The following is a 144,179-nucleotide window of genomic DNA, read 5'->3' as shown; positions in this document are numbered from 1 at the left end:
CAATATGTTTACAGGAAACACATTTGACACAGAGAGACACATACAGAGCAAAGGTAAAAAAAAAATAGAGAGGTTTATAGAATCCTAGAAAACCTAGATATAATAGACCTTTGTAGAAAATTGACAGAAAGGAATAGACTGTTTTCTCAGCAGGACATGACACCTATACAAAAATTGAACATGTATTAATTAGGGCACAAAATCTTCACAATCAAATGAAGAAAGACAGAAATAGTAAATGCTTCCTTTCAGACCACAATGCAATAAAAATTATATTCAATAAAAGGCCAGAGAAAGATACAATAAAAACAATCGGAAATTAAGTAATCTAATTTCAAAGAACGAGTGGGAAACTAACAAATCACAGAAACAATCCATTATTTCATCCAAAAAGATGATAACAATGAGACAACAAAGCAAAACCTATGGGATATAGCTGATGAGGTTTAGATTTAGGGTATCTAAATTAAATTAGGGTTTCTGGTAAATAAGGTCTAAATGAGGTCCAGTGGTGGTGCAAGGGTAGGAAGTTCAGGGATTCTCTTCTGGCAGCCTGTCCCTTGTAAAGGAATTTACAGACTCGAAAACCTGGATTGATAAAAGAAGTATATTATGGGGATTGGAAGTAAGGTTAGTGTGTAGTCAGTAAAAGGTGTTAGATAAAGAGAAGAGGGCACTGGAAACAGTATTATAGTGTGCAGAGGCTCCTGGAGATACTAAGCATGGCACAGCTGGCATGTTTGGAACCTCTGCAAAGAGAGGATTCCAGCTTAGCTCTTTTTATAATGAGAGATTTAGCTAAGGGAACTGTGGCTGGAGTCCCAAGTTGTCTCCTCAATGGATTTCAGCTAGGGCTAGAATTTGCTTGGTGGGGGTTGGTAAACCTGAGTAGATCATTAGAATGGGACTGGGATAGCCCAAGTTGGCTCAGATCCTATGGGGGCTGGGATAAGCCTGGCTCTCCTATTGGAATTCAAAGGGATGCTTTTGACCAGAATTTGTGAATCAAAGGTCCTAGCTTCCTGAATTGAGAATGCATCAACTAGGAGGGGTTGGGAATCAGAAAGGAATAAATCAATCTGAAAGCAATAGTTTCTTAAAGGGACCACAATCCACTTCACAGCCAAAGCAGTTCTTAGGGCAAATTTTATATCTCTAGGTAGCTACATAAATAAAATAGAGAAAGAGCAGATCGATAAATTAGTCATATAACTAAAAAAGCTAGAAAACAAACAAATTAAAACCCCCTAATTAACACCAAATTAGAAAATTTTAAACTCAAAAGAGAGATTAATGAAATCAAAACTTAAAAAACTTTTGAACTAATAAATAAAACTCAGAGTTGGTTTTATGAAAAAGCCAACAAAATAAATAAACCTTTGGTTAATTTGATCAGCAAAAGGAAAGGAACAAAAATCAACAGCATCAAAACTAAAAGGTGTGCACTTACGACCAATGAAAAAGCAATTATATCAATAATTAGGAGCTATTTTACACAGCTCTATGGCAGCAAGTCTGACAATCTAACTGAAATGGATGAATATTTACAAAAATGTAAATTTTACAGGTTAAGAGAAGTGAAAATAAATTACTTAAACTGTCCCATTAAAAGAAGAAGAAGAAAATTAACCAATCAGTAATGAATTAAGAAAAAATCTCCAAGGCCATTTGGATTCATAGGGGAATTTTACCAAACAATTAAATATTAATTAATTCTAATACTAGGTAAACTATTTGAAAAAATAAGTGAAGAAAGTGTACTGCTAAATTCCTTTTATGATAAAAATGTGGTGTTGACACCTGTCAGACTGGCTAGAATGACAGGGAAAGATTATGCGGAATGTTGGAGGGGTTGTGGGAAAACAGGGACACTAATACATTGTTGGTGGAATTGTGAAAACATCCAACCATTCTGGAGAGCAGTTTGGAACTATACTTAAAAAGTTATCAAACTGTGCATACTCTTTGATCCAGCAGTGTTACTAATGGACTTATATCCCAAAGAGATCTTAAAGAAGGGAAAGGGACCTGTATGTGAAAGAATGTTTGTGGCAGCCCTCTTTGTAGTGGCCAGAAACTGGAAACTGAGTGGATGCCCATCAGTTGGAGAATGGCTGAATAAATTGTGGTATATGAATATTATGGAATATTACTGTTCAGTAAGAAATGACCAACAGGATGATTTCAGAAAGGCCTGGAGAGACTTACACAAACTGATGCTGAGTGAAATGAGCAGGGCCAGGAGATCATTATATACTTCAACAACAATCCTATATGATAACCAATTCTTTTATTTATTTATTTATTTATTTTTTAATTTAATAGTCTTTTATTTACAGGATATATGCATGGGTAACTTTACAGCATTAACAATTGCCAAACCTCTTGTTCCAATTTTTCCCCTCCTTCCCCTCACCCCCTCCCCTAGATGGCAGGATGACCAGTAGATGTTAAATATATTAAAATATAAATTAGATACACAATAAGTATACATGACCAAAACGTTATTTTGCTGTACAAAAAGAATCAGACTCTGAAATATTGTACAATTAGCTCGTGAAGGAAATCAAAAATGCAGGTGTGCATAAATATAGGGATTGGGAATTCAATGTAATGGTTTTTAGTCATCTCCCAGAGTTCTTTTTCTGGGCATAGCTGGTTCAGTTCATTACTGCTCCATTGGAAATGATTTGGTCGATCTCGTTGCTGAGGATGGCCTGTTCCATCAGAACTGGTCATCATATAGTATTGTTGTTGAAGTATATAATGATCTCCTGGTCCTGCTCATTTCACTCAGCATCAGTTCGTGTAAGTCTCTCCAGGCCTTTCTGAAATCATCCTGTTGGTCATTTCTTACAGAACAGTAATATTCCATAATATTCATATACCACAATTTATTCAGCCATTCTCCAACTGATGGACATCCATTCAGTTTCCAGTTTTTAGCCACTACAAAAGGGCTGCCACAAACATTCGTGCACGTACAGGTCCCTTTCCCTTCTTTATAATCTCTTTGGGATATAATCCCAGTAGTAACACTGCTGGATCAAAGGGTATGCACAGTTTGATAACTTTTTGAGCATAGTTCCAAACTACTCTCCAAAATGGTTGGATTCGTTCACAACTCCACCAACAATGCATCAATGTTATGATAACCAATTCTGATGGACCTGGCCATCCTCAGCAATGAGATCAACCAAATCATTTCCAATGGAGCAGTAATGAACTGAACCAGCTACGCCCAGTGAAAGAACTCTGGGAGATGACTAAGAACCATTACATTGAATTCCCAATCCCTATATTTTTGCCCACTGGCATTTTTTATTTCCTTCACAGGCTAATTGTATAATATTTCAGAGTCTAATTCTTTTTGTACAGCAAAATAACAGTTTGGTCATGTATACTTATTATGTATCTAATTTATATTTTAATATATTTAACATCTACTGGTCATCCAGCCATTTGGGGGAGGGGGGGGGAAGGAGGGGAAAAATTGGAACAAGAGGTTTGGCAATTGTCAATGCTGTAAAGTTCCCCATACATATAACCTGTAAATAAAAGGCTATTAAGATAAAAAAAAAAAAAAAAAAGAGTCATTATGCTCTTGATTTGAACATAAATTGGATTAAAGTGAGCAGAGCTGAGCAAAGTCATCATATAGTATTGTTGTTGAAGTATTTAATGATCTCTTGGCCCTGCTAGTTTCACTCAGCATCAGTTCATTTTTTTATTTTATAGAATTATAAAAAATAATAACAAAGTCCATATGGGAAAAAAAAAACAAATGGTAAAGCATATCAAGGGAATTAATGAAAAAAAAAATACAAAGGGTGGTAGCTTAGCAATACCAAACCTAAAACTATATTATAAAACAGCTGTCAAAATCATTTGGTATTAGCTGAGAAATAGAGTAGTAGTTCAATGGAATAGATTAGATACACATGGGATTAAATTATATATTTGTAAAGTATTTGTAACCCTATCACATAGTAGGTTCCTTATAAAAAAGTTTTCGTTTCTCCCTTCCTTTTCTTAAAGTTCTATTTTCATATTTCCTTTCTGCCTCTAACTTTTATGATCCTAAGAAACAGCATTGATTATTATTATGTTAGTAATTTTTATTTGTAGGCATTATTAAATATTTAAATACAATATATTATTTTAATATTGCTTTTCAATATAATATATCAGGTAATTGTACAAATGTCCAGTAGCTTTCTATAATTTGAAAAGGAAAACTGACAAAATTTATTATATTCAAGTTATATTTAATGGGTTGTAGAAAAAATCTTAAAATATTGAATTATTAATGCTACATTTTGCTCTAAGGCAAGTAGATTAGATTCACACTTGAAGGAATAATGGCATACCTCCTATAAGTGTTTTACATAACAACAAATTATTATAAAATTAAGTTTGTTGATTTTTTATACTTAATTTCTATTTTAAATAAAGAGAAAAATGCTTTTTTCAAAATCCTTCATCAAGTAGAATGTCTTGCCCAATAAAAGGTCCTCTTTGTCACATGATAAAGTCAGGGAAAAAAGAATTTAAATTGAGTGATTGGCATAATGATTAATGAACTTGCATCCTGCCCTGGGGCATGTTACAGAGAAAAGCTTAGTTAGCATACCATATATGTAGTTAAGGCTCTATTGATTTCATTTGTGAGAATTAGGCCCTGAGAAATTAAAGGAATCTGTGTCTAGAGGCCTAGGGCTCTGCTGTAGCCTGTTTGAATGCATACCTTCACCTGAAGCACTTATTTGCAACTGTTGCAAGACAAATCTAATATATATATTTTGGTAAAACAGAAGTGCATTTCCTGAAAGCAAATTTTCTGAAAGGAAAATTCAGGACTAAAAACATGATTTTATGATTTGACAAAATCATAGTCCTAAATATTTTTTTCTACCAGATAATTTTGGAAGACTGAAGGCAGAGCAAAATGATATCTTCATAATTGGTTTCTGTTCCCATTTTCTTTTTGTTAAAACAAGAAATGCAACTATTGTTGCTTTAGTCATTACTTCCCTCTCGCCTCTGAAAAAAAAATCTTCTCCACTTTTAAATGGAACATATTCTCATAACAAATAAAGTTTAAGTAAAAACATTCATTAAAATGATCATATCTTTGAAAATAAGCAACTTCTTGCCCTAATTGCCCTTCTTCCTTAACTGGGAGGAAGAAGATACTAAATATTTTTTGAGGCCACAATTATGTTTTCAATAGTGCAGAAATTTTATTTTTCCTTTTCAATGATATTTCCATTTACAACATTGTAATCATTTTGCATATTAATCTTTTGATTCTGTTTATTTTATTCTTTAATCTACAAACATTTTTCCATATTTCTCAGTCTTCATATTTGTCATTTTCTGTCACACAAAAATGTTCTATTACGTTATTTATTACTATTTTTAGATGTTGAATCAAAGTTTTACCCATTTGAGTTTCAGTTATTTGGTATTAAAAAGTTTTATTCTGAATATCAGTGTGTTTATTAAATATATGCCTTGGTTTTAGATCTCCTTGGGACATATGTTAAATTTAACTCTCAAACCTACTATAAGTCTAGCAATCCAACACTAGGAATAATTTTCCTCGTAGTTATTATCAAACTGATTTCCCCCCCTAAATTTTTATAATTTAAAATTCTTAGAAAACTAGATTGTTGAGTTTAATTTTATATGATTTTTATCTAATCTGTTCCATTGATTGACATTTTATTTCTGACTTGCATTGAATGGTTTCAATGCCTATTGTTTTGCAATATAATTAATTTTTTAAATTTTTTTAAAATTTTTAAAAATTATTTTTCCTAAGATTCAATAATTTAGACTCCATCCAATTAATTTTGTTATTTTTCTAGCACTATAAAGAATTTCTTTGATAATTTGAGATATCATTAAAATTATAAAAATAATTTCACAAGTATCTTGATATTTCTTATATTTATGTGGTCTAATGAAGAGCACAGGACATTCCTCGTGCTAAGTAAGTTATCTCTCCTTTTTTTTTTTTTTTCATAAGAAGTGTGTGCTCTTTATTTTTACCTGTATAGATATTAAATAAGGCATAGTAGATTTAGTTTCATGTATTTTATGAATTTTGTTGTTATTTTGGATGGATTTTCTCTTTCTATTATTTCCTTTTGGGACTATTAGTGCTATTTAGAATTGCTATTGATTTTGTACATTTATACTTTATCAAGCATTAATTTCTTCACTGATTCTCCAGGAACTTCTTTATAAACTACCATATTATCAGCTTGTAGTCCTGGGGCAACTATGTGGTGCCTTGGACAGGACACATCCTGGAATCAGAAAGGCCAGACTTTTAATCTAGTCTTAGATAACTATACCAGCTAGCTGAATGACATTATACACTTAACTTCAGTTTCTTCATCTATAAAATGAGGATAACATAAGCACATAAGATATATCTATAGCTATATCTATCTATATATCTCTCTATATTTGTGTATATATATAAATATATATATATATATATATATATATATATATATTCCTCTCTTTATATATATATATATATATATATATATATATATATATATATATATATATATATATATATATATATGGCATTAATCCACTTTTGGTGTTCACCTTTTACTCAGCTCTCAACTGTGGCTCAAAAAAGACGTTGCATAAGCCATGGCCACACTGTTAAAAACAGTTATAGGAGATGGGTTAAGCCAGGTCAAGAGCATGCAACGTGCCTCAAACCTGTTGGTGAATTTGGGCAATGTCTAACCCAAATATGTGAAGACTGTCTCCAGAAAAATGACAGATGAGAACAATTTGATCCATGGCCATGAAGGCAACTATTAAGCTGTGGAGCTCTTAACTTAGAGCCTAGCATCCACTGAATTCTAGACCACCTCCAGTCACCCTGATTTTTGTCTTGCCATTGGACTTCAATGACTGAAGAGAATAAGGCTTACAACTTCATGTTCCTCTGCCTCTTTAAATTCAGCTCACACAGAAATTAAGACATCCCTTTTTTTTTTTTTTTGGTTTCTTTTTTCAAAAACAACAGACAAAGAATCAATAATTATGATTATAGATTTGTCTCATCTTTCCTTACATTTGTGTTTTCAATTTATTTTTCTTGTGTTATTTCTATCAATTTTTAAAATTAACATCAAACAAATATCTTTATTTTACTCTTGTATTTGTTCACAAAGCTACATACAATTCTTCATTATATATAATACTGTATTTGGATTTAGATGTATACTTTTAGTCACATCAAAAAGTATCTTTTTATATCAATGCTTTTTAGGCTTTGTAGTATAAACGAGGGTGTTTCCTTGTCAAAGGTTTCACATGGGTCTAATGATAAGCTAGTTATGATTTTAGATGGCCTTTGTTTTTAATATAATATGCTTTATTATTTAAGTTAATGCAAATCCAACTTGATTATAATGAATCATTCTCTGGATTTCCCCATTCAATTTTAATTGTGATTCATAAGCATGAAAAGGAGTTCAATATGATTTTGTTGTTATGTCTATGATTTTATACATATATGTCTACGATTAAAGTAGGAAATCCTTAAGAATATTTAAAATAGAAATCAGAGCCTCTGAATGTTTTTGTTTTTGTTTTTAGGAAAACATCTCTTAGTGGAGGACATTTTTTATAATATGCCTGAAAGTATACATAGTTTCAGAACTATCTAAAAGTAAAGATGTAATATGTTTTTTTTTTTTAATTCTACTGATGGCATACTACAATGCTGAATTCCCCAAGTATAATTGATAAGTAATTAAATTATATACATACAAAGTATACTTCTATCCTTGGTTTGTAATAGCAATAGGTGTGAAATGTTTCAGGAACATTTTAATTAGTCTTCTAAATCTTCTTTAGTACAGAATTCCAGGATTAATATGAGTTTCATTTAATAGTTAATGATAACATTCATGAAGCACCTACTGTATGTTGACTATTATGTATACACACACACACACATTCACATGTATATGTGTAGTTGATTTCACCTTTGTAATCATCTCTCTGAAAAATCCCTTCTTTCAATTTAAAGTACCTCCTCTTTTGTGCAATCTCGTGCCTAGGCTATTGGAATAACCTGCTAGTAATTCAACTCACTGCAAATTTCTCCTCGCTCCAATCAATCCAATCTTCATTGAGCTAACAAAGTGGTTTTCCTAAAGCTAAGATCTAAGCATATCACAACCTACTCAGCAAACTCCAGTGCTACCTATTGCGTCTAGACAAAGAAAAAAAATGCCCTTTTGGACATTAAAAGCTCTTTGTTGCCTTAGTCTTTCTCAACTTTTCAGTCTTGTTACACTTTATTTCCTAATGTGTACTCTTCAATTAAGTGACTCTGGCTTCTTGCCTATTCCATAAGCAAGATACTCCATGTAGGGGCTCTGGGCAGTTTCTCTAGCTCTCCTCCTGGACTGGAATGCTCTCCTTCCTCTATTTTGAGTACTTACTTCTGTGTTGTTTTTTTTTTATTCCAACTAAAATCCCACCATCTATTCCCTCTTAATTGTGATGCAGTTTCTTTTAATTTTTTAATGCTGTATATAGTTTCTTTGCACATATTTGTTATCTTCTCTATTAGATGGGGACCTCTTTGAGTACCTCTTGTCTTGCTTGGTATTCCCAGTGCTGAATATTTGATTGTTTGATTAATTACAAAGATTATATAGGTAATAAGTGGTAGAGGAAGGATTCCAACCTAGCTTTTCTTGTTACTTTTTTCCTCCTTTATGCTGATAAGGTAAATATGTAACTCGATATTTACAATATACAAATGATACAAAATTTCAATGTCATAACCTATTGTCTACTAGATTAAAGGTAAAATATAATACCAACAGTTTATTAAACACACATGTTTTGAATCATTAAAACCTAAACCTGAGTAATTAGACAAAAACACACTAAGAACAACATTTAGATAGCATCACAACTATTAAATTAGTTGAAATAATTATAAGACACAAAACAATAGAAATGGAAAAAACAGGTGCATTGGTGATCAAATTAAAATTGAAGGAAGCATTTTGGGGAAATAATGTATCAGAATATAATAAAAATTATTTTTAAAAGTTATATTTTGATTGATTTAATAACCCAAATACAGTAGAAACTCTAGTCTAAGAGTACTATAATAGAATGCTGTACATATGCATATGTACATGTTCACATATACATAGTTTAATATGAATTTTTTATAATTAAGAATAATTGGCCTAAATATCTAATAGTTGGCAAATGACTGAATAAACTATTAAAACATATCAGCTCAATATTCCACCATTAAGATGGGAACATGAATAATAATAAAAAAATTTACCTAAAGTAATTTTATGTAATGAAAGCAGGATTAGAAAACAATAAATGTTAACCAGTATATGAAAAGAGAAAATATATATACATATACAGAGGTGAATGCATAAATCAAAGGACAAAGAGATAATGTAAATATTTTTTAATTATTAGGATTATATTTTGTGGCAGAATCCATTTTAATTGGAAATATTCTCATTTTTACTTTAATGATATTAGGTTATTAAAATTATATAAAACTACTTTCCCATATTAGTTATGTTGCAAAAGAAAGTATATACAAAAGCCCAATAAAAATTTAAAAATGAAAAATCATGAATCAATCTATACTCAGAATTCTCTCTAGAAGAGGAAAAAATTATTCATCATAGATCCTTTGAAATTAACTTTGAATGTTATCTTGATTAAAGTAGCTAAATCTTTCTCAATTAATGATCATTGCAATATTGCTGTTACTGTGTGCAATACTCTTTTGATTCTGCTCACTTTCCTTTGCATCAGTTCATTTAAGACCACCAGGTTTTTCTGAAATTCATTATAGTAGCATAATAATATTTTAACACAATAATATTCTACAACTTGTTCAGCCATTCCCCAGTTGATGGAAATATCTTCAATTTTTCAATTCTTTGCCACCACAGAAAGGGCTAATAGCTTCATTCCCCTTTACTTTGTCTCATTGAAATAAAGACCTAGTAGTGGTATTAGTAGGTCAAAGGCCATTGTGCAGTTTTATAATCCTTTGGGCATAGTTTAAAATTATTTTCTAGAATGGTTTGGACTACTTTGTAACTTCACTAAAAATAATGTCCGCATCCCCTCCAACATTTGTCATTTTCTTTTTCTGTCATATTAGTCAACCTGATAGGTGTGAAATATTAGCTCAGAATTATTTTAATTTGTATTTCTCTAATCAGTAGTGATTTAGTACATTTTAATATGACTATTATTAGCTTTGATTCCTTTTTGAAAAAAAGAAATACTCATATCCGTTGACCATTTATCAATTGAGGAATAGCTCTTATTTTTGTATATTTAGATTGAGTAATGAGTAATTCTTCTATGAAAGAAATTTGCCAAAATGTTTTTGTTTCCCATTTTCTTTTTAATTTTGGCTACATTGATTTTGGTTTTGCAGTTTTTAATTTTATGTAAAAAATAATGCTACTATTTCTCATGATCCTCTTTTTTATTTGGTAGCAAATTCTTTCCTTTTACATAGATTTGTCAGGCAAGTTTTTTCATGCTCTCTAATTTACTTATGATACTACCCTTTATATCTAAATAATGTATCCGTTTTGACTTTATTTTGATACATGATATGAGACATTGATGTATATCTGGCTACTCCTAAACTGCTGTCCAGGTTTTCCAGAAATTTTTGTCAAATGGTGAGTTCTTATCTCAAAAGCTTGGATGTTTGGGCTTATCAAACATGAAATTACTATGTATTCTGTACTCCTTTGATCCTCCTCTCTATTTCTTAGCTAGTACCATATTGTTTTATTGATTACTGATTGGTAATGGTGTTTCATATCTAGTACTGCTAGATCACTCTCCTCCATAATTTTTTTCATTATTTCTCCTGATATTTTTGATGTTTTATTAGTTCAGATGATTTTCATTATTTTTCAACTCCATAAAATTTTTTTTTCTTAATTCATTTGGTCTGGAATTGATTAAGTTAATTAACTTAGGCAGAATTACCATTTTGATTATATTGACTGGTCTTAGAAGCAATTAATGGGATGCCCATCAATTGAGGAATGGTCAAATAAGCTGCTATATATGAATGTAATGCAATACTATTGTACAATGGTTGACTGGTTGTCATTTTTCATTTTCATTTTCAAAGATGATCAAAATGACATCAGTATGTTAGAGTAGAGTTACAGTGTGTCCACCTGGGACTTATCAGACCAAAACAAGTTCAGAATGCTCTGCCACAGATCAGATAGTCTCTATGGACATTTAAGGTGCTTTCTCAAATTTGAGCATCTCCTATTTTCTGATCTGATTCAATTTTGCCTTATTCATAAACCATAACACTTTCTCTGATGAGGGCTCTTCATGTTAGGCAGTCCTGTGTCAGTATTTTCCATGTCATACAATCAATTATAAAGTTACTAGAGAGACCATGAAAGTACTCTTGTATGCTTTTTTCTGATCACCTTGTGAGGGCTTTCCCTATGTGAGTTCTCTATATAAGAGTCTTTTGGGGCAAGCATACATTTGGCATTTTAACAATGTGACAGATTTTGCTCTCTGAAGTAGAGTTGAAATACCTGGCAGCTTAGGACCTCATTGTCTAATATCTCATCCTGCCACATGATGTTCAGAATCTTTCTGACCATTCAAATGGAATCACTTCAGTTTCCTGGTATGGCACTAGTTTATTGTCCAGGTTAATACTTGGTCTAATACCTATTTTAGCATATTTTGCGACTTTTAAAGTTGAGCTTTGCTCCTGGGAAATAGGAACTGCTGTCCCAAGATTTTTATGCAGGGGACTAGGGATCTGGTTACTAGCTTTCTGCTCAAAGGCCTCAGGTACTGGCAGCTTGTGCACTCTGCTGGGGTCATTCTGTTGTTCTGGGAGGTTGTGGGTGGGAAGTTCTGGGGCTGGCAGTTTGCCTTTTGTGCTGGGGCTGGAGGCCAAACAGTTAGCCTGCTGTGCCACTGACCAAAGTGTCAGAACTTAGGCGCCTTGAGTACTGATCTATACTCTGGCTAAAGTCCTTCTCCTAACTTGCATGGACACTGTTTTGAATTGTGCTCCTCTTTTACCCAAATGTGACAGACTTTTCCTAAAGTCCTTCTAAGTTATCTTAAAGTTATTTCACTCTGTCTTTTGTAGCTTGTATTTCTCTAGAATCTGTTTAGAGGTTTACTTTAACATTTATTCTGAGGAAAATCAGGGAGAACTCAGGCAAACAATTGAGTTTGCTCAGTTGTCTTAGCTTTGCCCCTGCATACCAATATGTTTGACAAGGACACCCCCAAAAAGATCACAAAGAGTTAGACACAATTGAAACAATAGCAATAATAAATAAACACTTGTTTTTTTTTCCTATCACCTTAATAAGTGTCTCTTGATTTAGTTATAATTTTCCATCATCAGTAATTTTATATGTAATATCACATGTGAAATTCGGGGTATGAAAGTAGTGTGAATAAGACAGTCATCCTCTCTCAGTATGAGAACATTCCAGGTCATGAACTCTAGGATCTTTTGACCATGATTTCTCTTCCCCCCAGCACTCTTTCTCTATAATCCCTGTAGGATAATGAATGAAGTTCTTCAGTGTAACTAAATCTATGATTGTTCTATCCTCTCTGTCATTGTCATTATTGCCCTCTTTTCACTACCTATTTACGAGTAAATTTTTTGCCTTCATTGAAAAAATTCCTACTTACATCTCTATGCTAAATAAGTATTTTTTGTTTTTCTTCAGTACCTTAATCTTAATTCATTTGAATAGCTATCATGGCAAAAGAATATCTATTTGAAACTCAGGAACAGTAGCAGAGATATTTGATTGGTACCATGAAAAATTCTGTGTGAAAGAAAAGAATAATACCCACAAGGTATCAAACAAAAGGATAAGATGAGTAATAACAACAATAAAGATAAAACATCAGAAACATGTTTTTCTCTGTATTTTACACTCTGAAAAAAATAGTGTTATATTGCATAAATCTTCTTAAGGATTTATATATTATTTACATTACTTCTTCATGCAGTATGCCTCTATGGAAAGGTCCCTAATGGTGAGGTTGTTGTGTTACAAAACTATGGTCCTTCACGCGTCTTTTCTGTTTCCTTGCCACATTGTACATAGGATACTACCTTCCTCATTTAAAGGGACTTTGGAGATGATCTGGTCAAACTATTTCTCCACTGCTCATCCCTCATTTAATTTACTCATAAATATCTTATATCCTAGAAAGCTTATGTGATTTGACCATGATCATATGTCTGATAAGTGATGAAGTAAGGATAGAATCCAGAATTCCTAATTTTAGTATAAAGGTCTTAGCCTCCAGGTGTACTAAAATATCTAGTAGAACAGCTGACACAATGACCATTCCAATTCAGCTTCCCTATGGACCTTTTATGTATTTATTCTTTTTCTAATAAGTTCCTTATAGCAACCCATATCCATTTATGTCTTTGCTCTTTTGCATAAACAGGTATCAGTTTTTCTTTCTGCTTACACACACAAAATCCTGCAAGAATCTATGATTAAACAAAAAAAAAAATTCCTAATCTGTGATAGGCAAAAGATTAGATTCTGAGAGTAGATACAAAAATTGAACAATCCCAGCTTTCAAGGAATTTATGTTGTATCTGAGGAACAAGCAGAAATACAAGTAGACACCATATATTCAAGATAAATTCAAAATAACTGGGATGGTTAGACAACAAAAAATGAGAGTTGTGAGGAGAGAGCTCATAGTTCAAGAGGCACCTGAGCTAAGATATGAAGTAATATAGTTATTCCAAGAGGTGAAAATAAGGTTGGAGAACACTGCAGATATGAGGGGACAGCACATGACAAGATATGAAGACATGAAGTAGAATGTGGTATTTAAGGGAAAGCAATTAAGATAGGATGTTAGACAACAGGATACATGGAAGAGAATAAAACTAAATATGTTAGGAAAAGAGAGAGTCAAATTATGAAGTATTTTGAACTATTAAATGTGTTTTTATTTTATCATGGAGGTAATGTCAAAACAATGGGGATTTTTTTTTATATAATTATAACTTTTTATTGACAGTACATATGCATGGGTAATTTTTTACAACATTATCCCTTTCACTCACTTCTGTTCCAGTTTTTCCCTTCCTCCCTCCACCCCCCTCCCCTAGATGGTAAGCAGTCTTATACATGCTAAATATGTTATAGTACATACTAGATACAATATATCTGTGCAGAATTGAACAGTTCTCTTGTGGCAAGGGAGAATTGGATTCAGAAGGGAAAAATAACCTGGGAAGAAAGACAAAAATGCAAACAGTTTATACTCATTTCCCAGTGTTCCTTCTCTAGATATAGTTGATTCTGTCCATCATTGATCAATTGGAACTGAATTAGATCTTCTCTTTGTCGAAGAAATCCATTTCCATCAGAATACATCCTCATACAGTATTATTATTGAAGTGTAAACTGATCTCCTGGTTCTGCTCATTTCACTCAGCATCCAGTTCATGTAAGCCTCTCCAAGACTCTCTGTATTCATCCTGCTGGTCATTTCTTACAGAACAATAATATTCTATAACATTCACATACCACAATTTACCCAACCATTTTTCAATTGATGGGCATTCATTCATTTTCCAGTTTCTAGCCACTAAAAAAGGGCTGCCACAAACATTTTGGCACATACAGGTCCCTTTCCCATCTTTAGTATTTCTTTGGGATATAAGCTCAGTAGTAGCACTACTGGATCAAAGGTATGCACAGTTTTATAACTTTTTTTTAACATAGTTCCAAACTGCTCTCTAGAATGGTTGGATTCGTTCACAACTCCACCAACAATGCATCAATGTCCTAGTTTTCCCACATCCTCTCCAACATTCATCAACAATGGGGAATTCCTAACAGAGGGGTAATATTGTTAGAAATTATAATTTAGGAAAATCAGTGTGAATTTTATGTGACAGATATATGGATTATGGGTTGCATAGGAGAAAGAGATGAGTTAGAAAGACTTATAAAGGAGTTATTCCAATTGTCCAATTCCAATTGTATTAAGCAGATGTGAATTGATGAGGGCTGGTTTTCTAATAAGTTTACCTCATATAGTACAATAATGTTCAAATGCTGATTTATTTCACATCATCCATTTCTTTAGCTTTCAGAACATCAGTGCTCTATTTATTTAATTAGAAGACATTCCAGAAATTAAATAAAACATCTTGAAATCTTTAGTCAATCTAGAGAAAGTCACCATCAACATCTTTACTTAATTTCTTAGATTTCCATGAGTTTCATTCTTCATATGTCACTATTTTTCTAGGAACTTTCCTATGATTTAAGGACTTTAATTTTTCTTACAGCATTCAATGAAACAAATATCCATTTAGTATAGGCACATAAGCTGTACAGGTAGGAAGAAGAATTCAATTTGCATGATTAGAGGAATTAAAAATAACAATGTAAACCTAGACCAGCTGGACTCTTGGCATATGTTTCAGACACTGTGCTAGTTACTAGAGATACAAAACAACAATTAAACAGGTAATGGCCAAAATAACCTTACATTATTTTAAGGGGAAAAATTATGTTCATCATGAGCACTGAAAGAATATAATTATATTTTCCAAGATATAACATATTGCTTTAAGGTGCACACTAAAAATGACTCTACCATATAATTTCCAAAGAATATAAGTGTTCTTTTTTCCCCTAATCATAGCAGAAAAATTCATTAAAATAGTTACTATCTTTACAACTTTAATCCAAGTGAAGACATTACTGTTTTAATAAAATTTCAATAAGTATTTTAATGTGACTATGGAATATATGTTTTCATTTTCCCTCTGTTGACAAAATATATCCTCATTGGATGTTTTTACCTTTTTAAAATATTAATTTTTTATTTTCAAAATATATTCAACAATAATTTTCAACATTCACCCTTGCAAAACTTTATGTTCCTAATTCTTATTCCTCTCTTTACCCCACCCATTTCAGATTAACAGAGGAGGAAGTAAATTGCTTAAATACGCCCATTTCAGAAAAAGAAATAGAAAAAACTATTAATCAACTCCCTAAGAAAAAATCCCTAGGACCAGATGGATTTATATGTGAATTCTACCAAACATTTAAAGAATAATTAGCCCCAATGCTATATAAACTATTTGAAAAAATAGGGAATGAAGGAGTCCTACTAAAATCCTTTTATGAAACAGACATGGTACTGATACCTAAACCAGGTAGGTTGAAAACAGAGAAAGAAAATTATAGACCAATCTCCCTAATGAATATCGATGCCAAAATCTTAAATAAAATATTACACAAGAGATTACAGAAAATCATCCCCAGGATAACATACCATGAGCAAGTAGGGTTTACATAAGGAATGCAGGACTGGGGAGGATGGAGCCAAGATGGCAGAGAAGGCACATGCGGCTTTCTAAGCTCTTCTCTTACCCTCTTTATCAATATTATATCAAGCCTCAAAAATAGTCTTGACTGCTACAATTCATAAAGATAAAAAGTATAACAACTCACCAGCCAAAGAAAATCTGCAGTCTCACCAAAAAAGGTTTGTTCCGGGGCCAGGGAGGAGATCAGCATAGACTGGGAGAGAAATTAGTTTCCCAGGAGAGCCTCAAACCAGAAGTGAGAGCACAGATCACAGCACAAGCTCACAGTACAGGGCTTTTCCTTGGGGCAGTTGCGAACCTGCACGGGAGGAGGGCACAGCACAAATTAGCCTCTAATCTGCACAGTGGGGGGCTCAGCTTGGGGCCATAGAGCTTTTTGCAGGGCAGATTTGCATCGGGCAGAGATCGGCCAGAGACATCTGGGCAGACTTCCGGTAGAATCAGCTATCTGTGGTCAGCTGCTAATACCCACAGACCCACAAGAGGCTCTGGCCCGGAGCAGTGACACTTTCAACAGTTAGTCTCTAGCCTTGGGCAATCGCTAACCCATACAGCCCAACTGGGCACTTTGATAGATCGACCAGTGCTGAATCCACCTCCAGTTGAGGAACGGGAAAACTCTCACTCAGAGCACTCCCATACCTCTAAGCCAGAAACCGGTTTACATCTCTCCTGTTCTGCAGAGGAAGCTGGTAACCCCCTTGCCTAGGAGGCATACCCCAAGGCTTTAAAACATGAATAAAAAGATGAAAAGAACAATTGCTTCTATGCAGCTTCTATGCAGAAAAAGAGCAGGTCAGCAAACCTGAAGAGACTAATAGCAAATAGGCACCAGACAATACCCCAAAAGGGAATATCACCTGTCCCCTTTTGCATGATGCTCTCATAGAAGAGACCATTAAAAGTCTCAAAAGAGAGTTAGAAGATAAACAGGGAAAGGAAAGAGAAGTCTTACAAGAGAGCAACAACTTCCTGAAATACGAATGGGAAAAGATAAAAAATTCCCAGGAAGTGCAGGGAAACAAAATTTGTGAATTGGAAAAAGAAAAAAATCTCAGGAAAGTAAGAATTGTGAATAGGAAAAAATAAAGAATTCACTAGAAAGTAGGATTTGTGAATTGGAAAAGACAAAGAACTCGCAAGAAAGTAGGATGTGTGAATTGGAAAAAGAAAATAATTCACTAAAAAAAAAAAAATTAGTGAAATGGAAAAAAATTCCATAGAGGAATACAATTCATTTAAAAACTGAATTGGACATATACAGAAGGAAGTACAAAAAGGTAATGAAGAAAATAATTCTTTAAAAATTAGAAGTGAACAAATAGAAACTAATGATTCATTGAGACAGCAAGAATCAGTCAAGCAAAACCAAAAAAATGACAAACTGGAAAAAACCATGAATTATCTACTTGCAAAAACAACACACTTGCAAAATAGATCTAGGAGAGATAATCTGAGGATTATTGGACTTTCCGAAAATTATGATGAAAAAAAGACCCTAGATATGATTTTACAAGAAATCATTAAAGAGAACTGCCCATATGTAATAGAATCAGAAGGTAAAATAGGCATTGAAAGAATTCAGTGAATGCCTTCTGAAAGAAACTTTAAAATAAAAACGCCAAGGAATATTGTGGCCAAATTTCAGAACTATCAGATTAAGGAAAAAATTTTAGAAGCCAAAAAGAAAACAACAAAAAAAAAAAAAACCAATTTATATACCGAGGTGCCACAATAAGGATCACCAAAGATCTGGCTACCTCCACATTAAAGGATCGAAGGGCCTGGAATATGATATTCCGAAAGGCAAAAGAACTTGGAATGCAGCCAAGAATAAACTACCCAGCTAAGCTGAGCATTTTTTCCAGGGAAGAAAATGGACATTTAATGAAACAAATGAATTCCATTTGTTTCTAAGGAAAAAACCAGAACTAAACAAAAAATTTGATCTCCAACCACATGACTTAAGAGATTCAGAAAAGGTAAAAAGAACTCTTGAGAATTGTATTTCTGTTGTGGATATACAAAAAGAATACATGTATAATTTCTTTTTACCGATATAACATAAAAAAGGGAAGTAGATAAGGAAAAGGGACGATGGCAGAATAAGATGGGAAGGAGGGATAAAAAGAGGGAAACCACATCCCATGAGGCAAAGGAAACTTATCATATCTGAGGGAATTTAGAGAGGGGGAGGAACATTGTGTGAATCTTACTCTCATCAGAGTTAACTCAAAGAGAAAATAATTGAATTTGTTTTAGAGAAAATTCTCTCTCGCCTCATTAAAAAAGGGGGAGAGGAAAAGGGAAAAGAAAAAGAGTAATAAGGTAAGTAAAGGGAAAAGATTCAAATAGGGGGAGGGAGGGATTCTAAAGAGGGTAAGCATCGTGGTACAAGTGGGGTACATAAGTTCAAAAAGGGGAAAGTGGGTTGGGGGAGGCAAGAAAACGTAAAGCATAATCTGGGGTTATTAGGATGGCAGGAAATACAGAATTAGTAATTCTAACCGTAAATGTGAAAGGGATGAACTCCCCCATAAAGAGGAGGCAGATAGCAGACTGGATCAAAAGTCAGAACCCTACAATATGTTGTTTACAAGAAACATATTTAAAGCAGGGAGATACATACAGAGTAAAGGTAAAAGGCTGGAGCAAAATCTATTATGCTTCAGGTGAAGTCAAAAAAGCAGGGGTAGCCATCCTTATCTCAGACCAAGCAAAAGCAAAAATTGATCTAATTAAAAGAGATAAGGAAGGAAACTAAATCCTGCTAAAGGGTAGCATAAACAACAAAGCAATATCAATATTAAACATATATGTACCAAATGGTATGGCATCCAACTTCCTAAAGGAGAAGTTAAGAGAGTTGCAAGAAGAAATAGTCAACAAAACTGTAATAGTGGGAGATCTCAACCGTGCACTCTCAGAATTAGACAAATCAAACCACAAAACAAATAAGAAAGAAATTAAAGAAATAAATAGAATACTAGAAAAATTAAGTATGTTAGATCTTTGGAGAAAATTGAATGGAGACAGAAAGGAATATACTTTCTTCTCAGCAGTTCATGGAACCTATTCAAAAATTGACCATATATGAGGACATAAAGACCTCAAAATTAAATGCAAGAAAGCAGAAATAGTAAATGCTTTCTTTTCAGATCATGATGCAATAAAAACTACATTCAACAAAAAGTTAGGGGTAAATAGAACAAAAAGTAATTGGAAACTAAACAATCTCATCATAAAGAATGATTGGGTGAAGCAGCAAATTATAGATACAATAAATAATTTCACTCAAGATAATGACAATGATGAGACGTCATAACAAAATTTGTGGGATGCAGCCAAAGCGGTAATAAAAGGGAATTTTATATTCTTAGAGGCTTACTTGAGTAAAACAAAGAAAGAAAAGATTAATGAATTGGGCTTGCAAATAAAAAAACTAAAAAAAGACCAAATTAAAAACCCCCAATCAAATACTAAATTTGAAATTCTAAAATTAAAAGGAGAAATTAAAAATATTGAAAGTAAAAAAAACTATTGAACCAATTAATAAAACTAAGAGTTGTTTCTATGAAAAAGCTAATAAAATAGATAAGCCTTTGGTAAATCTGATTAGAAAAAGGAGGGAGGAAAATGAAATTAGTAGTCTTAAAAATGAAAAGTGAGAACTTTCCACCATTGAAAAGGAAATTAGAGAAATAATGAGTTATTTTGCTCAATTTTATGCCAATAAATTTGATAACCTAAGTGAAATGGATGACTACCTCCAAAAATATAGACTTCCCAGACTAAGAGAGGAGGAAGTAAATTGCTTGAATAGTCCCATTTCAGAAAAAGAAATAGAACAGGCAATTAAACAACTTCCTAAGAAAAAAATCCGCAGGACCAGATGGATTTACTTGTGAATTGTACCAAACATTTAAAGAACAATTGGCCCCAATGCTATATAAATTACTTGATAAAATAGGGAATTAAGAAGTTTTACCAAATTCCTTTTATGACACAGACATGGTACTGATACCTAAACCAGGTAGGTTGAAAACAGAGAAAGAAAATTATAGACCAATATCCCTAATGAATATTGATGCTAAAATCTTAAATAAGATATTAGCAAAAAGACTACAGAAAATAATCCCCAGGATAATGCACTATGATCAAGTAGGATTTATACCAGGAATGCAGGGTTGGTTTAATATTAGGAAAACTATCAATGTAATTGGCCATATTAATAACCAAGTTAACAAAAACCACATGATCATCTCAATAGATGCAGAAAAATCATTTGACAAAATCCAACATCTATTCCTATTAAAAACACTTGAGAGTATAGGAATAAATGGACTTTTCCTTAAAATAATCAGCAGCATCTATTTAAAACCATCAGTAAGGATCATATATAATGGAGACAAACTGCAACCATTCCCAATAAGATCTGGAGTGAAACAACGTTGTCCACTATCACCGTTACTCTTTAATATTGTATTAGAAACGCTAGCTTTTGCAATAAGAGGTGAGAAAGAGATTAAAGGGATAAGAATAGGCAATGAGGAAACCAAATTATCACTCTTTGCCAAAGATATGATGGTATACTTAGAGAACCCCAGATATTCTACTAAAAAGTTATTAGAAATAATCCACAACTTTAGGAAAGTTGCTGGTTATAAAATAAACCCACATAAGTCATCAGCATTCTTATATATCACTAACAAAATCCAACAGTCAGAGTTACAAAGAGAAATTACATTTAAAGTAACTACTAATAATATAAAATATTTAGGAATCTATCTGCCAAGGGAAAATCAGAATCGTTATGAGCAAAATTACAGACCACTTTTCACACAAATTAAGTCTGATCTAACCAATTGGAAAAATATTAAATGCTCTTGGATAGGGAGAGCAAATATAATGAAGATGACAATATTACCTAAACTAATCTATTTATTTAGCGTTATACCAATCAGACTCCCAAAAAACTATTTTAATGACCTAGAAAAAATAACAACAAAATTCATATGGAAAAACAAAAGGTCAAGAATTTCAAGGGAATTAGTGAAAAAAAAAATCAAATGAAGGTGGCTTAGCTGTACCAGATCTAAAATTATATTATAGAGCAGCAGTTACAAAAACCATTTGGTATTGACTAAGGAATAGATTCGTTGATCAGTGGAATAAGTTAGGCTCAAGGGACAAAACAGTCAACAACAATAGCAACCTAGCCTTTGACAAACGCAAAGACCCCAGCTTTTGGAATAAGAACTTACTGTTTAACAAAAATTGCTGGGAAAATTGGAAACTAATATAGCAGAAACTAGGTATTGATCCACACATAACACCGTACACCAAGATAAGGTCAAAATGGGTTCATGACCTAGGCATAAAGAACGAAATTATTAATAAATTAGAGGAACACAAAATAGTTTACCTCTCAGACCTGTGGAAGGGGAAGAAATTTATGACCAAAGAAGAACTAGAGATCATTACTGATCACAAAATAGAAAATTTCAGCTATACCAAACTGAAAAGTTTTTTGTACAAACAAAACTAATGCAGACAAGATTAGAAGGGAAGCAATAAACTGGGAAAATATTTTTACAGTCAAAGGTTCTGATAAAGGCCTCATTTCCAAAATATATAGAGAATTAACTCTAATTTATAAAAAATCAAGGCATTGTCCAATTGAAAAATGGTCAAAGGATATGAACAGACAATTCTCAGATGAAGAAAATGAAACTATTTCTAGTCATGTGAAAAGATGCTCCAAGTCATTATTAATCAGAGAAATGCAAATAAAGACAACTCTAAGATATCACTACACACTTGTCAGATTGGCTAAGATGACAGGAAAAAATAATGATGATTGTTGGAGGGGATGCGGGAAAACTGGGACACTGATATATTGTTGGTGGAGTTGTGAACAAATACAACCATTCTGGAGAGCAGTTTGGAACTATGCTCAAAAAGTTATCAAACTGTACATACCCTTTGATCCAGCAGTGTTACTACTGGGCTTATATCCCAAATTTATCATAAAAAAGGGTATGTGCACGAATGTTCGTGGCAGCCCTCTTTGTTGTGGCTAGAAACTGGAAACTGAGTGGATTTCCATCAGTTGGAGAATGGCTGAATAAATTGTGGTATATGAATATTATGGAATATTATTGTTCTGTAAGAAATGACCAACAAGATGATTTCAGAAAGGCCTGGAGAGACTTACACGAACTGATGCTGAGTTAAACGAGCAGGACCAGGAGATCATTATATACTTCAACAACAATACTATATGATGACCAGTTCTGATGGACCTGGCCATTCTCAGCAATGAGATCAACCAAATCATTTCCAATGGAGCAGTAATGAACTGAACCAGCTACGCCCAGAGAAAGAATTCTGGGAGATGACTAAAAACCATTACATTGAATTCCCAAATCCTATATTTTTGCCCACCTGCATTTTTGATTTCCTTCCCAAGCTAATTGTACAATATTTCAGAGTCTGATTCTTTTTGTTCAGCAAAATAACAGTTTGGTCATGTATACTTATTGTGTATCTAATTTATATTTTAATATATTTAACATCTACTGGTCATCCTGCCATTTTGGGGAGGGGGTTGGGGTAAGAGGTGAAAAATTTGAAGAAGAGGTTTGGCAATTGTTAATGCTGTAAAGTTACCCATACATATAACCTGTAAATAAAAGGCTATTTAAAAAAAAGGAATGCAGGACTGGTTCAATATTAAGAAAACAATTAGCATAATTGACTATATCAATAATCAAATTTAACAAATAACATATGATCATCTCAATAAATGCAGAAAAAGCATTTGATAAAATCCAACATCCATTACTATTAAAACCACTTGCCATGAATAAATGGACTTTTCCTTAAAATAACCAGTAGAATCTATTTAAAACCCTCAGTAAACATCATATGTAATGGGGATAAACTGGAGCCATTCCCAATAAGATGAGGAGTGAACAAGGTTGTCCACTATGACCATTACTATTTACTATTGTATTAGAAATGCTAGCTTCGGCAATAAGAATTGAGAAAGAGATTAAGGGAATTAAACTAGGTAATGAGGAAACCAAATTGTCACTCTTTGAAGATGATATGATGATATGCTTACAGAACCCCAGAGTTTCTACTAAAAAACTATTAGAAATAATCCACACCTTTCACAATGTTGCAGGATACAAAATAAACCCCCATAAGTCTTTAGCATTCTTATATATCACTAACAAAATCCAACAGTTAGAGCTACAAAGAGAAATTCCATTTAAAGTAACTACTGATAGTATAAAATATTTAGGAATCTATCTGCCAAAGGAAAAATCAGAAACTTTATGAGCAAAATTACAAAACACTTTCCATACAAATAAAGTCAGATCTAACCAATTGGAAAAATATTAAATGCTCTGGGATAGGGTGAGCAAATATAATAAAGCTGACAATACTACCTAAACTAATCTATTTATTTAGCGCTATACCAATCAGACTCCCAAAAAACTATTTTAATGATCTAGAAAAAATAACAACAAAGTTCATATGGAAAAACAAAAGGTCAAGAATTTCAAGGGAATTAATGAAAAAAAAATCAAATGATGGTGGCCTAGCTGTACCAGATCTAAAATTATATTATAAAGCAGGGGTTACCAAAACCATTTGGAATTACCTAAGAAATAGATTAGTTATCAGTGGAATAGGTTAGGTTCGAAGGACAAAATATTCAATTACTTTGACAATCCAGTGTTTGAAAAACCCAAAGACCCCAGCTTTTGGGATAAGAACTTACTGCTTGACTAAAATTGCTGGGAAAATTGGAAATTAGTATGGCAGAAAGTAGGCATTGACCCACACTTAACACTGTACAGCAAGATAAGGTCAAAATGGTTTCATGACCTAGGCATAAAGAATGAGATTATAGATAAATTATAAGAACATATAGTTTGTTTACCTCTCAGACCTGTGGAAGAGGAAGGACTTTATGACCAAAGAAGAACTAGAGATCATTACTGATCACAAAATAGAAAAATTTGATTATATCAAATTGAAAAGTTTTTGTACAAACAAAACTAATGCAGACAAGATTATAAGGGAAGCAGTAAACTGGGAAAACATTTTTATAGTCAAAGGTTCTGATAAAGGCCTCATTTCCAAAATATATAGAGAATTGACTCTAATTTATAAGAAATCAAGCCATTCTCCAATTAATAAATGGTCAAAGACATGAACAGACAGTTCTCAGATGAAGAAATTGAAACTATTTCTAGACATATGAAAAGATGCTCCAAGTCATTATTAATCAGAGAAATACAAATTAAGACAACTCTGAGATACCACTCCCCACCTGTTAGATTGGCTAAGATGACAGGAAAAAATAATGATGATTGTTGGAGGGGATGTAGAAAAACTGGGACACTGATACATTGTTGGTGAAATTGTGAATACATCCAGCCATTCTGGAGAGCGATTTGGAACTATGCTCAAAAAGTTATCCGACTGTGCATACCCTTTGATTCTGCAGTGTTACTACTGGGCTTATATCCCAAAGAGATTTAAAAGAAGGGAAAGGAACCTCTATGTGCAAGAATGTTTGTGGCAGCCCTTTTTATATTGGATAGAAACTGGAAACTGAATGGATGCCCATCAATTGGAGAATGGCTGAATAAATTGTGGTATATGAATATTATGGAATATTATTGTTCTGTAAGAAATGACCAGCAGGATGATTTCAGAAAGTCCTGGAGTAACTTACATGAACTGATGCTGTGTGAAATGAACAGGACCAGGAAATCATTATTTACTTCAACAACAGTACTATATGATGATCAATTCTGATGGGTGTGACCCTCTTCAACAATGAGATGAACCAAATCAGTTCCAATAGAGCAGTAATGAATTGAACCTGCTACACCCAATGAAAGAACTCTTGGAGATGACTATGAACCACTATATAGAATTCCCAATCCCTCTATTTTTGTCTGCCTGCATATTTCATTTTTTCATAGTCTAATTGTACACAATTTCAAAGTCCGATCCTTTTTATACAGCAAAGTAACTGTATGACAGGTATACATATATTGTATTTAACTTTTACTTTAACATATTTAACATATATTGGCCAACCTGCCATCTCTGGGAGAGGGTGGGGAGAAGAAGAGAAAAATTTGGAACAAAAACTTTTCAAATGTCAATATTGAAAAATTACCCATGCATATATTTTGTAAATAAAAAGCTATGATAATAAAAAATAAACTTTTTAACCTATACTCTAAAAAAATAAAGTTTACAAAATATTTACAAAAAAAAGAAAATAGGAATAAAATCAATATGTAAGAGAAAGTTGTATAAATACCATCAGAGTTTATAGATACTGAATTCCACTATAAATCTATTCAGTCTGACTCCTTTCTATTTGTTCCCATAATTCTCAATACTAACCCTCAAATTTTGGCTAGATTCCTTTCTTTGAATTCCTTTTGATTTGTTTTAAATGAATTCATGTATTGCCATTTTGTTTTTTAAACAACAAATTAAATTGTATGATATCTTTACATTGCTTTTTCAACTTTTCTGTACTCCCCCCCCCCAATTTGTTGTTAAAGTAACTATGCTTTTAGAGTTACTTTAAAAAAAATTCAGGAGCTCACTTAGAATTCTGATATTCATTAAGTACTGATATAACTGATAACCAGCTATCATTTTACAAGAAGCATAATTTTTTCCTTTCATTGAGAAGTGGGAGGACTCCTCTAATATTACAAGCAGATAATACATATCCTTATTTGGGTTTTCTTTGCTATTTTCATAACCATAATTAATTATCAAAACTCATGGCACAATTCTACAAACGGGCATAGTTAAACGAATATATGTTATTAGAATTACAAGAACTGTATTCAAATTATCTCAGCTCTTCCTCTCAATGGCTGAACAACCATTAGCAAATCAGGGAGTCTTTCTGGCACATTCATGTTTTTAATTTGTAAAATCAGGAGGTTGGTGCTCAAGGATTTTTTCCAATGCTAAAATCCTCTGCCTTTATTAAGGGAGCTATTAGACGTCTTGCCTTGCTTGGAAATTTGTCAAATTAACAAATCTGTTTCATATTGAAAAGAAGAGCAGCACTTTGTTTTCATATCCACACTTTATTTTTTGAAGATCTTATAACTTATTATCTTATATGTGGTAGCCCCCTCCCAGTTTCATTGCATTTTGTGGCATGCATTTAATTATCTCCTACTTGTAGTTAGATTCCTTTAAGGAGAAAAATGAATAGTTTTTTTTTTTTTTTAATAAGGATTAATTCCCCTCCCATTTACTGCTTTTAATCCTTAATTAGTCTTTGATTTCTCATCTGGATGTGTAACATCTTGCTATATAAATAAAATTGTAAAAATAGTGATTAAAAATTGCTAAAAGATTTTTGCAACGGTTTTTGTTTCTTCTTTGTTGCATTTCACAGAAATTTTTAGAAATCCTACACAAGTTTTTAATTTTTTGTAAAATTTTCTTCTTTAACTTTCTTTGTATATTGAAATATAAGTTATATTTATTAATGGTAAAATTCATAGTGAAAAATACAAGTATAAGTGTATTACCTTCAAGTACTCTTCTACATTTCTCCAACATCCCTCTTTCTTACTGTTGACTCATTCAAAAACTAAATTTTAACAGCCTTTAAGAGATAGGAATTTTATCACTTTCTTTATTCCCTGGTACCAATGTGAAAAGAGTTTCAGAATTTGAATCAAAACTTTTTCAGCAATGTGTTTGCTGAAGATAATCTTTTAAGTTTCTTTAAAGATTTTTAAATAGTCAATTTATTTAAAAAGAAAAACATCGACACATTTGACAATATTTGTTTACTACACAAAATTAAAAATTATTTTGCCAATTGACATCGATTCTGAAAAGAATAAGAGATTTTAAAGAAATCTAATATTAGGGAAATATAAATTGTCCTGCCTCTGGTTCATAGTACTAAATATACGAGGCTAAGTAAGACATTTAATTTCTCCATGTCCTCTGGCAAGTCTTGACCACAAATTATAAAGTACTGCTGATTTGAATTGACAGACAGCTTCAGTGAGAATTCCTTAAACAAATAAAATAACAGATGGTTTTAAAACAAAAATTACTACATTGCCAACCTTACAAGACTGTTTTCTTCATTGTTGTTTCAGTTATATCCTACTCTTCATGACTTCATTTGGGGTTTTCTTGACAAAGATACCGGAGTGATTTGCCATTTACTTCAGCAGCTTGTTTTATACTTGAGGAAACTGAGACAAATGGAGTAAGTGACTTTCCCAGAGGCTCATAGCTAATTAAGTTTGAGGTCAGATTTTAACTAAGAAAGATGAATGAGTTTTCCCGAGTTTAGGTCCAGCACTCATCCACTGAAGTATCACCTAGTCACCCCTACAGTATTATTACAAAATACAAATTGGATAAGTGGATTCTCGTGAGTACTTTGAGAACTATCACTGTTATAAAACTCTGTAAGTACTTTGATAGAATTGTAGTCTTAAGTAGTTGCTTCTTCTTTCTTAAGGATTGATCATGTTCAGCAGTAACCACTGATTAGAGAAGACACCCAAATCAATGTGATTCAGAATAAAAAATAAATGGGACCTAATAGCTTTGCATACTGATGCAACTTGAATGCAATCATGCTAATTAGTTTAGTATGGAACATAGTACAGTGAATGTTATTCTTTCATGTTGTAGTACCATGGAAAATCAAGGTACACTAGAATAATTCAGATAGACTCAAATCCCATCACTGCAAATGTTTCAGTGCAGATGACATTTTTGACCATTTAAGTTGGCAAACCATAAATCCACATGAAGTGGATGAAAGACATAAACACTTTCATTATGTATTCAATTTATTGCGCAATAAAATTTGAAACAGATTTTACCAGTGACATGCAAGAACTTCTTATTGCTATTTAAGAATGACATCTTTAGTCTTGTAGTTTGCATAATAGTATATTTTTGACCAGTATAGGACAGGTATAAGAACTAATTGTCATTCCTCAATATAGATTAGATAAAATAAAAATTGAAATAAAGAAGCTACTAAAATTTGAAAAGGGTAAATTTGAAGAACCTGAGATAACTGAAAGTCTTTGTTTAATACAAACTGCAGAAATGATGTCTAAAAATGCAATGAGATGGGAATAAAGCTTGTTCTGAGTTTTATATTATCAATCTAACAAACAATTACACCAAAACAGAGTAAGTTTTGAAAACCTTGAATTTCTTAACTATCTTAAACAAATGCATCCTCTAGACAATATTTAACAAAAAGTTTAAAAACATTTCAGAATCACCATGCAATAGTGTATAAAGCAATTCTTGCTTTGCTAAGATAAAGCACACCCTCATGGTAGGCAGATGCAACTTTAGAGAACTATTAAAGATTTGCAGAAAAACAAAAAAAATTATTATATCAACACCACTGGAATTCAATATCACCTAATTGAAAGACACAAAAAGAAATATATGGAATAGAATAAAAAGAATTACAAAATTAAGAAATCTTAGATGACTTCAATTAGCAAACTAAAGAAATTTAAAAACTTTATGGAAATAGAGAAAAATAGCATAAATTAGCAATGTAAACAATTCAATGTCAATCAAAAACTTTGCTGAAGAAACTTGAGAAACTAAATAAAAAAATAAAAGACTCTGATAATTAAGTATGTGAATATTTCCTACTTATCTACAGTTTCAAGGAGACCAATTCAACAACTAAAAAGGCATATCAAAAAAGAAACAAAAAGCATAGCATTGTTTATATGTGAGACAACAAAAATAATTACATCATACAATTTATTAAAATTCTAGTTTCTCTGCAAAGCTAGAGAGCAATTGATTCAGATAAGATCTATGAGTATAAACTATGCTAATATGTTTATCAATCATGTATTATCTGAAAGACATGCTATCAATTTACAGATGCAAGTTCCATACTACATTACAGAAGTAATCAAGTCAAAAAGCATTTATTAAATACCTATTATGTGCTAAGCTTTATCCCAAATTCTGTATTAAAAAAAAAGCTGAAAACAGTTCTTACAATCAAAAAGATCAGTCTAATCTGGGAGAGAACATGCAAATAATTATATACAAACATGATATATGGAAGAAAAATTAAAAATATTCCACTTGGGGAAGAAACTAACATTAAGTGGGATTAGGAAAGATTTCTTGAAAAATCAGGGGCCTGAAGGAATCCATGGAAGCCAGAAAGTGATGTGAGAATTGGATGAGGGTCTTGTTCCCCCAAAGTTATGGAACTTAAAATAAAATTGAAGCTTAAGAAATGAAGGCTAGGATGAGGAAGAAGGAAACAAAACTAATAAAAAGAAAATGTAATCATAGGTAGGGGATTCATACTGGAAAATGCAGGGAAATTATATTCAAAAGTGGGGATTTAGAATAAGAAACATATTGTAAAATATCATCAGAAGTAGGGACTTAGAATAAGAAAAAAACATTTCAAAATATAATTAGGGACACAGATAAAGTTAAATCTAAACAATTGGAAAAAATATCAATTGTTTATGGCTGGGCCAAGCTAAGATAATAAAAATGACAATTCTGCCTAAATTAGTCCACTCATTCAATACTATAACAATTGAACAGCCAAAAGATTATTTTTTTTTAGAATTAGAAAAAAACAATAACAAAATTCATCTGGAAGAACAAAAACTCAAGAAAATTAAGAGAATTAATGGGGGGAAAAAGGATTGTGGCTTAGCAGTAACAAACTTAAAATTATATTATAAAGCAGCAGTTATCAAAAGCATTTGCTACTGTCTAAGAAATAGGGTCATGGATCAATTAAATAGATTAGACACATATGACACAATAAACAAGGCCTTGTCTATTATTTGATAAACCCCAACTTCCGGAATAAGAACTGTTTATTTGACAAAAATTGCTGGAAAATTGGAAAATAATATGTCAGAAACTCAGCACAGACCTACATCTCACACATCATGCCAAAATAAAGTCAAAAGGGCCACATGATTTTGGCATAAAGGATAATATCATAAACAAATTAGAACAAGGAATAATTTATCAGATCTTTGAAGAATAAGAAATACTAGACAACCCATTATGAAAGACAAAATGGACAATGTTGATTACATTAAATTTAACATTTTTTTTTTGCACAAACAAAACTAACAGAAACACATTTAAAAGTGAAGTACAAAGCTGGGAAAGAAATCTTTATAGCTACCATTTCTGATAAAACTCTTATTTCTAAAATATATAAGGAACTGTGTTAAATTTAAAATAATACATTCCCCAATTAATAAATGGCCAAAGGATATGAATAGCTAAATTTCTGATGACAAAATTAAAGCCATCTATAGTTATGTGAAAAAATGCTATAAATCACTATTGAATAGAGAGAGGCAAATTAAAACAACTCTGATCTACCACCTCACACCTCTAACTAAAATGACAAGAAAGGATAACCATCAATGTTGGAGGGGATGTTGGAAAACTGTGATACTAATGCATTGTTGGTGGAGTTGTGAAATGATCCAATAAAACTGGAGAGCAATCTGGAACTATGCCCAATGTGCATATTCTTTGACTCAGCAGCACCATTGCTGGATTTATCCCAAGGAAATCATAAAGGAGGGAAAAAGACACACATGTGCAAAAATGTTTGTAGCAACAATTTTTGGGTTAGCAAAGAACAGGAAAATCAGTAGATATCTATCAATTGGGGGATGGCTGAATAAGTTATGGTATATGAAATATTGTTGCTCTATAAAAATGCTGAAAAAGCTGATTAAAGAAAGGCCTGGAAATATTTACATGAACTGATGCTGAGCAAAACAAGCAGAGCTAGAAATACATTGTACACAATAACAGAAAGAATGTGCAATGGTCAACTGTGAAAGGCTTGATTCTTCTCAGTGCTTTAGTGATCCAAAGGAATCCCAATAAACTTTGTACAGAAAATGCCACTTGAATCCAGAAAAATAAATAAGAAGAGTGAATGTAAAACAACACATGCTATGTTCATTTCTTTTTTCTGTTTTTTATCTCTTCCATGATTTTTCCCTTTTGCTCTGACTTTTCTCTTCCAATATGATTCATAAAGCAATGTGTAATAAAAATAAGTAAACTTACTACAAAAAAAGAAAAATTTAATCATGGGTAGGGATTTATTCATAAGTAGAAGAGAATATGTAATGATAGCCTTCCACTGGGATGTGTGTGGGGTAAGTAATGATGTAATTGGGGGGGGAATTCATATCCAGATAGCCCTTGTAGCACTCACTCAATATGGTATCAGGGGAAGATTGAATATTTCCCAAATGAGGTGAACACCAAGTAAGAAGTAATTATGAAAGGAGGGAAAAATATTCGCACTCATGTGGGATTATTGTTCTCTTGACTGGGTTATGACCTCTGGGTTACTCAGTAAATGGGGAATCAAGGAAAGGACTTGTGTACAGAAAAGACATTTCTATTGATTCCAAGTGTTCCTGCTCTATATGATATCCATTTCTAAAAGTTGTGTAATCAAAGACTTTTAATTTCACACTTTTCAAGTCCACTAGAACTATCTCTCACAGTCATTAAGCTATGAGGGAAAAGATTCTCAGTTAACCAAAAATAAAAAAGCCAAGAGTGGGAAAAATATAATATATTGTTTGAGTTATAACAAAAATGTCACTGCTGCAGGAAGAGAGTACTTGCATATAAGTTAAGAATGGAATGGTCATAAGAAATGGGTCTATAAAGGGTTTGCTTTTAAAGCCAAACAGAAGATTTTGTTTTTGGTCTTGAAGGTTAAGGGAAAGACTGAGCTTTATTGAATAGGAGAGTTGACATGGTCAGATTTGTACTTTAGGAAGATCATTTGGATAGCTGAGTAGGGGAAAGTTTACAGCATAACTCTACTTATCTATCACCAAAAGATGAAAAACAAACAAGGCATCCAATTCTAGTTCACTCAATTGTAATTGTACTTAGACAAATTACTTATACTTTCTATTGTCCTCCAAAAATCATTATAGGAGATGAGAGAGAAAAATATATCAAAATGTTATTATTGATATGTGAATTATTGAAGAAATTATCCCAAAGTGACAGATATATTTCTATGATTATCACAAAGCCTTGATTAGTTCCACACTTGTCACTTATTCATTTACTATACAGCCATGTCTTCACTAGAACATTTAATGTTCTTTATTTAAAATATGCCAACTATGACAATGACAATGAACATTAGGAATTAATGACATAAAATGTAGCATTTTCCAAGGATACAGTTGAAGTCTATTATGTTTCTGCTCAAACTCCAATATGGATATCTCTAATAAGGATCACTAGGAAAAAGAAGAACATAATGTCTTTGGATTTATATTTTTAGATCAACTGATCTTTTTTGTTTTTGTTTTGTTGCTTATACTAGCTTTGCTCTTGTTGAAAAATAGTAGAAGACTAAAATTTCAGATAAATGAGAAAGAAAATTTTTTCCACAGAGATAACTCAAAAATCCATTCCACTAATTTTTGTTTCTGTTTGATTTACTTCTCTTTCAAACCAGAGGAATATGATAATACAAAGATATAAAAATTATTTGAGGGGAGATAAACATTTTTCCAGGCAATACATACATCATCTCATTTGATACTCACAATGAATATATGATATAAATATAGCATTATGAAATTTTGATCCTCACACTGTTTTTCAAAGTAGTCCAGGATAGATTTAGGCTCCTGTTTTTGGTACTTACACATTTATTTTTCTTTAAAGAACCATGAAGGAAACCTTTAAAGGAGAACCTAAGAATTTATCCTTCTGTCATTTGATAACATATTCCTTTGACTGAATTTATTATACATTCAAAAAAGCATCCAGTTTATTTTCTAAAAAGTCAACACAGCTTCAGAGGCCATCTGCAGTGGATAACAAATTTATAAAGTTTAGTAACTGAAATTGGTGGCAAACTGAACCACTGACAGACGTGTTTTCACAAATAGATAATCTGAGCATCCTGCCACCAATCCATTTAGCATAAAATCTCAACTGAGTTAATGGAGATGGAGAAAGAGGTTGTATATTTCTGGATGCAAAATTCAATTCCATAACACATAAGTATAAAATTTCAGCAGAGCTTTAAATACTCACAAATTAACTTATTCTCATTTCTCTAAAAGACTTCTACATTTCTTTGAAATGCTAAAATGACTCTTTTTTGTGGTCAAAATGTGTCGGCTTCACTGAATTAATTCCTTTTTTTTTTTTTAAATACATGACCAAACTGTTATTTTGCTGTACAAAAAGAATCAGACTCTGAAATATTGTACAATTAGCTTGTGAAGGAAATCAAAAATGCAGGTGGGCATAAATGTAATAGTTTTTAGTCATCACCTAGAGTTCTTTCTCTGGGCATAGCTGGTACTGAATTAATTCCTAAAGAAATACTGGCCACTAACTGGCCACAGAAGAAATAAAGCTTAAAAATCAGTTTAACTTAATATTCATTTTAATTTTCATAAAATTACTAAATTTGTGAAGCAAGAATGCTAACATAAGACAAATTTCAAATCAGTTTAGTAGATATCAATTAGGTGACTACTATATACGATGAATAAAATTAACAGTGACAGGGAAAATGCTCCCAGGATAAAACAAGAAAATTAAACAATGACTTATACAACTCCAGAAGGTGAGTAAAACAGTTCAGAAACAATTAATATGTCAAAAATATCATCAATACAGCAGATTATAAATTTATCAAGAAGAGATTAGCAACCATATTTTTAACACAGATATACTAAACAGACATTTTTATTATCAGTTTTGAATAATGCCTAAATAAATGTTAAATGATATTAAGTGAAAGAATATCAGCATATCACAGAATCAGGGGTGGGGGTGAGGGGCAGGTTTCAAAGACATTCATTTGTTAGTGTAATATGTCCAAGGCAAAACTATAGTCATTATGGAGGAAAATAATAGTCAGTATTCAATTAAAATTTTTGTTGGTTATTAATTATTTCTGAATCTGCATACATTATTGAACATAAGTATCAGCAAACAAAACAATTGCTATTTTATTTGTATCAAATGTGTGTTTAATGGTAGGACTATAATTGACAGAATGTTTTATTGGAACAATAAAAATGTTTTAAGCCCCTCTTTATTTGGGGGGGTGGTATTATTTGGTGCCACTGGTTCATCTAGATGCCCATACTTAATAATTTTTGCAGGATTTCAGCAATTTTATTTTGGAATCTTTACTTCTTTGAGGTAACTTGCAACATGTTCTTTTTGTAATCTTCATAGTTATCATTTTAAAGATAGATTTCCTTTGTATTATTTTAATAGAGTAGGTCCATGTTCCTAATTCTTCAAGTCCATTGCTACTTATTAATATTGTTGGTGAGCTATTATTAATTAAATATTCTTTCTTTTCTTCAAAAATTTCCACTCCTTTCTATGTCTGTTCCATTCATGAATAGCCATTCTGTCAGATTTCCTATAAATTGTGTACAGTAGATACATGCATTGTTCTAGTGTTCTACTCCTTGATCTCCTAGATTGCCTGGATACAGATAACATTCAGCACATCCACTGGAAATCTCTTGCTCACAATATCGAGGCAGCTTTTTTTCCTTTTTTTTCATGGTCATACATTTCTCAGATGGCATACTTCACTTACCCCACAAAATTATTCATCCATACTGTTCTCTCTGCTGACATTCTCAATCTCACTGATAATATTCTTCATTCACCTTTGAATAATATTCATTTTCAATTTGGGAATTACAGTAAGTGTTCTGTGCTTCACAGCAATACAACCTTACTGGGAAAATATTACTGCTTTTAAAATTGGCTTTTGTTTTAAGGACAAGTTTAAGGTCATTAAAATTTTCCTAAAGTCAATCCAGCCCACATTCTTTCTTCTCTTCAATGGCTATTGGTACCGATCATTATCCTTTTGCATTTTAGTACAATTCAAATGTACTGGTAAACCACTTCTGTGAATTTTTTTATCTGATTTTACAGCATAATCTAGTCTAAGGTTGGCAAACAATGGTCTAGGTCATATTGAATAGTTTGTTTTGTTTTGCATTAAGTTTTAAAGTTTTATTGTGCTTTAAAATGTAAAACAATTCTAGACAATATATATAAATATAGGTGAAGAGCTGCAATTATACCTCAGGTTGCAGTTTCGTGACTTCTCCTATCCTTAACAATAATAATTATTCATCTACTTTGTAATTATGGATCCCATTAAGGATGTCTTTTATAATTAATTTATGTATTATCTAAGCCCATTGTAAGATATTTGCAATTAACATGTAGAAAAATGAAGAATGAAGTCACAAATTCTTCCATACTATGAGAATTCTTTAGACTTTGAAACTCAATTGTGGCTCAATAAATGATATTGAAAGGCTTACTCAAAATTTTCATCATTGAATCAGCAAATGATCAGATTTGCTTTCAAATAAGGAATGGTAAAACTACTTTTATTTGGATGTTTGATTTGATGTACCTAAATTTAACTCAGTACTAAAGTAAAAATTTGATCATGACATAAAATGTGTATGCTCTCTGACTTATGAAATCCTGGAACATACAAATCCATAATTTCTTTTTTTCTCTTTTTGATTAAAGCTTTTTATTTTCAAAACATACACATGGATAATTTTCAATGTTCACTGTTGCAAAACCTTGTGTTCTATTTTTTCTTCTTTCCTTCTTCCCTACCCTCTGCACTAGATAGCAAGAAATCTTTAAATAGCAAGTAAAATATGTTAAACATATGCAATTCTTCTATATGTATTTCCACAATTATCATGTTGCACAAGAAAAATGAGATCAAAAAGGAAAAAAAAATGAGAAAGAAAACAAAATGCAAGCAAACTACAAAGAGTGAAAATACTATGTTGTGATCCACACTCAATCCTTACAGACCTCTCTCTGAGTCCAGATGGCTCTCTATATCACAGGACTATTGGAACTGACCTGGATCACCCTGCTGTTAAAAAGAGCCATGTCTGTCACAATTGATCATTGTATAATCTTGCTGTAGTGTCTCCAATCCTGGCTCTATTCACTTTACTTAACATCAGTTCGTATAAATCATTCCAGGGTTCTCTGAAATCATTATGTTGATCATTTTTTGTAGAACAATAATATTCCATAATATTGATATACCACAACTTATTCAGCCATTCTCTAATTGATGAGCATCCATTCAGTTTCCATTTCCTTGTCACTATCGAAAGTGCTGCTACAAACATTTTTCCTTTCATATGATCTCTTTGGGTTAGAAGTCTAGTAGAGACAAATACTGGCTATCAAAATGTATGCACAGTTTAATAGTTCTTGGGGCATAGTTCCATATTGCTCTCCAGAATGGTTGGAACAGTTTACAACTCCACCAACAATATATTAGCATCCCAGTTTTCTTACATCCCCTCCAACATTCATCATTATCTTTTCCTGTCATCTTAGCCAATTTGAGAGATGAGTAATGATACCTCATAGTTATCTTAATTTGTATTTCTGTGATCAATAGTGATTTAGAACCAAATTCAAACTTTCAAGCCAATAAGTTGAGTGATTTTTCATATCCAGAGATGATTCTTAACTTTAAAAAATATGCATGCAAATGTCCCTTTACATTTCTAAGTTGTCTAAGGAATATTTACGACCTATTTCATGAAAGCCCTAAATAAGCCAGAAAGTATTTTGTAAATAGTAAGGCTCTATAAATTATGATTTTATTTATTTTTAGGATCTGAACAATTTTTATTAATGTTGGTTAATCCCCATTATGGAAATATCCTTGAACTAATACAGGTTAGAAATTATCCATAGCTTCTGGTTATAGAGAGTTACGTTTGTCACTGAGGCAATATAAAAGTCATTTGTCTAGGGTGCATGGCTATGTTATGTGACAAAGGCAGATTTTTCACCTGATTTCAAGGTCACTGCACTACATTTCATCATGTCCTCATCATTTTGCTTGTAAAAATTACTGTGTGTGGACACATTTAATGAAAATGTGAAGCATATAAATAATAGCAGTGAAATAATCATGGTACTTCAAAGAACTCCAAATTGAATCTAGCTCCAAAGTTACAAGAACTCTTTGGTCTTTTCTGATACATCTTATCCATAAATGGTAGTGGTTATAAACAGTCCTGAAGGATGATAAAGATGTCACTTACACAGAAGAATTGTAACTAACTAAAATATCCAGATAGATAGGATACACCAAAAAATGAAACCATTTGGAATAGATTTTTTAAAATCAACAATTTCAAAAGTTCTTTGAAATTTCTTTATGAAAGGCAATATGACACAGTGGATAAAGAGCTGGCCTTATGATTAGGATTCAAACAATCAACAAGAATTTCCCAAATACCCAAAATATTACAGGCAGAATCTGGATAACCAAAAACATCCCTTATCTTCAAGGAACATATATACGAATGGGAGACAACATGCAAATAAATTAATTCTCTCCCTTTAACATCGAAGAAAGAGTATCCAGGGGAAAAAATGATCAAGAGGTGTTCTCAAGATATCAGGAAAGGATGAGAAATTTAAAAAGGCCATTTTATTTAATAATTAAGTGGTTTCCAAAAGCCAAGATGGCAGAACAAGTATTAAATTACTATGACACTTCCATAATCCTCTTCAAAAAACACACATACACACAAAGAATAGCATCTCAGGACAAATTCTGAAACAATAGAAGCAGGAAGCCAAAATCAGGATTACACAGGACTTACCATCTGAAACATTAAAGATTTGAGATCATGAAATGCGATAATCTAAAAGGCAAAAGAGCTAAGACTACATCCAAGAATCGCTTAGCTGGCAAAATTAAGCAGAATACATTGAGAGAAATGGTCATTCAATGAAATAGAAGGATTTCAAGCTTTCATGAGGAAAAAAAAAACAGAACCAAATCAAAAATTTGATCTTCAATATCAAGATCCAAGAGAAGCATAAACAAGGAAAGGGGAAAGAAAGCATAAGGATTCAATAGAGATCATTTAAATTTATTAGAGCTAAAATATCCCTGCATGAAAAGATTATACTTGAAATCTTTAAAGATTGTATCACTAATGGTACAGCCAGAATAAATATACATTGGCAGAGGTAAAAAGAATAAAGTGAATTTAAGGGAATGATATAAAAAATTAAGGGATAAGAAATAGGGGTACATTGAATGCAGAAGGAAAGAAGAGGTGAAATGCAGTAAATTATTTTATACGAAAAGTTTCAAATGACCTGCTCTAGTGGAGAGAGGAATATGGGAGGATGGGTAATGGATATCCATTACTTGAATCTTACTCACATCAGTATTGGCTCAAAAAGAGAATAATATAATTCTTAAAGAGAAACAATTATGAAATTATTTAATATTTTTGGTATGGGATTTAGAATTGTTTTCATTTTATTTCAGAAATCTAAATGTGAAAGCTGAGAATACATTGAAATTGAAGATAAAACTGTATTTTTTAAATTGTGGTTTACTGTGTAGTTCAACGTACCATTTAGAAGATCTCTTCTATAAAGCTTATTAACTGACAATTAAGAGACAATATTTTTATATTAACAAAATTTTTTGATCCTACCATTTTTTTTTCATCATAAATATCATTCAAATTCAAGTATTTCTCATTTGCCGACCCTGTACTATGCACTATTCCAGACACTGTTGAGATGAAGACAAAAAGCAACTACCTTTGATGTCAGGAAACATACATTATATCAGTGAGGATATCCATGTAAATAGATAAAGTATAAATAAATATAAAAGATAGATATCCAAGTAGATAGATAAAGTATAAATAAAAATAAATTTAAAAGTATAGTGAGGGTAAGCACTAACTAGGAAAATCTAGATGGGGAGTTTTGACATGATGCAGTAGATCTAGAATGATGAAATTAAAATTTTAGAAAAATTAAAATTCTGTTGCCTCAAACATCAAACACCACATTGTGAGTATCAACAGGCTATATATAGCACATTATCAATAATGTTTTGTATAAGAGATTGTGTAAAATGTGTTATTCAAGAAATAGATGACTAGGGAAAAGAGAAAGAGAAAAAAAAATTCTTAAGAGTCTATATGTATCAGATACTTTGTTAACCCATGGGCTTAAAAAAGAATTGTAATGCATTTGTTTTAAAGGAGCAAATAAAACAATAGTTATTAAGCACATTTTATTGTTCATAGTAATATTAAATATTACAGCTTAAATACAGCATTTACCTTTCTAGTTTAAAAAAGTTATTCCTAAAACAAGAGGTGACATTATATTTTTTTGTCCAACAGGTAGGGCTTTTAAAATCTTGATTCAGGATGTTCCAAGTACAATGTTTCATAAAATGATGAAGATGATGATGATAGAAGTGGGAGAGATAATAGTGATGGTGTGATGTTCATCCTTTATGATTAGAGAAAATCTCAACTGTTTTTTTTTTTTTTTTGGTAACATAAAACAGCAAGTTGAAAAGTGAAAATGTTCAATGAATTGGTCAAAGTGCAGATTGTCTTCATGCCCACACTGAGGCTATTGTGTGATTTTAGCCTTGACCAGTCTGCTTTTTCCTTTTTCATTGAGACTAGTTGATTTCAAGCCCATTAAGACAGCTGCACTCATTTGACTTCATTTCCTTTCATCACAGCTTCCATTCTTGCTCTCAAATGGACTTGGGACTTCTACTGATTGACAAATGCAGCTGCTGTTGTTGATTTTGAATTTAGTACCCCAAGCTGCCCACAAAGGATCTCAGACTGCTGTATTTAATTTCAGACCAGTTAGATCAATCTTGGAAAAATTTAGCTAAATCCAGTTTTAGATATTATAAATCTGAATACCCAGGAAGATAGGGAGAAGTGAAGAACATATACTAAGGCAGAAGCTACAGATTTAGATTCGTAGTCATTTCCATAAGAGGTCAAAAATATCAAGAAAGAGAGAGTGGCCAGAAGGTTTAAATATTGCAGAGGTCAAATGGGATTGGCACAAGGAAAAAAAAAGCCTTTAGACTTGACAGTTCAATAGTTACTATATTATTTTCAAAATAATATAGAAATAGAAGGTAGATTATAAGAAACTCAAGAGCAAACAAATTGAGAAAATATATAGTATAAAATAATAGTCTATATTTACAATATACTATTACCTCTAGAAGTTTGACATTGAGAGAGAAGAAATGGGATGACAATTCCAGGGGTTTTGTAGTCATGAGAATTTTTTTAATCCTAAAGAAGACTTGCTTGTGTTTGAAGTCAGAAGCCAAGAATGCAGGAGAAAGCCAAGAAAGTCAAAGATAGAGGGAAAGTACACACAAAGATAGATAGAGGGAAAGTACACACACACACACACACACACACATTTATATATATACATATATATATATATATAATTGTATACATTCCTACATAAGCATATATATGTTCTTTTATTATTCAAAATTATGCGTAATACAAAAAGTATAACATTGAATGTAAAATTGTAACACTAAAAATATGAAATATTCAACAGAAAAGAAACCATTAAATAAAGCATAATACATTAATACAATAGAATATGATGGTGCTTTTATGTGTGTGTATGTGTGTGTATTTATGTATGTGTTTGTGCACTTGTGTGACTGTATGTCTTTGTTTACTTCCTGAGCTTACACAGTTCAATGAAACCATGAGCTATGTCATTTAGGGTCATAGTAGAGAATTCTGATAAAAAAGATTTATTCAAAAAGAAAATGGCAATCCATTCCAATATCTTCACCAAGAAATTCTCATAGACAGTATTAAAATGATAAAAGAGATGAAACTAAAAAATTAGCTCTTTAGTTCAGAAAGTGTCCAATAAACTACAAGGGAAAAGCAGAGGATAAAAAGAAGTAACTCCATGATTAAATAAGTGGCTGAGGTAAAGCCAAAAAGGATCTTTTCTGAAGAGGGTTACAAAAGAAAAGTTTTATTCTATAAAGATCAATATTTCATAGGAATCAGGGATGTAAGATCTATGAATCAAAGTAAGCTGGATGTCATCTAATAGAAGATGCAAAGATTAAACAATGACAATTTGGGTATCAGTGAACTTAAATGGAAAAGAATGGGTGAGTTTAATTCTGGTGATTCCTACATATACTTCTATATACAAGAATCCCTTAGAAGAAGTGGAATAGCTCTCATATTCAATAGAACATAATTTTATCCATTAAGATCCAGGACAGGATAGTGAAGCCAAATTGTCATAGAGGACACATAAGTCTTTTTTCTGAGCTTTTTCCACAACCCTCAAACTAAATAAATTAGTTCTGGACTGACAGAACCTACAAATATTGGGAGTGTAATAAACTATTAGCAGAAGATAATTTAAATGATCTCCAAAAAAGTTTTGTTTCAATTGGGCATGGAGGATGGCAGACCAAGCGCAAGCAGGCCGAGGACAGACACCAGTACAGGGAGCCCACAGTCCCAGGGTGGTGTGGGTTCCACTCATTAGAATCTATGGGGTGGAATCTACAGCAGTGTTGGCTACTCTGCCCTGCTTGCAAACCAGTAGATCAGCAGAGAAGTGATAAAACATCCAAGACAAACACAAGAGGTAAACACTGAACCCAAAAATGCCAGAATTTCATGGGACCTGGCCATGCTTACCTAGCATCATAAGTCAATCAGCACTGACCTAGCACAGCTCTGCCACTTGTAGAGGAATCTTGGACAATCTCTCTCTTGCCCTAAAAACAGACCTCAACTTTTTTTTTTTTTTTAAATGAGCAAAAAACAAACAAACAAACAAAACAACAACAACAACCTCTGAACATAGACTTTTTATGGTGAAAGAGAAGAACAGATTTCAAACTCTGAGGTCATTAAAAACAGTCTCCAGATGAACCCCAAAGAGTAAAATAAATTGGAACTCATATCACAAGGCTTCCTTGGAAGAAATTAAAAATGATCTTAAAAAAGAGTTAGAAGACCCAAAATGAAAGATCCAAAAAATATCATTGCTAAATTTCAGAATGACTTGACCAAGGAAAACATATTGCAAGCGGCTAGAAAGAAACACTTCAAATACTGAGGAACCACAATAAGGATTACCCAGGACTTAGCAGCTTCCAGTTAAAGGACTGAAGGGCCTGGAATCTAATATTCCAAAAGGCAAAGGCACTTGGAATGCAGCCAAAAATAAACTACCCTGCCAAAGTGAGTATGTCATTTCAGGGAAGAAGATAGACAGTCAAAGAAACAGGTGAATTCCATTTATCTCAGATGGAAAGACAAGAGTTAAACAAAATAATTTGACCTCCAAATATAGAATACAAGAAAAGAAATTTTGAGAACTATATTTCTGTGATGGGTATACATAGAGGATGCATGTATAATTTGATTTTTACTGTTAAAATATAAAAAAAGAAAATAGAGGTAAAAAGGGGATTGTACCCACATCTAACACCATATACCAAGGTTGAAATGGGTTCAGAATCTAGCCATAAAGAATGATAATATAAACAAATTAGAAGAACATAGGATAGTTTACCTCTCAGATCTGTGGAGGAGGAAGGAAAGTGTGACCAAAGAAGAACTGGAGATCATCATTGATCACAAAATAGATAATTTTAATTATATCAAGTTAAAAAGTTTTTGTACAAACAAAACTAATGCAGACAAGATTAGAAGGGAAGCAATAAATTGGGGAAACATTTTTACATTCAAAGATTCTGATAAAGCCTCATTCCTAAAATATTTAGAAAACTGACTCAAATTTATCAGAATTCAAGCCATTCTCCAATTGATAAATGGTCAAAGGATATGAATAGACAATTTTCAGATGAAAAAATTGAAACATATGTTGAAGTATGAAAAGGTGTTCTAAATCATACTGATTAGAGAAATACAAATTAAGACAACTCTGGGATACCACTACATACCTCTCAGATTGGCTAAGATGACAGCAAAAGATAATGATGAATGTTGGAGGGAATGTGGGAAAACTGGGATACTGATATAATGTTGGTGGAACTGTGAACGTATCCAACCATTCTGGAGAGCAGTTTGGAACTATGCCCAAGGAGTTAGCAAAGTGTGCATATTTTTTGACCCAGCAGTGTTTCTACTGGGCTTATATACAAAAGATATCTTAAAGGAGGGAAAGGGACTCACATATGCAAAAATGTTTGTGTTTTGTAGTGGCAAGAAACTGGAAACTGAGTGGGTGCCCATCAGTTGGAAAATGACTGAATAAGTTATGCTATATGATATTTATGGAATATTATTGTTTTTTAAAAAATGACCAGCAAGATTATTTCAGAGGGGCCTGGAGAGACTTACATGAATTGATACTAAGTGAAATGAGTAGAACTAGAAGATCATTATACACAGCAATGCTAAGATTAAATACTATCGATTTTGATGGATATGACTCTCTTCAACAATGAGATAATTCAGACCACTTCCAATTGTTTCATGATGAAGAGAGCTTATCTACATCCAGAGAGACGATTATGGGAACTTAATGTGGATCACAACATAACATTCTCATTATTTTTGTTGTTTGCTTGCATTTTATTTTGTTTCTCATCTTTTTTTCTGGTTTGACTTGATTTTTCTTTTGCAGCAAGATAATTATATAAATATGTATGCATACATTGGATTTAACATACATTTCTACTCTGTTTAACATATATTGGACTACTTGTCCTCTAGGGGAGGGGGAGGGTAAAGGTGGGAAAAATTGGAACACAAGATTAAAAAACTTTAAAGAAAAAAACAAATAATAATTGTGTATGGTTATAGCTCTTCTCTTTTTTTTCCTTATTTTTATCCTATTTTATGTTTTTTAATATTAAGTTCTGTTTCTGGGGCAACAGGGGCACTATCCCAATCCTATTGTACTGGGAGCCAAGGCCTTGTTTGTTGTGCCAGGGCATCAGTTGCTGGAGATATACAAACTGTTCTATTGTGCCTATTCTTCTGGGAGTTTGGGGCCTGGCAGCTTACCCCTTGACTTAGGGATGAAGGCTTCACAACTAAAATCATTCAATATGTAAAGACATTAATTCAGCCTATTCAGTGAAAGGTCAAATGCTGAAGTTAAAAGTTAAATACTTTGGTCACTTAATGAGAAAATGGAACTCATTGGAAAAGACCCTAAATGCTGGGAAACATTGAGGGGAAAAGAAGAAGGGGGTGACAGAGGCTGACATGGATAGATTTATCATAAAAAAGATCATGATTTAGATAGATTTTAAGAGATAATGGAGGAAAGAAGGAACTGGATTGCTATGGTCCAGGGGTCGTGAAGAATCAGGCACAAATGAGCAATGAGCAGCAATAGCACAGAGTATATTTACATATACACTTATATGTGTATACATTATATGTATATGTATACACACTCATTTTTTGTTATAGCAAGGAACTGTAAAAACAGTGAATTATAGTTAGGCAATTGTTGAACAAATTGTAATAAATTAATGTAACAGAATGTTATCATAACATAAAAAATCAGGAATTTGATGGATTCAGAGGTATCTGGGAAAACTTGTTTGAAATGATGCAGATTGAAGTGATTAGAATGAGGAGAACATTTAACTAATGACCACAGGAATGTGAAGGAAAGCAGCTTAGAAAGACTTGAGAAATCTGTCAATGCATTGAATAATCATGCATTCCGAGGAATGATGATTAATAATGCTTTTCAATTCCTCACAAGAGAAGTGATGCACCAGAAGTACAAATTTTGGTATATATTTATAGCCAACCAATTGATTTGCTTGGTTATAACTCGTTTTGAGAAAGCCTTTTTGTGGCAGGGCGTGGGAAAGTAGTAGACAGAGAAAATGCTGTGAAACAAGGAAGAAAAGAGTCTCTCAAAAATTTAAGTGAGCAGAGAAAGCAGATGGAAATTTAGTAGGGCAACTAGTCAAGGAGGCATAGTTTTGTTAATAAGATAAGTACATTAAAATGTATATAACATTAATTTGTTACACAATCCTCTTTTCTATGTTTTCTTTATATTAAAAAGTTTATCTTTGATGTTTGAGGTAATAATAATAAAAAAGAAAAAAACCACATAATAGAAAGGAAAATTTTAAATGTGACAGAAAGGGGATGATTTATAGAGGAGGATTCTGAGGACTAGGATGGATATATCAAGGGTAGCCAAAAAAGAGAACCATGTCTTTCTCAGAGAAAGGGGAGGAAATAGACCTCATGGAAAGGATAAGACACAGAAAAGTTTTAAGGTGAAGGAAAAGAAATCTGAGCAAGTTCATTTTAGATGGTCTGATCTTTTCAATAAAGTATGAGAGTTCACCTCTGACCTAGTCAGAAAAAGAGATGGGATTGTCAGCTTAATGAGAGAGGACAAGGTCCTCTCAGGATCCTTTTGGTCAATGTTATAAAATGAAACAGAAATTCAGTAAGAATAAGTGAAAAGAGGGTCTCAAAGCAGTTATCCAGCATAAAACTATAATGGCCTAAACCTCTGCTTCGGGATATTCTCTATTAAGTTATTTTAGAGGATTTTAGAAGTTATTGGGATTTAGAATTGACATAACAAAAATCAAAATGTCAAAGGTGTGAACATTTCTAGAATGACAGTGGATACATTGTTCTGATCTCTGACAATAGATGGGGTTCAGTTCTTTTTCAACTTAGGAAAACACACTATATATATATATATATATGTATATATATAATATTTATACACACATGTGTACATATGCTATGTGTGTGTGTATATATATATATTCATTTCCTCCCAATTTTCTTTTTTTGAAATCCAATTTGGTCTAAAAATACTTTTAATTCCAGTGTTCCTATAGATTTTTACATAGTTTATTACTCTGTTTTTGTCCCTTAGACTTCTCAAATAGATGGTTATTTTTTTTTCCTTCCCTTCCATTTTATGAATGGAGATAAACTTATTCTTTCATGTTGGCTCCTGCATAAGAAGCCATGTCTTTCTCCATCTAATTGACTCCAGGCCACAAACCATAAAATGAAGACAGTTTCTTTTCCTTGCCCTATGACCCTTCCTCCTCACCTTCTGTTACTAATTGAAACCATCATATCCTACTTCCTGGGGCTCCTTGTCCCCTTTGCTTGGTTTATTCACTCTAAAATTTGCCCTTTGTTATTCCCTTTCTCTAACGCATGAACAGAGGATGATGCCCTGACAATATATATTTCTTGTGCAGGACACATTTGACTGAAGACCTAAGGTTGTTGTGAGAGAAATAGGGCAAACAAGCTTGCAAACTGAGGTTCCTGAAGGTCCACAACTTTTTTTAAAAATGATACTCTAAGCAAAGAAGATTAGGTTAACTATTGTTTGAACATGGAAAATTCCTGTGCCTGCTAAAACTGTTGCTTTATTTTATTTTTTACCAATAGGGAATCTAGGGAATGTAAGATTCACACATACACACAGCCAAACTGCATGCTAGCTCATATTGTATTTCGTGATTTTACTTAGTTCTTAGATAGATCATAAATTTACAATAGAAGGGAACTTAAAGATCATCTATTCCAGTGTCCATATTTTACAGATGAAAAAACTGAGGCAAAGAAAAGTTTTAGTGACACGTTCAAACATGCAAATAAAATGTGAGTTCAAGTCCCTGATATCAAGTTAATACCACTTCTACTGTACCACCATACCTCTGACTTAATGAATTTAAACCCTCAAGAAACACCATCTCAATATATGGAATAAAATAAAAATAAAAGGTCAAAAATGAAAATGCAGTCAATTATTCAGGATATGTGAGAAAATTTAGGGAAACAATGTGGCAAAAATGAAAATATGCCAAATATGGAGGTCCTGGTTTCAAATCTTTGTTCTGTCACTCAATGTATGACATCATGTATGTTATTTATCTTCTGTGGACCTCATTTCCTCATGTGTATAATAAAGGGCTAAAAATAAATCAATTCTAAGATCTCATTAACCCTTAATCTTTGATTCTGATGGAAGATCCTAAGTACACTGTGGTCCAACTGCTACCTAGGTAAGTGATTTTCTAACCTCTACTAGAATGTTTCTAGTACATTCATTTACATGACAATTAAGACCCTTCACAAGCTGATCCCAGACCACTTTTACTGCATTATTTGTAACTCTATTCTAGTGACACCATTTCACTCTTATCTATCAAGTCAAATTTTATTCACCATTCTTGGTAAAGGAGTTGACAGGCTTGTTTAAAAATATATACCTTGAAGGCAGCTTGGAATAAAGGGTGATATTGTCTTTGGAGACAGAAGACCTGGTTTCAGATTTTACCCATGAAAATATGCTAACTGTGTGACTCTGGTGGTGTCATTTAAATTATCTCCATTCTTCAGTCAGCTTTCTAATATTATAAGCTGTAAATCAAGTTTTGATAAATAGAAGGGGTTTCCTTATTGGGAATTCCTTATACCAATGAAAGAAAAGATATTTCTTCTCTTTCCCCTCAAAATTATGTAATCATAGAAGAGACCTCAGAGGTCATCAAATTCAAGTATTTGAATGAATATTTTTATCCCACCAGCACAATTAATCGACATCATTCAAGGCTTAAAAACTGGGATTAAACCAATAAACCAAAGGCATAATCTTAGGTATCTTAATCAATTTAAAAAAGTAAAAATACTTTTGAACTATTGTATGAAAGTCAGAAAAAAACCACACAGGAATCATCCTATGATTGGTTGAGGAGATTCTAGACTCTGAGGATTCTAGACTCCTGAAGGGAAATTACTTTTGAGTAAAAAGTGGGGAGAAAGGGGTTCTTTGTCTCTCTTTTCTCTTCTTAATTTGTTGTGTTTGCAGAGAAATTACACAATTTCTACCTGATAGGAGAATAAAAGTACTTGATCTTGATGACATTTGAAGAATCCTTTTTGGAATTGCATTTTTTAAAATGAAAGGTACATGTAGGTGGGAGAAGAGAGACATATGAAGGGTAAACAAAGATTATCCAAAGAAAGGCAACCAATTGTCCAGAGAATAAATTAATGAAGTTATGATGTTATAGACTTCAAAAAATCTGAAGGCATGGAGGGCACAATGAAATATGCAGCAGTATCAACTTGACCTGGTAGGTAACTTGTCTTAGAAGGGGTTCTACAAAACTCTTACCTGAAACATCAATTCCTTTTACTGAATTACAAACAAGTAATTATCTATTGTTTTCTAAAGCTGCCCCTTCCATCAGTGTGCAATTCTAAAAAGAATTCTTCAATGTCATCAAGATCAAGTACTTTTATTCTCCTATCAGGTAAAAATTTTAAAAAAGGCTGAACCTGAAAAAAAAATCATCACTCAGTTATTTGGGATCATGTCAACCCCAGATTCCTAAACTGGTTTGTAATTCTATATGGGGTCTCATAACTGGATGTAAGAGTCACAAAATTATAATTTATTATCAGTAACTGTCTGGTTTATATACCTATTTAACATAATTATATACCAGGGGCATATAAAAATTTCTTGAATGAAAAGGGGTCATGAATAGAAAAGAGTAAGAATCCCTGATGAATCCAAACACACGAATGAAATTTTAGTCAGTTTTTAAAGCATTGTTTTCCATGTATGTATTTGCTGCCCCCGAATCCTACAATGTTCTCCCACTGCTTACTGAATTAAATCCAAACTCCTTAGCATTCATATTTGCTTCTCATTCTCTGTTGCTTCTTCTTATTTATTAAAAAAAAAAAAAAAAAAAAAAAAAAAAACATGTTCCAGATATTTCTATTGCATCATATATCAACTTCTATTATAGTGTAGCGTGGAATTTTATAAGTTGACTTTTATTTTTTAATAGCTTAGATTTTACCTATTGAAATTTGAGTTTGGGATGAGTCAACAAGATCAGGTTAGAACGGGACTCAGAAAGGAGATGGTTGTAATTGCATAAACAAATATTTTTAGGAGTTCCTGGAACCATGAAGGAAGTGGGCACCAAGGAAATCCAACATCTGGTGGACCCTATGGCAAGAGCTCTTGGGGAAGCAGATAATTAACAGTACAGAAGGAGGAAGTTAAGGCAAAAATTCTGACCTTATTCCAAAGTAGAGACTAGACATGAGGTTGAGGGTGGGGAGAGATCAGGTACAATTTCTGTTCCTATAACGAGTCAGGGTTCAGTCACAAGGAGCAAGGTCATCTACTAATTATAGAAAAGTGGGAACAAAAGCAGACTAGGAAGAACTGGATCTACAACAAATTTATGTTGATGTTTTGAATTCTTGCCATTCCACTCCTGACCAGGAAGAGAATTGATAGTTTCCTGACTTTAAGGGTCAAGTTTAGAGAGATTAAGAGATAGAACTCCCTGCAGATCATTTCAGTATCCATTTTACTCTTGCAAGCCTCTAGATTCCCAAATACCTACCCCACTATTCCTATGGATTTGTAATTCTCCTTTCTTTGATTTGAAAAACCTTTAAAAGTATTATTAGACTCAAGTTAGAAAAAATTTAAGTTGTGAAAAATTTTAAAATATTCTGCCCATTTTCTTTTTTTTCATTCTTCTTTTCTATCTTTTTTCCTAAGGCAACTGGGGTTAAGTGACTTGCCCAGGGCCACACAGCTAGGAATTGTTAAGTGTCTGAAGTCAGATTTGAACTCAGATCTTCCTGACTTCAGGGCTGGTATTATCCACTGTGCCACCTAGCTGCCCTTATTGTGCCCATTTTCAAGAAATAATGCAAATAATTTTTAAGACTTTCCTTTTGGGGAAAAGGACATGTCAATACAAAAATGCTTGTAGCAGGCCTTTTTGTAGTGGCAAGAAACTGAAAACTGATTGGATGCCCAATAGTTGGGGAATGGTTATGGTATACGAGTGTTATGGAATATTATTGTTCTATAAGAAAAGATAAGCAGGATTATTTCAGAGAGGTCTGTTGAGACTTACATGAATTGATGCTAAGTGAAATGAATGGAACAGGAGAACATTGTATACAGCAACAGCAAGGTTATATGATGATCAATTCTGACAGATGTGGTACTTTTCAACAGCACGGTTACTCAGGCCAGTTCCAATATTTTTGTGATGGAGAGAGCCATCTGAAACCACAGAGAGGATTGTAGGGACTGAGTGTGGATCACAATATAGTATTTTCACCTTTTTGTTGTTCTTTGCTTCATTTTGTTTTCTTTCGTATTTTCTTTTCCTCTTTGATATGATTTTTCTTGTGCAGCATGATAATTGTGGAAATATGTATAGAAGAATTGAACAACAAATATATTAAACATATATTTGATTACTTGCCATCTAGTGGAGGGATAGGGAAGAAGGAAGGGAGAAAACAATTGGAACACAGGTTTTGAAATGTTGAAAATGTGGAAATTATCAATGCATATGTTTTGAAAATAAAAAGTTTTAAGAAAAAACAGAAGAAAACACCTTTCCTTTTCATTTATAATTGAGTCCTTGGTAGTTGCTATAATAGCCCTTTATGAAAATATTTTTACCTCTAAGAGAATGTAAGCTGTTGGAATCGTTACAAAGTATTAAATCATTAGAATTGATAGAGACAATAATTACCTAGTTTAGCATGGTTCAGTATGATTGATCTGATCCTACAAGGAGATGTTATGAGCCAGAACTTGAAACAAGGTCATAACTCAATGGCATTGATAGAAACAATTCTTAAGTTAACACCTTTGAGAGTTCACACATTGGCTCACACATTAGTTCACACGTTTGGGACATTGCAGGGTTCAATATGAGATATCCAAATTCACACCTCACTTTCAGAGAGGAGTCAACCCTTGAGTTTACACCCCTAAAAGAGCATAAAAACAGCTGAACTCAGTCAGGGGAATTCAGTTGAAAAGATTGAGAGGGGAGCATCAGTTGGAGATTGAGAAGCCACGCGTCGGAGTTGAGCTAGAGGCAGAATCTGGAAGAGCTAAAAGACAAGCTGTAAGAGCTCTTGGAACCAAGGAGGGAGATAGGCCTCTAAGAAAACTAACCGGGCTATATTAAAGGAGACAATAAAAGATTTGAACTCTTAATACCTGGCTGCATTTGGAGTGATTATTACTCTGAACCAAAACTAAGGCTGCTTCCAGAAAACCCCAAGAAACCTGCCCACAGAGATCCATCATATATTATACAAAAGAAGAGAACACCACAGTAAGCACCTTGAGAAACCTTTGTATTTCAAGTGTCTAATTTAAATATTTATTGATCAACCATGTTTGTGTGTATAGCATGAGGAACTGATGTAATCCTGAGAAATGTATAACTTCTTCCCTTTGTCAGGTAAAATATATACCATATATATTTCCATTCAGACTTTTCTTTACTCTGAATGTATATTTGTGTGTACATATGTGTGTTTTTAATCACACTATATAAATTCTAGCCTGAGGGTTTCTCAGGCAATGAAAGTCAAAGACAAGGACTTAAGTCCAGCTCCATGGCCAGCTCTGCATCTATTATGTGACATCATACGTGATAGCTAATTTAAAAAACTTAGAAGCAATGATTAGGGGATTTTAGCAGTAAGGCCCCTCTTTGACATTAAAATATCACTAAAGAGATGTGGCATGATATCTCATATTTTCTATTATCTATGTATGACATATACACATTTGAACCATTTTTTGGGTTTTTTTTTTTTTTTTTTTTTTGGTAATGTTATCTCCACTTTCATCCAAACATCTCTAGGATTGAAAATCTCCTTCATTGATGATTAACAGTAATTCTTTCCCTCGTCTGTGTAGCCAGCCCCCTCATTTCTTAGATCTACTTATGCCTCTCTTGTTGTATCAGATTCTGGCCCCAAAGCCTTCATGTGAACTATAAAAGACCCACAGAGTTCTGTAGGCCACACACGGAGCAGAGGAAATTCCATTACATGTGGCAAAGAATCCTTACAGGCTAAGTGATGTTTGCTTCAGAAAATGTCAGTGAACATCGAATTGCCTGGCATAATTATTGCAATGATCAGATGTGTAAGATTCCCAGTTTTTTTTTTAACATGCCTTTAAAAAACAGAAAGAAGAGACCAGTTGTCTACATTTAAGCTGACATTACTTATTTCCTTGGGCAATCATCACCACAAAGCACGTTTACAGGAGATGGGGGTATCAGTAAGGGATAGTTCTTGCTTCCTCCTTCTTTCTTAATGGAAATATAACTGATTTTAAATGGAATTTTTTCAATAAAGAATATAATTTATTTTATTTCTTTTTTACAGAATTTTTATAGACTGAGTTTGGTTTTAACAGTGAGGTTTCATTTTGTGATATTGTGTCCTTTTTTCTTATTTACCTTGGCAGACATAAATAGTATAAGTTTAACATAGTGGGACCTGAGTTTTTTCATACAGAAAATATGGCAGGAATCTGTCAATTTCTCTTCCCTTAATCTCTCCTTCCTCCCAAAATAATAACAACATTATTCTCTATCTATAGCTGCAATGTTATAATTTCCTTTAGCTTGAATCCAAGTTCTTCAGCAAAGGTAAATGATCAGTGCTCAGCCTTAGTGGAACATTAAGTTTCCTTCACCATCACACTCTGCTCCACCCACTGAGAATGTCTTTGGCCACAATATTAGCACAACTTTGGTTTTGGTTTTCCTCACCTTTGATATGTTCTGGGAATGTCAAGGTCAGGACTTTCTACTTGTTCTTTTGGGGCTAGGAACGATGAAGCCTCCCCACAGTGGCATATACAGATTTGGATCAATTATAAACATATAGAGTTTGTAGAAACTCTATTTATAGTAGAAACATCTGTAATGAAGAATGAAGGCAGATTTAGTGCATCAACATTAATTTGTTTCTTTTTTTCTTTTCTCTTTTTCATTGTACAATTGGGAATGGAGAATGGGAGGGAATGAAAATAAATGCCTGTAAACTGTAAAAAAAATATTTTTTTGGGGGAGGGGGAAATTGGGTACTGGGAAGACCAGTTAAAAGAATAATTGATTCTACAATTTTAAAAAGTTCAACATATTCATAAGTCATTAGTGGTAAGGTACCTTCCATATATAAGAGTTCTTGTTCATTTTTTGAAGGTTTCTGCTTTTCTCTCATTTCTGACCTCTTCTCTTTCTTCTTTCATGCTATTATCCATTAATACTGGACAGTAAGTTCCCTTAGTAATTTTATTTTATTACAAAAGATAGTCAATTTATTTGCAGATCGAATACATGAGAAAGTTTATGACTACAACATATTTAACATGACTGAGTAAATTATTTTCAAATTATTTATTAATCACTGTTCCTATAGTTTGAAAAGGAAGACATTTAATGCCAATTTTAGTTGTTTTTTTTCTTTGCCATTACATGTTCATTGAATAAATCAGACTTCTATGAGCAATAAACAACTACCAAAATTATCTGAAATATATATACTCGGTAGAATCATTAGTAATTAATTTTTGTGAAATCCTGTTAAGATAAAAGGATAAGGTAGTTTGAAATCAAAAGTCTTTTAAGAATGTGATTCCTTAGTCTGCAAATGGAAGGCTCAATGGTAAATTTCCTTTTTCCTAATTGAATTTGCTTATTCATTTCTGCATTTTTCTAAACAAATTCTTAAATCACAAATTCTAGGCTATGAAAAAGATTATTCATCACATAATAGAGAGAACAATTACATTATTGATATCTCAATATGATGTAAGTTATGAAAATAGGTTATCAGAGCTAGAAGAAATTTTTGAGATCAAATACAATTTTTTATTTATAGAAGAAAAAACTATGAAAAATAGACATTAAACTATTTGTCTAAGGTCATTCAAATAGTTGGATTTGAACCCAGAACTTTGGACTACAAATCCAGTGTTTATCTCTAAAAATTATAATGTTTGTTGGCAAGCACATTTGAAGAACAATGTTGGAGCTGGAATTTGTATTAGACCAGAGAAGCATTATTTCTTAACATTAAGAAATATAATGATTATATACATAAAAATTCTCAACATTTTTGAGAGTAGCTAGAGTTTAATTTAAAACTCTAAACAACCCAAGATCTCACTCTTTTGTTCAACATTTACTTTTTTTAAAATGCTTGACATTTTCTCCATCACCTACATTTCACAGAATGTTCCTCTTTGTGACCTTATCAGAAAAAAAAAAAAAAAAAAAAAAAAAAAAAAAACTTTAAAATAATAAAAGAAAAACAAATGAACCAAATAATTTAACAAATCCATGAGAGATATGAAATCATTTTTCTTTCTTCTTTGCAAAGGGATAGGAGATAGGGATGAGTTATGGTTGTGAAATATATTAGTTCTAACATTTCATGTAAACAACCATAGTTTGGGTCAGTAGGTAGTGAAGCAGATAGAGTACTAGACCTGAAGTCAAGAAGATCCATCTTCCTGAGTTCAAATCAGGCCTCAACACTTACTAATTATATGACTCTCAGCAAGTCATTTAATGCTCTTTCTCTTGGATCATCTATCAAATGATCTAGGGAAAGAAATACAAACCACTCATTTTTTTTTTGCCAAGAAAACTCCAAATGGTGTCACAGAGAGTCCAACACAACTGAAAAAATGACTGAACAAAATATCCACAGTTCATTCCCATCCTTCAGCTGTTTACAAAGAAGGGAGAAATGTTTGTTCTCATAGCTTTCCTTGCAGGTAAGCTAGATACTACCAAAAAAAAAAAAAAAAACTTAATTTGTATACATTGCAAATCAAAGATGGGATTTGTTCACATACATTAGAGACCATAACTTTCCAGTCATCAGAATATTTATGCCCACAGTTCATGGAATCTTATTCTGTGTGTCAAGTTCTCTGAAAAAATTGAGAAGGAAATTTGGTGAATGTGGAACCAGAAAAAAGGAGATGAATTATCTTAAGGGAATGTCCTTCAATCTATGTTAAACTTATGGAATTATCCATCCTCCAATATGAATCAATTGCCACTTTGCAATGACAAAGTTCTTTAATGCTAAAGATGATGCCTCAATTAGCACTAGAGAAATCCCAACAAATTCTTACTGTCTATTTTAGTATTCCTTATCATTTACCTAATATATTTGTCCTTACAACATTGCTTCAGTACAGACATTAATATTTCCAATATTCCTTTTTATGTTATATTTTAAGCTGATGCCTTCTTCTTCAGTTGAGTCAGTTTTGTTAGCAGATCAATGTAGTACATTTAATCTTTCTCCTAATAAACTTGTATTTTTGTTTTCTACTGTTGTCTTCAAATATGGATCATGCACCTGTTTGGAATCCACAGAGTAACACTCTTTGACTATATTATTTATCTTTTTATTTTCTTTCAACTAGAGTTTCTATGGTTTATTATCCTCTTCAGTCCATAATTTAATACTCTCTTTTTATACATTAAATTTTGTGGTGAGAAATTCTCTTCTACAGTGAAGCTAGGTATAAAAAATGGTCCCAAATATCAATAACTCTAAATGAGGGAAGTTTAACTACCATCATTTCATTCCATGAAGAAATATTGTGTTTCCTCTTATACTGTACTCTTTCAAAGGAGAAAATACCATCATATACTATGAGATTTTAGCAGTAATAGAAAGGGAAAAAAAGTTTTTGCTGAAAAGCAAAAGGAAATTTGTTATAAAAATGAACTTTGTAGGTAAGAATGTATTCAGCCTGGGGAATTGCTTTCACAAGGACTATTGATTTTAGCTAGAAGTCCTTAAATGATTATTGTTATTTTCCTTATGTGAGTCAAAAAATAGCTTCCATAGTATTAGACTTTTGCAAATTAGAGTGACACTTGCCAAAATTTTAAAAAAGATATGTGTTCAAATGAAACTTTTAAGTGTTGAATGAATTGACACCGAATCTGTTCCTTGATTATCCGAACAATAAGGACACCCTCAGGTTATTATTATCACTGTGATTCTCTAGTCAAATAATGATTATACTAAGAACATATTGAAGTTGTGCCTGGAATCCATTTAATGAATTTGCTGACAATGAGTTACATTCCAATAATCTTATTTAACTACCAAAAAAATCCTTTTATTTATATGTAGTAATCCATAGAACTTCCAATAGAAAATAATGATAATAGGTTAAAGACTTACCTCATGAATGTTTCTGTCTAAACCCCATAGGAAAAAAAGTGAGAGTAGTTTGATAATAACATAACAATAACAATAATAGCTCAAATTTATATTGCAATTCAAGGTTTCCAAAGTACTTTATACATGACTCAATTAAAGATCAAAATATCCAGAATCATATCGCTTAGTAAATATTAGATAATGGATTTGAATTCAGAACTATTCTGGTCCTAACCTATCATCATAAGCACACCTAAACACAGTCACATATCTACATAAAGAAATACATATATTTATATGTACATATATAACTTGGTTCTCATCTATAAGGCAGATTTACAAAATGGATAACCACTTTCAAAGTAATTCTGTACTTAGCAGGATATTTCCAAAATGTATCTTCCTTATACCTCTGGTTAAAACCCTTATCTTATGGTGGCTTCCTCTCTCCTATGTGGCTCCCATTGTGTCCCCATGCAGCACATAAAACACCCAGAGGCAGAATCAAATACAGGCATTTATAGGAAATAATATTAGATCTGGCCAATAAAATAAATAAATAAACAGATAAATGAGTAGATAACTAAATAAAATATAAAATAAAAATAATATTTTTTTAAAAATGCAAATGAAAATAAGGCTGGGGCAAAGAAGAGTTCATCTCTTACCCTTTTCTGTTAGCATGTTTCTTCTAACACTCCTGCTGTTGGGGAAAGGGCCCCATGAAAAAAAACATACACACACAGCCATAAATGTTTCCCAGTTCCTGGTCTCAAAGAAAGGGACCTTCTCTCCTTGTTCTCCCATTAGCATCCAAATTCCCACCATTTGTACATGGGGGAAACAAAAACAAATTTAAAAGCAAAAACAAACAACTATAACAAAAACAAAAACAAACAACAACTATAACAAAAACAAACTCTGCCTCCTTCTTTTTTAAGGGATGATCCCATTTTATTTTCCCAAATTGGTAAGAAGTATAAATTCCAGGGAGTATTGTGGTTAAACAGTTCCTTGCCAAGGTTATTTCACATAAATCTGTACTTAGTCTGTACCTATGATTTCATAGCAGAGGGAACTCCCAGTGAAGGAACATAACTGCTTTCAAATATTTAAAAAGATTATCTTATGGAAAAGAAGTAGGACTGTTCTCTTCTTTGACCACAAATGGCACATTAAGATCAATAGGTAGAAACTGCAAATAGGCAGACTTAAAATTAATAATAGAAAGGATATTATAACAATGAAATAAGTATCAAAATAAACTGGACAGTCTCAGGAGGTAGTAAGCCAGCTCACTGGAGATCACTTTGACAACTGTGTGGTTTGACAAGAGGAGATGCTATTGACAGAGAGGCTATTTTTAAAAATTAGGGTAGATGAAAGGTTTGAAGGGTCTGAATTGTCAGGTCTCATGTCTTTGAGAGGAGAATATTTTAAGAACTATTGTGGAGGTACAACTGATGACATTTTACAACTAAATTAATATAGAGGATAAGTAAGGGATTAGAAAAAGTTAATATTAACTCCCAGGTTGAAAATCTGGATATATGGTTAACTGAAATGATGATTATGCCTTCAACAAAGAATATAAGATTAGCAAGACAATAGTAAAGATAACAAGTGTTTCCAAATATATTGAATTTGATTTACTTATAGGGAGGAGGCAATGGAAACTAACCTGGCTCTGGAATCCGTGAACTTCACTTTAAATTCTGCTTCTTATTTTTCCTACCTGTGTGAATGGGAAAATGCTTAGGCTTCTGATTGATAAAATGAAGTGATTGGACTAGATACACTTTGTGGTTTCTTATAGCTTTTAACTCAGAACTCCTAATTAAAATTATAGTGTCTTCCAGGCTCTAAATTCAGAGCACCTCATTGGAAATATCCAAGTGTTTTGGGAATTGAGAGTATTTTCCATGTTTGGTCATCACAGTAATCCTCTGAGGCAGGTATTATTACTATCTCCATTTTATAAATAAGACAACTCTAACTCAGAGAGAGAGGTTAGAAACTCTTCAACTCCAAATTCAACTTTCCATCAGCACTGCTGACCTGTGTTAGAAAAAAGATTCAAATATAAAATATCTGGTTACTTAAATGTGTTTCATAAAGAAGCTAAAATAGCTGGCATTTGTTTAAACTTATGATTCATACACATATTCTCAAAGTATTTAGTGATAAGTTTGCATTCCGTAGTTCTTACTAATTTGATGATGTTATTGAGGTAGCAAATTAAAGCTTCCCAATCTTCCCATGATAAATTTCTAAAAAGCAAGATGTTGTAAAATAGTCAGGTTATATTGTTTCAATCCTTGTTTATCTGTCAGTTTTCACTGTTCATGTGCCCCCAATTATCTGTGCTTTCCCTGATGGAATTGTCCTACTTTTAATTGTATCATGACATATATTTATCTGTTAAATCTGTGAGAGAAATGGCAATCAACACCAGGCGAGTCTATTCACAGTCTGTGGCCTGACAAAAAAAGATGCTAAAAGGAACATGAATATACAGCAATTGGAGAACACCATATAGTCAAGAGACCATATAAATATTCCCTTCCACAAATTCATTTTCTCTGAAAGATATAATCTATTATTTATGAGCCAGATCTGCAGACTCTATTCAAGTTAGCTTTGTGGTGGTCACTCATACAGAAGTACTGATGCTAAATCGCCTATTAATAGAGAAGAGTTCTTTATTCTTATGACTTTGACTTTGACCCTAAAAGAATTTTTAGCCAGACCTGGAAATACTAGTGGATATTGTAAAAGGTACTTGAGCCAAACAAAAGACAAAAACTGAGTTCCATATGCAAAGGATATAGTTTTAATCAAAATAGAAGTCATTAAGGAAAATTAAACATTTATGGTATTGTTACCAATTCAAGACAACTATTGTATTACCTCACCATCACCTCTATTGTTCCTGCTCTATACAGAACTGAGCAATAGATCAAGAAAGCTCAGTATCAGAAGACTTATAGTGAAATCTCAGCTTTTACACTTATGTGTTATGTAACCCTGAAGTGCACAAAACTCCTGTTTGCTGTGGACAACTCCCTAGAATTCAACTACTAACTCAGAACCAAGCTGTAATGAACTCATCTGATGATAATGACAGCTAACTTATATATGGTATTTTAGGGTTTGCAAAACACCTTACATGTATTCTCTCATTTGATGTTTATAATAATCTTGTGAGGGAAGTGATATTAATCTGCACTGTTCAGGAGAGTTATCAGAGATTGAGTTACAATATATCTATATTCAGTACACTTTTTTTTTTTACTATATTACATATGATAATAACCAACTGCCACTACTCTCTCCCCAAATTCTATTTTTCTTCAAGATTTTGTGTACATTTTGTGTAACTATTTTACCTTATTACTTTAAATATTTTAGTTGAGGAATTTTTTACAGAAATGAATCTGAGACTAAATTGGGTAAAAAGAAATAATACAGAGAAAGAGAGGAGCTAGAGACAGACAGAGAAAAGTACAAAGAGTTACAAGGAGAGACAGAGACAAAGAGAGACACAGAGAAAGAGATATTAAGAAATTTTTTGTTTATTTTTTTTCCAATTTAAGCTCTGCAATGAGCATTTACATGAACTACAGGGTCAGAAGAGGCTCCAACAAAAAATGAACCAGTGTTACAAATGAAATCATGTGTCTCCTTTTAGGGAAATATTTCTTAACAAGTAGCAATGTCTATTGGTCCTTGAAAATAGAAAATGGTCTCACTTCAGACATTTATAATCTTATTAGAACAGAGAGAGTTCTTGAAACTCAGAACTGAATGTGGGGTAAGTAGGAAGAAGGTGTAGCTGGTACAGTTGATTTAATGAATAGAAAAAAAAATAAAATGAAATAATCCCACATAACAGCCAAAAATCTACAAAATGGAAAAAAATCACTTGAATTGTGATTTTTAAAGTAGAAATAATAGTAGTAATAGCAAAGCAAGTTAAAGGGTTTGAGCTGATTTTAACTTTACACAGCTGAAGATATAAATGGCAACTATTTTTTTCTATGAATAATGTGAGGGAATTCAAAAACTGAAAAATATAGGATGAAAATGAGCAAAGAGTGTCAGCATGCAATTATCAAGGATAACTCTGAGTCCTAATAAGAATTGGATATATTCCCAGAGGTAAAAGCAGAAACTTTATTCCTTTAATTATTTTTAATTGGATAAAATAGAAGACAAGCTGGAATGGATGGTATCTAGTACAAATGACAAATAATGAGATTTACACTCATTTTAAGTTTTCATTCTTCCCTTCAGTTGGTCTTTTTGTTTCAGTGGGAAAGCAACAGTTATGTTAAAGAGACATATATGGATAAAATCTCAGGATCCTCTTTTCTGTGTTGACAAACCATAGTTTATAAAAGACTTTTGGCAGAGCAAGATGCCCAGAGATTTCATCAAAATTCAATGTGCATCTGTTAGTGTAACATTATTAACAGACTTTGTTATTATCTGTGATTCTCAGTGGAAAGTCACTGATAGGTAGTATACACACACACACACACACACACACACACACACACACACACACACAAATATAGTTTTATCATAAGTGTTTTCCCAGAGCAGTAGCTCACCTTTCCTATGAGTGGCACTGCTTTCCCATGTTGCTTAGCAACGTGGTTTTATCACCAAGGACCTGATAGTTCTTTGAATTGGGAAAGAATGAAGTTGGAAATGGAAAGTACAGTGGTTATTTGTTCTGATTAAGAGATTTGAATGATTTCTTGTTGGTGGTAGTGGAAAGTGTAAGTTTTGACAAGGAATATCTCTTTTGGTTAATAATCCTATTAGTGTTCTAGAAGTTAGATTTGGTAATGTTTAATTTTCATTTATTTAGACTGTTCCTGTCAGTTGCGCTGGGCATCTAGATAGGATCTTAAGACAGTTTGAGATAGTTGCTTGGAGAACCATACCCACACAATGCCCACTTAGGATCAGATGAACTTCTTTAGAATTGACCAGACAAGGATTCAAAAAGCCATTTTGCTTTGTAAGGCTTCAAGGAGTCAAATTTTCAACAAACTCTTCTAACATGATAGATTTTAATACATTTTCAAAATAGTTTTATTGTCTATGACTGACACAGAAATATTTGGTATGGAAATAGTGTATGTCTCCTAAACTAAACCATTTAATAGGGTGATGTTGGATATTCAAAGCATAGAAAATACATGTACATGAATTTGTGAACATTTATGTGTTTTTATGGAGTTTGGTTCAACAATTCAATACTATATGTTAGATTTAGGAAGGATATTCTGGTTACTCTTCCAGAGCTAGTCTGAGATTGAATCTAGCATAAGATGGACACAGACCAGAGAAATCTCCCATCTTATCTTTCATTAGCCTGTGTCTAAAAGGTCACTCCAAAAATTTCCTGGCTCCTCAGGGCATCCTTCCCTTGATAGATTGAATCCCAGACTCTGGAATAACTCGTTTGAGATTACACTCCATAATTTAAAGTTCCCAGAGCTGGAGATTTTATTCTCTTCTTCTAAAAGAAAAGATCAGATAGGCAAATTTGTAGAGTGTTAAGGAAGAATAATATGAAATTGGTTTAAAAGATGAGTCATGGTCAAGTTTTGACAGAATGTCAATCCCAAAGATAGGAATTTTATTTTGTCACAGAGATATGAGCAAACTACTGAAAATGCTTGACCAGGGAAGTAGCATATGATTTAAGAATCTCAATTTGACAGTTTTTAGAGGACAGATTGTAGAAAGGAAAGTGATAAGAGATAGAAGGTTTGAAATATGATGGTGGCTCTGTGAGAAAGGGAGTGGATATAAGAGAAATCACTAACATGTAAATAACAAGACTTATTAACATATCAATCAATGAATAAAAAACATTTATTAGGAGCTACATATAAAGCATTGGGTTAGGTTCTGAAGATACTAATACAAGGAATATGAATACTAATATTAAGTTACAATAATAGATCTGATTAGATCAAAAATCATATTCCCATAATTGGGGCAAAGGGAAAACACATCAGGGAAGTGTACCCTTAAAGTAGCAAAATAGTTGACAAGGAGAAGGAGATGATTAGAGAACAAGGACTAAAGTAAAATATGTTGATGTGAATCAGTGGACCAGGGTAGGCCATTGTCAATCAGTGGAATAGGACCACAAGATGAAAGTTTCTTGAAGGTGGCAATTCAATTGTCAGGAGAAGATGACAAAAAATGTGAGTGATAGGAGAGTGAAGGAAATTTAATGGTTATGAAGGACACTGAGGTTCAAAAAATGAGAGTCATGAATGACTCCGGGTAACTGCAATTATCATAATGCTTTCAACATAAACATAGACATTAGGAAGAGGGTATTTTTTTAATTAAACTTTTTATTTTCAAAACATATACATGGATAATTTTTCAACATTGACCTTTACAAAACCTTGTGCTCCATCCCCCCATTCTCCCCCCTCCCCTAGATGGCAAGTAATTCAGCATAAGTTAAACATGTATAATTCTTCTATATATATTTTTACAATTATCATGCTGCACAAGAAAAATCAGGTCAAAAAGGAAAAAATGAGAAAGAAAATAAATTGCAAGTGAACAGGAAGAGTGAAAATACTATGTTGTGATCCACACTCAGTTCCTATAGTCCTCTCTCTGGGTGGAGATGGAATTCTCCATCACAAGATCATTAGAACTGGTCTGAATCATCTTATTGTTGAAAAGAGCCACATCCATCAGAATTAAACATCATAAAGTTGTGTTGTTGCCATGTTCAATAATCTGCTGGTTCTGCTAATTTCACTTAGCATCAGTTTGTGTAAGTCTCTCCAGAACTCTCTGAAATCATCCTGCTAAATCATTTCTTATAGAACAATAATATTCCATAGCATTCATATATCATAATTTATTTAGTCATTCTCTGACTTATTGGCATTCACTCAGTTTCCAATTTTTTGCACTTCAAAAAAGGTTGCCACAAACATTTTTGCACATGTGGGTCCTTTTCTCTCTATTATCTCTTTGGGATAAAAGCCCAGTAGAGACATTATTGGATCAAAGGGTGTGCACAGTTTGATGGTCATTGGGGCATAGTTCCAAATTGCTTTTCAGAATAGTTGAATCAGTTCACAACTCCACCAGCAACATGTTAGTGTTCCAGTTTTTTCACATTCCCTCTAACATTCTTCATTATCTTTTCCTGTCATCTTAGCCAATCTGAGAGGTATGTAGTGGTACCTCAGAGTTCTTAATTTGCAACTCTCTAATCATATAACTAGATATGGTTTCATTTTTTTAAATCTGAAAATTGCCTGTTCATATGCTTTGACCATTTATCAATTGAAGAATAACTTGAATTCTTGTAAATGTAAGTTAATTCTTTCTATATTTTAGAAATGAGGCCTTTATCAGAACCTTTAAATGTAAAATTTTTCCCAGTTTATTGCAATAATAAGTAGATTTAAGGGAAGAAATGGAGAGTTAATTTTTAGACATGTTGAATGACATCCAAAAGGAAACTGATGATTCAAAACTGTAACTTAGGAGAAAGATGAGATGGATTTGTAGATTTGGGAGTAATAAACATAAAGTTGGTAATTTAGCTCATGAGAGTTGATGAGATCACTGAGAGTGTAGAGAAAAAAGGTTAAAGTGTAAGTCAGAATCCTGAGTTATAATCAGTGTCTAAGTATCCTACTTTATAAACATTTAATAAGACTAGAATGTTAAGAACTAAAAAGTACCTTAGAGATCATATATTTTAACTAGCTCATTTTACAAATGAGGAAATCAAGTCCTATATTTTCACATGAATGTTTCCATGAATTAATGTTATACACATGCTTCTAGTTTCCCACAGTTATATAGTATTCAATTTTGTTAATAAATTATAATTTGCTAACTATTTCCACTAGTGTTAAGCATTTGATTTCCTTCTACTTTTTATTTTTTATCTTTGATGTCAATTTGTTTTCCTACATAATGAACAAGATAAAGGGTTCATTGTATTCTAATGTTCATTGGTTGTGTCATTTTAAGACAACATGCTGCCATAAAGAAAGATTTTACATTATGCCATATCAAGAAACACTTAGTACAAGAGTAGTCTGTTTGAAATGAACAACCTTCCTACTAAAGTATTTTCTATCAAGTGTTTTTATCATATTGTTTTGCTTATTCCAAGCTTTTATCTTCTAATCCTTTGCCACCCACTTTAATGAATTTCTTTTGCTCAATCTGTACATCATCTCTCTATCTCTTTTTACTTTTTCAATTTTAAGAAATTACTTTTCATGTAATTGTCTCCCATGTGTGGAATGTAATCCTTCTTCATCTCTAAGTGTTGACAGCCTTTTTTTTTTCTTTTTTTTCCAGGCCAGTTGAAGGAGAATGGCCTCTACAAACTCTTTCTTAATCCTCTCAGTTGAAAGTGATCTCTTCTATCCCAAATTTTCCCAGAGAGTTCTATAGATATTTCAATTACCATTATGTGATCCTCCTATTATAATACATGTTTATATGTATGTCTTATACACCATTCCCAATGGTTCTAAATTTGTTGATGACAAAGATTATCTCCAGTACCTGTTACAATGCTTTACATATTGCAGATGCTTAATAACTGTTCTTTGCATTAATTCAAAGTGTGCATATAACTTGTTCAATATGTTGTTACTCAGTACTATTATTGCAGCAGGCCAAAAATGATCTTTGGCTTGTGTTTTCCTATTTTAAAAATAGACTTTTCCTGATTGTCAAAAGTTTTCTGACTGCTAAACTATCTTTGGGATCTCATTATGACTTTGACACTGATTAATATTGAATCTTTCTGCTCCTATAACCTATTTATATCCCAATACTCTCAAGTTTAATCTGGATCCATCAGTTGTGTTCATTTTTTAAACTTCCTTTCATCCATCCAATGTTTGGTGTATCCACTGAGACTTATGATATCCCATTAGTTAAGCACTTTTCCTCTTTCATATTCGATTTTTTGATGGTCAACTGGGGCTCTGAAGCCAAATTGTCAATAGAGTATATAAAACTTTTCTCTTTTTTTCCTAATACACATATGAGTATTAGGACTTTTTCACTTCCAGTCCTGTTGCTGCTACTCTGTGTGTATGTATGTGTGTGTAAATAATGGATACATACAACTCTCAGAGTTTTGAATGCTTTTTTGCTGTTAAGTATTATCAACCAGATGGAACTACCTCCTTACCTGTGGGTGGCCAGAGCCAAGCAAAGCAGACTAGAGACTGGAAAGTCAGGAGTCAAACAAAAGCTTAATTTCAAAGTGAAGGAAACAGCTTGCAAGTGAGAACACATGTGCTGAAGCCTTATCCCTAGTGGAGGGGGATCTACTTTAGTGTAGGCAAATCTTGATGCTCATTATTATAGTGAGCTACAGCCCTTACTGTGATGAGTAACAGCAACAAGGAGACAAGTTTTATTCATAGCATGACTTAAACAACTCTAGGATTTCACTGTACCTGAGATCATCTAGGAGGTAAACACAAAAGATTGTTATGTCAACCTCAGAACATGGCCTGCTTTCATGGGCCTTACCTCTGGAATACAGGGTGTTTCATAATATCTTGATAGTAGTAAAGCTTTTGGATGCTAGTAAACAATGTTTAGCATTTGTATAGTTTGCTGAGCTCTTTACATATATATTTGAACTTTAAAACTATAGGTGTTATTCTTATTACCATTGTAGAGACAAGAAAACTCAGGCCCCAAATATTAAGTAGCTTGGTCAATAAATAGCTGGGGTACAGCACAAACTCAGGTCTACTCTGATTATTGGTCTATCTCTCTTTCCATGATGTCACACAGCTGCTTCTTTTCATGTATTAGTTATGATTTACTGACTAGTATGATTAGTATGGAATAGTGGAAAGATACCTGAACTTGTCAGTTAGTTCTTCATTTAGAATTTAGAATTAAAATTGTATTGCTCTCAGAGGTCCTCAAACTTTTAAAATAGGGGGCCAGCTCACTGTCCCTCCGACTGTTGGAGGGCCAGACTATAGTAAAAACAAAAACTTTGTTTAGTGGGCCTCTAAATAAAGAAACTTCATAGCCCTGGGTAAGGGGGATAAACTCCTCCGCTGCCAAATCTGGCCCTCGGGCCATAGTTTGAGGACCCCTGCTCTAAGTGATGATAGTAAGAAAACCTGGATTCAAATCCTTACTCAATCCATCCTTAGTGTGGCCTTAAGCAAGCTAACCTTCCATAGCCTCATCTTTATAGTTAAAAGAAAACTTTGATTTAACTTCCAATATTTTCACTCCAATCAATTAAAATTATATGTATGTATGAATATATCTATTCACCTTCATAAAGCATGTTCAAGGATGAAAATAGAACAGAAGGAATAGAGTAGTTTTAATTTGTACTATGGATAAGACTATCCATGAAATCACAGATCAATTAAAGAACTTCTTTGCATTCAGGACTGTTTGCAAGTATGGCTACTCAAATGCCAGGCACTATACTAAGTACTGATAATACAAAGGAAAAATCATATACACTTCCTGCACTGAAAGGGCTCAAAGTCTGAGACAACATGCAAACAGCTATATACCTGATATAGGTATGTATAATTATATACCTGATACATTCAAGGTGAATTGAGGGCCATCTCAAAAGGAAAGTACAAAAGTAAAGAGGGTGGGGGCTCTAGGTAAGACTTTTTTTTAGAAGATGGGACATAAACTGAGTCTTGAAGAAAATTAGGGAAGCCAGGAGACAGAGATGAGAAATTGAGAGTTTGCAGATGATACAAAGTTTCAATGGATTCTTAATAAATTTATGAAGATCATATAGTTATATTGTTTTTTGGATTATAGTTTACTCTGCTTTAAAACATACTAATCTTCCTGTGTTTTTCTGGTATCTATGAGCTTTTTGTCATTTAAAGGCAATTCTAATATTAACAAGAATAATCAATTGAAGCTCAGACATTTGCTTTTCCCAGTCCTTTACTGATTCATTGTGGTTTATTAGTCAGCTTTGATCACTTAATAAGAGGGGATTCATTCTTCTTCACTCTCACTGACTTATTAAGAATTCTCCCACTCCAACATTCTGTGGACAATGATGATAGTAAATATTATGGTTCTTATCCAAGGACTCCACATGTAGAGGGATAAACTTTTGAGAAGTATACTTAAAAGAAGTATACTTGAAACAAGGTGTAAACTCAGTGGAATTGATGAGATAGGGTTCTATAGTTCACATATATCTGGTATCCTCTCACTTTAGGCCTCTTTGTAGAACTCTGGGAGGAAAGAAAATCTGTGCATATTTCCTACAAGTGATATTACACAATTATATTCAATTACATTCATATTCTACATATGATTCAGCTATAGTTATCATTGACTACCTAATTCACTTTCAAATTTTATACTACTATAAATGTATGCTTTATGCTATAAATTGCATATATATTTACATGTATGTGTATATAGTAGTATTATATATTATATATAATAATATATAAATATTATATATTATAGTAATAATTCTATATATAAGGTTTTAAGTTAACTACCATTTGGACCATTTTTATAAATGATGTGAAAAGTTTCAACTTCTAGTATTTATGGATATAGAATTATTGACATAATATTTGCATGGATCTCAGAAGTCTTCTGGTTTAAGCCTCATCTTTTACAGTTGAGGAAATCAGATTTAGGGTGATTAATGGTACCTAAGGTCACTGATGGTAAGGTCGCATTTGAACCAGTGTTATTTTTATAGCATTCATTAGAAAATGAACTGAAAAGAGCAGAATATGATTTCATGTGTATTTTTGTACATATATGAAATATATAACATGTGACATGTATACCTATATCTCATCAGTCTCAATCGTATAACAGTTGTCATATCACTGCTAGTCTAATTGTGACAAATCAATTCCATCACTGGTATATCTATGATATAGAAGTTATATTGATATTTTATCAGACTACTTCTGTAAAATCATACTTCATTTTGAGGAAATTGGGATTTAAACCTCAGTACAGTCTATGTAGAAGAACAAATAATTATCAGTTGAAATAAAAAGACATGCATTGCTATAAAACATACTTTCTTTCTATCTATCTGTCTGTCAGTTATCTATATCTATTCACCTACATCAACATATCTACATATGTAAAAGAGATGATGCTTTGCAATTAAATTTACACCATAAGATATCATTTTCCTAAACAGCCAGCTTCATTCCAGTTTTATTCTATTTACCAAATTTTCCCAGGTCAGAAAATACTTACAGATATTTCTGAAGTTTAAAGGTATTAAAATTGCACCAATAACCTTTTTTGTTGGCCTCAAATCTGATTAGAACCCAACCCCAAGCTAGATATGTGTTTTCTAATCTGCAAAGTAGCAGAAGTATATTATATGATTTCTGAAGTCCCTATTATCTCTCTCTTTTTTTTTTTTTAAAAAGGGATTTAACTGGAAAAATCTTATGGTCTCCACTAATTAAGAAATAATTATGATATGTTCTTAATATGTACTACTTATGCTGTCACTTCAATGTCATCTTCCCAAATCCCAAAGAAGAGAAAGCAGGCTAGATGATGATGGGCAGACCATGGGAAAGTGAATGCCCCTTCTATCACCTCAGCTGCCTCTATTGGCCTAGACTAGCTGGGATGTTTGTGTGTGTGTGTGTGTGTGTGTGTGTGTGTGTGTGTGTGTAAGAGAGAGAGAGAGAGAGAGAGACAGAGACAGAGACAGAGACAGAGACAGAGAGAGATACAGACAGACAGAGAGAAAAAGAGAAAGAGAGAGAGATACAGACAGAGAGAAAAAGAGAAAGACAGAGAGAAAAAGAGAAAGACAGAGAGAGAGAGAGAGAGAGAGATTGATTTAACATCTGCATCATAAGACTAAGAGTTCACTTATAAGCATTTCCAGCCTGAGTAGGCAGAGAGTTTGAACTTGCCCCTGGGACTAGAAGTGAAAAGCTGGACAGATGTGGGGAAAAACCTGAGCAAAGAAATAGTAAGAGACAACATCCAGCCTTGTTAATATAGTCTTGTTCACTATAACCCATACCATTTCCTGTACAGGAAGAAAAGTTCTAAATAGAACAAGATACTTCCTTTTCTCAAAATAGATATTTTCTCACAATACTATAAGGGAAATATACTTAAATTTACATATTGTTTGGAATATTAAAGAGTACCAAGCTCATATCCTTGGTCTTTAACATGCTTTTCCTCTTATCTTGGGGGCAAAGGCATTCTAGAATAATGACAGAAATAAAACTCATATAGTGGTCTGTTCTTTTTTGTTCACCCGATATCATTGATTGAAGAGCCTAGGGAAGAGAATTGAAAGTGTTAAGGGAGAAAACTTAAGTTATTAGAATAATGAATATTTGGCTGTGACCAAATTTAAATATTGTCAATAAATATTGTAATATAATTGCATGTGTTTCTGTTTCTATACATTATGCAAATTCTGGCATTTGGTTAAAAGTACACAAACAAATCAAGATTATTATTTTTAAAAAAATATGACTATATGTCCTAAATGTATTTCTGCTAATGTAACAAGGAAATGAGAAATAATTTTTAACATGTTCTTTGATAAACACTGAAAGGATTATGAGGTAAGATGAAAATTGGATGTCTGAGTTGTTTTGGTAGGCTAAAAGGAGGATTAACTCTTGAAGAGGAAAGTGGATCACAGAGTTATGAAAGAGATGGAATTCACCCATCTCTTATAATAATCAGGGACTAGTAATTCGATTTTTGGATTATATAGAAATTTTGCTTTTTGCTTTTTCTTCTCTACTTTCTTCTATTCAAGACCTTAAAGCTGTAACTACATATGAAATTTCAGAAATATTTCAAGCTCTTTCCAGTGGAGTCCTTTTACATGAAATTATGAGAACAACACACATTTTATTTTCTTTTTTTCTCTTATATGTGTATATATATATATATATGTATATATATATATATATATAAATTTTTAACTTAAACACAAAAGTATATTTACATATACACAAGAGAAGACAAAAAGAATCTTGAATAGAAAGTCATAATTCCAAATTTCAAAGGTTCCAATATTCTCAACTCTTATGTCCTATGATAAAACAGAAATTGTGTATTTCCTCACGTTAACTGAAATAAGTGAGACAATTACGAAAAATTCTACCTACAAAATGAAATGTACTCCATATGCTATCACTATACATAGTTTATTCAACACTCATTTTACCTTGAAAATTGGTGATAGTGGTACCTGCTAATTGGAGCCTAAATACTTTAAAAAGGTATAAACAGAAAACATAGTCCCTGCTCCCAAGAAATTTATAATTAAAGTGAGACATTATGTACTTCAGCATGTAAAGGACTTTATAGATCATCTAGTACATCAATATCCATTTTTTTCCTGAGGCAATTGGGGTTAAATGATTTGCCCAGGATCACACAGGCAAGATGTATTAAGTGTCTGAGACTAGATTTGAACTCGGGCCCTCCCGACATCAGACCTGGAATTCTATCCACTAGACCACCTAGCTTCCCCAAATCCAATATTTTTAAAAGGATATATTACATAAGGATTTCAGCCAAGATAAATGAGGCAAAGATTCAGTTGTCATGTATCTACTTTAGGGAAAAAAACATAAAAACCAAAACAAACTGAACAATAATTAAGAAATCCAATGAAAATTAATTATTTTCAATCCAAATAAATGGCTTCTTTTATCCTAGAAATACACAGTTTCAGTGGATGTAAACTGAACAAGTTTGACTAAAATGCAAAACTGGAGATGAGTAACATGACATTTGATGGGAAAATATGGCCTTAAATGTTAAGTTGAAGAGTTTGTATGTTATCCAGAAGAAAATGAAAACTAATGAAGATACTTGATCAGGAGAATGGCAAGGCCACACTTTAGTTTCATAAAGATAATTTTGACAATTTTTTTGATAATGGAATAGGGAAAGGAGATTTGTGTGGAGATCCAGAACAAAAGAAGGTTTAGGTGTGAGATATTATGGAAGTAGAATTGACAAAATGTGGTGATTAATTGTGAATGGACATTGAAGTAATGTTAAGATTTAAGGATAAATCTGAGGATGCAAATCTGAGGGTCTGGAAGTACAATAGTACTATCCATCTTCTTTTTTCTCCTTTGTGATTGATAGACTGATAGATTTTACATGACAGTTAATCACATTAAGGAGCCTTTATGCTATTCTGGGGCTCAACAGCTTTATTATATGTCATCTTAGAACAGAAGATTTTGGAAAAAAAATCACCATCTTCATAAGTTGAACTAATTACTCTTTCATGGATATTTCCCACCGGAATCTCTCAAAGAAATACTAAGCATCTTTGATGAACAAATATTTTATGTCTTGTTTAACATCCATAATCAAATAGTCTGTGAATAAAGTGAACATTGAAGAGATCATAGAATTATATATTTGGAGTTGAAAATAATGTGGGATATTATCTTTTGTAACACTCATTTTATAGATCAGGAATTTAAACAAGATGAAATAAACTAACCTGCCCCAGGTCACACAGCCTGGTCTTCTGAATCCAAATATTTTTTTTCAATTATGTCAGGCTACCTCCCATATTCTTTTTATGAATTAAAAAGTTCTTGGGAACTAACTTATATAAAAAAGATTTTAAGGTCATATTTCAGTCAATTGAACTGCTTTTATTTTGTTCTGAAAGCAACAAATAAATATAGCTGTATCTTCTATGCTTCTCAGCCAGTTTTTTTGGTTGTGATGACACAGTTTGCTAAAGAAAATCATCTGTGAAAGACTGCCTGTTTATATCATTTACAAAAATGAAAACGTGTAAACAAACTGTCTTCTCAACAACTAGGAAATAGATAAATACTTTATTATATAAAAATGTTGAGAAATACTGCATTGTAAAGAGCTAATATTTTTTAAAAAAGGAAAATATTAACTTTTTTCACTGATTCAGGGCAACACCTTCTCTGAAACTTTTAATTAACCTTTGAGAGTTCCTGTGGGCATTGAGATATTAAGTAAGTTGTCCAGAATAGCCAGAGTTCATAATTGAATATAGGTGTTGCTGACTCAGTCTGGTTCTCTGTTCACTATCCCACTCTGATATTTTAAAACTAATAAAATTTGTAAATTCCATATTTTTATAGTTATCAACTATATTTTTGAAGTGGATTTTAATGACAAATAACCCTCATGATAACAAAAAAGCCATTTATACAGGATATAACAAAAGTCCTCATGTACTTATAAGCTCCATTTTAAGAAAGAGAGCCACAACAGTCACATCTATATTTCTCTCCAGGCTGAGCACCTGATATCCATCTTGTTTATAAAATGCCCTTCATTCTGGAAGCTCACTCCAACCTGGATTTAAAACATTGGAAATATCCTCTGCCCCTGAGGGTATCCTCACTATAAGGCTGTTTTATCCAATACTATTCATCTTATAAAGATAAGGCCTGTTATGGGCCAGGACTCTGAAACTAGGATTCTTACAAGGTGTTAAGTCAGTAGAATTGCTGAGACACTGGTTATCTAGTTTAGCATGGTGCTTAATATTCTCTAAGTTCAGTGTTATTGATTTAATCATACAACAAATAATGGTTTCCTAGTGATATAATGATTGGTTTACAATCATAAGATGGGATGCCACCTTTGTGGTGGCTGGAGGCTGAAGCACAAACTCTTGGAATCAGACTCACTTCATCTCACACCACTGTGGTGGCCTATCCTCCTGCATTTTCTCCACTGAAACCAAGTCCCATCTGAAGGCCATGAGAAAGCTAACTGAGCAGTAGGCAAAGGAGACAATAAAGACTTTTGGACTTTAACACCTGGCTATTCTTGTGGTGATTAATCTACTGAAAAGAAGGCTGCTTCCAAGACCTCCAGAAAACCAAATGAGAACATTACATTTTGGCATCCAAACATGGGACTAAGAACCTTCATCTGTGACCCAGAAATTAGGGTAAATTCAAAAATAGACAAGAAGAAAACTTTGTTAAGGGCTACAGCTAAAATGGGACAAATGTTTATAAAGGAGCCTTTTTCACTTCAAGGAAAATGTATCCAAAGTTGAACTCATTAAAAGTCAAGATTTGATTGTAACTTGGGAGCAGATCATTTATCTTTTAGAAACATTACAAAACATATCTTCTTGCTTCTCTAAGGAAAAAGAATTGGATCCAGACAAATGGAAATTAGTAGGAGAGCAATTAAGTGAATACTACAGTGCTAATGGTACTGATTCAATTTCTAAAGTAACATTTTATACATATAATTTAATACAATTGGCTTTAGGAAATTATATAAGTATTAGAATAAGAAAAAAAGAAGAATGAGCAGGAAAGGAAGGATACTGACAAACTAGGTGAAAAGGATGAAGAATTAGACAAAAATGGAGTTAAGTACAATTCTGATGAAATTAAGGAATGTGGTACTTCACAGCAGGAGCCATTAGGGTATTCTCCATCCCCTGACCTACCCCATTCAATTAATTCTTCATGGGTGGAGGGAGAAGGAGGAGGGGGAGGGGCAGTGACACTATCAACACCATCCATGCAGGAGTTTTGTCCACCTCCTATGACAAGATTACAAAAAGCACTAGTTAAAGCTAAAAAAGAAGGACAGGATATATCTGATTTGATAAATGCATATCCTAAATATTGAAGAATTTGATTCTTCTGGTCAAGCCAGGAGAAGATACACTCCTTTTGATCTGAAAATTATCAAAAATTTAAAAAAGGTTACACTCTTTATGGGACTACAATGTCTTATGTTAAGATGATATTAGAGAATTTGGCTTATTAAATTTTAACCCCTTGTGATTGGAAATCTATAGTAATGACATGTTTAGAACCTGGACAAAACTTCTTGTGGCTTTCAGAATATAGTGAACTTTGTAGGATTCAAGCCCAATCAAATAGGCAAATGGGAGTTAATATACAAATCTCCTTTGACCAACTAGCACGTAAAGGTCAGTATGCAGAAACTGCAGTACAGATTAATTACTTCATAGCAGCATATGAGCAAATTGCTGCTACTGCAATCAAAACGTGGAGCTCCCTCCCAGGAAAAGATGGAGGGGAAGCCTTCAGAAAAATAGAGCAAGGTCCAAATGAACCCTTGCTGATTTTGTGAGATGTCTGCAGATAGCTGTCACAAGAACCACTGGAGAAAATGCAGCTACAGGAATTGTGATAAGACAACTGGCTAAGGAAACTGCTAACAAGGTTTGTAGAAGAATTATATGGGCATTACATAAGGCTGCTCCTTTAGAGGAGATAATAAGATACTGTGCCACAGTGGGCAGAAATGCCTTTTATACCCAGGATATGATGCATAACATGGGAAGATAGGGTCCCTCTTGGTAAGAGACTCCCAGAAAGACTCGCCAATGCTTTCAGTGTAGTAAAGTAGGGCATCTGAAAGCTCAATTTTGGCATAGAGGTAGAGTGAGAAGACAGAGTGAGAGAAGACCCAAAACCCTATGTTTAAAATGCAATAAGGGCTTCCACTGGGCCTCAGAATGTAGATTGACCCAGGGAAATGAGAGGCAAAATCCAGCTCCAAGATCTCAAACAAAAAATAGGTGAAACATATGGCAGCCAAGGTTACACCCAGAGTCTTTAGAAATTCAGGGCTCTGATATGATCAATTAGCTGACAATCAGATAGGAGAAAGGGATTACAATTGGGGAGAACCTAACAGAAGGGCAGTGTCCAGTGCAAGCAGCTCCAATATAATTGCCAGGTGATGTGGAGAAATTTAGAAAGTGGTGAATGGAAGGGACTAGATAGGTTAACTGCTTGGGCGAAAAGGTTTGCTTGTATCTCTATAGATTGAGAAAGAATCAGATGTGTGCCAATGAGCCATATTCACCTTGTCCATCAGAGAGAGACAGGAAAAGAGAAAAACCTCAAAACAAAGGAGAAGACCTAAGAAACATCTGACACTAAAAGAGCATGGCTTTTAATGAGGATAATAAGACTGTGGCAGGACTTTAAAACCAGTAGGAATCATTGAATTCCCTCAGACATGATAAGAATGATACAGGACTTCAAAATCTGCAGGAATCATTGGATTTTCTGACACATGATAAGACTATTGCAGGACTTCAAAACTTGCAGGAATCATTGGATTCCATGATATATAAAGTAATGGACAATAGATTGGTTTTGGACTATTTCTAGGACTTATGGACATATATAATTCCTCATGTTGATTCATGTTTGTTACATCACTACTAGCCTGTGTTACTGTGGGCTTATGTAATAATTCTCATGTTGATGGATTTATGTATACCTGTTTCAAGTGAGACCCTTCAGAAACCCACTAATCTGGTTTGATTCTCCATTTCCTTTGGTGTTTTCATCTCCCTTCCTAAGATGACAAGTAGGGCATGATCACCTCCTTTTTTTGGTGTTTTCACCCCTTTTTTGAGCAGTCAGGGAAGGTGTGATAACTTCCTTTTGGGGGTTCTCACCTCCTTGAGAAGTCAGGGAGAGAGTGACCACCTTATGTTCTAAAACAAAAGAAAGCAGGAGATGTTTTGGGCCAGAACTCTGAAACAAGTATTCTTACAATGTGTTGTCAGTAGAATTGATGAGACAATGGTTATCTAGTTTAGCATGGTGATTAATAGTTCTCTAAGTTAAGTGTGATTGATTTAATCTTACAAAAAATAATTGTTTCCTAGTGATTGGTTTACACTCAGTGTAGAGCATATAAACTGTGAGGCAGAGATAGATCCATCGTCCACTTTTGTGGTAGTTGGAGGCTAAAGCACAAACCCTTGCACTCAGATTTACCTCATCTTACACCACTATGGTGGCCTGTCCTCCTGCATTTTCACTGCTGAAACCAAATCCTTTCTGAAGGCTAGAAAGCTAGCTGAGCACCAGGAAAATGAGACCATAAAGACTTTTGGACTTTAACACCTGGCTATTCTTGTAGTGATTACTGAAAATAAGGCTGCCCCAAAGACCTCCAGAAAACAAACAAGACATTACAAATGCCCTGATCAGCAATTTCTTCATTACTCTCCAGGCTATATTCTGACTCTCTTCTGTTACTTTTTCTGTAAGGTTCCTATAACAGCAACCTTCATACTCACATACTTTTGGGTAGATTCTTTTTATAAGTTGTCTTCCCCTCCTAGAATGTAAAATCTTTGAGAGCAATAAGTATCTTTCTGTCTACTTTATATTTCTAGTCCATTAGTTCCTGGTACATAATAATCATGTACTAAATACTTATTGACTTGACCCCAAGACTTCTGGAGCACTGAATTTGACTTAGTGCTTGAAAAGTGTTGTCATATATATATATATATATATATATATATATATATATATATCACTTGATGCTTGCAAAAGGTAGGTGATAGAGGTATTATTATCATCTTTTTACACACCATTGAACTGAAACTGAGAACTTACATGACTATATCAGGGTCATATCACTATTAAATGTCAAAGGCAAAATTGAAATTCAGATTCTTCCTCTATAGTTCTTTTATGCATACTGCATAAATGTAAAGATATTATATTTGAGTAATATTAGATTTTCTTCCATATTTAATAATCATTCTAGCTCTTTTATTTTTGTTTTGTTATTTTGGAAGTCCTTTACCTTATCAGGCTGTAAATGCAGAGCTATCTTTTAGTCTAACCCCACTGATGGATGACATAGAAGCTTTGGCCTGCTCTATTTTAGACCTGATCTGGTTCAACCCTCCTTAGACAACCAGATGGCCCTCACTCCTCCTGGGTGCTTATTATATTGAGCTTAATGTAGAAACCTAATCAACTTAGTAGAAACCTAATCAAGTGAAGTCCTCAAAACTTCAACTTTTAAAGATTTGCCAACCTCATTCTCTTTTCTAGTGGGGCACCACTATGCCTTGTTCCACATATTTTCAATGATAAAAATGTAGGAGTCTTACACTAGGTAGAATAGCTATGAAGCTAAGAAGAAACAATAAACATGTAATTTTAAAGCAAGAATTCTTAACCTGGAGCCCATAAATTTAGAGAGGTAGATAAAAGATAAATTGACAGATAAAGATAGATAAATATGTAAGGGAGATAGATAATAAATGTAGAGATATCTCTATAATTATATTTGATCTTAATTTCCCATTGCAATCCCCTTTATTTTATACAGTTAAAAACAGCATCTGAAGGAATGTTTCACTATACTGTCAAAGGATTCCATTATAAATACAAAAAAGCTAAGAATATCTGATTTACAGGTATAGTCAATGACTGACTAAGCAGTTGATAATTTAAATGAAATGTACATCTTGAAGGATTTGTGAAATTTTTTCATGAACTGTGACTGTTAAAACATTCTTTAGTAACTACTCAGCCACCATGTACCTTATACCTACATAGTCTTCCCATTTCAGGGTCATTACTATAGAATCCAGGAAGAAAATGGTGAATTCAAGAGAAATTCCTCAAATTCTTCTAGGGAAATCCATAGGGATAGTTAATAATATTAATTAATTAATTTAAAAAATTAACAATAAATAAGAATAAAATCTTTATAATTCTTTGTTATCTCCTTAGACATTAATTCTTAATTGAATTTGACATTGAATTTCAAAATCTAAAAAAAAAGATAATTCTCTATAGGCTTACATTATAATGACTTGAAACAGCCTTGAACCAAAGAGATTTATACTTCAAGCAATTTCAGATGTTTTAATCTAAATTCCTAATTTTTCAGATGAGGAAGTTAAGGCCAGAGAAGTCAAAAGATTTGCATAGCTAATATTTTGGAGAAAAATATTTTTTAATCTGCTACTTAAAAGTTAGCTCTTTTTCATGGCCTTTATCCATAAGTTCTAAGACAGGAGTGAATAAGCTAAACGTAAGATTTAGAACTCAGAGACAATGTTAAAGTTTATTCATTGAAGCCTCTAATTTTACTGAATAACAAATCCCCAGATTCATACAGTTATTATGAATCTGATTCTGGATTTGAACCCAGATTCTCTGATGCACGATTCTTTTCATTGATTCACTGATTAATACTAGGACTCTTTGCAAATGGTATTTCTGCATATAGACTCAATCATTTAAAAAATGTTTGGAGACTGCTATGTAACTTCCAGGCAAGTACTACCCATTGCTCTCTCCTTTTTCCTTCCCCTACTAGAAAAGAAAAACTGGCATCTGTTCCTTTAACCCCTTCTCCTTATCTCTCTCTCTAGCCTGCAATTCTCAAGAGAGTAAATATGTGAAGACTAGACCAATCACCTCTGTGAGATTATTGACCCTTGCTCCAAACCATCTGGCATATTGACTTAAATATACAGTATTAGAGATATTGTATGGCTATAGTCACAGAATAGTCCTGTCTCTGAAGAATTACAGTAGAAGTTCACTCAAAGGGCAATGGAGGGGATCATGAAAGGCATTGGTAGGCTACAGCATGTTACCATTGATTGGTAACTTCCTTCATGGAAGGAAAAAGGATATCAGAGAAATGTAGAGGAACAAAGGATGGTAGCATATATATGTTTGTATATAAATGTGTGTGTGTGTATACATATTCACACTCAAATATAAAATATGCATATGTATATATAAATATAGATACTATTATTCAGTCATATTTGAGAATTTGTGACATGTGGACCATATCATATATTGGGTCTTGGCAAACTGGCACTGGTATGGTTTGCCATTTCTGTCTCCTGTGGGATTAAAACAAACAAAAGTTACCAGGATGACATAGGGAAGTATATGAGGCCAGATTTGAACTCAGATCTTCCTGACTCTAGTGCTAATACTCTATCCACTGAACTACTGAGCTGTTTCAAATATGGGGTCACTAAGTCAAACATGATCCATTGATCTAACACACACACACACACACACACACACACACACGCACAAATGTTTGATTTGGGCCTGGCTAGTTGAATAAGTCTAGGTAAAAGAATTTCAGGGAGGAAAAATTGCCCTTTAATTTATAAATTGAAAATAAATTTTATAAATAAACATTTTGAAAGGAACTTTGAACTCCTGATAGAAACCTTAAAATTAATGCATTGTTTTATCTGGATTCAGAATGACTAAAATATGATCTGCCTAGTTAGTTAATTAGTGAATGAAGCAAACGTTTAGAGTTGGAATGACCTTGGAGGTCACTGAATCCAACATTCATTTTGCATGTGGAAAAAAAGTTCCAGAAAGACTAAGGCACTTGTCTCTAATCACACAACTATTAAGATTCTGAGGAATAGTTCAAACCCAGGTATTCTTGACTCCAAGTAATATACTTTAACCACTAAACCACAAATGTTCCATAAACTTGTCTTAGCCCAAATTCAATTTCCCAAAATCTTTTCAGAAATTGGAGTGGATTCAAAGCTATCAACTTCTGAGATGCTAAAAAAGTCTTGTTCCCACCACAACCTAGTAGTGGTGTTAATACCAAAAAAAGTGTTTGTATCATAAACAGCTCCAAAGAAGTTTGGATTCAGTGCTTCCTTAGATTTTCTGGAATATCCAGGGAATAGGCAGAGCTTCCATTATCTTCATTTTAAAATCTCAACTTTCAACTTGCATATAGATAGATAGGTATGTATGTATGTATATTTATATCTGTATATATAATATATGTGTGTGTGTTTGTGTGTATGTATATGTATTTATATACACATACACATAGGTATACACACATAGTGCTCACTCTCTATGTATATGTATGCATATATATATGTATATGTAAACAGATATACATATATACATACATTCCAAACCTAAACCTTTCACTTTACAACATTAGTTTCACTAATTAACTGGTTAACTAACTAACATGGCAGATCAAGTTTTAGTTATTCTTAAGCCAGATAAAGTAAAATACATACACACACATGTATAGCATAGTGCTTGATACTTAGTAGGCACTTAACAAATCATTGTTGACTTGAAAGCAGGTCTCTCAATTATCAGTCAGACATTCTTTCTAGCATACCATGCTTCTTCTCACTAATGGAATTGGCATCAAAATGCCAGGGATATCTCATGACCATGTCAAAATTTAATGGTTCTACCCCACAATTAAAGAGCACTGAGACATTTCAGCATTGCCTGGAGGACACCCAAAGCTTGGATTGCAGAAACACAGACCTTGGATCTAATTTCTATGTCCTGGCTCTAATCCTTGGTTCCAGACAGAATAAGCAGTTTCTTTCCACTGTGGCAAACTCATTTGAGAAAGGGAAAAAATGGGAAAATATATGTTTCTCCTCGCTCCTTTCCCCTCTAAGGACTTCCACTTCCTCTCTCTCTTCTAAACAATGCAAAATTATCTTCATCTTGTCATAATACACTTTGAGGAAAATTGGCTCTTTCTTCCCTTTGCTTGTCTTCTTCTGTTAGTGATTCTACACTTTCTATTTGAGAAGGTTGTTCTTGTTTTATTTTTTATTTTTTTTTTACATTTTAAACCATTATGTATTTTAAGTAGTCCATAACCTTCACTAGCCTGCTAAAGGTGTCCATAACATAAAGAAAATTAAGAAATCCACTATTAGTGAGTTGCCTGATAATGTAGGTAGTCAAAACAATTGATCAGGATCACATCATCAAGATTTGTAAGAGACAAAATTTTAGTCTATATTTTCCTGACTTTCCTTCCTCTATACAATCTGACTCCTTAAAACTTCTTAAAATAATTTTTAAAATGAATAGACTGAGCAAAGGTAATGCAAGGGTCAGAAATGTGATGCACTTTTCAATGACTAATTGTTATTTGACTATAGTATAGTCATCATTGTTGATAGTACAGAATTTTGAAAGATCAAGAACAGGGAAAGAAATGAAGAAGTATAAACAAAAATCATCTTATTCAAATAGACTGCAAAGAGCCTGCTTCCTATAGAAAAATTTAAAAGACAAACAGGAAAGCATTAAAATCTAAAGCAAACTTGTAGTACATTTGATGAAGTTATTACTAACCTAACTTTTCTCCATTGTGATTTAGAGACAGGTAGATGGCATAGAGTACTAGATCAAAAGTCAGGAAAATATAAATCAAGCTTCAGACATTGACTAATTGAGCAAAGAACTTCTCTCTTCTATCTGTCTCATTTTTCCTTACCTGTAAAATGGGGACAAGAATAGCAATAGCACTTCTCTACTAAAATTGTTGTGAGGACAGAAGTAAATAATATTTTTAAGAGCTTTGTAAACCTTAAAATACTATTTAAATACCAACAGATTGTTTTCTCTTGTTGATATCTCTTGAATACATCTGTGAAGCTTTTTTTTACCCAATCTCTGAAATGTCTATTTAAAAAAAGAGTAAAGCTTTGTTAAGGATTTAAGTTTTATAGTATGCAATATATTAGTTGGTTTCAAGTGTTTGTAAAGCTACTATGGGAAAGAGGAATTGGGCTTATTCAGCTTGGTCCTAAAAAGAAGAAAAAAAAAAGAAAAAGAAAAAATAGAAGAAAATGGTTGAATTGGTAGAGTTAAAAATTAAGACTTCATTATGGAAAATTTTTCAGTAAATATAGTTAACTAAGAGTAGAATGAGTGATATTAGGAATTAGTGAGTTCCCTTTCACTAAAGGTCTTCAAACAGGGGGTAAATGATCACCTATCAAATATCTTATAGAGAAGATTCTTGTTGAGATAGTTTAGACAGCTTGGAGATCTCTTGCAATGCTGAAATTTTACTATCCTGGATCACTATTGCTAAACTTGAGAAAACAGAAACAATGATTGTCTTTAATTTCAATAGACTAAAAAATGAACTAAAAAAATAGCCTCTCTTCTATACCTTCCTTTTGTGCTTCTTTCATGTATTTCATGCCTATTCACTAAGTATAGACAGTATTTTGCATAATGTTCTATATGCTTTCCATTTGCACAGTTAGCTAATATTCAGTAGCTATGGATGGTGGGCTTGGTTTAGAGAGAAATAAAATACTCTAATAGGAAAATTCCACATCGCTTTAAGGTTTCTGAGATATCTCATTTGAAAATTCAGCAAGGATGGAAATATAAGGATATAATTAAGTTTGCAAATGAACAACCAGCACATGGCAGAAGCAGCCATGGTCCAGGAAGTTCATGCCTGGCTAGGTCCTGAATGAAACTAGTCAGGGCTGAAGGCACAGCTGGGAAGGGTTAGGTCTGGCTACAGAAAGTCTATTCCATGTAAGCAGAGCTCTGACAGCTAAAGAGAATTGATGGAAGCAAGTCGCTTGGGTTTTGGAAAGCAACAGGGTCATAGATGCTGCATAGAAAATACGAAGGGCTGCAATAACTGAAAATACAAAAGGAAAAATCAATATCAAGAGGGACAACACTATTTTCTCTAGCCTCTTTCATTTTTTAAGGTGGAGCGACATGAAAAGATGACATGAAGCTAGATGAATCATTACTTACACCTGTCTGTTAAAGGAAGAAAGTTTTAAATGGATTTATAGTCCCTAATTCTATTAACACTATTGTAGAAGAGACATTCCTGACACTCCAAATGGAAATAAAAAATAGCTTGATCTACAGATTCATTATTCTGTACAATGAATGATGTCATTAATACTGTGCTACACTGCAGTTTTTGTTCAATAGGTTTTGCTGAACTGACCTGGGAACTTACTATTACATGGAGTATTGTTTTTATGGGGAAATGAATTCAAAGTTCCAAACAAGTAACTTACAGATGCACTTTTGAAATATGACACTTGTACAAGTTTGCAAGAACATTGTTGTAAACATATACATGCAAGACACAGACACACACAGATACATGTACATGTATGTATATATACATATATATATATATATACACACACACACACATTTTCTTAAATTCCTTCTTAAAATTTTTCTCCTTTTGAAATAAAATTTTGCAGAACTTTTCTATCTTCAGTCTAATTACATTTGCCATTGCCCTACTCACTAAACATTAATGGTTCCCTATTGCCTCTAGGATCAAATACAGACTATTCCAAATTTCTTCATACAATTTTCATTTAAGCTTAAAACTGCACACTAAGTTTTAGCAACACCCTCTTTATGTTCCCCTGTTTAGCTTTACAAGCCCTTGATGACCCAATCCTATACTACCTTTCCAAATTTATTATACATGTCTCACTTTGCTAAATTTTGTAATCTATACAGATTGTCTTTGTTACTGTTGCTCATACATGGTACTCCATTTCCTATTTCAACACATTTTGAAGGCTTTGTTTCATATCTAGAATGTTCTCTCAATTCGCTTTAACCTCTTTGCACTCTTTATTTCCTTAAAAATTATGCCCTAGTAATACCTATCTGAGCTTTCTTCATTCTCCTCAGAGTCTAGTACCTCCTATTCACTAAAAGTTTACTGTGAGTTTATTTTGAATATATTTATTTATGTATATATCTTCCCCAAAGAATATGTTTCTTGAGAGAAGACAAAATTTCATTTTTTTTTTTGTCTAAGACATGGCATAGTACTGAAAACATGCTAGAATCTAAATAAAATAATCTATGCTTTGATGAATCCTCTTGCTCACTTCTCCACTCCCCCCCCAAAACATTATGAAGTTAGAACCTGAAATATTCTTAGTTTTCTTAATTTTAGAATGATTTTTTTTTGCTTCCATACAACATAGTATAATAGGTAAAAGACTTGAAAAAGTCTTCAAAAGTTTTCATTTAAATCTTTTCTTTTCACACTCCTTTTTTCTTGTGACTTTCACTGAGCCCCTTCTCTCTTCTGATGACAAAGCATCTGTAACTTCCCTTTCTAGTACTGATTGCATTTTCACTCATGTCTTTTGACTTACTGGTCAAAGTGGGTAAACTGTTTTTCATTGCCATTTCCTTTCTCCTCATTGCCATTCCCAAGCTCCTCCTCTACCTATCATTTAGTAATCTCTTCTCATTTGAGGTTCACTTAATCCATTTTTCTATAATCCAAGGTTCTGGATAATTCATGTACCAATGTCCAGAATTTGCTTTTTTTTTCCTTCAGTAAATTTATTACTTGTCTTTCTCTGGTGTTCAATTCTTTTCTGTCTATATGGGAAGTTAACAAACATATTGAAACTATTCCCTTTATAATTTCCCATAGCACAATAATATTCCATCACATTTTTATACCACAATTGTTTGAGCCATTTCTCAATTTGAGACATTACCTCAGATTTTTATTCTTTGACACCTCAAAAATAGCTATAAATATTTATGTACATACTTAGAGTTTATTTTGATTAGGATTAATCCTTCGTTGGAGGGGAGTGATTGAGTTATTTTCCCTTGAGTTTCTCCCTTTTCCCTTGTCCCCTTCCTTCTTTTTTTCATTTTGTGAGATATTTGAGTGAGATATATTTTTGTACCCAACTTTGACTGTATTTCTCCCTTCTTTGACCACCTAGATGAGAGTGAGGTTTAAGTGTCAGCCAATTCCCATACTTCTTCCTCTTTTCTTTCATAAATGACTACTTGTACATCCTGATTCTATACTGTAAAGATGTCTGGTTGTACAATTTTATCTCAGGCTAGGGGCAACACTATAGCTCAGCTTCAGATAACAAAGCTATGTGCAAATATAAGAAACAGACCTTAGTCCTTAGTCTTTTTATTTTTTCCCTCTGTTATCTCAAAAAGGTAGATTATTTAAACTCTCTAGTTTAAATGTATAATCTTCCTATGTATAATTTTTCTGAACTAGAGAGTTTAAATGGTTATCATGAGCGAGCTATAGCATTACAGAGCTTCGAATATACACCAGCTATTGTAGCAGTCTTGTATTGATATTCCAAAATACTTACTGGGACAAATATTAATAGAAACTGAATTGTATTTGAGCAACTCACCCAGAGATTTATGTGGTATATGGGGAAAGTGTGCACAGAGATATTGTGGGAAATGTTTGTACAATTCTTTTTGCTACATCTGTGAAGTCAGTATCTTTTTTGTAAAAACTACTTAATCTAAAGTGGTTAAGTGATAGTGAAAAATTAGTTGTAAACCCTTACCAATAGGAGTAACATAGCTGTTAGGATCTTTAACCCAAAAACAGTAAAGGTACACTCCTAAACCTTCAGAATTTCCCCCAGGACAATAAGAAGCAAATTTAACACCTTGACTCTGAGGAAAGAAAGAGAGTCAGAGAGTGTTTACTATAGGTTATTTTTACAAATGATGAAACTGAGTTTCAAAGACATTAAAAGATTTACCTAATGTAACAAAACTGGGAAACGTAAAATTGCTATCTTGAATTGATATCTTGATTCTAATTTCAATTTTCTCTCATTTATATATCATGTTTCCTTAAGCACTATTACACAGGTTTACCTTTATAATACTGAGCACTAGTCATAAATGATAAGACATTTGATTGAAAACAGTTTACTTATATCTAAAGGGAAAACCTTAAAATAAATTTGGAATTCTTTAGTCACTCAACAAATATTTTTGGAGAACAAACTTTCTCTTCATCGTTATGCTGAGGGGTATGCTGGGAACAAAAGAACTATTTAGTGTGGCTCTTGCAATCAGGGAGTTTAAGATTTATTTAGGAGAAAAGATTTGAATTAATCTGATGAATTGACAAGCAAGAAGACAATGCAACAAAATCTTTGAAGCATATATTTTAAAGCCTACACTTTAGAAAGGTCTTAGGGATCATCTAATCTAACCCCTTATTTAGAGTATTTTATTAAGTTATATAGTGTAATACAAACATCTTTTTTGAATAGTCAAAAATGGATCTAATGTTATTGTGCATATAAAGTTAAGACAATGAAAGTCAAAATACATGTATAAATCTATATTAGGAAGTATAACTTTATGTTTGTCAATGAGGCTTCTACAAACCTATATTCATCACAAAATTCTCAAGTGACAAAGAGATACCTAGACATTAGACCCAAACAGTAGATAAATTCTTAGGAGAATTGAGAAATTTCCCATAGAATCTCAAATTAATTTATTTCAGATTAATGGAGAACCCTGTTGCAAACTTTCGATTTCTCAGCCATGACTAACATACTGATGGAGTTAATAATAAATTTGTGTATGTGTGTGTTTGTGTGTGTGTGTATGTGTGTGTGCGTGTTTCCCAGACATCATTTCACTCAAACAAATTTTATTTTGAACTCAAAAATCACAGGAGAAAAATGACGATTATTTAGGTAAAATTCTTTCATTTCCACTAATAACGTTTGATCATATAATTCCATTTTTGGAGTGGCTGAATAAGCATTTCTGTTCTTTGTGGTAAAACACAGTCCTACTCTCCCCCCCCTTTTCTTAGTCATAACTGTGAGTTTCCAACCATTTGGAATTTGTTAGCTTTAATCTGTAGCAGACTATTATGGTATTTGTAACTCTACCTTTGACATTGTCTCATTACAAGTTAATGTAATACATACCTCAGTAGAATGAGAATACATAAAGTGAAGTTCTCCACTTAAAACAAACTAGCAAATTTTGGTAAGAAAATTGAACTCTTAAAAACTCTTAAAAAATACGCTATATATTTTTTTTATTTATATGGGCTAACAAAGTACAATTTAGTTTTAACTATATAAATCTCTGTCTTTAAGTTTTTTATCCTCTCTACATATCTTTCAAGTTGGTCAAAGAGCAAAGTTAAACTATAATCAATATTTTGTTATTATTGTTGTTGTTTTTCAAATTACTTGCCCTCTGAAAAAATCTAAAGGAAACAAACAATGCAATACAGTTTGGAAAAAAAGAATATATTGTGACTACTTTTTAATTAATATTCCTAAAATATCTGGCATTTTCTGAAAACCTTATCAATCAGATGACACATGCTTAAATTTAAAGTATGACTTTGATAATTAAAACAATAATTAAAATGCACTTATCCTTTAATATTGTGAATTATAATTATGTTTTTATCTTGTTTCCTTATAGGATGGTATTTCAAATTTATCAAAAAAATGTTCAGCCTTATCTGTGTCTATATAGTGCTCTAAGTGGAGTGAATTATCACCTCCTACAAGAGGCCTTTCTTGCTTACCCAATGTTAAAATTACTCCTATCCTAAGATCACTTTATGTTGTATGTGTTGTTTTACTAATTGTTCTATGCACACATAATTAAAGAAGGAATTCAAAAAAAGTAGAGTAAAAGATACCATCAAAGAATTTTATGATAATAAGAAGATGTACTGGACATGTGATCAGGTGGGAGAGTGCAGGTAGATTGCCTGAGTGTTCCAAAACAGATGTCTGGAGAACTTAAGAAATGCTACATCATATTCTAAGTAACTGAAGGAAAAGACTAAGTTCTTATGAACTTAGCATTTTCCTCATTAAAGAGTAGAATGAACAATTGACAATCAATAATTTCTTCTAAATTTTACAAGATTTGTGGTTTTCTCTCTTCATGCATAGCTGATGATTTCATGAGTTATAAGGCTGCATTCCTCACCTCCCAACCAAAAAATAAGAATTATTTTTGGACTAATAATAGGCTGGTCCATTGATGATGGACTATTGAGGAGAGAGTCAGAGACCATCATAGCACTCAAATATGAAGCCTCTCAAACTTGGTAAAATTTAATAACATGCATTCAGATATGGGAAAAAACTTACATGTCATTGAATTCAACACCTTCAGTTTGCAAATAAAGTAAAAGGCTCAAAGTGATTAAACATTTTGCTCAAAATTAAAGTGGTAGCAAATCAAGATTCAGATTCAAGTCCTTTACCCCCATATTTAAAGTCTCATCCTTTGTAGCTTAATTTTATCAGAATTTATACCACACAGATATAGACTTTAAGGTCTTTTCTATGACAAAATGAATTGTCAGATTGGGATAGGAAAGGGAACTCATTTGACTTGTAATCCTATGTATTTTATTTTAAGCATTTAAAAGTATTCTGAGTAGAGATTCATATACTTGACTGGAAAGTGATACATGACAGAAAAAATGTTAAGAATTCCTAAGATGAGAGCTTTATTGAAGAATTCAATGAATAAGTAAAATACTAAACAACCAAAAAAAAAAAACACTTTCCTGCTGTTAAGATTTTTGACTTATATTTTAAAAATCATTTGCATTAATACATTCTTTTGGCTCCAAGCACACAAATCCCAGTCCTTCCCAAATAACAATTATAAATACTTTGAACAGCTTTGATATTTGTAGAAACTGGTTTCACTGGCTGAATGAAAATTCTATGTGAGACATGGCTTGATGTTATGGAAAAACAGGTTTATATTCATTATTAATTGAAACAAATCATCATTCTGCTTTTCCCCGAAACTCATGGGTTACTACAAATTATCATAAATTTTGTTAACTATGTTTGGTGCAGTTTCTGAATGATATTATAATAATATCTCCACTGAAAAAAAATTTCTGAATACAAAATAAGGCCAGTAGAATTTTGAAAAGAACAGGGATCTTTGTGACTTGCATTCAATGCAAGTCAGATACAATTTCTAACATGTAGAAATGGCTTCTGCTTACTAGATGTCAGCAACAACACTGGTTTTACACTGGTTAAAGAGAACTTTTTTAAAAAAAATTACTTTTATTTGATCTAAAGTTCAAAAAATAACTTCCTGTGAATTTTGAATTTTATACTCTAGTGGCTTACTTTATTTGATAAAGGTTTATATTATCATTTTTTATATTTCTCTGGTCTATAACTAAAATATTTAATATATTCCTCTAACAAGGAAAAAAGTTAGAAGTTTTGCTTTGCATAGTTTGCACTTTGAGTTGCTTGAATAAAGTATGGAAGGGGTGAAAAGTATTAAACTAGATCACTGACTGGAAGAGTACAAAAAAGGATATACCAATTGGTATACTTTTTCTTTGATGATATAACATCAGAGTTCATTCATAACCACATCTTCAGTTAATGGGATGCCCCTCTTTTTCTGATCCCGTGTTAGATACAATTTGCAAGAGTTACAAATATTATTTTTCTCCATCTAGGGATGTAAACAGTTTAACCTTTAAATATCTATATACATATATGTATATATTTCCCCCTGTTTACTTTCCTGTGGTTCTCTTGAGTCCCTATGTTTGTAGATTAAATTTACTGCTTAGTTATATATTTTTTCCAATAGAAATGATTGAAAATCTCTTAATTTATTGAAGAGCCATCTTCTCTTCTAAAAGATGATGCTGAGTCTTCCTGGGTAATTAATTCTTGTTTGTAACCCCACGTCCTTTGCCTTCTGGAACATGGTATTCCATGCCCATTGATCCTTTACTGTGAAAGCTGTCAAATTCTACATTATGGTGACTATTGCTCCTGGATATTTAAATTGTTTTTGTCTGGAAGTTTGCAGTATTTTTTTTGAGATTATAGTTTTGGAGTTTCATGACAAGGTTCCTTGGGGTTTTCCTTGTATGATTTCTTTGCCAATGGATTCTTTCAATGAGTTTCCTCCTCTGTTTCTAGAATATTGGGGCAGTTTTCCTTAATGATCTCTTGTGGAATGCTATCCAGGCTCTTTCTCTTCTGAGCTGGGACTGGAAACTGCCCCCCCCCACCATTTGCTCCTCTACTGAGCCAGGACTGAGCATTTTAGCTGATTTGCTGTAATTAAGACCTTCTCACTGGCTTTCCCAGAGTCTATCTAACTTGGGCTGAATACCCTTTTTTATCCCAGTGAGACTAACCTTTCTTGAAGTTTTTTTTTCTGTCTATCTTGAGCTGAAGAGTGGTTTCATTCCATCAGATTCTGTTGAGAGGCTTAATTTCATGTGGTTTTCAAGAGAAACTGGTACAGCCCACACCATTTCCTGACTTTACTCTGCCATTTTTTGCTCCACCTCTGGAACTTCCTGGAGTAATATATTCTGAAAAGCAAAGGAGTTCAAGATATAACATCTTTTTTATAGAACATTCACTTTTCATTACTGGCTAGGCTCCTTTGTGGGAAAAACCAAAAAGAAATTGATAAAACTCTATTATGATTATAAAGAAATTACTCTTTTTAAGGTTTGGTATTCAGACTATATGAACAGAAGCCATTCTTCAATATACAAGTGGTCAAAGAATACGAAGGAATATTTCTGAAAATCAGAATTACAGACTCAACAAATACATGAAAAATCCAATGAACAAAAGAGCAAAGAAACCACAACAAAGACATAAAAAGAATGATAAGAACTTATCATACATATCAACATGCTAACACAACTAGACACAAAAGAATTAGAAAAACTACTGTCCAAAACATAAAATACCCAAACTGAAAGGAAATCAAACTAGCTACAAAGGAATTACCAAATTGTTTGCTTGTTTGTTTTAAGTAATAATCCTAATGGGAATTATGTCAAAATTTTAAAGAACAATTTGTTTTAATACAGTATAATTTTTTTTCAAAAATTGAAAAAGTAAGCATCCTACTAGATTTTTTATTTCTAAGACTGAAACCAGGAGGGAAAAACATAGGAGTATATACCAGTTTCATTAATAAATATTAAATTATATAAAACCCAATCAAAGAATCTCTAGTGATTAATCTAAGGAACAATTCATAGCAGAGACGCAAAGATATTTCATCATTAGGAAAGCAACATGGTAAAAACAATCAATTCCAATTATTATCATATTATCATAAAAACAATTCCTGTCTTTAAAAAGATTTCTTTGATAAAGTACAATATTTATTTATACTAAAAACCACAGAAGTTTAGGCAAAGAGGGACATTTTTAATATTATGACTATATCTAAAACCAAAGAAAGTGTAATAACCACTTACAATAGACTACTACCTTTCCCAGAAAACACAGGAATAAAGCCAAGATTAACACTCCCCATGTCATTATCTAACATAAGACTAGGTAGAGAATATAAATATATCCTTATTTATTGATATGGTTAATTACTTAGCATATCCTGGAAAGATACTGAGACCACAATTTTGGCAAAGTTGGATACACAAATATACCTAAAAGAAAATCAGTCTTGGTTCTCTATGAAACAACGATATTCAGGAGATAAGGAAAGGGGAATACTATTCCAAATAATGTCAACACAAAAATATAGCTGAAGACTAATTTATCAAAGTATACAAAATACTTTTATAATTACAAAATGTTTTCCAAAAAGTTGAGACAATTTATAGAGTAGGAGAAATATTCAGCGTTCATTGTTGGGCAGTGAAACAATAATAAAAACAGTACTCCCAATGTGAATTTATAATGTTAATTCTATAAATTGAATTTACAGAGTAATACTTCATGAAACCCAATGAAATGATGAGTCTTCTGACAAAACACCATCTAGAATGTTAAGGGAAATGATAAAAAGGGGGGGGGGAATGTAGGAGGCATAGCACTTCCAAACTGTAGATCATAAAAAGCATATGTGATTGGTTAAAAAATAGAGATCAATGAATCAATGAAATAATTATCACTGGAATAATCAGAAACAATGGAACTCACAAGCTCATTATTTGATAAACCAGATTCCATAAATTTCTTAAGAAAGAATGCTTTTTTGGATTGTAAAGAAAAATTCTGTGAAAACTGAAAAGTATTCTGGCAGAAATTAGGCTTACAGCAACATTTTGTATCATATTCTATAATACATTATAAATCAGATGTTGGCAGACTTCTGGCTACAGAACAATTGAGACCCATGGTCTCCTTTTGTAGAGCCTAGTGAACTAAGAATTTTTCATACATTGAAATTAGGTTTTATTACATTTAAAATTTTTTTAAAAAAAATCATTTTACATTTTATCTTGTGGGCCATGCAAAAACAGACAGGCAGATTTGACCTTTTAGCATAGTTTGTCTATTATTTTTTACTTTAAAAAAGTTATTATGAACTTGACAACATCAAAATGAATATTTTTGTTTTCAAAGAAATAGAGAAAAGATGATTGCATATTTAACTATACAGTCTTTAAAAGTATGTTACAACTTTAACATTGCTGTAACAACACTGTCCTTGTTCAAATCTTTTTCAGAAATTCCTTGTGAAAGGCTTTAAATATCTAATAAAAAAATTTAAATTTCTCCTAGAAGCACTAAGGAACGCCTAGAGTTTCTTGAATGGTCAGGTGTCATATTTAGAAATGACCAAACTGAGGCCATCCCTTAATGTCCTATTTTCTTGTTGATTCCTTATGTGCTGTGTTTCTTTTGTCTCTTTTTGGGGAACGTCAAGGGTAGGCTTTGCCTTTAAAGACAATCAGGGAAGCTAAATCAAAATAACAACAAGATTATATGATGATCAACTGTGATGGACTTGATTCTTTTCAACAATAAGGTGATTTAGGCCAATTTCAATAGACTTATTAGGGACAAAAGACATCTGCATCCACAGAGAGGCTTATATGACTGAATGTAGATCACAATATAATAATTTTTTGTTGTTCTAGTTGTTTGCTTACATGTTTTTCTTTCTCATTTTTCTCTTTTAATCTGACTTTTCTCGTGGAGCATGATAAATTTGGGAATATGTCTAGAAGAATTGCACATGTTTAACATATATTGAATTACTTCCTGTCTATGGGAGGAGATGAGGGGAAGGGAGAGAAAAAAATTTGAAACACAAGGTTTTGCAAGAGTGAATGTTGAAAACTATCTTTACATGTATTCTAAAAAATATAAAGCTGTTATTAAAAAAAAGAAAAGATTGGCACATTTCTATAATGCCAGACTAATGGACAGGACTTCTGGGATTGGAAGACATGAGGGATTCCTCTCATTTTCCTCTAACCTGAGTAATATACTCTCAAGTACAATTTGTTTTCAATTTCTCCACTTTAAACTAAAATGTTGAACTCTATATTGGTGGTTGGGAAGAAAAGTGAATTTGTTTTAAATTTTAAATTTCACTCTTCTCTTTGAAAGCTTTTATGAAGGCCCTTACCTTCCATAGAGTCATCTTTCAAGTCATTGATGTACAGCTAAACTGATGGAGTGGAAGTGTTAATGCCATTCTCTCTTTCTTTCCACATAGGAACTGCTACATCACATTTCACTGATAATTTCCTTTTGACTTCTGACATTTTGCAAAATTAATGATTCCATGTCTTAAAATATTCAAATCTTTACCAGCTCTATACATATTAAATGACTGTATCCACAGTGTACTATTGTTAAGAACAAAAAATTAACTGATAAAAATATAAGGCAGATTAATATCTGTATATATATTTTCTTGCTTCTGTTTATACACATACATAGACACACACACACACACACAAACATATTCTCTATCTCTAGACTTGCTCATTGTCATACTAATGTGTCAGAGATAAGATTTCAATCCAAGTTTTTTTCTTTTTCCATGTACACCTCTTATCTACTATACTATGTATAGTGGGGTTTTTTTTATTCTTTTTTAATGTTTTTTTTTTTAATTCAATAGTCTTTTATTTACAGGTTATATGTATGGGTAACTTTACAGCATTGACAATTGCCAAACCTCTTGTTCAAATTTTTCCCCTTCTTCCCCCCACCTCCTCCCCCATATGGCAGGATGACCAGTAGATGTTATATATATATTAAAATATAAATTAGATACTATGTATAATGTTAAAGACAGACTTAAAAGTGATTTGCAAAATTCTATGGCAGTAAGTCTAACAATCTAACTGAAATTTGAGAATTTACAAACTAAATTGCCCAAGTTAATAGAAGATGAAATATAATACTTAAATAGTCCCGTTTTAGAAAAAGAAATTGAACAAGTCATCAATGAACTACCAAGGAAGAGCCAGATAGATACATGAGTGAATTTTACCAATCATTTAAAGAACAGTGAATTCCAGTACTATGTAAATTATTTGGCAAAAATAGGTAAAGAAGGAGTACTGCCAAATTCCTTCTATGACATAAATATGGCACTGATACCTAACCCAAGAAGGACCAAAACAGAGAAACAAAATTACACATTAAAATCCCTAATGATTATTGATGCAAAAAATTTAAATCAAATATTAGCAAGGAAATTACAGCAACTTATAAGCAGGATAATACATTATGATCAAGTAGAATTTATATCAGGAATGTAAGGCTGATTTAATATCAGAAAACTATTACCATAATATATCATATCAATTTATTCTATCGATCATATCAATATATTAATCTCAAAAGATGCAGAAAAAGCTTTTTCGAGAAAATACAGTACCCATTCTTTTAAAAACACTAGAGAGCATTGGGATAAAGGGAGTGTTCTTTAAAATAATAAGCATTGTCTATCTTAAACTTACAGTAAACATTTTTTGTAACGAAGAGTAGTTGGACACATTACCAATAAAATCAAGGATGAAAAAAGAATGCCCATTATCAACACTATTATTCAACATTGTACTAGAAATGTTGGCTTCAGGAACAAGAAAAGAAAAAGAAATTAAAAGAATTGAAATAGCAATGATGAAATAAAACTACCACTCTTTGCAGATGATATGATGATAAACCTAAAGAATCCTAGAAAAATCATCCAAAAATCTACTGGAAACAATTGATGGTTTTAGCAAAGTTGCTATAATATATATATATATATATATATATATATATATATATATATATATATATGATATAAAATATATGATATATATGATATAAAATAAACTCACACAAATCATCAGTATTGCTATATATTACTGACAAAACCCAGCAAGATATAGAAAGATAAAGTCCTTTTAAAATTACTATAGTCAAAAAAAATACTTGGAAATCTACCTGCCAAGACAAACACAAAAATTATATGAACACAATTATAAAACACTTCTCACACAAATAAAATCAAATCTAAACAATTGGAAAAATAACAATCTTTCATGACTAGGCCAAACTAATACAATAAAAATGTCAGTTCTGCTTAAATTCATTTACTTGTCCGTGCCATGCTATTCAAACTTCCAAAAGATTATTTTATAGAATTAGAAAAAAATAATTATAAAATTCATCTGGAAGAACAAAACATCAAGAATATGAAGGGAATCAATGAAAAAAAATTAGAAAGGATTGAGGATTAGCAGTACCAAACCTAAAACTATTTTTTTTTTTTTTGGTTTTTATTTTTTATTTATTTATTTATTTTATTTATTTATTTTTATTTAATAGCCTTTTATTTACAGTTTATATGCATGGGTAACTTTACAGCATTAACAAATGCCAAACCTCTTGTTCCAATTTTTCACCTCTTACCCCCCACCCCCTCCCCCAGATGGCAGGATGGCCAGTAGATGTTAAATATATTAAAATATAAATTAGATACACAATAAGTATACATGACCAAAACGTTATTTTGCTGTACAAAAAGAAACAGACTCTGAAATATTGTACAATTAGCTTGTGAAGGAAATCAAAAATGCAGGTGGGCATAAATATAGGGATTGGGAATTCAATGTAATGGTTTTTAGTCATCACCCAGAGTTCTTTCTCTGGGCGTAGCTGGTCCAGTTCATTACTGCTCCATTGGAAATGATTTGATCTCGTTGCTGAGGATGGCCAGGTCCATCAGAACTGGTCATCATATAGTATCTGTTGTTGAAGTATATAATGATCTTCTGGTCCTGCTCATTTCACTCAGCATCAGTTCGTGTAAGTCTCTCCAGGCCTTTCTGAAATCATCCTGTTGGTCATTTCTTACAGAACAATAATATTCCATAATATTCATATACCACAATTTATTCAGCCATTCTCCAACTGATGGGCATCCATTCAGTTTCCAGTTTCTAGCCACTACAAAAAGGGCTGCCATAAACATTTGTGCACATACAGGTCCCTTTCCCTTCTTTATGATCTCATTGGGATATAAGCCCAGTAGTAACACTGCTGGATCAAAGGGGATGCACAGTTTGATAACTTTTTGAACATAGTTCCAAACTACTCTCCAGAATGGTTGGATTCGTTCACAACTCCACCAACAATGCATCAATGTCCCAGTTTTCCCGCATCCCCTCCAACAATCATCATTATTTTTTCCTGTCTTCTTAGCCAATCTGACGGGTGTGTAGTGCAAACCTAAAACTATTATAAAGTAGCAGTCATAAGAATCATTTGGTATTAGGTAAGAAACAGAGTGATGGATCAATGGAATAGATTAGATACACATGATACAATAACCAAGGCCTGCAGCAATCTCATGTTTGATAAGCCCATAAACTCCAGCTTCTGGAATAAGAACTAACTATTTCACAAAAATTTCTGGGGAAACTGGAAAATAATATGTCAAAAACTCGGAATAGACTTACACCTCACACCCCATAACAAAATTACATCAAAGGGGATACATGATTTGGGCACAAATGATGATATCATAAACTAATTCAGAAAATAAGGCATAATTTACCTATCAGATCTTTGGGGAAGGTAGTTATTTATGACCAAAGAAGAACTGGAGAACATTATGAAAGTCAAAATGGACAACTTTGATTACATTAAATTACAAAGGTTTTGCACCAACAAAAACAATAGAAACAAGATTAAAAGGAAAGTACAAATCTGGGGAAAAAATTTACACCCTGTATTTCGGATAAGTTTCATTTCTAAAATATGTAAAGAACTGTGTCAAATTTATAAAAAAAGAAGTCCTTCCCCAATTGATATAGTCAAAGGATATTAACAATTTTCAGATGATGAAATTACAAACATTTATAGTTATATGAAAAAAATGCTCCAAATCAGAATTGATTAGAAAAATGCGAATTAAAATAACTGAATTACCACTTCACACCTCTCAGATTGGCTAAGATGACAGGAAAGGATAATGATAAATGTTGGAGTGACTGTGGGAAAACTGGCCCACTAGTGTATTGTTGGTGGAGTTGTGAAATGATATAACCATTCTGGAGATCAGTCTGGAACTATACACAAAGGACTATAAAACTCTGCACACTCTTTGACCCACCAGTGCCATTTCTGGAAATAATAAAAGAGAGGAAATGACCCACATATGCAGAAATGTTTGTAGCAGCTCTTTTTGTAGTAGCAAAGAATTGGAAAATGAATGGATGATGGTACATGAAGATAATAGAATATTATTGTTCTATAAAACTGATGAATAAGCTGATCATAGAAAGGCCTGGAAAGATTTACATGAACTGATGCTGAATGAAACAAGCAGAACCAGGAATACATTGCACACAATAACAGAAAGAATGTGTGATAAACAACTTTGAAAGGCTTATTTCTTCTCAATAGTTTAGCAATCCAAAAGAAATACAATAGACTTTGGACCGAAAATGCAATTTACATACTGAAAAAAAAGAAAAAAACCCTAAGGAGATTGAATGTAAATCAAAGCATACTATGTTCACTTTTTTCTTTTTCTTTTTTTTAAATATATATATCTCCTATGGTTTTACCCTTTTTCTCTGACTTTTCTCTCCCAACATAATTCATAAATCAATATTTATTAAAAATAAACTAAAATTTAAAAATGTCAAATAAAAAAGATAGACAAAATGCGAAGGTAGATACAGGAGCTCATTGGAGAAAATAATTCTTTGAAAATTAGAGTTTAGCAAATGGAAGCTAATAATTCTATGAAAAAGCAAGATACAATAAAGCAAAACTACAAATAATGAAAAAAAAGAAAAAAATGAAATATCTCATTGCAAAAACTAGTGACCTACAAAATAGATCCAGGAGAGATAATTTAAGAAACATTGGTCTAACTGAAAGTCATCATCAGAAAAAAAAAAAAAAAGCTCCTGAACATTATCTTTCAATAGATTGTTGAGGAAAACTGTATTAATGTTCTAGAAACAGAGGATGAATAGAAATTGAAAGAATCTATCAATCACCTTCTGAAGGAGATTCCAAAATGAAAACTCCCACAAATATTACAGTCAAATTCCAGAACTCACAAGTGAGGGAGAAAATATTATAAGCCTCCAGAAAGAAACAATTCAAGTATAGTGAAGCCACAATCAAGATTACACAAGATTTGACAGCATCTACATGAAAAGACTTGAGATCTTGAAATATGATAATCCAGGGAGAAATGGAGCTAGGATTATAACCAGAAATTCTCTAGCCAGCAAAACTCTTCAGAGGAGAAGGTCTTCATTTAATGAAATAGAGGATTTTCAATCACTTTGGGGAAAAAAAAAAAAAAAAAGATCAGAGGGGAATGGGAAATTTGATTTTCCAATCCAGGACTCTGGAGGGGTAGAGGGAGGTAATCAGGAAAATGATATCATAAGAGATTTGATAAGACTTGTCTATTTACTCTCCTTTTATGGGCCAGAACTCTAAACTTGAAACAAGGGATTCTTACAAGGTACTAAGTGAGTGGAATTGATAAAGACAATAGTTATCTAATTTAGTATGGTTCACTATGATTGATTTAATCCTACAAGGAAATGTTATGGGCCAGAACTTGAAACAAGGTACTAAATGGAATTGAGGAGACAGTGGTTAAATCTAGTTCAGCATTGATTTAATCCTACAACAAATAATGATTTCCTAGTCCTATCATGATTGGTTTGTACTCACTGTGGAGCATATAAACTAGAAGCCTAGCTAGGGAGATTCAGAGACATTCCGAGAGAAGGAAAAGGATTGGTGGCAGGAGAGAAGCACTCAGAACCAATGGGAGAAATTCAATTCCATCTTCGATCTTCCTGGTGACTGGCCTGGACTCCTGCACTTCCTCACTAAAACCAAGGCCAGACTGAAAGACTCTCCAGAAAGCTGCCCATCCCCAGCAAAAAGATAATGAAGGATCTGGACTCTAAGAAAGCTAACTGGGCTCCAGGAAAAGAGATAAGACTTTGAAAGAGAAATAAAGGATTTGGAATTTAACCCCTGGCTGTACTTGTGGTGATTACTGAACTGAAATGAAAGCTGCTTCCAGAGACCCCATGTATACATATTTATACAATTATCTTGCTCCACAAGAAAAAATGGATTTAGAAAGAAGGTTAAAAAATAACCTGAGAAGGAAAATAAAAATGCAAGCAGACACTTAACAGAAAGAGTGGAAATGCTATATTGTGGTCCACACTCATTTCTCATAGTTCTTTCACTGGGTGTAGCTGGTTCTCTTCATTACTGAACAATTGGAACTGACTTAGATCATCTCATTGTTAAAGAGAACCACGTCCATCAGAATTGATCATCATATAGTATTGTTGTTGAAGTGTATAATGATCTCCTGGTTTTGCTCATTTCACTTAGCATCAGTTCATGTAAGTCTCTCCAAGCCTCTCTGTATTCATCCTGCTGGTCATTTCTTATAGAACAACAATATTCCATAACATTCACTATTTATTCGGCCACTCTCCAATTGATGGGCATCCATTCTATTTTCAGTTTCTAGCCACTACAAACAGAGATGCCATAAACATTTTTGCACATGTGGGTCCCTTTCCCTTTTTTAAGATCTCTTTGGGATATAAGCCCAGTAGTAGCACTGCTGGATCAAAGGGTATGCACAGTTTGATAACTTTTTAACCATAAACTTTATTTTTCTTGAGGATATTTTTTCTCATTAAGGGGGGAGATCTATGTTCTCCTTCACCACATGACTTTTATAGAAATGCTTTGCATTTGCATAACTTCCTTGTGGTCTCTTAATTGGGGTAAAAATAAGGAAAAGAACCTAGAAATAAAAAGTTTAAAAACAGATGTTTTAAAAATCTTTTAAATGTAACTGAATCTAAAAAGAGGAATGTGGGGACTGAATGTGAATCACAACATAGCATTTTCATTTTTTGTTGTTGCTTCCTTGATTTTTGTTTTCTTTCTTATTTCTTTCCTTTTTGATCTGATTTTTCTTGTGCAGCATGATATGTAAAGAGCAATTGCACATGTTGAACATATATTATTAAGGAGAGGGAGGGAGAAAAATTGGAACACAAGGTTTTGCAAGAGTTAATGTTGAAAATTATCTATGAATATGTTTTGAAAATAAAAGGCTTAAAAAAAATTCTCCCAGCAAAATCTGAGACTGAGCCCAAGGCTTGATGTTCTTTTCTTTGTCCATTTTTCTACAAAACTTTCTTCAAGGACTTAACTGCAAGATTTGTACCCTAAATTACTAAATGTTCAGATTCTCAGTTGTAATTAGGCTTTTTTAAAGTATCTCAAGGCATGACCAAGTTTCTTAATCAATTACCAAATCTTGTTTACACTTCTGACTGAATGATTCCATTAATAGTAATACCTGATAAAGGAATTGGGACTAAGTTAGTTGAGATGGTTTCTTGGCTCACTCAACCATAGACAAAAGAAATAGTTCTTTAATGTGAAGTTCAATACTTGTGTGTGAGTGTATACATACATTTACATATGTTATAATTGTATTTATAGTTATTTATATTTATAATTATTATATATACACATTTATATACATATATGTTGTGATACGGGAGCTACCTGCCAGTGGCTGCTGGGGATAAAACTCAGATCAGCAGAATGGATCCCTTCATGTGAGAGGATGTTGATGATGATGATACAAGGAGACTGAGAGACCATTGCATTGTTTGACCTCTCTCCTCTTCCCTCTGCCTCCAATTTATTTCATTCCTCATCCACAAGGAACATCTGTGTCAGCAAAGACTGCTTTGCAACTGCTTCAGATGTTATGATTCACAGCTGTGGAGGCTCTCAGAGAACTGACCTTCCCCTTCATCTAGGCATGATCCTTAATACATATACATATATATATATATATATATATATATATATATATATATATGTATGTATGCATGCAGATGGAGGGGTATGTGTATGTCACTTAGCCATGTTTACCTCTATTTCCTCATCTGTAAAATGAACTGGAGAAGGAAATAGTATATCAGTCTAATATCTTTCCTTGGAAAACCCCAATTAGAGTTAAAAAGAATTGGACAGAAGTAAACTTCATAATTCTCAAAGAAAAGAGGTAAGCCAATTATTTCATTTTATTTTTGTAACCTCATTGTTTAAATCAATTTTTAGTTTCACATAAAACAATAAATGTTTGTTGAATTAAATATAAATATATATGAGTTACTACAGACAGAAATATTCATCATCTAAGGGTCAACCATCTGGTAATAGGCTTTTCTCAACTTGTATATAGCAAACAATATTTATTCTGCTTAATTTAACAAAATTAGGAGATGAGGCAAGGTTTCTGGATTATCTATCTATACAATATAATATATAAGAGAAGAAAGCATAATATAAGGGAATATAAGAGAAGGCAATATAAGAGAAGAAAACATTCAGGAGATTTCTAAAACCACAATATAATCTCTGTAAATCACATGCTACTACTTGCTAAATTTTACCCGCTTAATGAAATATCTTTTATTATCTATGTCTGTAGTAATTAAATAATTTTAGATGATATGTAAAATCACATTTTCATTGAAGTAGTACCGAAGATTTAGTAACATTTTTTGAAGTTAAAAAATAACTGTCTTTGTCCCCTATTGTTTTAAACTTAGACTTGGTGCATCTCTTTTTCCTAGCCATGTTGAAATAGTTGTAAATAAGTTGTTTTCTGTACTGTTTCCACCTAGCCAGATGCAGGAAATACTGGAAATCTTTTAACAAAACCTCTTCTCTAGAGATTTCCTCTTGAATTTTATAGACTTAAGTAGTTCACATGTCCTTTTGAGGTTTAATGCATGTACCACTCCTTGAGATTTATCAGAGATGAAACCATTTGAGTCTGTGTCTTGTAAGATCTTTGGATTGATGGGGGAAATATGCTTTTTTTAGATTTAAATCTAAACTTTGTATTAACTATCTGACCAATTAATCTTAAAAATCTTAAAGTTCAAAACTTCACTTAGTGTTGGTAAATTATATTTTACAAATATGAGGTGGAATTATAAGATAACTATAACCCACACCATAAAAATATTGTTCTCTCTCTCACACACACATGCCCTTTAGTTGAGATGTTTTATTTTTAAAGTCATTGTAGATAACATTATTCTGATAATTCCATTTAACAGAAGTCATTTATATACACTTGAAATTGGGCAAAAACAAATAAGGCTAATAATAAAAAAAGGCACAGAACCTTTTGAGATAGTGCTGTAACATGATCCATGATTGTTAATTTTATAGACAGTGATATCCACACCCAAGGTCTTCATGACATGGTTAAGTAAAGTGAGATACATGCTTCCAATTCAGAACAGGTCAGGCATGGAGGATGCATGCAGCATTGATAAGAAGCCAAAGTCTGAATAATTCAATGAAACTTAAAGGTATGCATTCCTTGCCATCCAATATCTTTTATGATAGCTTGAATTTCTACTTCTATATTTGACTTCCTTGTCTTTTCAGTTTTCTGTATTCAGGTGCTTCAGAGAAATTAATTTTCCCCAAACCCATCTTGTTTTTGTTTCTTATACCCTTATTTAATCTTGTCTGAGACTCAAACATTTTTCCTCCAGGAGAGGATTCATCTCCCTCCTCCTCAATGCCTATATATTGAAATAATTAACAGTACTACATCAGTTGTCTACTTGTAATATACAATAAATAAGACTGTCTCTAAAGACAGAGCATATGTGGGATTCCCTTGGGACAGCTATTTCCTTCAAGACTTATGGTGTCAGCTGTGACAGAAATGCTATTAATTTAGGGCAAACTGGCAGGCAAGGTCAGCCCAATATTTAAGACAGCCATAAAAACCTGCAAAAGCCAAGTGTTGCAAAATGTGTTGAAATCTGTACAAATTTGAGATGTCCTGAGTTGGGCATTTCTGCATTTGACCTAGACTACCCATCTCTTTTCTTGTTCCTTGAACTTGTATGATTGCAGGTCTCATGTAAGTCCCATCTCCTATATAGCTCTAGGGCATATCATTCTCTCCACTCATAACTAGCATTTGGTTCTAAACATTCAAGACGGTTATGACATCTCCCTGATGAGAACTTTGTGGCTGTCATTTTTACTGCTTAGACAGTTTTAGGTCCAGCTAACAAGCCCTTATCCCAGCAATAGTAAAAGGACTGGTAAGAATAACACAGAAAACAACTAATTTAGTTGTCATAAATTAGTAATATTCTATTTTAAATGCATGCATTTTAATGCATTTAGCATTTTGTGATTTTATTTGCTTTGTACACATTCTGTGCTTCTTGATCTGTGCACATGTTCTCTCACTTGTCAACACAATAAAATGGAAGCTCCTTGAAGGCAGGTACCATTTTTTTGTTTGTTTGATTTGGGTTTTTTTGGGGGGAGTCTTTGCATTCTCAACACCTAGTATACATATTCAAAATGTATGTTAGGTGAACTAACTTATCCCAAATGAAGAAATGCAATATAAGCCTCTAAACTAAATCAGTTCTCTTGATGTTATAACCTTTCATTACATTCAAATAATTAAACTCTGATGTGTCTAGGTTATATTGTTTTAAAAATGGTAAGGGAACAAACAAGGATAACTTGGATTATATGGGAATTATATGTTCATTTGGTCAATTAATTAATTTTGATTCTTTTTGAAACTAGATTCTAAAAATAGAAGCCTGGTTTATATATTTTAAAAACATTATTCAACAATGTTTTAGCTATTCATTCAATTATATATCACAGATAAAATCTATTGATGGTCAGAGGTGGTGGTATATACCTGTTACCAATTCTCCCAGGGAAGCTCAGGCTAATAAATCACTTGAGCTTGGGAATTCTGAAGGTAAAAGCTGATCCAATGTCCCCACAAAAAAAGAGCTACTATAAACATTTTGGAATATATAGGTTCTTTTTCCTTATTCCCTTCAATATCTTTGGAAATATACTGAGTAATGGTATTGTTGTATCAAAGGTTACAGGTAGTTAGTAACTCTTTGGACATAATCTCACCTTGCTTTAAGATAAGGAGACTCACTTTCAAAAATGCCAGCTAAAATTGATGCAACTTTTTAATTATATGTTTTATTTTCTGGTTATACATGTATATTTATTTTTAAAATACAAATTTCCTTATGAATTATGTTGGGAGAGAAAAATAAGAACAAAGGGGAAAAAACACAACAGAAGAAAAAAAATGGAAAAAAGGAGTGAACATAGCATGTGTTGATTTATATTCAATCTCCATAGTTCTTTTTCTGGATACAGATTGTGTTTTCTAACCAAAGTTTACTGGGATTGCCTTAGATCACTGAACTTCTGAGAAGAACTAGGTCTTTCATAGTTGACCATCACACTATCTTATCGTTACTGTGCACAATGTATTTCTGGTTTGCTTGTTTCACTCAGTATCAGTTCATATAAATCTTTCCAAGGCGTTCCCTAAAATCAGCCTGTTCATCATGTATTATAGAACAATAATATTCCATCACTTTCATATACCTAATATATTCAGTCATTCTCCAATTGAAGGACATTTTCCGATTCTTTGCTACCACAAAAAGAGCCGTGACAAACATTTTTACACATGTAAAATTACACTTTTTTTTATTATTTCCTTGGGATACAGACCTAGTAGAAGCACTGTTAGGTCAAGGGGTATGAAACCTATAAAGTCTGGATTAGCTACCTGGAGAGCTCAGAATCATTCAGTCAGGATAGGCAAAAGTCCTTGGTCTTTAGGGGGAGAAGTGATGGGGATCAACAAAATCTCTCCACCTACTGACTTTCCTTCTCCTAGCCCTCCTCCAAAGTGACTCTGGCTTATCTTACTCCACCCCCTAATCTCTCCTACAATTATCTGTATACAGCAAAAGATTGAGCCAGCACAGAATAGTGAGAAGGACCATTTTCCAAGCATATGCTAATAGAGTGTTGTACAATAAGTAAGTAGCCTTAAGTGCTCAGTTGTCTGATTCTAGTGCACCTATTCAAAGTTTCAGCCCTTTACAGAAACCTGTGCATCTTAAAAAAAAATAACAGAAACTAGAACTGTTCTAAACTTTTATCATTTTTAATACAGCTACTCCTCACACATACTTATATTCTTTATTTGACAATTCTTTTTAACCTAGAATTCCCATTGTAGTTCCAATTAGTCATTTCAGATCTTTCACAAGTGCACAGTTTTAGTTATACAATTACTTTTTTATTAGTATTAGTTGTAGACATTTTTCATTTAAATGAAAATTCAATTGAAAAGAAGAGATTTAATTAATATCTTTCACAGCTGTATTGTTTTGTTCATTAGTATCACGCTAGTTATATAATCTGATACATTTATGACAGAAGACAGTATTTCTAGCTTTTTGTCCTCTCAACATTTAGAGAAAAGTCTTGTAGAATGACCAAAAAAAATAGAGAGAGAGATCAGTTAATCTGTTTGGAGAAAAATTAGTTTTCTTTTGCTAGAAATTTAAATTGTTAGAAAGGTTTCCAAGTAATTGAAATAGGAAAATGATCAAATAAACTTCTGTAGGTCAGACACCATGCAAAAGTCACTAATCAGATCTGTCTTTCTCAGTCTTCAGACTAGAAATCATTATTTCCTTTTATTCCCTAGAAGACTCTACCAGTCTCTTGTCCTATAGATATTGTGATGGATGGATATAGACAGGAAACATAATCCAAATGAATTATAATTGATCATCTTAATAGGACTTTTGCAAATTAATGTTAATTTTCCCTAATAAAAGACATACATTTCAAACTTGTCTATGAATCTGGGCACATAAATAGATGATTTTTTTATATGTTCAAAAATTACTTAAGCAATTCAGTAATGCAACCAAGAACAACACATTTAATAAAATATTCTAGAGAAACACAGTTTATAGTAGAAAGGCAAAAATAAACATAGATTATAGGAAAAGGGCAAAAAAAAAAAAGGATTCAGAAGACATGAGTTCAAATCTAGATTTGATGCTTATTCACTTAAATTCTCTGCAAGACTTTTCTCATTTATATGCTAAGACAAAATACCAGCATTATCTATTTGAAAATATTCTTATGAGAAAATCACTTTATTGTGAAGCGTTGCAACATTTTAATATTGATAAGATATAGATATAACGATATATAGACCTATTATATTAATATTAACATGTTTATGTGTATGAAATATCAAATATATTCCTTTGCCAAATCCTTTAATACTAAGTTTATATCTATAACGAGAGAGAGAGAGACAGAGAGGAAGACAGAGAGATACACACAGAGAGCAACAGAAAGACAGAGAGGGAGAGAGAGAGAGAGAAAGAGAGAGAGAGAGATTGAGATTTTGCTATTGTGTAGTAGCAGGGCCATTGTAAGTAATTTTTTTTTCAGAAAGAGAATTACCACAGGAGTTAAGAGCATTACATACATCCATAGCACACACATAATAAACACACACAGAGACACACACACAATACCTACAAACACACATCAGAATCCACTTCTAAGATTTGTTTTGTTTTGTTCAGTCATGTCTGACTCAATGTTCATAGATGTCTAAAATCAGTGGCTTCTACACTCTTTTCTACGTTATTTGGTGTCTGGTTTTCAACCTTGTCATTCAACAGATATTGCTCTCTCCTAAGTTAAAAATGATCTTTTAATTTCCAAATATAAAACTGCCCTTTCCCCCATTCTCGACCTCTTTGTAGCTCTTAGCACTGTTGATCATCCTTTTCTCCTTCCTGCTCCCTTCTTTCTAGATTTTTATGATACTATCCTTTCTTGGGTCTATTACTTCTCTGATTCATTTTCTTTGGCTGAATCTTCTTCCAAATTATTCTGTTATGTATGGATGTCCTCAAAAGTTCTCTTCTGAGTTATTCCTCCTCCTGCTTATTATCTTACAACTAGCTAGCACAGTGGAAGGAGCAATAAGTCAGTCAATAACATTTATTAAATACCTATTATGTGCCAGACACTACACCAAATAATAGGGGCATAAAAAGAGGGAAAATGAAACATTGGCATTCTGTTTGGCTTTTAAATTTCTTTATAACCTGGATCCTCACTACTTGTCTAGACTCCCTTCTATGTATTCTACAAAACAGAATACAAAACAGCAAGACTGTCATCCTTTCTATTCATCTCACAGATCATTTTATCACCATTTTGCCACTATACCTATCATTTATTAAGCACTTAATACATGCTTAATAATTGACTTGACATGATGTATCAATTATATTTGAGTTTTAGTTATTCATTAATGAAAATTTGTGAGAATTTCTTCCTGAAAATCACACATATAATGTGGGCAACAGCTGGGTAGAATGGGAGCTATATAGGTTTTCTGCTAATGTCTCTACATCTCCTTTTTCAGAAACATTAGATTTCCTTAGCATAAGAGATGATCTTGAAGCTAGGAAGTTCCTGAAAAGCCCAAGGAGTCCTTTCAGTCTGCTTAAGTAATTATCCTAAGTCACAGGAAGCTAACAAAGGCTAACACCTGTCTTTCAGCTTATGATTCTACAGAATTAGTTAAGGCAAGATCTACAAAATAGAGATAGTTTCATATACAATACTTCTGCTCTACTGCTTATATTGAAAAGCTCATTTTATTTTATTTATTAAAATCAGGATAAAAATAAACATATGAAAAAATAAGTTGCCTGAGGGTACTGAGAAGTTAAATGACTTTCTTTGGATCCTGCAGTCAGAATGTAGCAGAGACAGCATTTAAATCCACTTTTCTATCAAGCATATCACAATGACTCTCAAAACACTTAATTTTCTTTTTTTTAAATAACTTTTTATTGACAGAACTCATGCCAGAGTAATTTTTTACAACATTATCCCTTGCACTCACTTCTGTTAAGATTTTTCCTCTCCCTCCCTCCACACCCTCCCCCAGATGGCAAGCAGTCCTATACATGTTAAATAGGTCACAGTATATACTAGATACAATATATATGTGCAGAACCAAACAGTTCTCTTGTTGCACAGGGAGAATTGGATTCAGAAGGTAGAAATAACCCGGGAAGAAAAGCAAAAATGCAAACAGTTTACATTCATTTTCCAGTGTTCTTTCTTTGGGTGTAGCTGCTTCTGTCCATCATTGATCAATTGAAACTGAGTTAGGTCTTCTCTTTGTCGAAGAAATTCACTTCCATCAGAAAACATGCTCATATAGTATCATTGTTGAAGTATATAATGATCTCCCGGTTCTGCTCATTTCACTTTACAATAGAATTTGAAAAAGGAAACACAGAAATCATCTGAAGAAAACTCCTTAAAAATAGATTTGAGGGAATGGAAAAAGAATATAACTCCTTGACAAACAGAATTGGTGAAATGGAAAAAAAAATCCAATAAAGAAAGCAATTCATTTATAAGTTCAATTAACCAAATGCAAAAGAAGGTAAAAAACCTAACTAAAGAAAATAATTCACTAAAAATTAGTATTGAGCAAATGGAAGTGAATGACTCAATGAGGTATTAAGAATCAGTCAATCAAAACAAAACAAAACAAAAAAGAATACAAGAAAATATAAAATACATCATCTGAAAAGCAACTCACCTGGAAAATAGATCCAGAAGAGAAAAACTAAGAATTATTAGACTACCTGAAAACCACATGTGAAAAAAAAAAAGAGCCTAGATAATAACTTTCAAGAAATCATCAAGTAAAACTGCCCCAATGTCCTAAAATCAGAGAGTGAAATGGCCATTGAAAGAATCTACAGATTACTTCCTAAAAGATACCCAAAATGAACTCCAAGGAATATCATAGCTAAACTTAAGAATTATCAGACCAAGGAGAAAATAGTGCAAGCAACCAGAAAGGAACAATTCAAATATTGAGGAGTCACAATCACGTCTTAGCCCAGGGCCTAGAAGCTTCTACTTTAAAAATTTAAAGGCCCTGGACCATGATATTCTGGAAGGCAAAGGAGCTTGAATTGCAAGCGAGAATCAATTATTTATGAAAATTAAGCATTATCTTTCAAAGGAAAAGATGGACATCCAAAGAAGTGGGGCTTCATTTATTTTTGATGAAAATACCAGAAGGGAATAGAAAATTCAATTTTCAAAAACAGAATTCAAGAGAAGCATAAAAAAAAAGAAGAAGAAAAGTAAGTTTTAAAAGTTTCCATTCCTATATGGGAACATGATACGTTTAACTTTTGAGAACTATATCTTTGTTAGGGGTTTTACTTAGAGGGTGTAGGTATAATTTGATGTTTTTGTGATGCTATAAAAAAGAAATTAGGTATGGAAATTGGGATTGTGTTGGATGAAGAGGAAAGGGGATGTAAAATGGAGTAAATATATGAAAAAGCAAAAAGACTTATTACAATTGAGGGGATGAAGGAGAGGGATAAGTATTGTGAACTTTAATATCATCAGATTTGGCTCAAAGAGATCATATGAGACATATTTAGTTTGATAGAGAAACTTATCTCACCATGTAGGGAAATAGAAGGGGAAAGACAAATAGAAAGGGGAAGTCTAATACAAGGGGAAAAAGAAGTAGAATGGGGAAATGGCTGTAAAAGAACTAATTAAAGGAAATGGTTGTCACATGAAAAACACTAGGAAGGATGGAAAGGAGAGAAAAAAAGCAAAGTATGATTTGGGGAAAATAAATTGGCAGGAAATAGAATTAGTAATTTTAACTGTGAATGTGAATGGGATGAACATTCCCATAAAATGAAAGTGATAGCAGACTGGATTAAACCCTAGAACCCTGCAATATGTTATTTTTTTTTACAAGAAACATATTTAAAGCAGAGTGATGTATACAAAGTAAAGCTAAAGGGCTGGAGCAGAATCTGAAATGCTTTAGCTCAAGTAAAAAAAATGCATAGTGATCCTGATCTCAGATTAAGCAAAAGCAAAAATGGATATAATTAAAAGATATAAAGAATGATACTAAAAGGTACCATAAATAATGAAGTAATATCAAAACTAAACATATAGGTACTAAGAATTATAGAATCCAAATTCTTAGAGAAAAAGTTAAGAGAACTGAAAGAAGAAAGAGACAGCAAAACTATACACCTTGTTCTAAAAGAATTAGATAAATCAAAAAACAAAATAAACAAGGAAAAAAGTTTAGGAGGTAAATAGAATTTTAGAAAAGACCATTGGAGAAAATTGAATGGAGGCAGAAAGGATTTTTTTTCTTGGTGGTACATGTAATCTACACAAAAATTGACATGCACTAAGGCATAAAAACCTTAGAATCAAATGCATAAAGGCAGAAATAGTAAATGCATCTGTTTCACATTATGATGAAATAACAGTTACATGTAATAAAGGGCCATGGAAAAATAGACCAAAAAGTAATTAGAAATTAAATAATCTAATCCTAAACAATTAGTGGATGAAACAACAAATTATAGATACAATTGATAATTTCATTCAAGAGAATGATAATAATGAAATCAAAATATAGAGAATTCAGTCAAAGTAGTTCTTTTGGGTAATTTTATATTTCTAGATGTTCACTTGCATAAAATAGAGAAAGAGAAGATCAATGAATTCGGCATGTAACTAAAAAATTAAAAACAAGGCAAATTAAACCCCCAATTAAATATAAACTTTGAAATTCTGAAAAAAGGGAGATTAAAAAAATTGAAAGAAGATGGACATTCAATTAAACTGGAGAATTCCATTTATTTTTGATGAAAAGAACAGACCTAAACAAAAAAAAAAAATTATCTCCAAATATAGAACTCAAGAAAAGCATAAAAAAGTTAAAAAAAATTGAGAACTGTATTTCTGTTATGGGTATACATTGAGAGTACATGTATACTGTGATTTTACTGTTATAATATGAAAAAGAAACTAGAGATGGAAAGGGGAGTGCAACACAAAAAAAGGGGAAAGTGGAGGTAAAATGGGGGAAATTACATCTCAGGAAGAGGCAAAGAAAACATATTATAATTGAGGGATGAATATTGTGTGAATTTTACTCTCATAAAATTTTGCCCAAAGAAAGAATATTAGATATATTTGGTTTTACTGAGAAACATCTCTCATTTTATAGAAAAGTGGGAGGAGAAAGAGGGAAAGGGAAGGTGTAAGATAAATAGATGGGAAAAGAGAAATAGTAGGGGAAAGGTATTAGAAAGGAGGAGTGTCTCTAAAGGGGGAGGATTGTTTGAGGTAAGTAGTGATCATAAGTAAAATACTGGGGAGAACAGAAAGGGGAAAAGGAAAGAGAAAAGTATAATTTGGGGTTAATAAGATGGCAGGAGATCAGAATAAGTAATTTTAATTGTAAATGTGAGTGGAGTGAACTCTCCCATAAAACATAAATGAACACCAGACTGCATTAAAAGCCAGAATCTTAAAATATGTTGTTTATAAGAAACACATTTAAAGCAAAGCGATACATACAGAGTAAAGGTAAAAGGCTGGAACAGAATCTATTATGGTTCAGGTGAAGTCAAATAAGCACGGGTAGCCATCCTGATCTCAGATCAAGCAAAAGCAAAAATCGATCTAATTAAAAGAGATAAGTAAGGAAAATACATCTTGCCAAAGGGTGCCATATATAATGAAGCAATATCAATATTAAACATATATGCACCAAGTGGTGCATACTCAAGTGGAGTACTATCTAAATTCCTAAAGCAGAAATTAAGAGAGTTGCAAGAAGAAATAGATAACAAAACTAAAATTCTTGAAGATCTCAAACTTGCTCTCTCAAAACTAGATAAATCAAACCGCAAAATAAATAAGAAAAAAGTTAAAGAGGTAAATAGAATACTAGAAAAACAAGATATGATAGATTTTTGGAGAAAACTGAATGAAGACAGAAAGAAGTACACTTTCTTCTCAGCAGTTCATGGAACCTGTTCAAATAGTGACTATTAGGACAGAGAAAGACCTCAAAATCAAATGAAGAAAGGCAGAAATAATAAATGCATTCTTTTCAGATCATGATGCAATATAAAACACATTCATTAAAAAGCCAGGGGAAAATAGACCAAAAAGTAATTGGAAACTAAAGGACTTCATCTTAAAGAGTAAATGGGTGAAACAACAAATCATAGACACAATCAATAATTTCATCCAAGAGCATAACAATAATGAGACAATATACCAAAATTTGTGGGATGCAGCTGCTTACTTGCATAAAAAATAGAAAGAGAAGATCCATAAACTGGGCTTGCAACTAAAAAATCTAGAAAAAGAGCAAATTAAAAACCCCAATCAAATACCAGACTTGAAATTCTAAAAATAAAGGAGAGAACAATAAAACTGAAACTAAACAAGCTATTGAATTGATAAATAAAACTGAGTTGGTTTTATGAAAAAACAACAAAATAAATAAACCTTTAGTTAATTTAATTACAAAAAGGAAAGAGGAAAATCAAATTATTAGTCTCAAAAGTGAAAAGAAGAATTATCCACCAATGAAGAGGAAAATAGAATAATTTTCAGGAGTTACTTTGCCCAACTTTATGCCAATAAATTTGACAACCTAAATGAAATGGAGGAACAGCTACTAAAATATAGATTACCCAATTAACAGAAGAGGAAATACATTACTTAAATGATCCCGTTTTAGAAAAAGATATAGAACAAGTTATTAATCAATTCCCTAAGAAAAAATCCCAAAGACCACATTTACATGTGAATTCTCCCAAACATTTAAAGAACAATTAACTCCAAGGCTATATAAACTATTTGAAAAAATAAGGATTGAAGGAGTTCTACCAAACTCCTTTTATGACAGACATGGTATTGATACCTAAACCAGGTAAAATGAAAACAGAGAAATAAAATGATAGACCAATCTCCCTAATGAATATTGATGCAAAAATCTTAAATACAATATCAGCAAAGAAATTACAGATAATCCTCCCCAGGATAATAAACCATGATCTGTTAAGGGACAGGTCAATTCTCCAAGAGCCTCCATAGCTGTGGATCATAGCATCTAAAGGAGCTGCAAGGCAGCTTTTGCTGACACAGGTGTTGCAGACTAGGAATGAGATAAATTGGAAGCAGAGGAAAGAGCAGAGAAGTCAGACAATGCAATAGCCTCTCAGTAAGAAAGGTCAGAGAACAGCAACTGCCTCTCAGTCTCCTTTTATCGTTCTTTCACAAGAAGATATCCATTCTGGGTTGGATCTCCAAGCAGTCACTGTCAGGTGACTCCCATGTATTTCTGAAGCTATCCCATGTATTACAACAATGACCAAGTAGGAGTTATACCAGAATGCAGGATTGGTTCAATATTAGGAAAATTATTAGCATAATTGACTATATCAATAACCAAATTAACAAAAATCATATGATTATCTCAATAGATGCAGAAAAAGCATTTGATAAAATCCAACACCTATCCCTATTAAAAACACAATAGAGTATAGGAATAAATTGACTCAGTAGCATCTATTTAAAATCATTGGCACACATCATATCTAATGGGGATAAACAAGAACCATTCCCAACTATCATCTTTGCTATTCAATATTTTATTAGAAATGCTAGCCTTGGCATTAAGAAAAGAAAAAGAGATTAAAGTAATTAGAATAGATAATGAGGAAACCAAATTATCACTCTTTGCAGATGATATGATGGTATATTTAGAGAACCTCAGAAAATCAACTAAAAAGCTATTTGAAATAACCCACAAGTTTAGCAAATTTGCAGGATACAAAATGAATCCAAATAAATCACCAGCATTCTTATATCACTAACAAAATCCAACAGCAAGAGATATAAAGATAATTTTAAATAACTGTCAATAATATAAAATATTTGGGAATTCATCTGCTAAGGGGAAGTCAGGGACTATATAATCAAACCTATGCAACACTTTCAAAACAAATAAAGTCATATCTAAGCAACTGGAAAAATATCAAGTGCTCTTGGATAGGCTGAGCAAATATAATAAAAATGACAATTCTCCCTAAACTAATCTATTTATTTAGTGCTGAACCAATCAAACTCCCAAGAAACTATTTTACTGAGCTAGAAAAAATAACAACAAAATTCATCTGGAAGAACAAAAGGTCCAGAATTTCAAAAGAATTAATGAAGAGAAAAGCAAATAAAGGTGGCCTAGCTGCACCAAATCTAAAACTATATTATAAAGCAGCAGTCATCAAAACCATTTGATCTTGGCTAAGAAACAGAGAAGTTGATTAGTGGAAAAGATGAGGTTCACAGAACAAAATAGCCAATGACTATAATAATTTAGTATTTGACAAACCAAAAAGCCCAACCTTTTAGGATAAGAATTCATTATTTGCTGAGAAAATTGAAAACTAGTATGACAGAAAGTAGGCATAGACCCACACCTAACACCATATCCCAAAATAAGGTCAAAATGGGTTCATGATATAGACATAAAGAATGATACTATAAGCAAATCTGAAGAACATAGGATAGTTTACCTCTCAGATTTGTGGAGGAGGAAGGAATTTGTGACCAAAGAAGAACTAGAGATCATTATTGATCATAAAATAGATAATTTTGATTATACTAATTTAAAAATTTTTGTACGAACAAAACTAATGCAGATAAGATTAGAGGGGAAGCAATAAACTTGGAAAATATTTTTACATTCAAATGTACTGATAAAGGCCTAATTTCTAAAACATATAGAGAATTGACTCAAATTTATAATAGTTCAAGCCATCTCCAATTGATAAATTGTTAAAAGGTATGAACAGACAAATTTTCAGATGAAGAAATTGAAACTATGTGTAGCCACATGAAAAGGTGCTCAAAATCACTAATAATCAGAGAAATGCAAATTAAGATAACTCTGAACACACCTATCAGATTCGCTAAAATGACAAGAAAAAATAATGATAATGTTGGAGGTGATGTGGGATGTAATATTCTTCTCTAAAACATAATTTTCTCTGGGAACAGGTTTCTTGGGGGGCTTCTGGAGGTAGCCTTCGTTTCAGTTCAATAATCACCCCAAATGTAGCCAGAGATTAAAGTCCAAATCCTTTATTGTCTCCTTCAAAGGCTTTTCTCCTTCACTTGGGGCTTGGCTGGTTTTCTAGAGGCCTTCTGGATCCTGGTTTCAGTGTTCTCCACATGACAGCTTGCCACCACTTCTCTGTCTTCTTTAATTCTGCCCCACTGCCTTCTCTGGCTTCTGAATCTCCTCGACTAAATCCTGGCTTCTGAATCTCCTGGACTGAATCTTGGCTGAGGCTCCGAGAGCTTCTAATGGGCTTGTCCTTTCTGGCCCTGACAGCTCCTCCTTATATGTTCCACAATGAGTATACACCAATCATTATATCACTAGGAAACCATTAGTTGTTGTAGGATTAAATCAATGCTAAACTAGATTTAACCACTGTCTCCTCAGTTCTACTTAGCACCTCTTTTCAAGTTCTGGCCCATAATAGTGGGAAAACTGGGATACTGATACATTGACGTTGGAACTATGAAGGGGTGCAACCATTCTGGAGAGCAGTTTGGAACTATGCTCAAAATGTTATCAAACTGTGCATACCCTTTGATTTAGCAGTGTTTCTACTGGGATTATATTCCAAAGGAGATACTTAAAGGAGGGAAAGGGACGCATATGTGCAAAAATGTTTGTGGAAGCCCTATTTATTGTGACAAGAAACTGGAAAATGAGTGGATACCCATCAGTTGGAGACTGGCTGAATAAATTATGCTACATGAATGCTATGGAATATTATTGTTGTGTAAGAAATTACCAGAAGGTTGAATACAAAGAGGCTTAGAGAGACCTCCATGAACTGATACTAAATAAAATGAGCAGAACCAGGAGATCTTTATACAAGACAATAATAAAACTATATGATGATCAATTCTGATGGACATGGTTCTCTTCAACATTGAGATTATTCAAACCAGTTCCACTTGTGCAGTGATGAAGAGAGCCATCTACACCCAGAGAGAGAGAGAACCATGGGAAGAGAGTGTGGAACATAACATAGCATTCTCACTCTTTCTGTTGTTATTTGCTTGCATTTTGATTTCTTTCTCAGTTTTTCTTTTTCTTTGTTTGTGATCTGATTTTTCTTGTCAAATATTGGATCTAACATGTATTTCAACATATCTAACATATATTGGACTACCTGCCAGCCAGGGGGGAAGGAGGGGAAAATTTGAAACAAAAAGTTTTGCAAGGGTCAATGTTGGAAAAATTACCCATGCACATGCTTTGTAAATAAAAAGCTTTAATAATAAGAGAAAAAAATAAAGTAAGAAAATTATTGAACTAATAAATAAAACTAAGAGTTGGTTTTATGAATAAAATGTTGGAATCCTTACAAAGTGCTAATTTAGCATGGTACTTAGCAAACCCTCTTCCCCAAGCTGTCAACCTATCTAATTCCCTTCTATTTACCACTTTGGGGATTTCTCCTCATTATCTGACAATTACATTGGAGCTATTTGCACTGGACACTGCCCTGTTAATTTAAAAGGCATGTATTCTCCCCAATTGTAATCTGGTGCCAATTGAGAGCCAGGAGCACTCTGGGAGATACAGAAGCCCACAAGCCCTCTCTCAGAGGCAAGACAGATTCATTTTTCAACTTTCACTTGGTGCTGGCTGAAGGAAGCAGAGGCAGGACAAAGCTGCAAGAGCTCTTAGAACCAAGGAGAAAGAGAGAGAGAGAGAGAGAGAGAGAGAGAGAGAGAGAGAGAGAGAGAGAGAGAGAGAGAGAGGGGGAGGGAAGGAGGGAGGGAGGGAGAGAGAGGCCTCTAAGAAAATTAACTGCACTATATTGAAGGACACAATAAAAGATCTGAACTTTTAACACCTGGCTACCTTTGGGTGATTATTACTTTTAACTGAAACTAAGGCTGCCTCCAGAAAACCTCCCCAAGAAACCTGCTCCTAGAGAGAACGATCTTATAGTTTAAAGAAGAAGAACACCACAAAAAAAATAGATAAACCTTTAACTAATTTAATTAGAAAAAGAAAAGAAGAAAATAAAATTGCTAATATATGAAATGGATGAATGAAAGGGATGAATTTTCCAACAATGAAGAGGAAATTAGAGCAAAAATTTGGAGTTATTTTGCCCAACTGTATACCAACAATCTAAACAAAATGGATCAATACTTGCAAAAATATAGAATTCTCAGATTAACAGAAGAGGAAATAATTTATTTAAATAATCCCATTTTAGAAAAAACAATTGAACAAGCTACTAAATAGCTCCCTAAGGAAAAAAAAATCTCCAGGGACAGATGGATTGACATGTGAAATTTACCAACATTTAAAGAACAATTAATTCCAGTACTATGCAAACTATTTGGAAAAAGAGGAAAAGAAGTCCTACCAAATTTCTTTGATGATATAGATATGGTGCTGATACTTAAACCAGGTAGCGTGAAAATAGAGAAAGAAAATTATAGACCAATTTCTCTAATGGATATTGATGCAAAAATCATCAATGAAATATTAGCAAAGAGATTACTGTAACTTATCACCAGGACAATACAACATGACCAAATAGGCTTGATACCACAAATGCAGAAGTGGTTTAATATTTGGAAAATTAATTAGCATAAATGACTATATCAATAACCAAACTAAGAAATCATAAGATTATCTCAATAAATGCAAAAAAAAGCATTTAACAAAATCCAACACCCATTCATATATATATATAAACATTAGAGAGTATAGGAACAAAAGGAGTTTTCTTTAAAATGATAAATAGCATCTATTTAAAATCGTCAATAAGCATCATATGTAATGGGAATAAACCAAAACCATTTCTAATAAGATCAGGGATGTAACAAGGTTGTCCATTATCACTGTTACTATTCAAAATTTTAGCTTTGGCAATGAGAAGAAAAATAAATAATTTAGAGGAATTAGAGTAAGTAAGTATTGAGGAAGCAAAAATAAATCATAAATCATAAACCATAAATTATTAGCATTGCTGCATTTTACCAATAAAGTGCAGCAGAGAAATTCCATTTAAAGTAACTGTAGATAATACAAAATATTTGCAAGTCTACCTGTCAAGACAAAGTCAGAAAGTATATGAACAGAATTACAAAACACTTTCCACACAAATAAAGTCAGACCTAAACAATTGAAAGACTATCAGGTAGTTGTGGATAGATCAAGCTAATATAAAAATGACAATTTTCTTTTTAGACTGGCAAAAATAAGTTTATTGGCACTTAAAAGTCAGCTTTTGCTAGGAGGCTAACTTCCTCAGTGGCAAGGTCCTGACAAAGAAATATAGGTCTGGCAGAGAAATCCTGGCAGAGAGAGATAGCTAAAGAGGGGTTAATGCTGAGAAGAGAATGTCTTCTCAGCAGGAAGGGGATCCTTGGAGGGAACTATGCAAAGGAGAGGTCTCTTGGCCTGGCATGATGCTGCTTTGGGGCCTCTGCCTAAAAATGACAATTCTAACCAAATTAATGTACTTAGTGCCATACCAATCAAATTGCCAAGAAATTACAGTGCTAGGAAAAATAATAACAAAATTCTTCTGGAAGAACATTAAGATGAAGAATTTCAAGGGAATTAATGAAATAAATGCAAATGAAATTGACCTACCTGTACCAGACCTAAAACAATATTACAAAGCAGTGGCCATCAAAATCATGTGGTGCTAGCTACAAAATCCATGGAATAGATTAGGTTCATAAACACACAATAGTCAATGCCTATTGTAATATAGCGTTTAATAAACCCAAAGACCCCAGCTTCTGGGAGTTCACTATATCACGAAAATTCTTAGGGAAATTGGAAAAGAGTGTGGCAAAGAGAAGGAGGGAATTTGGCCAAAAAAAAAAACTAGAATACATTATGCAATGAAAAATGGATAATTTTGATTATATTAAGTTATTTTTCATTCAAACAAAACCAATGCAGACAAGATTAGAAGGGAAGCAATAAGTTGAAAAAAAATTTACATCCAAGGGTTCTGATAAAGGCTTCATGTTTAAAATGTACAAAGAATTGACTCAAATTTATAGGCATTCAAACCATTCTCTAATTGATTAATGGTCAAATGATATGAATAGGTAATTTTCAGATGAAGGAATCGAAACTATTTCTAGATATATAAAAATGTTCTAAATCACTATTGATTCAGAAAAATGTAAATTAAGACAACTCTGAGGTACTAATACACATCTATCAAAATGGCTAAAATAAAAGGAAAAAAAATCTATGAATATTGAAGGAGATGTGGGAAAACTGGGATACAAATACATTGTTGGTGGAGTTGTGAAATGATCCAACCATTCTGGAGTGCGGTATAGAACTATGCACAAAGGATTATTAAACTGTACATACTATTTATGCAGTAGTGTCTCTACTGGGCCTATATCCCAAAGAAATCATAAAAAATGGGAAAAAGACACATATGTCCAAAAATGTTTTACTACCTCTTTTTGTAGTGGCCAGGAAGTGAAAACTGATGCCCATCAATTGGAGAATGGCTGAATAAGTTATGGTATATCTACACACCTCTCAGATTGGCTAAGATGACAGGAAAAGATAATGATTAAAGTTGGAGAGGATGTGGGAAAACTGGGACACCGTTGGTGGAACTGTGAATGGGTCCAACCAAAAGCTAATAATTGTGCATATTCTTTGATCCAGCCGTGTTTCTACTGGGCTTTATCTCCCAAAGAGATCTTAAAGAAGAATTCCCTAATGTGTGCCCACATGTGCCACAAAAAAAATGTGGCAGCCCTTTTTGTAATGGCAAGAAACTGGAAACTGACTGGATGCCCATCAACTGGAGAATGGCTGAATAAGTTATAGTATATGAATGTCATGGTATATTTTTGTTCTGTAAAAACGATCAGCAGGACAATTGCAGAGAGGCCTGGAGAGACTTACACGAACAGAGATGCTGAATGAAGTGAATAGAACCAAGAGATCATTATACACAGCAACAACTATACTACATGATGATCATTTCTGATGGACATGGCTCTCTTCAACAATGAGATGATTCAATCCAATTCCAATTGTTTAGTAATGAAGAGAGCCATCTTCACATCCAGAGAAAGAAGAGTGGGAACAGTGTGTGAATCACAAATAGCATTCAAACTCTTTCTGTTGTTGTTTGCTTGTATTTTGTTTTCTTTCACAGTTTTTTTTCCTTCTTTATCCCACTTTTGTTGTGCTGAAAGATAACTGTAGAAATGTTTACATATATTGGATTTAACATAGATTTTAACATATATTCCATGTATTGGACTACATGCCATGTAGGGGAGGGGATGGGGGAAAGAAAGGGATAATTTGTTTTGGAATACATGGGAGCCACGTGACAGTGGCTGCTTGAGATCCAACCCAAACCTGAAGAATGGATCTCCTCATGTGAGAGGATGATACAAGGAGACTGAGAGTCAGTTGCTGTTCTCTGACCTCTCTGACTGAGAGGCCATTATGTTGCCTGATCTCTCTTCTCTTCCCTTTGCCTCCAATTTATCTCATTCCCAGTTCATAACACTTGTGTCAGCAAAGGCTACCTTGCAACTCCTTCAGATGTTATGATTCACAGCTATGGAGGCTCTTGGAGAATTGATCTGTCCCTTAACAAATTTGGAAAAGAAGTCTTTGCAAAGGTCAATGTTAAAAAATTCCATGCACATGTTTTATAAATAAAAACCCTTAATTAAAAATAGGTTATGATATGTAAATGTTATGGAATATTATTGTTCTATAAAAAACAAACAACAGCATGATTTCAGAAAGGCCTGGAGAGATTTATATCAACTGATGCTGAGTGAAATAAGCAGAACCAAGAGAACATTGTATATACAACAAAATTATAGAATGATCAATTTTTATTGAGATAATTCTTTTCAAAAAAGAAGTGATTCAAGCCCATTCCAATAGACTTGTAGTGGAGAGAGCCATCTGTATCCAAAAAGAGAACTGGTGGGACTGAATGTAGATCACACATAGTATTTTCACTTTTTCTTGGTTTTGTTTGCTTATTATTTGTTTTTTTTGTTATTTTTTTCCTTTTTCATCTGATTTTTCTTGTGCGGCATGATAATTGTGGAAATATGTATAGAAGAATGGCATTACTTTAACATAAATTGAATTTGCTGACTAAGGGAGTGGGTGGGGAAAAAGGAAGGAAAAAAATTATTCTGAAGGTTTTGAAAGTGTGAATGTTGAAAACTATCTATGTATATATCTTGAAAATAAAAAGCTAAAATAATAAATAAAATAAAATGATTTGGAGAAGGAAAAATACAGAATCAAAGATTTTGTAAAAGAGCTAAAAGAACATTTAGTCCAATACCATAGTTCCATGAAGGCAAGATCTAGATGTTACTTCACCATTTTCCCCCTTCCTCAGTAGATCACAGTGCTGTGGTTTGATAATGATTTTTGTTGAGTAGAATCACATGGAATCCAGTTAAATTGATGGAAGAATAAAATCATCAGGAGTAAGTAGCTTCCTCAAGGTCATCTAACCAGTGACCATAACAATTAATGCATAAAAGACATTATATGATACAGTCCTAACCTATCCCCTTTTAGCAGCATTACAAAGCAATTTTCCTGTCCTTTGTTATTATTAAAGTTGTCAGCTTCAATCACTTCCAATTATAGTGGTTTGGCAGGATATGATATTAGAAATTAAATAGAAAATGTTCTGATATTGTGGATTATTGAAGTCAGTAGCATGATTCTGAAGTCCATAATTTAATTATATTCATGATTAAATGCGTAATTGTTCAATTTGTTTAAGAATATAAACTGATTGTGTATATGTCGATGTAGTGGTGGGGTCAATAGAGCACTGGACCTGAAATCAGAAAGATCTTAGTTCAAATCTGGCCTCAGATATTTATCAGCTGTGACAGTGGAGATGTCACATCCTCTCTCTAACTCATCTTCCTTATCTATAAATTGAGAAAAATAACAGCAACTCCTTCCAATGGTATTTTGAGGATAAAATTAGGTAAATTCTATAAGGTACTTTGAAAACCTTCAAGTTTTATATAAATTTCTTATCATTAGTTAATTTCTCAAATCTATCCTTATAGCTCTACTCAATCAGCCAGCATGCTTCGTGACTGATCTCTTGCAATAATCTCCTAATTCATATCTTTGACTCAATATCCCTTATCTAATCCATTAGATGCAATTGACAAAGTGATATTTAAAAAGCAGGTTTAACCATGCTGTTTTACTTCTAAACAAACTTCAGTAGTTTCCTCTTGGAGTAGTTAGGTGGCACAAGAATGGAGCTTTGTGCCTGAAATCAGGAAAACATGAGTTCAAATCTGACCTGAGACACTATCTGTATGATCCTGTGCAAGTCACTCATCCCAGTTTACCTCAGTGTCCTCATTTGTAAAATAAGCTACAGTATCAATTTTATGATTAAAAAGGCAATGCTTTCTTTTATTTCTTGACTTGATACCTTTGCTCTGGCTGTGGTACTTGCCTAAAATTCTCTCTCTTCTCCCTCCTGGCTGACTTAAATCCCAGCAAAAGCCTCTTTTTATAAATCCAGTCCCAATCCTACTTAATCCTAGTTTTTTTACACTGACAATTATATCCAATTTATCCAAATTCATTTTGCCTATAAGTAGTTTTTTATGTTCCATCTTCCATTAGACTTAGTTCTTTAAAAGCAAGAAATGTTGTTTGTTTGTTTTTGGTTTTGCCTTTCTTTTTATTTTTTTTTATTATAGCTTTTTATTTACATGATATATGCATGGGTAATTTTTCAGCACTGACAGTTGCAAAATCTTTTGTACCAACTTTTCCCCTCCTTCCCCCCCACTTCCTCCCCCAGATGACAGGTTGACCAATACATTTTAAATATGTTAAAGTGTAAGTTGAATACGATATATGTATACATGTCCTAACAGTTATTTTGCTGTACAAAAAGAATTGGACTTTGAAATAATGTACAATTAACGAGTGACGAAAATCAAAAATGTAGGCAGACAAAAATAGAGGGATTGGGAATTCTATGCAATGGTTCATAGTCATCTCCCAGAGTTCTTTTGCTGGGGTTCAATTCATTACTGCTCTATTGGAACTGATTTGGTTCATCTCATTGTTGAAGAGAGCCACGTCCATCAGAATTGATCATCATATATTATTGTTGTTAAAGTATATAATGATCTCCTAGTCCTGCTCATTTCACTCAGCATCAGTTCATGTAAGTCACTCCATTGCCTTTCTTTTTAACCCCAACCACAGTGCCAGGCACATAAATGTAAATTCCTGTTGATTTGATCTCACCTGATGATTTCTGGCAAAATCCATTTCATATTGATGTTGTTTTTTTCTAAGATGAATTTTCTGATGTTCTTGTTATTCAGTTTTGTCTGATTCTTTGTGACTTCATCAGGAGATTTCTTGGCAAAAATGCTGGCATAGTTTGCCATTTCCTTCTCCAGTTCATTTTATAGATGAGAAAACTAAGGCAAAAGGGGGGTTAATTAAGTCACTTGTTTAGAGTCTTGCAGCTGGTAAGTTCATTTCCTAAGCTTTTGTTTTTAATTACATATTCACTTAATTGATATGTTATTTCTCTTTTATTATTATGTCTAATTTAGAGACATACCTTTTCTTCTAAAGGTTGATCTAAATGGAATCCAAGAATTGTTGAACACTGTTTCAATAATACCATTATATTTAATGAAATTGTTGTTTCCATAATTTTTCCTTTCACTTAGTCTTTACTATTGCATTAGTTTCTAATTTATTTTCATCATATCTTCAGCAGTCCTTTATCAAATATATTGCATTATAGTATCTAAATGATGTTTTAATAAGGACAAGCTGATTAGTATAAGTGGATCATCTGAAATCTCATCACCAGGAAAAATGACTTAAGTTTTGATTCTCTACACATTATCAACCTCCTGCAGTTGTTTATTCCCTCTGATTAGAGGTCAAGAGAACAGAGCACTAAATAAACTCTTCCCAAAGCTTTCTTTATAGAGAGCTCACAATCTTCCCATTTTCCATCAGCTGTGCTACTTAGCTTTGAGGGCAAAACATATTTCTCTTCTCTCTCCCTGGACATCACTTGAAATCTCATAGCGTAGAAACTTCCTTATTTATCATAACATAGACAAGTTTTTTACTTTTGAAATTCACTTCATACATGGACTAGTTTCCCCACTGGAAGTATTCTCAGTGCCAAAAGCCTTACCTTCTAATTGATTGGTAAATCATTAGAACATCCATTTTAAAGAAGCCAAGATCAAAGATGTCTTCATCCCTCTTCAGGAGACACTGCTTCTTATCTTTAAAGGATTTTCTCTATTATGCCACAAAACTCCTCCTATTGGAAGTATTTTCTTTCCTTGATGCTTTACCTTCTGGATGGCTGCTTTCTCCCCAAGCTTCCAATTTAAGGAGTCTCAAGCCTTGGAAGATGAGCTGGTGATCAATTCTCTAGTGATCAAACTTTGTGAAATATAGCCAAGCTAGTTCACAGACAACAAATACATCATTTATTACCAGGTCTATAGTCAAAGGTTGCCAATCATGATGAAAATTTCTAGAGTTCATGCTCTGCACCTATAAACTTCAAGAACCTCATTCAATCCCATGACATATTGAAATATCAGGGAAAAACTTTAGAGGAAGTTTTTATCCATTTATATATATGCCCATTTAAAAAACTTTAAATACCATATTTTTTTTATCAATGTTGCTTTTTGTTTCAGAATGGTAGCTAACATACTTATAGATGCACAAAGTATATCACATCTTTAAACTAAAGAAAAATTAGTGCTCTGTTCCAGGGCAAATGCTCTCAGTGGATAGCTACTCATAATGTATTTTCATAAAATCCAACCAACAACAAAAAGAGGCAGAGAAGGGGGAGGAAAGACATCTTCTTAAATGAGTTTGACCTTATTCCTCATTATTTCTCTTAGATATATGTGATGCTAAAAGTTATCAAACTGTGCATACCCTTTGATCCAGCAGTGTTACTACTGGGATTATATCCCAAAGAGATTATAAAGAAGGGAAAGGGACCTGTATGTGCACGAATGTTTGTGGCAGCCCTTTTTGTAGTGGCTAAAAACTGGAAACTGAATGGATGTCCATCAGTTGGAGAATGGCTGAATAAATTGTGGTATATGAATATTATGGAATATTACTGTTCTGTAAGAAATGACCAACAGGATGATTTCAGAAAGGCCTGGAGAGACTTACACGAACTGATGCTGAGTGAAGTGAGCAGGACCAGGAGATCATTATATACTTCAACAACAATACTATATGATGACCAGTTCTGATGGACCAGGCCATCCTCAGCAACGAGATCAACCAAATCATTTCCAATGGAGCAGTAATGAACTGAACCAGCTATGCCCAGAAAAAGAACTCTGGGAGATGACTAAAAACCATTACATTGAATTCCCAATCCCTATATTTATGCCCACCTGCATTTTTGATTTCCTTCACAAGCTAATTGTACAATATTTCAGAGTCTGATTCTTTTTGTACAGCAAAATAACGTTTTGGTCATGTATACTTATTGTGTATCTAATTTATATTTTAATATATTTAACATCTACTGATCATCCTGCTATCTAGGGGAGGGGGTGGGGGGGTAAGAGGTGAAAAATTGGAACAAGAGGTTTGGCAATTGTTAATGCTGTAAAGTTACCCATGTATATATCCTGTAAATAAAAGGTTATTAAATTAAAAAAAAAAGATATATGTGATGCTAACTTTTAGTATCTGGACATATGCTAGTAAATTTCTTCATATTTCAGAAAATGTCCAATTACCTCTTTACTTTTTTAAAAAAAGAAAGTCTATAATTTAACTTTCTTTTCTTGCAAAATGCTTTTAGCATTGAATCATTACAATCCTAGTGATTTTCCAAATGAGTTCTGGTAATTGTGATCAAATCTTTCCACTGCTTTATGAAGTATATATGGTGGAATCTGGACTTTGTTAAGTATAAACCTCACTCAATCTTAGTTTAAAATTCAAAAGCCACAGAAATCAACTTTTTTTGGGTCAAGTTCTCTTGCAGGCAAAACAGAATTGTCTTCTTCAAAGATAAATAAATTTCAATTAACAATGGCTTTGAAAAGGTTCCTCAGAACATCAAGTTGTTTTTACAGAGTGAAATTTAGATAGGTAAGTGTAAATGAACTAGAAACATAAAGCTTGTATTCCATTTGAAATAAACACATATTTAAAAATAATTGAGAAAAATGCAGGAAAAAATGTTTGTAAAATTGTATTATCAAAGAATTTTATGACTTTCTTATGTGTGTTTCAATAACAAACCAGGCATAATTCAGTTTAATATAAAGAAAAATTTCATTCCAATATTCTAGCATAGCAAGATCTCTTAATTTTAAAAATAATTTCGAATTATTCAAATGCTTTATTGATTCTATTTTTGGTATCTATAACTAGCATCAATTAAACCTCCTCATGTCTTGAAAATAGGTATTGTCAAACAAAATAAATACCAATTGGCCATATCTGAGAATGTATAGGCATTTCTATAGTCTCTTGGTAAGAGCCTTTCAAAGTTCTCTACATTGCTACATTTTATTGTGGTTAACCAGAAAATAGTTCTGCTGGTTCTGTTTGTTTAGCTTTGCATCAGTTGATTGCAGTAGTTCAGAGGTGAGGTGGTGAAGTTCTGCACCAGAGTGGTACCTGTATCAGAACAGAGAAAGAGACATGTTTTCAAAGATGTTGCGAAGTTGAAATTGACAAGCATTGGCAACTGATGGAATATGGGGTTTGAGAAAAAGGAAAAAGTTCAGGATGACACATAAATTGTGAACTTTGGGGATGGGAAGGTTGATATCACCCTCTATAGTAAAAAGAAAGATGAAAATGGGAGGGAGGCTTTAAAAAGAAAGACAAATATTATTGTGGATATATTGAGTTTAAAATGTCTCCTAGACATCCAACTTGAGATTATTGAAAGACATTTGAAGATGTGAGTTTAGTGCTCAGAAAAGATTTTGGGGCAGGATAGGGAGAATTAAAAAGAATTAAAAATTAGCATAGAGGTGGTAGGAAAATCCATGGAAGCTCATGAAATAACCAAGCGAACTAGTATAGAAGGAGTAGAGGAAAAAATTTCCCTTATGGTTAGAGGACATGATCTAGAAGATTCATTAAAAAAGGCAGAAGAGAGACAGATATATAGAAGGAAATTAGGAGAAAGGAATTCTCAAAACCTGGAAAGTAAAGTATCAAGGAGAAATGATCAACAGTCTTAAAGAATGAAGAGAGATCAAGGAGAAAAGTACTTTAAAAAAAAGTCATTGGTTTTTGGCAAGTAAAAGATCATTACTAGCCTCTAAGTCTTTCCATATTTATTTGAATCTTCCACATTCCTCATTTCTTATGGAATTAAAAAATTTCATAGAGATCATGTTATAATTTTTTCTTCCATTCCCCAAATGATGGATGGTTATTTTGCTTCCAGGATAACATTTTTCCCATGACAAAATATATTGCTGAAATTACTTTTAATCTTATAGGTTCTTTTTCTTTTTCTCTGAACATTTTGGGAGTACAAGCAAATAATAGTATTATTATGTAAGTGTGTATGGAGCAAACTAAGTATATTTTGTACCATTTAGTTTAGTGACCTTTTTGATATGATTCCAAACTGCTTTCCATGATGGTTGAACTAGTTCACAACTTTATCAAAACTTGAAAAAATATACCTATTTTCTCAATACTTTCCCCAAAAAGCAATTTTACACTTTTATCATTTTGCCCAATATGATGAAGGATACATAGAATTCTAGGATTACTTTGCTCTGAATTTTTAATCAGTAACAGCATTTTTTCATATTTTTTTTTACATTTCTGTAGTGAGAACTGTTTGTTCATGTCTTTGTGTAAAATGGATATTATTTTTACATATTTCTGTGAATTTTTCTTTAGACTTGAACAAAAGACCATTGTCACAGAAATTGTGACATGGTAACATGAAAGGAAGATTTTTTCCTAAATCATTTCCCTTCTGGTTATAAACTTCTTTATTTTGCTTTTGCCAAAGTTTCTAAAGTTTTATCTTTTATGATAATTTCTATCACTTATTTGGGTAAGAATTCTCTCCACCATAATTTGAAAAATATTACCTTCCTTGTTAATTTAGTTTTAATGATATTTTATTTATGTCCTGTATTTGTCTGAAATTTATGATGGTGTGTGATATATGGTATGTACATGAATGTAATTTCTTTATCTTTATAATATCTTTATCAAATAGATAAAGTTTCCGTAGTATGCAGTGTGCTTGGTTTGCTTTCTTAATGCTGCACCTTCCTTAGATGAAAAGCTTGTTAAAAAGATAATTTTTAAAAGTTGAAATTAAGAAGCCTTGGAAATAGAGTGAGTATATGTGGGACAGGCATAGTGAGGAATTCAGACAAATTTCTACCTTGGGAACCTGACAAGGAGGAGGATGTTGTCCTCTACAGTAAAAAGAAAGGGGTGTGTTAGAGGCTATTTAGAGGAATAGAGGATAACTTCCATTTTGGACACATTGAGTTTAATATTTCAATATTTTCAATATTCAATTCAAATTCAATTCAATTCAAAATTCACTATTTCAATAGCTTTATTGCAAAATTTGAGATCTGGTAGAACTAAGCCCTCCTTCTTCACATTTTTATTTCTATTATTTCCCTGGATAGTCTCAACATTTTATTCCTACATATTATATATTTACACATATGCATATAACACAGGCATACACATGTGCTTCCATCTGTAAAACAACACAATTGTTGAATTTTATAACACAAACATTTTCAATTAATTTAGATAATGGAATTTTAATAATTTTGTCATGGACTGAAAATGAGTAATTAAATCTCTATTCACTTAATCTTCCTTTATTTATATAAATTTTTTTTTGTGATTGTATTCATATCATTGTTGGGGGTACCTTGGTAAATATTCTCCCAGTTACATTTTGGGTACTAACATACAGAATTTAATTTTCTACTCTTTTATCTGAATTTTTTTCTGTTAATAATATACAAAAATTTTGTTGATTTTTGTGTATTTATCCTGTTACTTTATTGAAATTATTTATTGTTTTAGTTAAGTTTTTTCTGGGCTAAATCCAGGCAATCAATAATATTTTCTATAAAAAGTTATCATGTTGTTTCTTCTTTGTTTATGAATAAATCTTTGAATTTATTTTCTTATCTTATTGTTATAGCTTTTCTAAGACTGAATTAAACAATAATGGTGATAATGGGCATGGCTGCTTTATTCCTGATCTTATTAGAAAAACTTGTATTTTTCTCCATTACAAATAACACCAGTTATTGGTTTTAATAAATGATATGACTTGTAGTGTGAGACTTAGAAGCAAAAAGACCCGACCTGAATTAAAATTCTACCTCAACCCTGAATAAGTCACCTTCTCACCTGTTTTTATAAAAAATAGTATAATAATAATCCCTTATTTGCAGACCCTTTATGAAGACTAAATGAGGTAATATGTAAAACATTTTTCAAATATTTATGTCTGTTATTCTCATTATTATAGTCTTTCCCACTTTAAAGAAAGCTTTCCTTAATCCTCTGCTTTCCAGAGTTTTTTAATGAGTATTTAATTTTATTAAAACATTTTCTGCATCTATTGACATAATTGTTTACCATTTGCTAGTTGTATAACTAATATGTTGTATTATCTTTATAGTTTTCCTAATTTTAGCCATTCCAATCTGTCCATTATAAGTACAATTTGAAAATAATCATTATTTGAACATGTAGCTACAACTACCTTCATTATATTTTATTCAATCCTTTTGCATCAGTATTTATTAGAGGTATTTGTCTGGAGGTTTATTTTTTCTGTTTTAGATATCAAAGATATAGTTGTCATAAAAATTTTAAAAGATAAAAATGCATTTCTTCATTTAATAGACCTAGCAAATGAGTATGTCCAAAGTCAGTTTAAACAGATAGTGAAAGAAAAAAAGATTAAGACATACCAATTCCCTGACACAATGATCAGCTACACCAAATCTGAAAAAGAAAAATCATGAGAGGAAAAGAAATTTTAAAAAGAACACTATTTTGAATTTAATGGAAATGTAATGCTTATACTTTAACATTTCAGAGATTCTGTGACTTTGTCAATGTATATCCTCCCTCTTATAGTACATATAATAGGTTATTATGATTTCTTATCTATTGAAATCCTTGATCATGTCAATGTTGGAGAAATTTTTTCTAGATATTTTAATATGATAAGAATATCAATGAAAACTAAAAGTTGTCCATCTGTTGTGACTAGCTCAGGTTTTTTTTAAAATATTGATATCTCTAGTATCGTTTTAATGTCACTTTTTAAACACATAATTCATTATTAATCATATGCCATGCATTCATACATCACACAATTGGATGAACTGAAGCTATAAAATATAGGTTATTATGGAATTTCATAATTTTAAGTCCAATAGTAATCACTGAAAAATTTATATTTATATCCCTAACTGATTAGTGATTAAAGGATATGGCCATGCAATATTTTTAAAAAAATGTTTTTCAAATCATTAAAAATAGAGAAATACAACCTATACACCTCTGAGATCCAAATTCAACTTAGAAATGCTGATAATTAACACACAGTTAGGATCCAAAGAGATCTCAAGGGTCTTTTGGTTAAACTTTTAACATGGAGAGCTCAAAGTAGAACCATCAGCATTGAATGTCCTGGATTGCAGGAGAGAATCTTCAAAAACAGATACATTAATACACTGTGAGTGAAACTATAAATCACTGGATGAGCTATCATGATAGCAATTTGAAATTCTGTCCAAAAGTTATTAAACTGTGTATATCCTTTTAACTCAGTGATACTGTTTCCAATTTCATATTTCAAAGAGGAAATAAAAAGAAAATCTCTTAAATTCACAAATATTTATAGAAGTTCTTGTGGTGGCAAAGAATCAGAAATTTAATGATATATTCATCATTTGGGGAATAATGGCATATGAATGTAATTGCATGCTATTATCCTATATGAAATCATTAAAGCATCACTTTCAAAGAAATATGTGAAGATTTTTATGAGTTGATAGAGAGTGAGGTTAGAAGAATTTATAAAATTTTTGCATTGACAACAATCTTATAAAGACAAAGACAAAGATTAACCACAATTCCAAAAGACTTACCAGGAAACATGCTATCTACCTCCTTATAGATAATGAACTCAGGGTGCAGATACGTTTTTTGAAAATGCAAAGATAGGGATTTGTTTCTATTACAATGGATATTTATTACAAGGATTTTCTTTTTTTTCCTCAATGGAGGAATAAAACAGAATGGAGAGTTTTCTTTTAATTGAAAAAATTATTTTTAAAATATTTCATGCTTTAAGGAGATGTTTAGGATAGTTAAAAGTTATGAAATTTCACTTTTAAAATCAAGCTTGATTTATTGTTTTAAATAAATTATGGACCTATTTCATTATCTAACTATAATGAAAATGAGAGATAAGTGTACTGATCAATTAGTTCAGTAGGCTATCTTGAAACTTCGTAATAACTAAACAACAAACATTCTCTATCTACTTGGTGTTTCCTTTGCTATGTGTAGATATTATATGTGTGTTGTTCTCATTTGGAAGAATTTGCAATATTCCAGGCCTTGGTGCAATCAGCACAAATGATATCCTCAAACAGGAGAATTTGAAGGACTTCATTATCTCTATGTAGGGCACTGAGGTAGTACATCAGATAAAGTGGTGGGTCTAGAGTTAGAAAGACTTGAGTTCAAATCCAATCTCAGAAACTACTATTTGTGTGATCCTGAATAAGTCACTTAACTTTGTCTATTTCATTTTCTCATCTGTAATGGGCTGAAGATGCATATGAAAAACCACTCCAGTATCTTTGCCAAGAAAATACCTAATGGTGGGTAATAAGGAAACCAAATTATCACTCTTTGCTGCTGCTATGATAGTATACTTAGAGATTCTACTAAAAAGCTATTAGAAATAATCCACACCTTTAGCAAAGTTGCAGAATACAAAACAGACCCACATAAGTCATCAGCATTCTTATATATCACTAGCAAAATCCAACACTTATAGTTACAAAGAGAAATTCCATTTAAAGAAATTCCATTAAAATGGTATAACATACTTAGGAATCTACCTACCAAGAGAAAATCAGAAACTTTATGAGCAAAACTACCAAACACTTCCTACACAAATTAAGTCAGATCTAGCCAATTGGAAAAATATCAAATGCTCGTGGATAGGGTGAGCAAATATAATAAAGATGACAATACTACCTAAACTAATCTATTTATTTAGCGTTATGCCAATCAGACTAGGTTAGGTTCAAGGGACAAAACAGTCAACAACTATAGCAACGTAGTGTTTACCAAACCCAAAGATCCCAGATTTTGGAATAAGAACCCACTGTTTGACAAAAATTGCTGGGAAAATTGGAAATTAGTATGGCAGAAACTAGGCATTGACCCACACTTAACACCATACACCAAGATAAGGTCAAAATGGATTCATGATTTATGCATAAAGAATGAGATTATAAATAAATTAGGATTACATAGGATAGTTTACCTCTCAGACCTGTGGAAGAAGAAGGAATTTATGATCAAAGAAGAACTAGAGATCATTATTGACCACAAAATAGAAATTTTTGATTATATGAAATTGAAAAGTTTTTGTACAAACAAAACTAATGCAGACAAGATTAGAAGGGAAGCAATAAACTGGGAAAACATTTTTACAGTCAAAGGTTCTAATAAAGGCCTCATTTCTAAACTATATAGAGAATTGACTCTATAAGAAATCAAGCCATTCTCCAATGGATAAATGGTCAAAGGATATGAATAGACAGTTCTCAGATGAAGAAATTGAAACTATTTCTAGCCATATGAAAAGATGTTCCAAGTCATTATTAATTATATATAATTATTAATCAGAGAAATGAAAATTAAGACGACTCTGAGATACTACTATACACCTGTCAGATTGGCTAGAATGATAGGGAAAGATAATGTAGAATGTTGGGGGGGGGGGATGTGGGAAAACTGGGACATATATCTTGTACATAAAAAGCTATGATAAACAATTTTTTTTAAAAAAGACCTAATGGAATCACAAAGAATTTGACATAACTGAAATGAATGAACCACAAAACTATCTTCTGGGACAATGGAAATGACCAAGAAAGCAAATGCATTTATCTTACCAAGTCATTCTTCTTAATCATCCCACCAAAGCCTAGCATTGGACAGAAGTTTCATGTAGTACATACTCTGAACTTAAAGAACTAAGGCATATATATATATATTGGATAGTCACAGTATGGTACTTATTCAATATTGATTTTATAAATATTTGTTAAGAATTTTCCATGTGCAGAACTCTATGATTAGAATTATATAAGACAAAGGTTAAAAGTAAGAACAAAATCATTCATAGAATGTGGGCTTGGTTTTCCATTTGTAAGCATGCCTATTCCTGGATGGATATTATAAATATTGGTGGAGAAAATAAAGGTAAGTTCTAATGATATCAAAATAAGATTATAATAAAGAGTTGATCTGTCTGCCTGAAATGACAGGTGTAAAGTTCAAACAGTGAGTTCTCGCCTTTCATTTTTAAGACAAACAATTTGATTTTCCTCTTTCCTTTTTTTAATCAGATTTACTAAGAGTTGATCTATTTTGTTGTTTTTTTCATAAAACCAACCCTTAGTTATATTAATTCAATGGGTTTATTACTTTCACTTTTATTAATCTTTCCTTTTATTTTTAGAATTTCAAATTTAATGTTTGACTGCGGGTATTTAATTTGTTCCTTTTCTAGAATTTTTAATTGCAAGCCCAATTCATTGACCTTCTCTTTCTCTATGTTATGCAAGTAGGTCTATAGAGATATAAAATTTCTCCTTATTTCCACTTTGGCTGCATTCCACAAATTTTGATATTATGTCTCATTATGGTCATTTTCTTGAACTAAGTTATTAATTATGTCTATGATTTGCTGTTTCACCCAATGATTCTTTAGTTTGAGATTATTTAGTTTAAAATTATTTTTTGGTTTATTTTCCCCTGGCTTTTTATTGAATGTAATTTTCATTGCATGGTGACCTGAAAAGGATACTTTTACTATTTCTACATTGCTGCATTTGAATTTGAGGGTTTTATGTCCTAATATATGTTCAATTTTTGTATAGGTTCCATGAACTGCTGAGAAGAAAGTGTACTCCTTTGTGTCTCCATTTATTTTCTCCAAAGATCTATCATATCTAACTTTTCTAGTACTCTATTTACCTCTTTCACTTCTTTCTTATTTACTTTATGGTTCGATTTCTCTAATTCTGAGAGTGCAATGTTGAGATCACCCACTATTATAGTTTTGCTGTCTGTTTCTTCTTACAGCTCTCTTAATTTCTCTTTTAAGAATTTAGATGCTACACCACTTGTTGCATATCTGTTTTATATTGATATTGCTTCATTATCTATGCTACCCTTTAGCAAGATATGGTGCTCTTTTTTACCTCTTTTAATTAGATCAATTTTTGCTTTTGCTTGATCTGAGATCTGAGCTTGCTACCCCTGCTTTTTTGACTTCACATAGTCAAAAGCACAGTAGATTATGCTCCAACCTTTTACTTTTACTCTGTATGTATCTCATTGCTTCAAGTGTGTTTCCTGTAAACAACATATTGTAGGACTCTGACTTTTAATCCAGTCTGCTAACAAGTTCCTCTTTATGGGGGAGTTTACCCATTCACATTTATGGTTAAAATTACTAATTCTGTATTTCTTGCCATCGTGTTTCCCCTTACTTATGCTTTTCTCCTTTCCTTGCCCCTTACCCCCCTACCCAGTATTGAACTTGTGAATAGCACTTGCTTCTCACAGACCTCCCTTTTTTGTATCCCTCTTCCCACCTTAGAGTTCCTCCCCCATCTTACTCCTTTTCCTCACAATTTCTGTATTTCCTTCTGCTCAGCTTATTCCTTCCCTTTTCACTTTTCCCCTCCCACTTTTCAATGAGGTGGGGTAAGCTTCACCATAAATTGAATATGTCTAAAAGTTTTCTCTTTAAGCCCATTCTGATGAGAGTAAGCTACACACTATGTTCATCTTCCTCCATTCTTTCTCTCAGAATAATAAGTTTCCTTTGCCTCTTCATGAGATACAGCATCCCTACTTTACCCTTTTCTGGGTACACTTTCCTTTTCCCCTCTAGTTTCTAGAACAAGGTATATATGTATTCTTTATATATCTTTATAGCAGAACTATAGTTCCCAAGATTTCTTTTTACTTTTTTAGGTTTCTCTTGAGTTCTATATTTGTAGATCAAACTTTTTTTTTTAAGTTCTAGTTTTTATGTGATCAAAAATAAGTGAAATTCACTTATTTCATTGAATATACATCTTCCCTGGAAAAAGATGCTCATTTTGGCTAGGTAAATTATTTTTGCCTGCATACCAAGTTCCTTAACCTTTTGGAATATCATATTCCAGGCCCTTCGATCCTTTAATGTGGACACTGCTAGGTCTTTAGTAATCCTTATTGTGGCTCCTCTATATTTGAATTGATTTTTTCTAGAAGCTTGCAGTATTTTTTCTTTCATCTGATAGTTCCGGACTTTGACCATTATATTTCTTGGAGTTTTGATTTTAGGGTCCCTTTCAGTAGGTGATCAATGAATTCTTTCAATGTCTATTTTACCCTCTGTTATTATGACTTCTGGGTACTTCTCTGATAATTTCCTGGAAAATAGTGTCCAGGCTCTTTTTTCATCATATTTTTCAGGGAGTCCAATAATTCTCAGGTTGTCTCTCCTAGATCTATTTTCCAGGTCTATTGTTTTCCCAAGAAGGTATTTGACATTTTTCCCATTGTTTCATTGTTTTGGTTTTGATTGATTGCTTCTTGATGTCTCCTCAAGTCATTCAATTCCATTTGTTCAATTCTGAGTTTCAATGAAATTATTTTCTTCACTCCTTTTTTTATATCTTTTTCTAATTGTCCAATTGAGTTTTTAAGTGAGTTATTTTGTTCTATGGAATTTTTTTCCCATTTTGCCAATTTTATTTTTAGAGAGCTATTTTCTTTTTCCATTTCACTAATTCTGTTTTTCAAGGATTGGATTTCTTTATCCACTCTGTCTTTAAATGAGTGGGATGACTTATCCAGACTCTCTTGCCAAGCTTCCCTTTCCTTTTCCTATTTTTCTTCTAGCTCTCTTGTGAGAGCCTTTTTAATTTCTTCTATGAGTGTCTTGTATGTTGAGGACCAGATCATATCCTCCTTTGAGGATTCATCTGGAAACAGTCTGTTTTTCATCTCCTCAGGGTTTAAAGTCTGCTCTGTATTCATATAGAAGCTATCAATGGTTAAGGTCCATTTAAATTTTTTGCTCATTTTGTCAAAGAAGAATCAAAGAAGACAAACTAACAACAACAACAACAACAAAATGAAATGCAATCTTCTTTTTTTGGGGGGAGGGGGAGACTGGATGATATTACCGAGCTTCCTCTACAGACTCCGGGGGGGGATGGGGGGAGTAGGGGGCAGCAGCAAGGCATTAATAAGACAGCTATGGCTGCTCTGAGTCTGTGCTCTAAGCCTCTGAGAGTGTGCTGAGACACTGTAGGTGGGTGTGGCCAGGTCCTGAGAGACCCTAGCTGTTTGGGGTTGTATTCTTCACCCCCGGTGTTTTTAGCTTCTCTGCTGGGCTACTGACTTGCTGCCAGGGCAAAGTATCCAAGCCTATAGTAAAGTTCTCCCCACAGAGACGGCTGAGCTCACACCCACCCCCCTTCTGTCTGCTCAGCTGTGAGCTTCCTGCCCTCAGCCTGCACTAGATCTAAAACTGTCCCTGCCCTCTAGCAAATACAGATCTTTTCTGGCGAATTTCAAGGATGTCTTCTCTTGGTAATTATTTGTGGGTTTTTTTTTTTTAGTCAAGCACTAAGTCCCAGGATTGTCATGAGATAAATTCTGAGAGAAAATGCAGAGCTTAAGTAGATGTGTGCCTCCCCTCCACCATCTTGGCTGGAAGTCACCTCAAGGTTAAATCTTGAACACATGGAGTTATAACTCCACCAGTTTACTGTTGCATTTATTTCATCTAGATTAATCTGCAAACCAGCCCAGACAGTCCTTGCCAAAGAAACTAGTCATTAAGGGCTACTTCTAGTAGTTCCAAATATTTGCAAATCAGGTCCAATACCAAGTAGCACTATTTTAAAATTATCATTCCCTCAGTATTTTCAGAGTGGAGCAATGCATCTGTAAGTGCCAGAACACCATGATCTCAGAAGACCCAAGTTACAGGTGATTTAAAGTTAAATGAAAGAATTCCTGGTGAGTATCAATAGGTCAAAGAGTTTTGGAAATTATGTTTTTTCACCTCAGTATTGTAAAAAACACCTCACTAAGGGTATGATTGACCAGAAATAGGTAAATGGTCACATCAGGTTACAAAAGTTTGGACTAACAGATGGTTAGTATAAGAATTACATTGTATTACCCATGCCACCCCTTACAACTAATGGTTTTTTTTTTCTTTAAAAAGTATTGAAACTCTCCTTAAGATATGTATTTATTTATTAAACATTTATTTTTCTCTCATCATCCCTCAGGAAGGAGAGGGATTAAAAATATAAAATTATGTTAATTTATCAGCCTATTCAAGCAAAAATAAATACTGACATTGGCCACATACAATAATGAATTCTCCTTCTATTTATAACTTGATGGGCAACAATTTTCATCATTAGTCCTCTTAAATCATACTTGTTTATTATTTTGCTTATTGTCTTAAGTTGAGTGATTGATTATTGTTTTATTATATCATAAAGTCAGAATTGTTAATGTATATACTATTTATTTTACAGTTTAAATCATTGTGTTCCTGCTTGTGTCATTGCATCCATTAGTGCCTGTAATCCCAGATATCTCTGAAATCAACTCTTCATTTCTTAAAGCACAATAGCAATTTATTCCATTCATCCACCCTCAATCGTTTAGCCATTCTCCAATAATAAAGACCCATTTCATTTTTTTTCTTTCTTTGACATTAAAATAAACTTGTCATAAAAATGTATAGAACCTTTTATTCTTTCCTTGATCACTTTGTGATATACGCTTAAAATAGAGCATGACCTGTTTAGTAATCTTTTGAATATAATTTCAAATAGTTTTCTAGAATAACTGGAGTAATTCATAGTTCTTCTAATAGTGTATGAATGTGCCTGTTTTTCACAATTGATACAGCGTATGTTATTATTTATTTTTGTCAGTTTTGCCAGTTTGGTATATGTGAAGCAGAACCTTGCTGTTGTTTTAATTTTTAGTTCTGTCATTATTAATGATTAGTGGCATTTTATATGGTCATAAATAGCTTGTATTTCTTCCCTTAAGAAGTTTTTTTTGACAATTTATCAGTCAGCAAATATCTCCTATTCTTATAAAATTGAACCAATTACTTGTATCTTTACAATGAGCGCATTATCACAAAAAATCATTATAAACCTGGCCTAATTAGTTTGGTTTGTTTATTTTTGTACAATCCAAATCATCTATTTTATCTTCTGAGATTCTTTGCATATCCTGTTTTGTAAAAACAAAAAAGTATTTATTCATCCTTAAGATTTGACAATTTTATTGTCTCGTGGGACTAAAGCTTAGGCTATTGTTGTAAATTCTTGATTACATGGGCACAAAGCAGTCAGGAAATGAAAAGATGGAATCTCTCCATGAATTACCATATGTCTTGAAATTTATTGGTTGAACTAATGTTTATCCAGAATGAAGAACTCTTCCCTTCTCTAAACATCTTTCCATACTATATCTAAGTAAACCTTCCTGTGTTAACTGTTAGATTAAGAGTACTACATTTCATTCTAAATTTATACCTAAATTTTCATGGGATTTGCTTAAATCAATTCCAACCTATTATTACCCTATAAAACTTATTAAATAGTGAGAAATGATAGGATAGAATTTAATTGAGGAGTTTTTAAAAGATACTAATGCAAATTACATAAAAATAGAAAGTATATGTCAGTTGGGATCTACATCTGTGTTAGAAGGGCTCATACATAATGCGTCAAGTAGTCATTTAAGTTTTGCTTATTACTGCAGCTACAGTGGATGCTAAATAAAATGTATTGTATTTTTTATCTTCTGTTGTCATTATTAGCATAATAATGGCATAGATATGAAGCTAAGGTAGAGAGAAAATCATTACAGTAATTTATGGTCCAATGAAGAAAATTAAAATAGCATCATTTACATTTTTAATAACTATTTATTTTGTTTCTAGTCTTAAGTGTGCAGGTACTACTGAAAGAAAGGCCCATTTATTTTTTTTTTTACAAATTTTGCTATGTATTCTAAAATTACTAAATAAAATTTTAAATCTTTAAATGAGTATGGGAATTGATTCACTAATGATTGGCCTTTTTCCATATACATTTAAGCTCCCAAAAATCATACCTGAAGAAATGTGTCAAACAGTTGCATTTTGGATACTTATTAAATATATAAAATACTTTTGGATGGGCCTTATTAGTTACAGAAATACCATCTCCTAACAATATTTATCAGATTAATGATTCTCAAAGGATTCCATCCTAGTATAATGGGAGTTTCATATATTCTTAGATCATCCAGGATGACAGTATCATTGTAGAAGGTGTATCTAGTAGACTGGAAGACTAAAATATGATGGGTATTATGTATTGGTATAAGTGGTTGGCAGAATCTTTTTTCCAATGGCTCGTTAGCCAGAAATGAAAACAATTCAAAGGACCTGAGTTACATATCGCATTTTTAGTAACATAGCAAATTCATTCAGACCTGGTGAGACTATGTTGTAAAAGGGGAACTTCCTTTTACTTCATCCCCCTTCCTTTTAGGGGAACTGGCTCTGGGGCCTATCATATTCATTTGCTAAGTTGTGAGCCTAACCTCATCTCCTGAGACCAAGGTACTATCAGATGTTGAAAGAAATATTTGTACACTTATTCGTGCTTTGTCTTTGAAGTAAACATTCTTTCATAAAGATCCATCTAATGTTAGGTGGTTAGCTAAAACTGGAGATCTAATCACTGAATCCCCAAAATGGGGAACATATAGCCAATGGAATTCTGAACCAATTTAATAGAAAAAAATCATAAAATTTTCAGTACTTTTAAGGGCAACCTTGTTAAACTACTGTCTAATATCATATGCCTCCCAATGCCTTTCTTTATATAGGGCATATATGGGACTTTTTAGGTCATTTCACTCTGTTTCTACTATTTTACCTAGTTTCATTTCCATGAAAAAAGAAGCTTCACTCCAGGTACCCTATGACTTTTTTCTATCCCCAACATTCTATTATATTTTTGGTTTGTTGCCATTCTCCCCCTTAGATTATAAGCTGCTTGCAAGATAAATGTATAAATATGTACACATATATTGGATTTAATATTTACTTTAACATGTATTGGACTACCTGCCATCTAGGGAAGCAAGTGGGGGAAAGGAGGGGGTATTTGGAACAGAAGGCTTTGCAAGAGTTAATGTTGAACAATTACCCATGCATATGTTTTATAAATAAAAAGCTTTGATAAAAATAAATAAATAAATAAAAGATTATAAGCTGCTTGAAGGCAGGGATTGTCAGTATTTCTATTAATTGCACCCCAAAAACAGCAGTTAGTATTTCACAAATGTTTATTGAATCATTAGATTGTATGTGATCTTGAGGAATAAAAAGGATATTAAAAGTTTTCCTTCTTTGCAATTAAAATTGAACTAATTATACTAATTTTTTTTTGTGTTAACATATGAGAGGAGCAGTTAATAGAAAGAGATGACTATATGAATAGAGATGATTGTATTCAGTTCTAACAGGCACTCAACAAGTAATATGAATTAGATATTGTGCAGAAAGCATAAGAAACAGAGGATAAAAGGAATGTGGCCATGTTTTTTTCAATGAATACTGATGCAAAGTCATAACATTGTGTGGCACAGATAAATCTGTTTTCATGCAAAGAATGATCAAAAATTTATAAAAGTTCACTCCCACAAAAATCATTTTGAAGTCTTAGAATAAAAGCTAAAAAAGATATTGATTCAGATTCTGTCTCTGACATATACTGCCTGCAATATACTGGGGAAATCACAACTCCATAAAGTGATAAGATGTGGAGCAACATTTGAGTTGGATGGGAGAGGAGGAAGGAAGAAGGGAATGTATTAGAACTGATAAAAGACCTACTATATACCATGGTCTGGACTTATATAGATAAGGAACAGTTTTTTAGAAATAATCATCTCATTTCATCTGTAGAGTGATTTTCAGCAGCTAGATGGTAAAGTGGATAGTAGCTGCTGAGGATTTGAGTTCAAATCTGGCCTCAGACATTTAACATTTCCTAGCTAGATGGTCCTAAGCAAGTCATTTAATGCCAAATGCCTCAGAAAAAAAAAATTAATAGACTGACTTTCTTCATACACTATTTCCCATAGCTATGAATAATACAGATGTCCCTATCACTATTCCTTAATTCTCTTCCTTCAGCACAAGGAGAAAATTAACATATTTTACATATTAATTATTATTAAATAAAACTAATAAGTAAATATATTAATTATAACATAGCATATTATATTGTCAATTATAATTAATAAATTATTAAATGATGACTTTTTACAACTATCATAAAAAGCATCTTTATTTCTTCCCTAAAAAAAGAAAACTGCTTTTCTCCAGCTCTAATGTCTAAGCAAAGCATGAGCATAATTAGAAAAGCAACATATCTAGGCTTTTTCTCTTGCCAACCTGATAAGGGAATGATAGCAGAGCTGAGAGATAATGTAAACAATATTGGCAAGTTGAAAACCCTAGAGGGTTTTTCTCTGCTGCTATAGTCCTACCAAATGAAATCATGTTCCACTGAGCTTGGAATGTTGTTAGTATAATTTTAAGAAAACAGAGAAATGGAGAAAGATAAATGATACCCCATGGGTTCTTTAATCAGCAAACTTTTCAGCCTTTGGACAATTCCTATAGTGGACCTAATGTCAGTTTTTTGGTTGGGGCACTGCCAAATTGAAAGCAAACAAGAAGTCTATGAATAAGATCCATGACTATTTCATTAGTGAATAGGTAATGTAAGTTCAGAGAAATTCACTGTCTTAAGTGGTGTTGCTTTTGAGAACCATTAAAATGTATAAGGTTCTCTCAAGATTTCTTGAATTTAACTTGAAAACAAGCCCATATCTCAGAGAATGAGATAAATATGTTCCTACTTCTGGCAATAGTTTATGAACAAATAGTATCCTTTTTTAAAAAGGAAGATTGTGGCAATACATATCTATTTACCAGGAAGGACAAAAAATGTGAGTAAAGCACTCTCTGGGTTAGAGAGACAGTAAATACAAAGGCTTTATTTTTTGTTGCTGTTGTTGTTGATTAGACATTCATCATCATTTAAGGAAATGATGGAAAATGTTATAATGCAAATTAAACTTCATAGTGTGTTATATATCTTGTTTCCCTTCCCTCCTCAGATCTGGTTGTCAAACATTGACTAATATACTTCCTGGTTCTCTCCCTGGGCCTCATTTTTGATTCCTAATCAATGCCACTCACAGATATTATCTTCTTTATAAGGTGGCAGGGATTAATGAGAATTCTTTCATAAAGTCTTAAGTACCTACAGCATAATCTGGAATTTTAAGGGAATCTGTCATCCCATTTCAACTTGATTGCAAATCACTGATCAAATCTTTCTAAAACAATCTACTTAAAAGAAAATGAACTTGAAGCACAAAATCATGGATTAAAATATGCTTTGTAGAATTAGTTTCCCTAAGTTCCTTTATAGAAAAAAAAAAAAAAAAAAGCTTTGTAAGGCCTGACACTCCATATTGTGCAGAAGATATGTTATGGGAGGGCAGCCAAAATCATTATTTTTACTTTTCAGCTTTGCTGTGTCTTTAAATATTTATATGTTCTTCACAAGTATGTACAAATTTGACTAAAACAAATGTGTTTCTTTACTAAAGGGAGATAACTGCTTAGAACTGATAATGGTGCAGGATGTGTGGAAAATAAAGATTATTGTATTTTAATAATTGGACATATTTGAAAAACTAAAGAATTCTGAGTTAGAAATGAAATGTCTAAGTCCTAAATGTGAGCATGTTGGAAGCCAGAATAGACCAACAGTTAAGCAAATAAATGGTATTAGAGAGGGAAAGTCCTCTTTTCTGATCCAAATGTGTATTTATTTGGAGAGAAAATAAATATATTCTTTACAATTAATGATTTATTTCAGCACCTGGACCACTGTATTTGCAGTTGAGGGTAGCTAGTTTTATCTCTATGTATTTTCTCTACTAAATATAAGGTAATGAAGATTTTGCACAGGTAGAACCAACCTTAAAAGTTCATAGCCTGAAAAAATCAAATCAAAAGAGAAAAGGAAGGAAACTATATCTTGCTAATGGGTACCATAGGCAATGAAGCAAAATCAATACTAAACATATATGCACCAAGTGGTATAGCATTTAATTTCCTAAAGGAGAAATTAAGAGAGCTGCAAGAAGAAATATACAGCAAAACTATAATAGTGGGCGATCTCAACCTTGCTTTCTTAGAACTAGATAAATCAAACTACAAAATAAATAAGAAAGAAGTTAAGGAGGTAAATAGGATACTAGAAAATTTAAGTATGATAGATCTTTGGAGGTAATTGAATGGAGACAGAGAGATTACACTTTCTTCTCAACAACTCATGGAACATAAAAATATTGAGAAAATAGAGAAAAAACAGAAAAAATTAAAAATATATATAT

This window comes from Sarcophilus harrisii, chromosome 4, assembly GCF_902635505.1.
Source record: "Sarcophilus harrisii chromosome 4, mSarHar1.11, whole genome shotgun sequence".
Taxonomy (NCBI): Eukaryota; Metazoa; Chordata; class Mammalia; order Dasyuromorphia; family Dasyuridae; genus Sarcophilus; species Sarcophilus harrisii.
Note: the sequence above shows the minus strand (reverse complement) of the source record.